This window comes from Muntiacus reevesi, chromosome X, assembly GCF_963930625.1.
Source record: "Muntiacus reevesi chromosome X, mMunRee1.1, whole genome shotgun sequence".
NCBI lineage: Eukaryota > Metazoa > Chordata > Mammalia > Artiodactyla > Cervidae > Muntiacus > Muntiacus reevesi.
The window spans coordinates 138,082,169-138,226,347 of record NC_089271.1 but is presented as its reverse complement, the minus strand read 5'-3'; positions in this window follow the sequence as shown (position 1 = coordinate 138,226,347).

Below are 144,179 nucleotides of genomic sequence, written 5' to 3'. Positions count from 1 at the left end.
TATGGAGAACAATATGGAGGGTCCTTAAAAAACTAAAAAGATCTACCATATTATCCTACAATCCCACTCCTGGACATATATCTGGAGAAAATAATAATTCCAAAAAGATACAGGTGCTACAATGTTCATTGCAGCAATATTTACAATAGCCAAGACATACAAACAATGTAAATGTTCATCAACAGATGAATGGATAAAGAAGATGTGGTACATGTATACAATGGAATACTACTCAGCCATAAAAGTGCAATAATGCCATTAACAGCAAAATGGATAGACCTAGATATTATCATACTGTGAGAAATCAGACAAAAAAGACAAATACCATATGATATCACTTATATTTGGAATCTTAAAAAAATGGTACAAATGTACTTATTGACAAAACAGAAATAGAGTCATAGATGTAGAAAACAAACTTAAGATTACCACAGGGAAAGAGGAGGAGGAATAAATTAGCAGATTGGGAGTGACATGTACACACTGTGGTGTATAAAATAGATAATTAAAAAAACCTACTATATAACAGAGGGAACTCTACTTAATATTTTATACTCTATTCTAATATTCTAATTAGAATATTCTGACTCAATATTCTAATATTTATACTGAACATTCTATATGAGAAAAAGTCTAAAAACATGGATGTGTATATATGTATAACTGATTCACTGTATATATATATATATATATATATATATGTATGTATGTATAACTATATATGTATAACTGATTCGCTTTGCTGTATACCTGAAACTAACACAACACTGTAAATCGACTATACTTCAATAAGAATGAAAAATAAATAAAACAAATTCAGGGGTGAAGAGGGTCTATACAGTGCCCAGAACCAGGAAAGTCAACCTATCAGCTTCCTCCAGTTCCTCATAGCTCCATCTCCTTATAGGTTTCTCTTGTAAGCTTCAACTTACACTGGTTCTTCCTTTTATTTATTTAATTTATTTATTTTCATTGGAGGCTAATTACTTTACAATTTTGTAGTGGTTTTTGCCATACATTGACATGAATCAGCCACAGGTGTCACATGTGCCCCATTCCAACCCCACCTCCAACTTCCCTCCCCATCCCATCCCTCTGGGTTGTCCCAATACACCAACTTTGAGAGCCCTGTTACATGCATCAAACTTGGACTGTCTATTTCACATATGGTTATATACATGTTTCAATGCTTTTCTCTCAAATCATCCCACCATTGGCTTCTCCCACAGAGTCCAAAATCTGTTCTTTATATCTGTGTATCTTTTGCTGTCTCACACTAGTTCTTGAACCAATACTAATAGAGTCATGAGGGTTTTATGATGATTAAACCACTACCACTAAATCAAAAATAGGGAGTATGGGGATCTGAAATGCAATATTGCTTTTGCAACACTGCATCAATAGTGAGGTTAATGACCAATTTGCAGCATTCTCATATCCTCTGCAATGCTGGCCAAACTTGACTGAGTTAACATACAAATAAGTAAATTAAGTACAAATAACAAGGGATATCGCTGGGAACTTTTTACTCTGGCACTGCCTCAGGGTCTCCCTGCAGACTGAATCCCTGATGCCTGGTGGCAGATCACAACTAGTTTCCTTTATGATGACACATTCTTATAGAAAACAGGAAGACTTGACAGTCTGACAGACACTTGAAGTGTGAAGATGAATAAAAGATACATCACTCCTGATGGGGGTGTGTGTGTGTGTGTGTGTGTGTGTGTGTGTGTGTGTGTGTGTGTGTATAAGCTGTCAGCTGATGTAAGCAGTATTCTAAAAACATACAGTACCATATCAGTGCTAGAAGAGGTTGGATACAAAAAAGAATTGGAAGATGGACAATTTGATAGTCAGATCTATGTGGATGTGAAAACCAAGCTGAGGAGGAGTAGCCCTGATTTGAAAATCAAATTTGGAAGCTTTGATTTCTTTCCCTTTGACTTCCCTCAAGGGCTACATTATTAGCCAGATGATCATCTAGGTACTATGTTTAATGTGAGTGGCATCAGGCAGGACATTCTACCTGAAACATCTTACTCACTGCCTGTTGCTTTGTCTGAAATTCTACCATCAGATTCTTATATGGGAACATACTACAACTCAGACACTCTGGAAAAAGGAAATCTCTAGCTTACTCTAGTGAAGATTGATTTCCAGCCATTTCTGCTACTATGGTATTAAGGATTGTGGGTTAGCCAGAAGTCAGGTGAAAGGGCAGAGAATGGGAACAAAGAATCGTAAGGCACAGAAGTTCAATATTATCTGCTTCACAGTGTCATAGAAATATCTGAGGATATTCATCTAACCTTTTCCTGGTATATGAATCTGCTTAAGAACATCCCCATGAAATGTTCATCCAATTGCTACTTGAAAACATCTAGTGATAGGAAGGGCCTTAATTATTAAAGTTCACTCTATTATAAGGCAGTTCTAAAATCTAGTAAGTTCTATGCTATAGGAATCCCAAATTTTCCTCCTTGCATCTTCCATACTACTACTGTGTGTTCTTCATAGACTGCCTCCTGTGAAGGCTCTCTGGATAGGTACAGGCAACTTTACTGATTCCCATGCAATTTGTGTATGTTAGTTACTCAGTTGTATTTGATTCTTTGTGACTCCGTGGACTGTAGCCCTCCAGGCATCTCTCCATGGAATTCTCCAGGCAAGAATACTGCAGTGGGTAACCATTCCCTTCTCCAGGGGATCTTCCTGACCTAAGGATTGAACCCGATTCTCATGCATTGTAGGCAGATTCTCTACCATCTGAGCCAACAGGGAAGTCCCACTGATTTCCTACCCCTAGGTAATAAATGAAGCTTCTCCCACGTCTTACCACATTTATCAAAGGACATAAAGGTAGGATGATAGTGACCAGCCAATAGGGGAAAGGTCTAATGGCTCAATGTTCTTTAGGAGCTTCTCTAAAACCCCATACAAATAAAATGTATAAGACTGACAATGACAAATGTTGGCAAGGGTGTATGACTGGGATACTTGTATACTGTTGATAAGAATACAAAACAGTATAGTCACTTTGGGAAATAGTTTTCAGTATCTTATGAAGTCAAACATTCTTACCACATGACCTACAACTCGGTATTTAACCCAAGATAAATGAAAATATATGTATGCACCCAGACTTATACACAAATGGTCATAGCAGCTTTACTTTTAATGACCCCAAACTGGAAACAACCTAAATATCCATCAGTAAGGCAAAAGAAGATGTGTTACATCCATACCACAAAATATTTTTGGCAATAAAAAGGAATGAGGTCCTGATATATGCCACAACATTATATAACACATAATACCTCAAAGACATGCCAAGTGAAGGAAGTCAATCACAAAAGATCACATACTGTATTATTACATTTATATGAAATGTCCAGAAAGGGCAAATCTATGCAACTAGAAAGTAGATTCATGATTACCTGGGGTCAAGGATGGGGAAACTGACTGCAAAGGAATGTGATAGAATTTTGAAGTAATGGAAATATTTTACATCTCAAATGTGGTGGTTTATACACACACACACACACACACACACACACACACACACACACACATTTGTCAAAACTGATTATCTCTACATACTAAATTGATGAATTTTATTATGTGTAAATTATATCCTCAATACATTTTCAGATTTTTTAAGGCCAGGCGGAGCCCACCTTTCTGCAGAATCATGTTACTGCTGGTTTCTTTGCATCCCCAGTTATTCTCTGGGAACTCTACTTGCCAATGTCAGTACAGACACTGCCAATCCTCAATACAGAGGTCACCAAGAACACAGGTACACAAGTAGCTGGAAAGAGCTAAGTCTTATTGGAAATATGATTCAATGAGAAAAGTTGGAGAAGTAGATGTGACGTTACTGAAATCTGGAGCTCAAGACAGAAAGACTTTGCAAAGAGGGCATTTTGAGTTTATTATGAGCAAAGGCCATAAATCCAATGACAGCATTTTCTCAACTGTGATGGATGTGAAGAAGGGAGCTGTCTACTTGTCATTTATGAATTAGTTCCCTGCCATAATATCTGTACTTAGAGTACCATCAGAGTTGTTGGCCCCTTTAACAATAGTTCTTCCATTTACCTTTCTTTTTGCTCCAGACAAATTTCAAGAAGTTCAAGAGCTACTTTCCTCAAAAGGTCTTTTATTTTCGGTCCAACTAGACCTGTGTAAGTACTGAGTCATTACCTCTTAGAGGGAGAAGACTTGCAGGGAGTTTCATATTACTCTTATATGATCTTCCCAAGCTTATAAAACAGTTAAGATCATTTTTAGTTACTTTACAGGCTAGGAAATTGAGGTATGTAATATTAAAAAAAATCTTGCCCTAGTTCTCCTGACTAATATGAGGAGTTCATATTCTGATAGAACTGGAACCCCGGTGTGACTCCAGAGCCTTGACTCTTAACCATCATATTCTTATATTTCAGGCTGTTAAAATAATAACTATTAACAGTTGTTATGAACCTGGTTCTGAGACAAGCAGTTTGCATAACATTACTTCAATAATTCTAGAATGCCTGTGCTCCATGAGGACTCACTACTGCTTTCCAATTCCCAACGCAGCACCTAAGATGTTACAGATACTCAAGCAAGATTTATTATGTAAATAAACAAACAGCCCTCTGTGGTAGATATTAGTGGTCACATTTTTGTTTAAAAAAATAAACTTCAAGGATATGAACTTGCTGACTTTACAGAGCTCTGAACTGGCAGAGCCCCAAGTTCTACCACCTTGTACCTGGTATCTGTCCCAATCTGTGTCAGGGCATTGAGGAAAGTCAGTCAGTGAAAATGGAGCACTCTCGCAGTCAGACCACAGAACTAAGGTTGCTGCTGCTACTTGAGATGCTAAAGATTCCCACTACTTCCTATTTGGCCTTTTTCCGTACTCCAGAATCTGCTCCAATGCTGAAGCTTGTGACCTGCCTATGCTTGGGGCACAAAATGGGAAAGGTAAATAATTCTGTCTTCACTTAAGGGTGGTTGAAAATATGATGTTGTTAAATAATTCTTGCCTGGATTATTTTGTATTCATTTTCTTTCCAAATCTGATGGATAATTTTTTTGACCTAAGGGCCTAGGCATAGAATAGTCACAAACTAAATGACACATTTGCCCAAGTGTAGTACATTCTCAGGACTTCCCTTGTGGCTCAGATGGTAAAGAATCCGCCTACAATGTGGGAAACAGGGGTTCAGTCCCTGGGCTGGGAAGATGCCCTGGAGGAGGGCATAGCAACCCACTCCACTGTTCTTGCCTGGAAAATCCCATGGATGGAGGAACCTGATGGGCTATATTCTCAAGGGTCTTTAAGGCTTCTCACTGCCCTGGCTAAGGTCACCATAAGTCCAGGGCTGGGACATCTTCCTCCTAAGCATTAATCTTACTACCACAAGTATTTCTTCGTCTATATTTCTGTCTAGTTAACTCAGATTATCTGTAATACAAAAGCATGCTGACACACACTGCAGCAGGGCTAGCTTGTTCAGTCACTTCAGGGACAAATAATAGGAGTTATATCAGGAATGGAGACCAATTAGCTACTATCTGGTTTTACCTAGGTCTGCCATGGGCAGACATTATAAATTCAACAAAGAATTACTGAATACCTCTATTTGTAAGGAAGTACACTAGGACCCAGGGATACAGAGTGAAACTGTATGACTCCTATCTTGATTAACCCATAGTCCAGTAGGAAAAACAAGCATGTAATAATTAATTACAAGTATTACGATTGCTATGACTGCTACAAAGGAGAAAAACTGGCAGGTTTTTATGCTAAGTGACTTAGTTTAAGCCACTTGCTTGCCACCAAGAATCACCTTCCTCCCAGATGATGAGGACAATGGAGCTGGTGACAGGGATGTTTGAGAGGTAACCTTCCAATGTCTGCAGAAAACATGCCGTCAGGGGTATCTATCATTGCTGTCTGCTGAAAGCCAGGAGTTTTATACGCAGTATCTCAACTCATCACAGCTACTTTGCACTACAGATTTTACAGATGTTAATACTAAGGTTCCCCAAGGTCTCAAAGCTTTGGCCTTGAATTCAGATTGGGATTTTAATCTAAATTCTATCTAACTCCAAAGCCCATGATTTTTCACTGTTTCAAACTACTTTTAGGATGCAGTATTGTTAGGAGCAAGAGTTGAGGATTCTAGTCCAAGACCTAATACTAAATAGTTGTTTAAGTGTGTTAGTCACTCAGTCATGTCCAACTCTCTGTGACCCCATAGACAGAAGCCCATTAGGCTCCTCTGTCCATGGAATTATCCAGGCAATAATACTAGAGTGGGCAGCTGTTCCCTTCCTCAGGGGATCTTTCCAATCCAGGGATCGAACCCGAGTCTCCTTCATTGAAGGCATATTCTTTACCATCTGAACCAACAGGGAAGATAAATAGTTATATATCCTTAGACAATTCTTTTTTATCTGTTGGTGGGAGTGTTGAATACATGACTTGCTTACTTCGTAGTTTAGAAAGATGATAAATGAGACAGTAGGAGAAGACTTAGAGTAAACAAAATGCTCTGCATCTGTGTGGGATGTTACCAGTTATTGAATACTTTAAAAGATTTCCTCTATCATACTCTCATAATCCCTGCATTGCGTGTTCACTCATAGTCAAGCCTTGGAGAGGAAAGAAAGGCTAACTAGAAAGATTTGGGATTGGAACCTAGCAAAGAGAGTCATAACATGACTTGAATAATTTTCCAATTCCTGAGCCTTAAATTCCTCATCTCTAAAGTTGCTTTTCATAATTGAAAAACATGATATGTACTAAGTTGCTTATGTTAATTTTTCTCCACCTTGAGCAGGGCTGCATGTTGCCTGCATACCACACGGACCTGACAAAGAAAAAAAAAAGTTTAAATCTAAGTAGCCTTGGCTTTGTCAGCTCATCAGTTGCAAGTGGTGTTCAGCACTAAGTGAATTGCACTTAATGAATTAAAGACGAAAGAGGCAGCAGGGAGCATGAATGCAGGAGAAGGCCTTTCACTTCAAATTTAAAGAGCTCATTTTATGACTATTTGAGATCTGCAGATCAGAATGTTTCCATTCTTTCTCTAATTGTTTACTTGAAACAGTATATGCTCTTTAAAATGATGGAGGCATGGGGAATGGACAGAGGAACCAAGCTAAGTCCTCAAATTGGTAAACAAAACCTGCTGTATCTTAGTGACTGAGTCTCCTATAGGAACAGAAGCTGTGAGGTAGGTGGACAAGATGGGTAAGGTTCAGGTTGGCTGTAGATCTGAGGATCAGATTCTAGATCTCATACAATTATGGCCTGTCTTTTAGCTGTGTGCTCAAGCAAATTATAGAATATATAGCTTTGAAATGATTACAGCATCTTCATGGTGCCTCCCTTTTATCTGATTCATGGAGTCTCCATTCTAATAACTCTCTGAGTAGTAATCCTAACTCTGTTTACATTTTTCCAATGTATGAAACTCATAAATTACTTCATGGAGGCAATCATCCAGTTTCCACCCCCATCCTCCCAAATATATCTTCAGGTAGCTCCTTCCTTTGTCTCTGAGAATAAGTATTCTATACAAGAGCCCTTCAGAGACAGTTACACGTGTATCAGGCTTCCCCTTAGAACCTTGACTTTGTTTAACATCTCAGTACCTTAGTTTTCTGACCTGGAAAGTGATAAAATTGGAGTCAAAATTGAATGTGATAATGAATATTAAAGTGATTTTTAAGATACTTAAATCTCTGTACACACAGACAGTGAAGCTCTGTGAGGATGAGAACTTAATCATTTCTTTTTGGTTGTTCTTTTAATATTTTCATGTATTGCTTAGATAGGTGTGGTGATAGCTCCACCCAGATTTATGGAGATGGTCCCAATTTAAAAATGTTATCTCCTTGTTCTTATAAAACATGACAAGGTACACATTCAGTTATGCAAAGCACTCTCCCAGACTGCTTTCTTGAACCTAGAAGTAGTAAAGAAGTCTTCATCAGACATCATCATTTGTTTTGCCTTGCCAAAAAATAAAAATCACTGAATTTATGGGGTTTAAGGAAGTAGGGAAGATAGTGGATGGAAAGCCCAAAACTGGTGATACTAATGCCTGCTGGTTCTTTCTTCAAGCTCAGATCACTTCTACAGAGTTGCTGTTCCCTGCTCTCACTCAGCTTCCTAACATTTTGACAAGATTTTCATGGCTGGCTGGATTCCAGGTCTGATTTTTCTTATCACAATTTTAACCTCATGCTAAGTCACTTCAGACACGTCTAACTTTTTGCAATTCCATTAGGCTCTTCTGTCCATGGGATTCTCCAGGCAAGAATACTGGAGTGGGTTGCCATTTCCTTTTCCAGGGGATCTTCCTCACCCAGGGATCAAACCCATGTCTCTTCCATCCCCTGCATTGAAGGCACCATCTGGGAAGTGCAAGGTATGGAGGGAGCTTAAAGGAAAGAATATACAATCATGTGTCCTTCAGGAACTGAATAAGTTGTAAGGGTGTGAGTAATCAGAAAGACTGTATTGAGGAGGGTAAACTTAAGGTGAGTATAGGAAGAAGAGAACTTTCTAATGAGGGGAGAAACAGATAAAAAGCAGGAGTGGGCATGACTACATGTTCTTAAGTGGAGATATGGGCTTGGTTTCCTTACATGTAGAATGCATATAATCATACCTACATTGAAGACCACTGTGAGGATTATAAGGTTTAGGAGAGAGGCAACAAAAGTTCAGCATGGTGCAGTTATTGCTCCAGAGCCCATAGCAGACACTGAGAGTCCTTCACAACATTCTACCAGTGAGGCCAGTCACAGGCCCAGAATCCTCTTACACATAGCACCAGGCAGCCAGTACTAATCAGAGTATGTAGTTGGCATAAATTAGGTACTCAAGAAGTCATAAGTTTTATTACCTCCCCCCGGAGACCCACAAAATGTTGGGTACAGTTGAAGGAATGCAGAATTTGTCCTTCCTAATCTTACCAAATGAAAGTGAGACTCTGCATTTACAGTGTGTCAGAGGCCTGCCATGTCTTCAGCACTTGAAGGTCTGGGATGAAACTCAGAGACAACTCTTATGAGCTGTAAGTAGCAGCATACTTGATCTTTAAGAGTTGAAAAACCTCCAGAACATGGCTTAATTTACCACTTATGTAATGTTGGTACCCCTCAGAGCCTGAATCAAGTTGGAAAGTATAGCCAAGAAGCAATACAGTCTGTTCTGGGGTTTTTTCTTTGACTCTATCTAATACTTTATGTTCAGCTCTAGTGATAGGAGGTCTGCATGCATGCTAAGTTGCTTCAGTCATGTCTGAATCTTGTGACCCAATGGACTGTAGCCTGCCAGGCTCCTCTGTATGTGAGATTCTCCAGGCAAGAATACTGGAATGGGTTGCCATGCTTTTCTCCAAGGGATCTTCCAGACCCAGGGACTGATCCCATGACTCTTATATCTCCTGCATTGGCAAGCAAGGTTTTGTTATTGTTGTTGTTGTTTTACCACTAGAATCACCTGGGAATCTGATATGATATCTCCCTATTGGCAGATCATCTTGCCTTCCATCCAGCATCCAGATCCTTGCCTTCCCAGAAAAACTGTCCCAATGCTTGTAGACCTTCTTCTTTGTTGAAATGAGAGAAAACATCAGTGTAAATGGGTCTTGAATTGCAGGGAATATGCTATTCTGGTGGTGACTGAGCAGAATCATTCAAACATGTGATCTGGCTGCCAGCAGATAGTAGGCAAAGGAGAGAAGGTAGATGAAGGAGGAGACTGAGAAACATGACCTTAAGAGGAATGTTAAATAGGTACATGGAATAGGGAGGCTGATGAGGCTCCTTAATATTGCTGTGCACATTATGAATGAAAACTGGGAAACTGACAGGGAATATTGGAGAGACATGCTGAACTTCACAAGTAGTTGAACTTGGAAAGCAGCTACACCATGGGTCCAACTGAGCCAGAGGAGGGTTGAATCTTAAAGGAAACTATGAGGCCTGAGTTATAGCAATGGGTCAATTGATCCTAACTGTACTGCTCTGTCTCTGATATGGGGATATGAGGACAGTTTTTCTGCATCATTTACAGAGCAGAGTAAAATAGTATATAACTCTCAGCAGGAACTACAAAGTCCTGAGAGAAGGGTCCACTCAATTGTTACTCTCTCTCTTTCCTCTGAGGTGTTACATGTCCCAAGCCTGAGCCAGGTCTGTTCTAGGCCACTGTTTAGAGGTGACCATGCAGCCCCAAGCAGAGTCTAGGAATAAGCAAGTCACATCTCACACACTTCAGAGACCACTTTTGGAGTCAAATGTTTTCTACCTTCAAAAATGTAGATAGTGCCAAAGCAGAAAGGGCATTTTGAGACTACTCAACTTAATGTTTTTTTGAATGTTGCTTGAGAGTTTCACAATAGTATTATCCATGGAGCTTGATTGGAATTCAAATTATCTGGTTTCATCCCAGACCCACTGAACCATACTGTCTAGGGGTGAGTCCCAAAAATCTGTATGTTAAAATTCCAGGGAATTCTGATGTATGTTGATATTTGAAATCTCTGATAAATATAGGAGTTTTGTGTGGGCACTCACACAATATTCCCAAGGTAAGTCTGAAGACCTCTTAACACAGAATAATTTGGGGTGCCTGTACAAATTTGTATTCCTAGGTCTCCTGCTAACCTTCTGAATCATAATTTCTTATCTTAATAAACCTTAGGAAACCCAATTCTTTCTTTATACAGATACAGAAAATGACCCAGAAGAGGAAGTGACTTGCCAAAATTTATCATCTATAGGATCTATACAATGTAGCAGAGTTGGAGTCAGAAGCAACTCTTCAGAGAAGTCTAAACAATATGCCCCTGTGGTCACCTTATGAGTTTTATTTGTGTATCAGTTTAGCTCCTGCGGGCTTCCCTAGTAGTCTAGATGGTAAAACATCTGCCTAGAAGGCAGGAGACCCAGGTTGATCCCTGGGTCAGGAAGACCCCCTAAAGAAGGGAATGGTTACCCACTATAGTATTCTTCCTTAGAGAACTCCACGGACAGAAGAGGCTGACAGACTACAGTTCATCGGGTCGCAAAGACTCTGAAAAGAGTGAGCAACTAACACATACACATTTAGTTCTTATATTAGCATCCCGTAGAAGATCTGGAGACCAAGAGTAAGAATGCAACTACTCTGGGTAGTTGTATAACCCTAGTTCAAAGTGTCTCCTCCAATGGGTTATGTAGAACAGCTTGAAAATAAAGCAGGGTGAGGTCTTAAAGCTCTCTTAGAAGCAGCAGGGTACAACAGGTCCTTCTCCAAATGGAGTCTCAGGGAACCCCAAAGTGGAGTAATTTTATATCTGGGGAGACTCTTAACTGTGGTTTGACTCTAACTGAACACAAATATCAAAGTGACCTGCAATAATTTATTAAGCCCTATTTGTGTGCTGTTGCTTTTGTAGTTGAAACTCATACCGATTAAGGGAAAATTTAAGCATATGCGTTTCCATCAGACCTAGTCCAGGCTCACAAGTTGAACCCCTCAAGATTGTTCATTTGCGTTACAAGCTCTGTTTCTACTTCATCTCCAAAAGATTGTGGTCTGGAACTCCTCCAGACTGTCAGTTCAGCCCCAGGATCTGCTGGGACAATCCAAAGGAAGGCCATTGACTTCTAAAAAGGAGACTGATTTCCAAAATGATATGTCAAGGTAGATTTTCATTGAGGGATTAAGCAATTGCCATTGACAATAGTGCCATTGCATGATTTGGATTTGGGCTAAGGCCTATAATTTTAGCAAGTGTTTCACCAGTGCTACATTAACTAGAAAAAATTAAATGATTTGCCACTTTCAATACATAATTCTGTGAAGAAACAGGAGACCTTAACAGATATTCTGGAACTTCTGAGAGTAGAGGGAAAGGGCAGAAAGAAGGGACAGAGAAGGAAAAGTGAATGCAGAGTTCCAGAGAATAGCAAAGAAAGATAAAGTAGCCTTCCTAAGTGAACAATGCAAAGAAATGATGGAAAACAAGAGAAAGGGAAAGACTAGAGATGTCTTCAGGAAAATTAGGGATACCAAGAGAACATTTCATGTGAAGATGGGCACAATAATAAACTGAAACTGTCTGGGCCTAAAGAAGCAGAAGAGAGTAAGAAGAGGTGGCAACAATACACAGGAGAACTATACAAAGATGATCTTAATGATCCAGATAACCATGATGGTGTGATCTTCATCTAGAGCCAACATCTTGGAGTGTAAAGACAAGTGGCCTTAGGAAGCATCACAATGAACAAAGGTAGTGGAAGTGATGAAATTCCAACTGAGCTATTTCAAATACTAAAAGATGATACTATTAAAGTGCTGCACTCGATATGTCAGTGAATTTGTAAAACTCAGCAGTGGCCACAGGACTGGACTCAGTCCAGTTTCATTCCAACACCAAGAAAGGGCACTGCCAAAGAAAGTTCAAACTACTACACAATTGCATTCACTTCACGTCCTAGCAAGGTTATGCTCAAAATCCTCCAAGATAGGCTTCAACAGAATGTGAACCAAGAACTTATGGAAGTACAAGCTGAATTTAGAAAAGGCAGAGGACCCAGAGATCAAATTACAAACATCCATTGGATCATAGAAAAAGCAATAGAATTCCAGAAAAATGTCTAGTTCTGCTTCATTGACCACACTAAAACCTTTGATTGTATGGATCACAATAAAAGTGGAAAATACTTAAAGAGATGGGGCTACCAGACCACCTTACCCACTTCCTGAGAAACCCGTATGCAGGTCAAGAAGTAAAAGTTAGAATCAGACATTGAACAACAGACTGGTCCCAAATTGGGAAAGGAGAATGTCAAGGCTATATGTTGTCACCCTGCTTATTTAATTTATAAGCAGAGTGCCTCACGTGCATTGCTGGGCTGGATGAAGCTCAGGCTAGAATCAAGACTGCTGGGAGAAATATCAACAACTGCAGATATGCAGGTGACACCACCCTTATGGCAGAAAGTAAAGAACTAAAGATCTTGTTGATAAAGGTGAGAGAGGAGAGTGAAAAAGCTGGCCTAAATCACAACATTCAGAAAACTAAGATCATGGCATCTGGTCCCATCACTTCATGGCAAATGGATGGGAAAACAGTGGAAACAGTGGCAGACTTTATTTTCTTGGGCCCCAAAATCACTGCAGATGGTGACTACAGCCATGAAATCAAAAGATGCTTCCTCCTTGGAAGTAAAGCTATGACAAACCTAGACAACTCATTTAAAAGCAGAGACTTTACCTTGCCAACAAAGGTCCATATAGTCAAAGCTATGATTATTCAAGTAGTCATGTATGGATGTGAGAGTTGAACCATAAAGAAGGCTGAGCGCTGAAAAATTGATGCTTTTGAACTATGGAGTTGGAGAAGATTCTTGAGAGTCCCTTGGACTGCAAGGAAATCAAGCCAGTCAATCCTAAAGGAAATAATTCCTGAAGATTCATTAGAAGGACTGATGCTTAAGTTGAAGTTGCAATACTTTGGCTACTTAATGGAAAGAACTGACTCATTAGAAAAGACCTTGATGGTGGGAAAGATAGAAGGCAAGAGAAAAAGGGGGTGAAAAAGGACACAGTTAGATGGCATGAACTTGAGAAAGTGCCAGAAGATGGTAAAGGACAGGGGAAGCCTGGCATGCTGCAGTCTATGGGGTCACACAGTCAGACAAGACTGAATGGCTGAACCCCCAAAAGAGTTTGATAGATTTTCACAAACATTATTTTCAATTCTGAAATCAAAAAGCTCTGTACAACATAAGATTTTTTTAATTAATTTGGTGCCAAAACTCATTTTGCAGAAAAACCTGACCCAAACTCACATGAACAGAGTCTCCTAGTCTTTGAATATTCAGACATCTTTTCCTGCAGAAATGTTAATGGCTTAATTATGGGATGTTTTCCCAGACACTACTGAGAGTGTTGTCTAATAAACAGTACATACTCTGTGTTGCCTTTCTAAAATTTGAACATAATTTAAATTCTAAAACACAGACTGTGGACCTAGAATAATGATAACTAATATTTATGGAGCATTCACCATCTAAATGAAGCTGTACTAATCTCTTTTTATCTCATTTACCCTCATGACACCATGAGGCAGGTATTAAAATCATCTCCATTTTAAAGTTTGGAGCTGATTCTCACAGAGTTTAAATAACTCATCCAGAGTCACACAGTTTTCGTCCAAGCCAAGGTTTGGACCCAGATCAGTGTGATTCTAGAAATTTCATGCTGAACTCTTGCTCTCTACTACTTGAGAGACACAAACAGTTGTTAAGGACACTGTGGATTATTTGTGGGCTTTATTATGGAGAGAGAAGAGCTTGCTACCTATTCTGTTTCATTTCAAGGTCAACTTCCTATGCCCAAATGTCACCCCTCCCCCATTCCTACTTCTCAGAGATACAACTAATATGAGTTTATTCCATGATGTTTGTGTGTCTGGCTTTTTTTACAAGGGCCACCAGCAAAAGGAATCTGCTAGACAACTGGTACAGGTTCCTGGTACCATCCAGACTTACAGAATCAAAATTGCTAGAGACTGTGACCAAGCAGATTCTTATACATGTTGAGGGGGAAAAAATGAATGCCCTGAGAAAGGCCAATCATTAAACTTCAATAATTAATTAACATCTTATATCAGTTGACACCTAGTTGTGTTGGCAGAAATAAACTTATGGATGGACCCTGGAGGGTTAAAGATGTCTGAAAGGTGAATAGGAAAATAGGTAGGTGATATATGGAAAACAAGAAAGGATGTATGACAGTAACTTCCTACTTTGGTATCATGTGATGAGGGTAGACTCTCACCATTGGAATTGTCTGCTGCATTGGAACAATCTTGGAAGCAAATCACTCATTTTTTGTTGATACTCTGAGCACCTATCTATTGTATTATTGTTACAACAGCCTTTTAAAGAAGACAAGATAGTCATCCTCATTACATAAAAGAGAAAATTGACAAGCAAACAAGTTCTTCAAATAATCTGGCTGACAGTGTTTGGGTTAGTTTCTAGCCACCAACCTTATGCTATTTCACTCTTCCAATGATATCTTCCATAGGTCTAGAGAGGAGGTACCATCATATAAAACCTAGGGAATTAAATCTTACATTCAGTGACATACATTTCTTTTGTCCAGCGAGGGCAAATTTAAATGCTGTACTGTACAAAGAAAGGACAATAAGAGCAATTAAATATGTAATAGAATAGTTCAAACAATATAAAATATGTTTGGGTTTGTTATAAATTTTTCCTGGATTATTTATTCTTGTTATCTTTGCAGGGAAGACTGAACATTTTGAATTTTATACTTTAAGAATATTCTGTTCTTGTCTCTGAAGTTCTCAATCTCACCTCTTCATCTTGCCTGTGATATTTTAATCATCTCCATGGCAAACAATGTGAACTCAGACACAGACTAGGAAGCCAGAAAAAATGCATTGACCACCACCACAGCAATAAAATCCCCATACCACTGCAGGCTATGATTGGAGCACTGAGGATCAAGTTTAACCAGTAAGTATTCCAATTCTGTCAAAGTATTCTCTAGAATAGCACTTCTCAAACTTCAGTGAACATTCAAATCACCTGGAGAATCTTCTTAAAATGGACTGATCCAGTAGTTCTGGGATCGGGCCTTCAGTTCAGTTCAGTTCAGTTGAGTTGCTCAGTCGTGTCCGGCTCCTTGTGACCCCATGAATCACAGCACGCCAGGCCTCCCTGTCCATCACCAACTCACTGAGTTGACTCAAACTCATGCCCATTGAGTCGGTGATGCCATGCAGCCATCTCATCCTCTGTCATCCCCTCCTCCTCCTGCCCCCAATCCCTCCCAGCATCAGGGTCGTTTCCAATGAGTTAACTCTTCTCATGAGGTGGCCAAAGTACTGGAGTTTCAGCTTCAGCATCAGTCCTTCCAATGAACACCCAGGACTGATCTCCTTCAGGATGGACTGCTTGAATCTCCTTGCAGTCCAAGGGACTCTCAAGAGTCTTCTCCCACACCACAGTTCAAAAGCATCAATTTTTCGGCGCCGAGCTTTCTTCACAGTCCAACTCTCACATCCATACATGACCGCGGGAAAAACCATAACCTTACTAGACTGACATTTGTTGGCAAAGTAATGTCTCTGCATTTTAATATACTGTCTAGGTTGGTCATAAATTTCCTTCCAAGGAGTAGGCATCTTTTAATTTCATGGCTGCAGTCATCATCTGCAGTGATTTTGGAGCCCCCCAAAATAAAGTCTGACACTGTTTCCACTGTCTCCCCATCTATTTACCATGAGATGATGGGACCAGATGCCATGATCTTAGTTTTCTGAATGTTAAGCTTTAAGCCAACTTTTTCACTCTCCTCTTTCACTTTCATCAATAGGCTCTTTGGTTCCTCTTCACTCTCTGCCATAAGGGTGGTGCCATCTGCATATCTGAGGTTATTGATATTTCTCCCGGCAATCTTGATTCCAGCTTGTGCTTCTTCCAGCCCAGCGTTTCTCATGATGTACTCTGCCTATAAGTTAAATAAGCAAGGTGACAATATACAACCTTGACATACTCCTTTTCCTATTTGGAACCAGTCTGTTTTGCCATGTCCAGTTCTAACTGTTGCTTCCTGACCTGCATACAGGTTTCTCAAGGGGCAGCTCAGGTGGTCTGCTATTCCCATCTCTTTCAGAATTTTCCACAGTTTATTGTGATCCACAAAATCGAAGGCTTTGGCATAGTCAATAAAGCAGAAATAGGTGTTTTTCTGGAATTCTCTTGTTTTTTTGATGATCCTGCGGATTTTGGCAATTTGATCTCTGGTTCCTCTGCCTTTTCTAAAACTAGCTTGAACATCTGGAAGTTCTTGGTTCATGTATTGCTGAAGCCTGGCTTGGAGAATTTGGGGCATTACTTTACTAGCGTGAGAGATGAGGGCAATTGTGCAGTAGTTTGAGCATTCTTTGGGATTGCCTTTCTTAGGGATTGGAATGAAAACTGACCTTTTCCAGTCCTGTGGCCACTGCTGAGTTCTCCAAATTTGCTGGCATATTGAGTGTAGCACTTTCACAACATCATCTTTCAGGATTTGAAATAGCTCAACTGGAACTCCATCACATCCACTACCTTTGTTCCTAGTGATGCTTTCTAAGGCCCACGTGACTTCACATTCCAGGATGTCTGGCTCTAGGTCAGTGATCACACCATTGTGATTATCTGGGTCATGAAGATCTTTTTTGTACAGTTTTTCTGTGTATTCTTGCCACCTCTTCTTAATATCTTCTGCTTCTGTCAAGTCCATACTATTTCTGTTCCTTATCAAACCCATCTTTGCCTGAAATGTTCCCTTGATATCTCTAATTTTCTTGAAGAGATCTCTAGTCTTTCCCATTCTGTTGTTTCCTCTATTTCTTTGCATTGATCGCTGAGGAAGGCTTTCTTATCTCTCCTGGCTATTCTTTGGAACTCTGCATTCAAATAGGAATATCTTTCCTTTTCTCCTTTGCTTTTCGCTTCTCCTCTTCTCATAGGTATTTGTAAGGCCGCCTCAGACAACCATTTTGCCTTTTTGCATTTCTTTTCCATGGGGATGGTCTTGATCCCTGTCTCCTATACAATGTCATAAGCCTCCGTCCATAGTTCATCAGGCTCTCTGTCTATCAGATCGAGTCCTTTAAATCTATTTCTTTCTTCCACTGTATACTCATGAGGGATTTGATTTAGGTCATACCTGAATGGTCTAGTGGTTTTCCCTACTTTCTTCAGTTTAAGTCTGAATTTGGCAATAAGGAGTTCATGATCTGAGCATAGTCAGCTCCTGGTCTTGTTTTTGCTGACTGTATAGGGCTTTTCCATCTTTGGCTGAAAAGAATATAATCAATCTGATTTCAGTGTTGGCCATCTGGTGATGTTCATGTGTAGAGTCTTCTCTTGTGTTGTTGGAAGAGGGTGTTTGCTATGACCAGTGCGTTCTCTTGGCAAAACTCTATTAGCCTTTGCCCTGCTTCATTCCACACTCCAAGGCCAAATTTGCCTGTTACTCCAGGTGTCTCTTGACTTCCTACTTTTGCATTCCAGTCCCCTATAATGAAAAGGACATCTTTTTTGGGTGTTAGTTCTGAAAGGTCTTGTAGATCTTCATAGAACCATTCAACTTCAGCTTCTTCAGCATTACTGGTTGGGGCATAGGCTTGGATTACCGTGATATTCAATGGTTTGCCTTGGAAATGAACAGAGATCATTCTGTCATTTTTGAGATTGCATCCAAGTACTGCATTTCTGACTCTTTTGTTGACCATGATGGCTACTCCATTTCTTCTAAGGGATTCCTGCCCACAGTAGTAGATTTAATGGTCATCTGAGTTAAATTCACCCATTCCAGTCCATTTTAGTTCGCTGATTCCTAGAATGTCGACATTGACTCTTGCCATCTCATGTTTGACCACTTCCAATTTGCCTTGATTCATAGACCTAATATTCCAGGTTCCTATGCAATATTGCTCTTTACAGCATCGGACCTTGCTTCTATCACCAGTCACATCCGTAACTGGGTATTGTTTTTGCCTTGGCTCCATCCCTTCATTCTTTCTGGAGTTATTTCTCCATTGATCTTCAGTAGCATATTGTGCACCTACCGACCTGGGGAGTTCCTCTTTCAGTATCCTATCATTTTGCCTTCTCATACTGTTCATGGGGTTCTCAAGGCAAGAATACTGAAGTGGTTTGCCATTCCCTTGAGAGACTATATTTCCAACAACCTCCCTGGCGATGCCAAAGCTGCAGGTTCCCTAATAGGTATTGGTGTAGCAAGGGCAAAGAACCGTCATTATGCCAATGTAGTGTAAGCACATTTGTAGTCCTGGAGGAAGTGCTATTTTGGACAGCAGTCCTGCTGAACATGCCACCTCTGATATTACCTAGTCGTGTGACCTTGCGTAAACATTTTTCATCTCTGGGTCTCTGTTTTTCTTCTCTGTGAAATTTCAAATTTGGCCTGGATAATTTGTAAGATGACTTTGGATTGTGATCTCTAGATCACTAAAATTGTTTACATCTCTGATTCTCTGATAAAGAAACTAGAACCAAAGATCAACATAGGGCAAAATGCACATATATTAACAAGAAAGGGAGTGGAGAAACAATCTACTTTATTTTTTGTTTTTATATACTTAATTCCAAAACTTCTATGTGTCTTAAGGTAATTTATTTCTTTTGAATGTGCAGAATATTGGCATTCTCCATGAAGACAATTCAACATTGAATGGTGGACAACAATTTTGAGCTTTTCTCAGCTGTCAGCATACATTTGTGACTTCATAGCTAACAGCTTTGTCTACTTTCTCGTGATACCACTGCTCTAATCACAGAGTAAATCCACTGCCTGCCCACTGGTATCCAGTACTGGTACTCAATTCTGCCTAGTCCCACTTGATTGAAGAAGATACAATAGAGAATTACACGGAATCACCAACTATCACCATTGTTGAAGCAGAATGAAAACTTTCTTTCCAAGGTCCAGCAGCCATTTGGTGAGCCCATAAAACAGGAAATGAACCGCCTGGTAAATACTAAGGTTGACAAAGAGGACAACTTCTCTCAGCAAAATGCCAGTACATTCCACCTCCTTGCTCAGAATCTGAGATATGATGGATCCAATCAGAGTGATCACTTCCAAGACGAACTAGCTAACTCTACTCAGGATGAAGTAAGTGGTCCAGATCTGTTGGACAATCTCCCAGACCTTATCACTCAGTGTATTCAGTTGGACAAGAAACATAGTGACTGGCCAGAGCTTCTAGAGTCAGAGGTCCAGATGCCAGTGTTGGCTCGTTGGATCCACCACCAAGCCTTCTCCAACCCCACAGGTCCAGCACCCAAGGAAGACCCTATACAGCTGCGAGGAAGCCAGCCACCTCTCACTCCAGCCAAACGAGCCCGCCAGCAAGAAGTTCAGGCATGCCTCTACTGCAGCCAGGCTGGTCACCTCACATTAGATTGCCTTGCCAAACGTTCTCGAGCCCCAGCAAGGATAAATAACCCAACTCATCAGTAAGAGGAACACAGGCAAGACACATTGTAAACATAGCCCTCTCACCTCCAGACTTACTGATTTATATCGTGCATTAATGTTTAAAATACAGGTGGAGAACCATGATACCACATTATGGACAGTCATAGACTCATGCTTCTGAGAATTTCAACAAACAGATCTTGTTCATCACCAAACCTGATCCAGCAATGATGAAAACAACTTCCATGCACTTTCTGAAGCTGGAACTAATTTTCCAAGAGGACTGAAACACAAAGGCAAAACTCTGCCTAGTCTGACCCAATGGAAACCATTTGGTAATGCACTGGAACACTCCATCCACACCAATGGTTAAAAGATGCCTGGGCTGAGATTGCTGGCCCAAGTCTTAGTGTCTATAGTTGGGACCAAGAATTTTACCCTCACGCTCACTGATCTGTAACCTAGTTCCTGTAGATTTAGAACTCTTGACTGAAGTCCTGGTTGCACTTCCACTAGCAACTAAACAATAACAACTAGTTATCATTGTGTACTCCTTATGTACTTGTACTTTTTACATATAAAACTATCACATTTTTTTAATCAATGTAGAATTTATTTTTTTTCATTTATTTTTATTAGTTGGAGGCTAATTACTTTACAATATTATAGTGGTTTTTGTCATACATTGACATGAATCAGCCATGGATTTACACGTATTCCCCATTCCGACCCCCTCTCCCACCTCCCTCTCCACCTAATTCCTCTGGGTCTTCCCAGTGCACCAGGCCTGAGCACTTGTCTCACGCATCCAGCCTGGGCTGGTGATCTGGTTCACCCTAAATAATATACATGGTTCGATGCTGTTCTCTCGAAACATCCCACCCTCGCCTTCTCCCACAGAGTCCAAAGTTCTGTTCTGTACATCTGTGTCTCTTTTTCTGCTTTGCATATAGGGTTATCATTACCATCTTTCTAAATTCCATATATATGCATTAGTATACTGTATTGGTCTTTATCTTTCTGGCTTCCTTCACTCTGTATAATGGGCACCAGTTTCATCCATCTCATTAGAACTGATTCAAATGAATTATTTTTAATGGCTGAGTAATATTCCATAGTGTATATGTACCACAACTTCCTTATCCATTCGTCTGCTGATGGGCATCTAGGTTGCTTCCATGTCCTGGCTATTATAAGTAGTGCTGCGATGAACATTGGGGTGCATGTGTCTCTTTCAGATCTGGTTTCCTCAGTGTGTATGCCCAGAAGTGGGATTGCTGGGTCATATGGCAGTTTTAATTCCAGTTTTTTAAGGACTCTCCACACTGTTCTCCATAGCGGCTGTACTAGTTTGCATTCCCACCAACAGTATAAGAGGGTTCCCTTTTCTCCACACCCTCTCCAGCATTTATTGCTTGTAGACTTTTGGTTAGCAGCCATCCTGACTGGCATGTAATGGTACCTCATTGTGATTTTGATTTGCATTTCTCTGATAATGAGTAAAACTATCACTTTTTTAATGTGGGCTTCCCAGGTGGTTCTAGTAGTAAAGAACCCACCTGTCAATGCAGGTGATGCAAGAGACATGGGTTCAATCCTTGGGTTGGGACGATCACCTGGAACAGGAAAAGGCAACCCACTGCAGTATTCTTGCCTGGAAGATTCCATGTACAAGGGAGTATGGAGGGCTACAATCCACAGGGTCACAAAGAATCGGAGATGAGCATATAATACACATACACTTTATTTTATTCAGAAGAGTTTCCCTCTGCAGCAACATAACCTCCTTCCCCAGATTTCATTGCCTCTCAGAACAGACAATTAAACCTGGGCTATAAAGTCCAGTTCACCTCAGACTTCTAGAAGCCACTTGTTGAGAAATTCCCAATCAGGGACTTCTTGTTCTCTTTGTGATGCCATCCAGCAGCCAGACTGAGTGTATGAATAGGATGCTGGGACAATGCTTTACTGCCTATCAGCTAGGAGTCATTTTGTTTACCACTTCAACATGTTGTTATAGTGACACCATCCTCTTCATTTAGAATGAGTTAACTACTTAGCACAAAGAAGAGTTACATGGATGAATCCTATACCTAAGTCAATTTCTCTGAGAGTGAGACTGAGTAAAATCTACAGAGAACAAATGACATGTACCCTACTCAAAGGTGCAGTTGGAAATTGCAAAGACTTGGGGAACCTCCAGGTCCAATCAAGGTTGTAGTTACAGAGGGGCAAATTTGCTACATGATTGATGCCAGCAAGAAGGAAAGAATATAATCATTTTACAAGTCTGAAGAAGGAATTGTTAACAAATGAATGGTTGGTTTTCATGGAATCTAGAAGTGGGAGGGAACAATTAAAGAGCCATAGGGCATCACTAATTTCTCCAAAGTCAGAGAGCAGATATTGACAAGACAATCTGGCAAGTCCACACTCAATGGGATAGAGGCACCAGGTCATCACAATATGTGCCATTAGCCCTTAAGATTGTCACCTAACTCACCTTGGTCTGACCCCATGTTCTAAGATATAATCTAATATTGATTACTTTCCCACATACACTTTGTCATGGGGAGAAAATTTGCTAACAAGTTGACATGAAGTATTCTAACCTGCTTTGCAGTTAATTCTCATTATAAGTGAATAAATTGGTGTTTTGCTTATCCAACAGTTTCTGTGGTTTTAATAGCATCGATCCTTCAGACCTCTTAATCACCTCTGAGCACACTGGACACAAAATAAGATTCTTATCATGCAAAATCAGCATTTCCAGTGTGAACTACAGTGAATTCACAGAAGACTGACCCCCCTGGGAGCCTTGCCTCAACAGTCTCCCTGTTTCTGTCTATCATATGTCTACAACTCTAATAATATTTCTAACAACCTATGGTTTTCACTTCTTGCACTTACTTCCTACTCAATACCCAGTACCATGGTACCTTGCATAAGTAATTGCTTCTTATAATACCATATAGTTTAATCTGATCATCAGAATATACTACCCTGGATGAAGACACAACACAGGACTGTAGACATGAACCCCTGGCATGCGCCTTTAGAGAGAGAAGGGTATATGATTGACTAAATTCTCACCACTTCCATTCTGTTCAGTTGGCAACACATGAGACCTATGTCATCGCTTTCACCACTATCCATGATGGTTAAAACAAATATCACCTATTTTGGGGACTCTGGAACATATTCACCCAGAACCTTCTTGCCTATAACCATAATAGTCATCGCTGAAACAAAATAAAGAATTTAAGGTATACCAGCATCTTGGCAAAATCTAACACCTAATGCCCTTTTGAGAGCCCTGAAAGCTCGTGTTACATCTGTAAACCTTTTTCCAAGGATGACGAAGCTTTCTTACCTCACTATGAATCCTTAATCTTCAGGTCTCACTTTTCCAGAAAATGGAAAAAACATTCAGTGGACTATAGTGTCATGAGTCTTCATTGTCGCCTTTGTGCGACAGTCACTGCCCACGCTTTACAAACAAAAGTATTAGAAGTGAGATATACTTTAAAAGGTATAGAATCAGTACAGATAACTTAGTATCTGGACCATTCTTTACAGTCATTGATTGCCTCTATAACTTTGAGTTTTCATGCACTAAATTATTCATATTACTTCCTGGTATTGGCTTTAATTCTGCAGTCTGTTTGAACCTGCTTCTTGCTCACTGATTTCTGGTATATACCTCACATGGCACTGGTTCTTTTATATCTCCACCTCAGTGATAAGCCAACTGTGATTGCATTCCACCCATCACATTTATTTTCACATGGAAAACCCTGTAGAATTGCAGTTTTCCCTATGAGTAGAAGACATCCCTTTGGACATAAAGTCTGGCTTTGTGTGCATCTAGAGAAAGGTAATTAATAATTGGTTTATGTCAGACATTGTGCTCAGTGCTGTGTTAATGATACTCATTTAATTTCACATTACTAAAAAATAGAATATCCATTTCTGATATCTAATTCTTACTACATTACAGAGCAAGGTGTTATTATTCAATTTAAAGATGATGACATGAAAGTTCAGATCAGTTAACTTATCCACCCTAAATTCACACATAGCTTGTAAGTGGCAGAACTAGGATTTGAAACCAGTATCTTGCTAATTGTAGAACTTATCTCTCATAGAGGAGGGCAACTCTCTTAAGTCACACCCTTCATGTCCAGACTAACTGACCCAATTACACATCCCAAAGCCACTCAGTTGAGAAAGGCCATTCTAATAATTGTTATTCATATAGCGACTGGTTGAAATGTTTGTTCTGGACTACAGTCTATAATAGAAGAACATAGCAAATCAATGCCTTCCAGAACTTTGAGATTTCATTTGTGTTTCTAATAGTTGCAGAAAATTCCTTGAAAAATCTTGACATACACTGTGTCTGTTTTATGTGACAGGATAGGCTCTTGCTTGTTGAGTCAGGATCTAACAAAAGTTTCTGACTATCACAAAGCCTCTGTTTTTCTGTAGATTTTAATTCAAAGCTGGTCTTTTTGAGTAATAGTTCAATAATGTTTATAGTGCTTTTACAATGCCAAGAGACAATAAGGACTCTGAAGTTTTCTGATGGTTGTTACCTATCATTGTTATAGGAATACCAAAATTAAATTAAGAGTTTGATTACTTTTGACAGTAGTTTGCAGGACATTTAAACCTGAGTTATGCCATCACAATATTGACCTCAGGGAATTCTGAGTTATCTCTCTAAGGAGTATTTCTAGGAATATAGCGATTTTCTCTTTTATGTTAACCATGATGTTAGCAAGAACTGGAGTGGCTTGCCATTTTCTCCTCCACGGGATGTTCCCAACCCATAAATCGAATCCCCATCTCCCGAGTCTTCTACTGAGCCTTCCAGGAAAGATCCTGGAGAAGGAAATGGCAACTCACTCTATTATTCTTGCCTGGAAAACTCCATGGAGAGAGGAACCTGGGGGGCTACAGTCTATGGGGTTGCAAAAAAGTCAGACACTAATGCGCATGCACACATTAGCAAAAACTATCAAACATCATGTTCCCTTACTAACCCATGATAAATCTATCATGTATATATCCTTTATTAAATATGCTTTCATTCTTTAATACTTCATGGGGGCAATGGATACCATTAGCTTACAGTCTGCTATTAATTTCAAAATTCCTCTTATTCCATTAGCTTTATCTAGGTATCATTTAAAGGCATTCCCCTCTCCATTCAATTATTCCAGGATATGGAAGAGTCTGTCTTGATGCTGATCATTTCACACATGATTTTAGAGGTTTCAAAATTGACACTGAGTGCTCACTATGTGCTGAACAAAAGATTTGGGGGGCATAATCCTTACAATAGTACTGTCAGTATTTGCATTTTAACAGGTGAAAACAAGTAAACTCATCAGGTTTAAGTAATTTGTCCAAAGATTGAAGCTAATACGTCATGGAGCCAGGATTCATCTCCAGATCTATCTAACAGAAAAGGACACCTACTTGACCACTATGCTACCTGTCCCTCCCACACTGACATTCCAGGCTGAAAAGTCTTAGTCTTCTATGCAGGTCAGTAATCTCTTCAGTACACCCTTTCCCTTCTCTATCCCTATCCTACTCTATCTCTATCTCTATCTCTATCCCTACTCTGTCTTCAGTGAAAAATTACCCACACTTACCCAGAATTCCTTGTGTGGACACACAAAAATCTGAACAGCATTTTCTTTTTTCTTACTAAGCTTTAAGAAATAATATCCAATAGTTTTTTGACCTTTTGGAGATTCATCAATATCTTGAGGAAAGAGTACTTGTAGACCTTTCCCTGAAGGCTGCTATTCTCTTTCCTGAGATGTAATTCGTGACATAAATCCCCACTACCCTAAAAATGTAGTTTGAATGTTTAGTAAATAGGTATCCTTAACATTGGGCTTCCCAGGTGATCCTAGAGATAAAGAGCACACACAACACAGAAGCTCATCTTTCTTCCCTCTCATAAGATTTTCTTATAGTTTTTTTCTCCATTGACTTTACAATACTACCAGGTATCAATACTAACCACTTAGTACATACCAGGCATTGTGCTTTAGGTGCATTTTTCTCTTTTAATTCTTACACCAATGCTCATAGACGTCTGTTATTTCTATCCCTACTAAGCAGATGAGGAAATTGAGATTTAAAATAGTAAAGAAAATTATGCACAGAACTAGTAAGTAAAAGGCAAGACTCAAATCTAGATATTTCTAAATAGCAGAGACCAGTCTCCAACACGGTACATTACTATGAATCTAGAGCTAGAGTCAACCAATTGCCAGCTGTGGGCCAAATCCAGCCTACTGCCTGTTTTTAAAAATAAAATTTTATTGGAACTTAATCACACCCATTCATTTACATGTTGTCTTTGGGTGCTTTCATGCTGGGACATGCATGGCCCACAAAGCCAAAAGCATTAACTATCTGTTCCTTTACAGAAAAAGCTTTAACCCCTGATCTAAATACATTAAAATATTAAATCTGACCAGCTCATGAGGCATCTCATTTTTTATATTTCTCATTTCAAATGGCCCATTTATCCCTATTATTTGTTTCTTGCCTTTAAATTAGTTTCACCTACATGATGAAACAATAGGATTTTTGTAGAGGATGAACATTGGATGTTTTTGGTATTCTGATTAAATTTCCTTGGTGGTCCATTATCAAATGCATACTTTCTGCATGTGAAGTGAAAGTCACTCAGTTGTGTCTAACTCTTTGCGACCCCATTGACTATACAGTCCATGGAATTCTCCAGGCCAGAACACTGGAGTGGGTAGTCTTTCCCTTCTCCAGGAGATCTTCCTAACCCAGGGATCGAACCCAGGTCTCCCACATTGCAGGCAGATTCTTTACCAGCTGAACCACAAGGGAAGCCCACTTTCTGCATGACACAACTCTAATAGATTGTCCAGGTGTGGCTGAAGTGCATGTTTACTATTTGCCCCCCAACCCACCAAGCATTATTGAAGACAGTGGCAGAGGATGATACGGTGAAATAGAATCAACAACTCAATGGACATGAGCCTGAGCAAACTCTGGGAAATAGTGAAGGACAGAGGAGCCTGGCATGTTGTGGTCCATGGGATTACAAAGAGTCAGACAAAATTTAGCGACCTGACAGCAACAGTAAGCATTGTACTTTTGGCAATAGTCCCTAATTTTCATATAGAGATCCAACTTCTTTCCCAGAGCAGTCTACTTTTCTGGGTGGCAGTCCACCTCAAAGCCTGAGACGTAGGCCTAAACTAATAATCTGATGACATCTACCTGGCCATTGTGACTGTTCCAGGTATGGCTTTGTGTCTTAAATGTATCTAGAAAGAGTGAGTCTTATGGCCTTTCTTGGAAATGTTAGAAAATTACTCTTATTTTTCACCCCACCAGAATCAAATATAGAAGGATAGAGCCCTGATGATTGCTGACAACCCTTTTGACAAAGACAGGAGAGCCCATTTAAGAGTGGAGGCTTCCTGGGAAAGTAGAATTTAGGGGTAGAGAGGAAGAACTCAAGTTCTGATGATTATTTTTAGGTATAAATTATTTATTGAAATATAGTTGATTTACAATATTAGTTTTAAGTGATAACATAGTGATTCAATATTTTTATAGATTATACTTCACTTAAAGTTATTACAAAATAAGTTATTGGGTTGGCCAAATGGTTCATTTGGGCTTAAACCCAAATAGACCTTTTGGCCAACCCAATATATTTACCTGTGCTGTACATTATATCCTTGTAGTTTATTTATTTTATACATAGTAGTTGGCACTTCTTAATCCTATACTCCTGTCTCACTCCTCCACCTTTCCTACTCCCCACTGGTAACCACTAGTTTGTTCTCTATATACCTGAGTATGCTTCTGCTTTGTTATATTAGTTTATTTGGTTTATTTTTTAGATTCTACATATAAGTGATAACATATACTGTTTGTCTTTGTCTGACTTCTTTAACTAAGCATAATACCATCCAGGTCCATCCATGTTGTTACAAATGGAAAAACACTTCATTTTATGACTGACTAATATTCCATTATAGATTATACCGCATCTTTATCCATTCAGCTGTTGATGGACACATGGGTTGTTTCTATATCTTGGCTATTGTAAATAGTGCTGCCATGAACATTGGGGTGCATGTACATGATGATAGCATTTGAATCACTAAATCCACTTGTCATTGAAGGTATTCAGCCTAAAATCCTTTTACAGAAGCAGAAAGAATTCTGATACAATGATTTTCCCTGCTATAACTATACTATTTTTAGCTCAATCTCTTATATCATTTTAAGGAGACAATGTCTAGTAACAGAAAAAAAAGTTTCTACCTTGCAGTGCTGGTATTGGACAAAGAACAGACTTATGTACTCTGACCCAAGTTCGACCCTCTAATATAGAAAGTCCCAGCATTTCTGCTAGCAGAAGCTTTGTAGAATCATCCAGATTCATGAATTTTGTTTGGGCTACTGGGCAGAAACAGACTAATCCTGTGTAAACCCATGACTTTCCAAAAGAAATACAAACTTCTACCCCAAAGTTTAGCCATTATTTAAATGTAAGATGGCTCATTAACATTTGGGGGACAGGTCGTGGCTTAGGATTTCTTTTCCCATCATTAATACCTGCATCTTTGCCAAGTTTAAAGCAAGACAGGAAAGTATAGTGGGTTAAGAATGAGGAACTCTGCCTGGGTACAAATACTGGACTCTTCCTCTCACTGACTAAATGAACTTTCTCAGTTTCCTTAAACTCTCTGTGCCTCAATTTCCTACTTTGTATAGATTATGAGGGTTTCCGTGGTGATTCAGACAGTAAAGAATCTGCCTGCAGTGCACGAGATCCAGGTTCAATCCCTGGGTCAGGAAGATCCACAGGAGAAGGGAATAGCAATCCACTCGAGTATTCTTGCCTTGAGAATCCCATGGACAGAGGAACCTGGCAGGTTACTGTCAATAGCATCACAACAAGTAGGGCACAACTAGGCAACTAACAGACACATAAGATTATGAATCTAAATTAATATTTATAAAAAACATAAAAGAGTACCTGGTACACAATAACCACAATGGAAGTATTTGTTACAATAATGAATAAATAGCATACAAGTGTTACTAACATTTGACATATATACAGAGGACCTGTCAAAAAATACATGGTCCCAAACCAATAGGATACATGATGGAAAAACAACACAGATATCTCTGGATGAGAAAGATGTTTAATTCTGATACATAGGTTAGGATATTCTATCCTATCCTACTCGCAATCCCATATCATGAATTCTCATTGGGACAATTTCAGATGTAGTGTTGATTGAAAGCTATATATGCAAAGAAGTCAATATGAACTCAACATATAATCTTTGCCTTTCCGAACTAGGGAAGAATTTACACATCTCCCCTTACTTCATCCTCAAAATGATACAAGTCAATTTCAGAGCTGTGCTTTGTTTCATTTTAGTAACCTAGGAAAGACTAGGTTCAGATTCTCAAATTTCTTCTGCTACCTCCCACATTCCCTAAACTCCCTCTGTGTGCTCAGTCATGTCTGACTCTTTGCAACCCCATGGACTGTAGGCCACCAGGTCCTTCTGTCCATGGGATTCTCCAGGCAAGAATACTAGAGTGGATTGCCATTTCCTCATCCAGGGGATCTTCCAGACACAGGGATCCAGCCTGGGTCTCCTGTGTCTCTTGCACTGGAGGGGAATTTTTAACCATTGAGTCACCGGGAAAGACCCTGTGTAGTTAGAGGAGACTGTTTTGAGGAGGCTCAATTTAAACTGAACATGGTAAGAGGTCATTTAGGTGAGGGGAGAGAGAGGTTAAAAGCAGGACTGGGAATGACTCTACTTTGTAAGAACACTGTGAGGATTATAAGGTTTAGGAGAGAGGTAACAAATACATGTTCAACCTGGGGCAGTTATGCCTCCAGTGCCCCTGGTAGACATTGACAGTCCTTTACAACATTCTACAAGCAAAGCCAGCCACAGGCCCAGAATTCTCTTACATATAGCTCCAGGCAGCCAGTACAATCACAGTATGTAGTTGGCATAAATTAAGTACTTAAGAAATCATAACTACTATTACCCCCAGGGACCCACAAAATATTGGGTACAATGGAAGAAATGCAGAATTTGTCTTTATTATTCTTACCAAATAGAATGAAAGTCCCTGCATTTACAGTATGTCAAAGGCATGCCATGTCTTTAGCACTTGAAGGTCTGACATGACACTGAGACCCAATCCTGCTACAAAGATTATCTGCCATATGTTGTAACATCTCTAATGAGCTATAAGTAGCAGCTTGATCTTTAGGAGTTGAGAAACCTCTAGAACATGGCTACTTTCCCTAATGTTTTCATTTACTACACAAAGAAATGTTGGAATCCCACAGGGCCTGAATCAAATTGGCAAGTACATTCAAGAAGCAATAGAGTCTGTCTTTGGGGTTTCTTCTTGACTCCATGTAATGCTCTATGCTCAACCCTAATGATATGATGTCTACCTAATGGCAGATCACCTTGCCTTCTATCCAGCATCCAGATCCTAGCCTACCTAGAAAAATTCTCCCATTGCTTCTAGGATTTCTTCTTTGTTGGACTGAAAGAAAAGAACAGTGCATGTGGGTCATGTATTGAGGGAATCATGTTATTGGATGTGTATTGCAGGAACAAGATGTTTGACCATTAAGATGTCTTAAAGTTAAGTAGGAAAATACATAGTTGAGATATGGAAAAGAAGAAAGGTATGACAGTAACTTCCAACTTTGGTATTATGTGATGAGGGTGGAGTCTCACCATTGGAATTGTTCAGTGGCATTGGAACAGTCTGGAGGCAACTCACTCATTTTATGTTGCTACTCAGAGCAGCTATTTATTTTTTCTTTGATATTCACAACACTGCTTTGACGAAGACAACACAGTCATCCTCGGTAGATATAAGAGGAAATTGAGAAGCAAACAAGTTCTTCTATCAAATCATCCAACTGATGTTATAGGGAAGTTTCTAGCCCTCCATCTTACACTATTTCATTCTTCCAATAACATCTTCCATAGGTCTAGATAGGAGGTGCCATCAAATAAAACCTAAGGAATCAAAATTTGCATTCAGTGACACACACTTTTTTGCCCACTGAAGGCTAACTTAAATGCTATACTGCAAAAAGAAAGGACAATAAGAGGAATTAAATATACAACAGAATAGTTGAACCAATATACAATATGTTTGCTGTTTCTTTAAAACTGCTCCTAGTTTCTTAATTCTTGTTACTGATGCAAGGAAGACTGAATATTTTGATCATTGTATTATTAAGAACATTCTGTTCTTGTTTCCTAGGTTCTCAATCTCACCTCTTCATCTTGCCTTTGATATCTTAATCATTTCCATAGCAACTGATGTGACCTCAGACACAGACTAGAAAGTCAGAAAAAATACATTAACCACAGCAATCAGATCCCCACAGCACTGCAGGCTATGGCTGGAGAACTGAGGATCAATTTCAACCAGTAAGTATTCCAACCTGGCTAAATATTCTCTAGAGTATCACTTCTCAAACTTCAGTGGACCCTCAAATCACCTAGAGAATCTTGTTGAAATGGAATACTCAACCAGTAGGACTGGGATGGAATCTTAGAGTCCATGTTTTCAACTACCTCCCTGGTGACGCCAAAGCTGCTGGTTCCCTGAGAGCTTATGGAGTAGCAAGGGCCAAGAACCATTATTATGCTAAAGTAGTATAAGTACATTTGTAGTCCTGGAAGAAGTGCTGTTTTGGACAGCAGTCCTGATAAACATGCCACCTCTGATATTATCTATTTTTGTGAACTTGGGTAAACATTTTCACTTCTCTGGGCCTGTTTTTCTCCTCTGTGAAATTATGAATGTAGCCTGGATAATTACTAAGATCACTTTGGACTGTCAAAGTGTTTGATTCCCTGATAAAGAAAAAAAACATTAGAACCAAAGTCTTAGTCTGAGGGCAAAATACCCCTATATTACAAAGAAGGGGAGTGGGGAAAGCAATCTACTATAACTTTTGTATCTGTCTTCTTAATTCCAAAGCTTCTGTGAGCCCTAAGGTAATTCATTTCTTCTGAATGTTCAGAATATTGGCATTCTTCATGAAGAAGAGGCAACACTGAATGGTGGCAACAGTTTTAAGCATTTCTCAGCTCTCAGCATATGTTTGTGGCCTCATAGCTAACAGATTTGGCTATTTGCTCATGACACTGTCCTGCTGATCAAAAGCAAAACCAATTCTGCCCACTGATATCCATTACTGGTACTCAATTCTGCCTAGTACCACTTGATTGCAGAAGATAGAACAGAGAATTATGCAGAATCACCACCTACTTGGATGCATTCTCAAAACAAAAGAATGATCTCTGTTCATTTCCAAGGCAAACCATGCAATAACACGGTAATCCAAGTCTATGCCCTGACCAGTAATGCTGAAGAAGCTGAAGTTGAATGTTGCTATGAAGACCTACATGGCCTTCTAGAATTAACATCCAAAAAATATGTTCTTTTCATTATAGGGGAATGGAATGCAAACGTGGAAAGTCAAGAAACACCTAGAGTAACAGGCAAATTTGGCCTTGGAGTAAAGAATGAAGCAGGGCAAAGGCTAATAGAGTTTTGCCAAGAGAACACACCAGTCATAGCAAACACCCTCTTCCAACAACACAAGAGAATACTCTACACATGGACATCACCAGAAATCAGATTGATTATATCCTATACAGCCAAAGATGGAGAAGCTCTATACTGTCAGCAAAAACAAGACCAGGAGCTCACTGTGGCTCAGATCATGAACTCCTTATTGCCAAATACAGAATTAAATTGAAGAAAGTAGGGAAAACCACTAGGCCATTCAGGTGTGACCTAAATCAAATCTTTTTTGATAATACAGTGGAAGTGAGAAATGGATTTAAGGGACTGGATCTGAGAGACAGAGTGCATGATGAACTATGGGCAGAGGTTCATGACATTGTACAGGAAACAAGGATCAAGACCATCCCCAAGAAAAAGAAATGCAAAAAAGCAAAATGGCTGTCTGAGGAGGCCTTACAAAGTGTTGTGAAAAGAAGAGAAGCAAAACGTAAAGGAGACAAGGAAAGATATACCCATTTGAATGCAGAGTTCCAAAGAATAGCAAGGAGAGATAAGAAAGCCTTCCTCAATAATCAGTGCAAAAAAATAGAGGAAAATAATAGAATGGGAAAGACTAGAGATATCTTCAAGATGATTAGAGATACCAAGGGAATATTTCATGCAAATATGGGCACAATAAAGGACAGAAGTGGTATGGACTTGACAGAAGCAGAAGATATTAAGAAGAGGTGGCAAGAATACACAGAAGAACTTACAAAAAAGATCTTCACGACCCAGATAATCACGATGGTGTGATCACTCACCTAGAGCCAGACATCCTGGAATGTGAAGTCAAGCGGGCCTTAGGAAGCATCACTAAGAACAAAGTTAGTGGTGGTGATGGAATACCAGCTGAGCTATTTCAAATACTAAAAGATGATGCTATGAATGTGCTGCAGTCAATATGCAATCAAATTTGGAAAACTCAGCAGTGACCACCGGACTGGAAAAGGTCAGTTTTCATTCCAATCCCAAAGAAAGGAAATTCCAAAGAATGCTTGAACTACTGCACAATTGCCCTCATCTCACACGCTAGTAAAGTAAGGCTCAAAATGCTCCAAACCAGGCTTCAACAATACGAGAACCAAGAACTTCCAGGTGTTCAAGCTGGTTTTAGAAAAGGCAGAGGAACCAACAATCAAATTGCCAACATCTGCTGGATCATTGATAAAGCAAGAGAATTCCAGAAAAACATCTATTTCTGCTTTATTGACTATACCAAAGCCTTTGACTGTGTGGATCACAGTAAACTGTGGACAATTCTGAAAGAGATGGGAATACCAGACCACCTGACCTGCCTCTTGAGAAATCTGTGTGCAGGTCAGAAAGGAACAGTTAGAATTGGACATGGAACAACAAACTGGTTCCAAATAGGAAAAGGAGTACATCAAGGCTGTATATTCTCACCCTGCTTATTTAACTTATATGCAAAGTACATCACAAGAAACACTGGGGTGGAAGAAGCACAAGCTGGAATCAAGATTGCTGGGAGAAATATCAATAACCTCAGATAAGCAGATGACACCACCCTCAGGGCAGAAATTGAAGAAGAACTAAAGAGCCTCATGATGAAAGTGAAAGAGGAAAGTGAAAAAATTGGCCTAAAGCTCAGCATTCAGAAAACTAAGATCATGGCATCTGGTCCCATCACTTCATGGCAAATAGATGGAGAAAGTGTGGAAATGGTGGCAGACTTTTTTGAGGTGCTTCAAAATCACTGTAGATCGTGACTTCAGCAATGAAATTAAAAGACACTTCTTGGAAGAAAAGTTATGGCCAACCTAGACAGCATATTAAAGAGCAGAGACATTACTTTGCCAACAAAGGTCCATCTAGTCAAGGCTATGATTTTTCCAGTAGTCATGTAAGGATGTGAGAGTTGGACTATAAAGAAAGCTGAGCACCGAAGAATTGATGTTTTCGAGCTGTGGTGTTGGAGAAGACTCTTGAGCGTTCCTTGGACTGCAATAATGTCCAACCAGTCCATCCTACAGGAAATCAATCCTTAATATTCATTGGAAGGACTGATGCTGACACCAGCTTTGGCCACCTGATGCTAAGAGCTGACTCGTTTGAATAGACCATGATGCTGGGAAAGATTGAGGGCAGAAGGAGAAGGGCCAACAGACAATGAGATGGTTGGATGGCATCACCGACTCAGTGTGCATAAGTTTGAGTAATCTCTTGGAGTTTGTGATGGACAGGAAGGCCTAGCATGCTGCAGTCCATGGAGTAACAAAGAGTCGAACGTGACTGAGCTAATGAACTGAACTGAACCACCTACCAGAATGCTCCGTTGAAGCAAGATAAATTTCTTCTTGAATTCCAGCAGTCGTTTGGTGTGCCCATCCAACAGGAAATAAACCTGCTGGTGAATACTAAGGTTGAAAAAGAGGACAACTTGTTTCAGCTGGATTCAACTACTTTCCAGCTCCTTGCTCAGAATCTTAGATATGATGAATCCAATCAGAGTGAACATTTCCAAGAAGAACTAGCAGACTCTACTGAGGATGAAGTTAGTGGCCCAGATCTGATGGACAAATTCCCAGACCTTATCACTCAGTGTATTCTGCTGGACAAGAAACTTAGTGACTAGCCAGAGCTTCTATAGTCAGAGATCGAGATCCCAGAGTTGGCTCTTCAGATCCACCACCAAGCCTTATCAAACCCCAAGGTCCAGCATGCAAGGAAGGCCCTATACAACTGCTAGGAAGTCAGCCACCTCTAACTCCAGCCAAAATATCTGGCCAGTAAAAAAATTCAGCCATGCCTCAACTGCAGCCACACTGGTCAGTTCATGATAGATTGCCTTCCCTAAGGTCCTCAAAACCCAGCAAGGATGAATAACCTAACTCATCAGTAAGAGGAGCCCAGACAAATCACATTGTTAACATACCTCTCTCATCTCCAGACTTACTGATATATACCATGCATTAATGTTTAAAATACAGATGGGGAATTGTGATACCACTTTACAAACAGTCATAAATTCATCCTTCTGAGAATTTCAACAACCAGATTTTTGTTCATTTGGTGACCCATCACCAAACCTAATCCAGCAATAATGAAAACAACTTCCAGGCACTTTCTGCAGCTGGGACTAATTTTCCAAGAGTACTGAAAGCTCACAGGCAAAACTCTGCCCAGTATGACCCAATGGAAACCACCCTGGCAATGCCTTGGAAAACTCCATCCTCACCAATGGGTAAGAGACACCTAAGTTGAGAGTTGTGACCCAAGTCTTTGTGCGTACAGTTGGGCTCAAACCTTTCACCCTCACTCTCACTGGTCTGTATGCTAGTTCCCTGTGGGTTTAGGACTCTTAACTGAAGTCCCAGTTGCATTTCCATATCCTACCAACATTTTCTACTAGAAGCTGATTCATGTTCCAAGTGCTGACTAAAGTTTATGTTAAAACAACTTTCATGGAACCACAGCACTGTCACTGTTTCATGATTATTTATTTTATTACTATTTAAATGCTTCTACTTGCCCAACCACCTGGATCTTTTGCTATTGACAAACTAGATTGTATGGACATCCAAGCTCTCTGCTTCGACCTTTGTGTCCATTTCTTTGAGAATTAGCCCTTCAGGGAGATACATATTTTTAGCCAAGCCCTAGCCTCCTCCCTTTTCCTTCAAACCTACTTCAGGTTCCAGCATGTCTTATGGACAAGTCAAAATGCTCTAGGATAATGATCTCTGATAACTATTTAGTGAGATTTGGGGGGATCATAATTACTATGTCTGAAACATGTCGTTGCTGCCTTAAATAGGGACCTGGTTGACTAAACCTCCACTGAATACTGAGAATTGGGCCCTTCAGTAGCTTCAGACTCTACAGTCCTCAGCATGGCCACCATCTAGGATCTCTGCCCATTGATGCTAAGCTCTACCCCTATAGATCACCTCTGGGGACCCTTACCTAGTTGAGCATCTTAAAGAGCAATTAATGGTAGACAATTTTCTGAACCATCTCATGTTTAAAATCATGGGGTATATACATCAACACCATATGTACAGAAAATCATGAAATGGGGGTATGCTTGCTTGTGCTATGCTTTTGGCACAGCTCCACTCTGTATGGATGCCTAATGCTTCTGAACAAAAGTAGGGCTATGCTGAAAAGGAAAAAAATCCCTAAAATATTAAGACTATGAAGGGATAATTGGTGTTTCCTGGTAACAATCTGTCTTAGTTCCCTGCTTCTTGATGCTGAAGTATGTTCCCATAATGGATTCCCTGAAGTAAAATCAGTAAATCAGTATTTCCAAGCAGCCACCAAGGCTGCTCAGAACCTGAATCACCACTGTAGTTTGCCCTAGAAAATTATGCTTTGACAATACCTAAGCCCAGCTAGGACCTTATTAGTCTTAGCCTATACACTAACAAACAGATCTTTTCACTCATCAGTGCCTCACTAACCACTGTGTCAATTCTTATTTGTATTTACAAGGAGTCTCTCTTATCAATAGCTCACTATATATACACCTTACTGCTTATGCTCTCACAACAAGGAGACCTGAATGCACATGTTTCCATTGTGCCAAGAAATTCCCACTAGTATACTAGGATTGTATGAGAGTCTCTAACGGGTAGCACTATTTGAAATTTAAGTGACTATGGCATTACCTGCAGGTATCCTGATCTAGCACCACCAATCCTGTCCTAAAGGACTAACCCAATAGCCTCCAGTCACTTTCCTTACTGACTCCAGTGTGGTCCTGGTATGTTGATAGGAGCATTCAATTGACTTAACCACCAATCTTTCTTTATCTTAGTGCCACAATTTTCATGGGCTTCCCAGGTGGCTCAGTGGTAAAGACTCTACCTACCAAATAGGAAACATGGGTTAAATCCCTGGGTCAGGAAGATCCCCTGGAGAAGGAAATGGCAACCCACTCCAGTATTCTTTCCTGAGAAATCCCATGGACAGAGGAACCTAGTGGGCTAAAGTCCAGGGGGTTAAAAAACATCGGACAAGACTTAGCAACAATGACAACAACAGCTTATCATTGTGTCCTCTTTATGTACATGTACTTTTTACATACAAAAGTGTCACTTTATTTTATACAGACTTCCCAGGTGGCACTAGTGGAAAATGAACCCACCTGTCAATGCAGGAGACGTGAGATGTGAGTTTGATCCTTGGGTCAGGAAGATTCCCTGCAGTAGGAAAAGGCTACCCACTGCAATATTCTTGCATGGAAAATTAGATGGACAGAGGAGCCTGGCAGGCTACAGTCTATGGGGTCACAGAGTCAGAGACAACTGAAGCGACTTAGCACACACAAACTTTATTTTATGCAGAACACTTACCCTCTGCAGCAAAATTACCTTCTTCCCCAGATTTCATAGCCTCTCAGAACTGATAATTAAACCTGGGCTATGAAGTTCAGTTCACCTCCTACTTCTAGAAGCCACTTGTTGAGAAATTCCCAACCAGGGACCTCTTATAGTCTATATGACAGAATTCAACAGCCAGTCTGAGCATATGAATAGGATGCTGGGTCTATTCTTTACTGCCTACTAGCTAGTGACCATTTTGTTTTGCACTTCAGCATGTTGTCATAGTGACACCATCCTCTTAAATTAGAATGAGTTAATTACTTAGCATAAAGACAGTTACATGGATGAGTCCTATACCTAAGTGAATTTCTCTGAGAGTGAAACTAATTAAAATCTACAGAGAACAAATGGCATGTATACTACTCAAAGATGAAGACTGTAGTTTTTGAGATTTCAATGTTTGAAAAAGGACTTGTTAACAAGAAAATGGTTTTCATGGGCTCTAGTATATGGGGGTAGCAATTAAAGATGCATAGGACATCAGTAAACTCTCCAGAGTCCGAGGGGAGATGCTGACCAGCAGACAATTTGGCAGGGCCATCTACAATGTGATAGAGGCAATAGGTCATTCCAATTTGTGCCATTAGCCATTAAAACTGTCACCAATTCCCCATGTTCTAACTCCATGCTCTAAGATATAATCTGATTTTAATTACTTTCCCATATAAACTTTGTTTCGGGGAGGAACTTTGCTAACAACTGATGTGAAGTGTTCTACCCTGCTTGACAGTTAATTCTCATTAAAATTGAATAAATTGGTATTTGGCTTATACATCAGTTTGTTTGGTTTTAATAGCATCAATGCTACAGATCCCAATCAACTCTGAGCACACTGGAAAAAAATAAGATTCTCACCGTGCAAAGTCAGAGTTCACATTGTGAACTGTAGTGAATTCCCTGAAGATTTTCCTCTGTGGGAGTCCTGCTTCAACAGTATCTCTATTTTTCTCTCATTTGTCTACAACTCTAATACCATTGTTAAATATCTATGGTTTTCATTTACTAAATTTACTTTCATTCATACCTTGTACCATGGTACCTGGTATAAATAATTGCTTCTTATAATACTACATAGTTCAGTCTAACCATCAGATTATACTGCCCTGGATGAAGATACAACACATAACTGTAGACATGAGCCCCTGACACACACCTATAGAGAGAGAGAAGAGTATATGATTGACCTAAATCTCATCACCTCCATTCTGTTCCCTGGCAACATATGAGACCTATGTCGCTGCCTTCACCTCTATCCATGACAGTTAAAACAAATATCACCCAATTTTGGGACTCTGGAACATCTTCACCCAGCACCATCTTGCCTTTGACCATAATAGTCATCACTGAACAAAATATAAAATTTAAGATTCACAAACATCTTGGCAAAATATAACACCTTATGCCCTTTAGAGAGCTCTGGAAGCTCGTGTTACATCTGTAAAGCCTCCTAAATTGATGGCCATACCTTCTTACCTCACTATGAATCTTCAGGTCTCACTTGGCCAGGAAAATGGAACAAACATTAAATGGATTATAGTGTCAAGAATCTTCAGTGTTACCTTTGTGCAAGAGCCACTGCTCATACTTCACAAACAAGTCCTGAAAGTGAGTTACACAATTTAGCAGAATCAGTAGTACTACCTTAGCATGAGGGCCACAGTTTCATGTCATTGATTGCTTCTATAACTTTGAGTTCAGTACATTTCAGTCACACAGTTGTGTCTGACTCTTTGCGACCCAATGGACCATAGGATGCCAGGCCTCCCTGTCCATCACCAACTCCCGGAGTTTACCCAAACTTATGTCCATCAATTCAGTGATGCCATCCAACCATCTCATCCTCTGTCGTCCCCTTCTCCTCTCACGCTCAATCTTTCCCAGCATCAGAGTCTTTTCAAATGAGTCAGCTCTTTGCATCAAGTGGCCAAAGTATTGGAGTTTCAATTCAACATCAGTCCTTCCAACAAACACTCAGTACTGACCTCCTACAGGATGGACTGGTTGGACCTCCTTACAGTCCAAGGGACTCTCCAACTCTCCAACAAGAGACTCTCTCTTTTTCAAGACCAAGAGTCTTCTCCAACACCACAGTTTGAAAAAATCAATTCTTTGGCACTCAGCTTTCTTTATAGTTCAACTTGCACATTCATACATAACTACTGGAAAAACCATAGCCTTGACTAGATGGACCTTTGTTGGCAAAGTAATGTCTCTGCTTTTTCTTTTTTTTTTTTCTTTTTTATTTTTCAGTGGGTTTTGTCATACATTGATATGAATGGGTAATACGTGTATCTCTATGGCTGATTCATAGCAATGTCTCTGCTTTTTAATATGCTGTCTAGGTTGGTCATAACTCTCCATCAAAGGAGTAAGCATCTTTGAATTTCATGTTTGCAGTCACCATCTGCAGTGAATTTGGAGTCCCCAAAAAATAAAGTCAGTCACTATTTCCACTGTTTCCCCATCTATTTGCCATGAAGTGATGGGATCAGATGCCATGATCTTAGTTTTCTGAATATTGAGCTTTAAGCCAACTTTTTCACGCTCCTCTTTCACTTTCATCATGAGGCTCTTTAGTTCTTCACTTTCTGCCATAAAGGTGGTGTCATCTGCATATCTGAGGTTATTGATATTTCTCCCGGCAATCTTGATTCCAGCTTGTGCTTCTTCCAGCCCAGCGTTTCTTATGATGTACTCTCCATATAAGTTAAATAAGCAGGGTGACAATATACAGCCTTGATGTACTCCTTTCCCAATTTGGAACCAGTCTGTTGATCCGTGTCCAGTTCTAAGTGTTGCTTCCTGACCTGCATACAGACTTCTCAAGAGGCAGGTCAGGTGGTCTGCTAGTCCCATCTCTTTCAAAATTTTCCACAATTTATTGTGATCCACACAGTCAAAGCCTTTGGCATAGTCAATAAAGCAGAAATATATGTTTTTCTGGAACTCTCTTGTTTCTTTGATGATCCAGTGGATATTGGCAATTTGATCTCTGGTTCCTCTGCCTTTTCTAAAACCAGCTTGAACATCTGGAAGTTCCCGGTTCATGTATTGCTGAAGCATGGCTTGGAGCATTTTGAGTTTTACTTTGCTAGCGTGTGAGATGAGTGCAATTGTGTGGTAGTTTTAACATTCTTTGGCATTGCCTTTCTTTGGGATTGAAATGAAAACTGACCTTTTCCAGTCCTGTGACCACTGCTGAGTTTTCCAAATTTGCTGGCATATTGAGTACAGCACTTTCACAGCATCATCTTTTACGATTTGAAATAGCTCAACTGGAATTCCATCACCTCCACTAGCTTTGTTGGTAGAGATGCTTCCTAAGCATCCTAAGATGCTTCCACTTGACTTCACATTCCAGGATGTCTGGCTCTAGGTCAGTGATCACACCATCATGATTATCTGGGTCATGAAGATCTTTTTTGTACAGTTCTTCGGTATATTCTTGCTACCTCTTCTTAATATCCTCTGCTTCTGTCAAGTCCATACTATTTCTGTCCTTTATTGTGCCCATATTTGCATGAAATGTTCCTTGGTATCTCTAATCATCTTGAAGATATCTCTAGTCTTTCCCATTCTATTATTTTCCTCTATTTCTTTGCACTGATCGCTGAGGAAGGCTTTCTTATCTCTCCTTGCTATTCTTTGGAACTCTGCATTCAAATGGGTATATATTTCCTTGTCTCCTTTGCTTTTTGCTTCTCTTCTTTTCACAGCTATTTGTAAGGCCTCCTCAGACAGTCATTTTGCTTGTTTGCATTTCTATTTCTTAGAAATGGTCTTGATCCCTGTTTCCTGTATAATGTCACAAACCTCCGTGCATAGTTCATCAGGCACTCTATCAGATCCAGTCCCTTAAATCTATTTCTCACTTCCACTGTATAATCATAAGTTGTCGTGACCAGCAGCAGGTTTTCTGAAAGTGCGATGCAGCAAGAGAATGAGAGATGAGACACGAGAATTCAGAGAAAAGCGAGGATCAGGGGATCAACACAGCTCCAAGGTGAAGGTGCCGAAACTGAATCCAAGTCAGTTTTATTATACTTTCAGCCGGGAATGCAAGCATATGCGGGGAGTTAAACTGTAACTCATGTGGCCTTCAGTGCCAAAGAACAAAATGGTCATTAACCATTGAGTAATTAGGAAACAGTAATCGATAAACAAATCGGTAACTAAGACTAATATTCTTATCTATAGATTTTCCACCAGATACGTAAAATATCTGACTCTGAGATGCCAGTTGAGAAACAGTGTGGGGTCGGTTTTCCAACCCCAGGATCATATCTTGTTTTCAAGATTATGAACTGTTCCCTCTGGACTTGTTCCAAGAGCCTTACAGCATCCAGTTTATCTATAATTATAAATGTCTTTTGAGGCCCTTGCTGGGGCCTGCTTTTCTTTTATTCTTCCTGTCTCCTACAATAAGGGATTTGATTTAGGTCATATCTGAATGGTCTAGTGGTTTTCCCCTTTCTTCAATTTAAGTCTGGATTTGGCAATAAGGAGTTCATGATTTAAGCCACAGTCAGTTCCCCGTCTTGTTTTTGCTGACTGTATAGAGCTTCTCCATCTTTGGCTGCAAAGAATATAATCAATCTGATTTCAGTGTTGACCATCTGGTCATGTCCATGTGTAGAGTATTCTCTTGTGTTGTTGGAAGAGGGTTTTAGCTATGAGCAGTATGCTGTCTTGGCAAAACTCTATTAGCCTTTGCCCTACTTCATTCTGTACTCCAAGGCCAAATTTGCCTGTTACTCCAGGTGTTTCTTGACTTCCTACTTTTAACTTTGAATAGTCGTGCACTAAGTTGTTGGTATTACTTCCTGGTATTAGCTTTGATTCTGCAGTCTATTTGAACCTGCTTCTTGCCCACTGATTTAGTACATATATTACATTGCACTGGTTCTCTTATATCTCCACCTCAGTGATAAGCCAACTGTGATTGCCTTCCACCCACTCCATTTACTTTAACAGGAAAAATCCTATAGAATTTCATTTTTCGCTACGAGTAGAAGACTCATAACTTTGGGCATAAAATCTGGTTTGGTGTGCATCTTAAGAAAGGAGATTAACAATTGGCTTATACCATACACTGTGCTCAGTACTGTGATAATGAACTCATTTAATTTCACATTACTGAAAAATAGGATATCCATTTTTTGGATTTAATGCTTATTACATTATGGGGCAGGTGTTATTCAATTTAAAGATGATGGCATGGAAGTTCAGATTGGTTATCTTATCCACCCTGAATTCACACACAGTTAGTAATTTGTAGGGTTAGGATCTTGTAGCAGTATCTTGCCAATGGCAGAGCTGATCTCTGATACAGGAGAAAGACTCTCTTTAGTCACAAACTTCATGACCAGCCTAACTGACCTGATTATACCTCCCAAAGTCACTCAGTAGAGAAAGGCCATTCTAGTAACTGGTATTCACATAGTGACTGGTTGAAATGCATGTTCTGGACAAAAGTCTATAGAAGAAGCACAAGCAAATCAATGCCTTTCAGGACTTTGAGATTTCATTTGTGTTTTTAAGAGTTGTAGAAAATTCCTTGAGAAATCTGGACATACACTGTGTCTGTTTTATGTGATGGGATAGGGTCTTGCTTGTTGAGTCAGGATTCTAACAAAAGTTTCAGCTATCACAACAGATCTGTATTTCTATAGATTTTCTTTCAAAGCTATAGAGTCTTTTTGAATGAGATTTCAATGATGTTTATAGTGTTTTTACAATGCCAAGAGACAACAAGCACTTTGAAGTTTTCTGATAGTTGTTACCTTCCATTGTTCTAGGAATATCAAAATTAAAACAAGAGTTTGATTACTTCTGACAGTAGTCATTTGGCCATTTAATTTTCAGTTCTGCCCCCACTATATCAACCTTAGGGAATTTTGAGTTAAACAGTCTCTCTCTAAGGAGTATTTGCGGGAAGATAACCATATTCTCTTTTTGAATAACCATGAGGTTAGCAGGAACTGGAGAAATTCTATGGACAGAGAATCCTGGCAGCACAGTCCTTGGGGTTGCAAAGAGTCAGGCACTAATGAATACACACAATAGTGAGAATTGTCAAACATCATGTTCCCTTAGTAACTCATGATAAGTCTCTCATGTATGTATCATTTATTAAATATATTTTCAGTCTGGTCTCTAATGCCTTATGGGGAGATGGATACCACTGGCTTACTATTTGTCATTTATGTCAGAATTCTGCTTACTTCAATTAACTTCATCTAGGTATAATATAAAGGCATTTCCCTCCTCATTTTAATTGTTACAAGATATAAAAGAGTCTGTCTAGATGCTGATCACATCACACATGATTTTAGAGGCTTCAAATAATCATAAGTCACTGAGTGCTTACTATGTGCCAAGTATAGGATTGGTGTAAACCTTACAGTAGCCAATACTACATAAATTTGTCAGCAAATTTGGAAAACTCAGCAGTGGCCACAGGACTGGAAAAGGTCAGTTTTCATTTCAATCCCAAAGAAAGGAAATGCCAAAGAATGCTCAAACTACCGCACAGTTGCACTCATCTCACATGCTAGTAAACTAATGCTCAAAATTCTCCAAGCCAGGCTACAGCAATACGTGAACCAGGAAATTCCAGTTGTTCAAGCTGGTTTTAGAAAAGGCAGGGGAACCAGAGATCAAACTGTCAACATCCACTGGATCATTGAAAAAGCAAGAGAGTTCCAGAAAAACATCTATTTCTGTTTTATTGACTATTCCAAAGCCTTTGACTGTGTGGATCACAATAAACTGTGGAAAATTTTGAAAGAGATGGGAATAACAGACCAGTTGACCTGCCTCTTGAGAAGTCTGTATGCAGGTCAGGAAGCAACACTTAGAACTGGACACGGAACAACAGACTGGTTTCAAATAGGAAAAGGAGTACATCAAGGCTGTATACTGTCACCCTGCTTATTTAACTTATATGGAGAGTACATCATGAGAAACGCTGGGCTGGAAGAAGCACAAGCTGGAATCAAGATTGCCGGGAGAAATATCAATAACCTCAGATATGCAGATGACACCACCTTCATGGCAGAAAGTGAAGAAGAACTAAAGAGCCTCATGATGAAAGTGAAAGAGAAGAGTGAAAAAGTTGGCTTTAAGCTCAATATTCAGAAAACTAAGATCATGGCATCTGATCCCATCACTTCATGGCAAATAGATGGGGAAACAGTGGTTGACTTTATTTTTGGGGGGCTCAAAAATCACTGCAGATGGTGACTGCAGCCATGAAATTAAAAGAGGTTTACTCCTTTGATGGCAAGTTATGACCAACCTAAGCAGCATATTAAAGAGCAGAGATAATATTTTTCCAACAAAGGTCCATCTCGTCAAAGCTATGGTTTTTCCAGTAGTCATGTATGGATGTGCGAGTTGGACTATAAAGAAAGCTGAGCACTGAAGAATTGATGATTTCAAACTGTGGTGTTGGAGAAGACTCTTGAGAGTCCCTTGGACTGCAAGGAGATCCAACCAGTCCATCCAAAAGGAGATCAGTCCTGGGTGTTCATTGGAAGGACTGATGTTGAAACTGAAACTCCAATACTTTGGCCACCTGATGCAAAGAGTTGACTCATTGGAAAAGACCTTGTTGCTGGAAAGACTGACGGCAGGAGGAGAAGGGGACGACAGAGGATGAGATGGTTGGATGGCATCACTGACTCAATGGACATGAGTTTGGGTAGGCTCTGGGAGTTGGTGATGGACAGGGAGTTCTGGGGTGCTGCAGTTAATGGGGTCGCAAAGAGTCAGACATGACTGAGCAACTGAACTGAACTGAACTGTGCCAATACTATCAGTATTTGCATTTACAGGTGAAAACAAGCAAATTCATAAGGAGTAAGTAATTTATCGAAAGACTGAAGCACAAGTCTATCTAACAGAAAAGGACATCTACTTGACCACAGTGCTACCTTTCCCTCCCACACTGAGGTCCCAGGCTGAAAAGTAAGTCTTTATGCAGGCGTGTAATCTCTTCAGCACACGCTTTATAAACCTTTATAAACCTATCCCCATACTGTCTTCAGTGAAAAATAACTATTCCACTCTTACCAAGAATTCCTTGTGAGGAAACAAAATCAATCTGAACAGCATTTTCTTTTTTGTCACTAAAGTTGTTGAAAATGACATCCAGTAAATTTTTAGCCTTTTGTAGTTTTATCCATATTTTTTTTTCATTTTATTTTTTTTCCATTTATTTTTATTAGTTGGAGGCTAATTACTTTACAATATTGTCGTGGATTTTGTCATACATTGACATGAATCAGCCATGGATTTACATGTATTCCCCATCCCGATCCCCGCTTCCACCTCCCTCTCTACCCGATTCCACTGGGTCTTCCCAGTGCACCAGGCCCGAGCACTTGTCTCATGCATCCCACCTGGGCTGGTGATCTGTTTCACCCTTGAAAATACACATGTTTCGATGCTGTTCTCTCGAAACATCCCACCCTCGCCTTCTCCCACAGAGTCCAAAAGTCTGTTCTGTACATTTGTGTCTCTTTTTCTGTTTTGCATATAGGGTTATCATTACCATATTTCTAAATTCCATATATATGCGTTAGTATACTGTATTGGTCTTTATCTTTCTGGCTTACTTCACTCTGTATAATGGGCTCCAGTTTCATCCATCCCATTAGAACTGATTCAAATGAATTCTTTTTAATGGCTGAGTAATATTCCATGGTGTATATGTACCACAGCTTCCTTATCCATTTGTCTGCTGATGGACATCTAGGTTGCTTCCATGTCCTGGCTATTATAAACAGTGCTGCGATGAACACTGGGGTACATGTGTATCTTTCAGATCTGGTTTCCTCGGTGTGTATGCCCAGAAGTGGGATTGCTGGGTCATATGGCAGTTCTATTTGCAGTTTTTTAAGGACTCTCCACACTGTTCTCCATAGCGGCTGTACTAGTTTGCATTCCCACCAACAGTGTAAGAGGGTTCCCTTTTCTCCACACCCTCTCCAGCATTTATTGCTTGTAGACTTTTGGATAGCAGCCATCCTGACTGGCATGTAATGATACCTCATAGTGGTTTTGATTTGCATTTCTCTGATAATGAGTGATGTTGAGTATCATTTCATATGTTTGTTAGCCATCTGTATGTCTTCTTCGTAGAAATGTCTGTTTAGTTCTTTGGCCCATTTTTTGATTGGGTCATTTGCTTTTCTGGAATTGAGTTGCAGGAGTTGCTTGTGTATTTTTGAGATTAATCCTTTGTCTGTTGCATCGTTTGCTATTATTTTCTCCCAATCTGAGGGCTGTCTTTTCACCTTACTTATAGTTTCCTTTGTTATGTAAAAACTTTTACATGACATTAGGTCCCATTTGTTTATTTTTGCTTTTATTTCCAATATTCTGGGAGGTGGGTCATAGAGGATCCTGCTGTGATTTATGTCAGAGAGTGTTTTACCTATGTTCTCCTCTAGGAGTTTTATAGTTTCTGGTCTTACATTTAGATCTTTAATCCATTTTGAGTTTATTTTTGTGTATGGTGTTAGAAAGTGTTCTAGTTTCAAGCAAATCAATCAATGTAATACACCACATTAACAAATTGAAAGATTAAAACCGTATGATTCTCTCAATAGATGCAGAAAAAGCCTTTGACAAAATTCAACGTCCATTTATGATTAAAACTCTCTAGAAAGCAGGAATAGAAGGAACATACCTCAACATAATAAAAGCTATATATGACATACTCACAGCAAGCATTACCCTCAATGGTGAAAAATTGAAAACATGTCCCCTGAAATCAGGAACAAGACAAGGGTACCCACTCTCACCACTACTATTCAACATAGTTTTGGAAGTTTCAGCCACAGCAATCAGAGCAGAAAAAGAAGTAAAAGGAATCCAGATAGGAAAAGAAGAAGTGAAACTCTCGCCGTTTGCAGATGACATGATCCTCTACATAGAAAACCCTAAAGATTCCACCAGAAAATTACTAGAGCTAATCAATGAATATAGTAAAGTTGCAGGATATAAAATTAACACACAGAAATCCCTTGCATTCCTATACACTAACAATAAGAAAACAGAAAGAGAAATTAAGGAAACAATACCATTCACCATTGCAACAAAAAGAATAAAATAATTAGGAGTATATCTCCCTAGAGAAACAAAAGATCTATACATAGAAAACTATAAAATACTGATGAAAGAAACCAAAGAGGACACAAACAGATGGAGAAATATACTGTGTTCATGGATTGGAAGAATCAGTATTGTCAAAATGGCTATACTACCCAAACTTTTAACCATATCTTTAGGAAAGAGTCAGAGTAGACCCTTCCCTGAGGATTTCTATTCTCTTTCCTGAGATGTAATTGATGACACAAACCCCACTACCCTAAAAGTATAGTTGGAACTTTTTGATAAAGGGGTATGCTTAACACTGGACTTCCCATGTAGCACTAGCAGTAAAGAGCATGCACAGCACTGAAGCTCATCTTTCTCCCTTTCATACATTTTTGTAATTTTTTTTCCTTCATTGACTTTAATTATAATACTACCAGATATCAAGACTCACCACTTAGTACATGCCAGGCATTGTGTTTTAGGTCCATTTTCTCTTTTAATTCTTAGAACCATGATCTTAGACATCTGCTATTATTATCCTTATTAGACAGATGAGGAAATTGAGGCTTAGAATGGTGAAGGAAATTATGCAAGAACTAGTAATTAAAACGTGAAAAAACAAAGTGTAAGTGAAAGTCGCTCAGTTGTGTCCAATTCTTTGCGACCCCACAGACTACACATTCCATAGAATTCTCCAGGAGTGGGTAGCCTTTCCCTTCTCCAGGGAATCTTCCCAACCCAAGGATTGAACCCAAGTATCCCACAGTGCAGGCAGATTCTTTACCAGCTGAGCCACTGGGGACACCCAAGAACACTGGAGTGGATAGCCTATCCCTTCTACAGCAGATCTTCCTGCATCAAGTGTTGAACCGGGGTCTCCTGCATTGTAGGTAGATCCTTCACCAACTGAGTTACCAGAGAAGCCCAGTAAGTAAAAGCAAGACTCAAATCTAGATACTTCTTTTACAAGTGGCTGACCAGTTTTCCCAGCACCACTTGTTAAAGAGATTGTCTTTTTTCCATTGTATATCCTTGCCTCCTTTGTCAAAGATAAGCTGTCCATAGGTTCGTGGATTTATCTCTGGGTTTTCTATTCTGTTCCATTGATCTATATTTCTGTCTTTGTGCCAGTACCATACTGTCTTGATGACTGTGGCTTTGTAGTAGAGTCTGAAGTCAGGCAGGTTGATTCCTCCAGTTTCATTCTTCTTTCTCAAGATTACTTTGGCTATTCGAGGTTTTTTGTATTTCCATACAAATTGTGAAATTATTTGTTCTAGTTCTGTGAAAAATACCATTGGTAGCTTGATAGGGATTGCATTGAATCTATAGATTGCTTTGGGTAGAATAGCCATTTTGACAATATTGATTCTTCCAATCCATGAACACGGTATGTTTCTCCAACTGTTTGTATCCTCTTTGATTTCTTTCATCAGTGTTTTATAGTTTTCTAGGTATAGGTCTTTTGTTTCTTTAGGTAGATATATTCCTAAGTATTTTATTCTTTTTGTTGCAATGGTGAATGGTATTGTTTCCTTAATTTCTCTTTCTGTTTTTTCATTGTTAGTATATAGGAATGCAAGGGATTTCTGTGTGTTAATTTTATGTCCTGCAACTTTACTATATTCATTAATTAGCTCTAGTAATTTTCTGGAAGAGTCTTTAGGGTTTTCTATGTAGAGGATCATGTCATCTGCAAACATCGAGAGCTTCACTTCTTCTTTTCCTATCTGGATTCCTTTTATGTCTTTTTCTGCTCTGATTGCTGTGGCCAAAACAAGTGGTGCTGGGAAAACTGGTCAGTCACTTGTAAAAGAATGAAACTAGAACACTTCCTAACACCATACACAAAAACAAACTCAAAATGGATTAAAGATCTAAATGTAAGACCAGAAACTATAAAACTCCTAGAGGAGAACATAGGCAAAACACTCTCCGACATAAATCACAGCAAGATCTTCTATGACCCACCTCCCAGAATATTGGAAATAAAAGCAAAAATAAACAAATGGGACCTAATGAAAATTAAAAGCTTTTGCACAACAAAGGAAACTATAAGTAAGGTGAAAAGACAGCCCTCAGATTGGGAGAAAATAATAACAAATGAGGAAACAGACAAAGGATTAATCTCAAAAATATACAAGCAACTCCTGAAGCTCAATTCCAGAAAAATAAACGACCCAATCAAAAAATGGGCCAAAGAACTAAACAGACATTTCTCCAAAGAAGACATACAGATGGCTAACAAACACATGAAAAGGTGCTCAACATCACTCATCATCAGAGAAGTGCAAATCAAAACCACAATGAGGTACCATTACACGCCAGTCAGGATGGCTGCTATCCAAAAGTCTACAAGGAATAAATGCTGGAGAGGGTGTGGAGAAAAGGGAACCCTCTTTCACTGTTGGTGGGAATGCAAACTAGTACAGCCGCTGTGGAAAACAGTGTGGAGATTTCTTAAAAAACTGGAAATAGAACTGCCATATGACCCAGTAATACCACTTCTGGGCATACACACCGAGGAAACTAGATCTGAAAGAGACACGTGCACCCCAATGTTCATCGCAGCACTGTTTGTAATAGCCAGGACATGGAAGCAACCTAGATGCCCATCAGCAGATGAATGGATAAGGAAGCTGTGGTACATATACACCATGGAATATTACTCAGCCATTAAAAAGAATTCATTTGAATCAGTTCTAATGAGATGGATGAAACTGGAGCCCATTATACAGAGTGAAGTAAGCCAGAAAGATAAAGAACATTACAGTATACTAACACATATATATGGAATTTAGATAGATGGTAGCGATAACCCTATATGCAAAACAGAAAAAGAGACACAGAAGTACAGAACAGACTTTTGAACTCTGGGGGAGAACGTGAGTGTGGGATGTTTTGAAAGAACAGCATGTTTATTATCTATGGTGAAACAGACCACCAGCCCAGGTGGGATGCATGAGTCAAGTGCTCAGGCCTGGTGCACTGGGAGGACCCTGAGGAGTCGGGTGGAGAGGGAGGTGGGAGGGGGGATCGGGATGGGGAATACGTGTAACTATATGGCTGATTCATGTCAATGTATGACAAAACCCACTGAAATGTTGTGAAGTGATTGGCCTCCAACTAATAAAATAATATCAAAAAAGAAAAAAAATCTAGATACTTCCAACAGCAGAGTCCAGGCTCCTACACAGTACATTACTATCGATCTACAACCAGAGTCAACCAATGGGCAGCTCTGGGCCAAACCCAGCCTACTGCCTGTTTTCATAAGTAAAATTTTATTGGAACTCAGTCATACCCATCATTTACATGTTGTCTGTGGGTGCTTTCATGCTGGGACATGAATGCCCACAAAGCTAAAGACATTAACTATCTGTTCTTTTTCAGAAAAAGCTTTGACTCCTGATCTAAACATCAGTTCAGTTCAGTTCAGTCACTCAGTCACGTCCGACTCTTTGCGACCCCATGAATCGCAGCACGCCAGGCCTCCCTGTCCATCACCAACTCCCGGAGTTGACTCAGACTCATGTCCATCGAGTTAGTGATGCCATCCAGCCATCTCATCACCTGTCGCCCCCTTCTCTTCCTGCCCCCAACCCCTCCCAGCATCAGGGTCTTTTCCAATGAGTCAACTCTTTGCATGAAGTGGCCAAAGTACTGAAGTTTCAGCTTCAACATCAGTCCTTCCAATGGACACCCAGGACTGATCTCCTTTAGGCTGGACTGGTTGGATCTACATACAGTGGAATTTTATTCACCTTTAAAAGAAAAGGAAATACTGCCATTTGTAATGTCATTGATGAACCTGGAGGTCATTATGCTAAGTGATATTAATCAGACATATAAGGACAAATATTACATGATATCATTTATATGAAGAATCTAAAATAATCAAATATACTGAAGCAGGGAGTAGAATGGTGGTTGCCAGTAGTTATGTACATTACATTCTTGTTGTTTATTTATTTTATACATAGTAGTTGGTACCTCTTAATCCTATACCCCTATCTTACCCCTCCCTCTTTCCCTCTCCCCACTGAAAACCACTAGATTGTTCTCTGTATCTATGATTCTGTTTCTGTTTTGTTATATTCACTTGTTTTATTTTTTATATTCTACATATAAGTGATAATATATAGTGTCTGTCTTTGACTTCTTTCACTAAGCATAACCATGCAGGTCCATCCATGTAGTTACAAATGGCAAAATATTTCATTCTGTTTTATGGTTGACTAATATTCCATTATAGATCATGCCACATCTTTATCCATTCATCTTTTGATAGACACTTAGGTTGCTTCTATATCTTGACTATTGCAAATAGTGCTACTATGAACATTGGTGTGCATGTAAGTAATCATATCTTTGAATCACTACATCCACTTACGCTTGAAGATAATTATATTCTTTTACAAAAGCACAAACAGTTCTGATACAATGATTTTCCCCACAAAAACTATACTATTTTAGCTCAATTTCTTATATCAGTTTGAGGAGTTAATACCTATTAACAGCAATATATATATATATATATATATATATATATATATATATATATATATATATATATATTGCAGTGGTGGTATTGGGCAAAGAACAGACTTATGTACTCTGACCCAAGTTTAACCTTCTAATACAGAGAATCCCAGCATTTCTGCCCCCCCCCAAAAAAAAAACTTTGTAGAGTGTTCTGGATTCGTGAATTTTGTTTGGCTTACTGGGAAGACACATAAAAGCATCAACTTCCAAAAGGAGTACAAAGTTCTGCCCCAAAGTCCTGCCATTACTTAAATAAATGTGAGATGGCCGCTTAAGATTCTGGGGACAGGTTGTGGCATAGGACTTCTTTTCCCATTATCAACACCTGCACTATGCCGAGTACAAAGCAACACAGCAAAGTATAGTGGATTAAGAGTGAGGAACTCTGACAGAGTTCAAATGCTGTACTCTACCTCCCACTAACTAGATGAACATTCTCAGTTTCCTTAACTACTCTGTGCCTCAATTCCCTACTTTGTATAGGATTATGAGGGTTTCCATGGTCTTTCAGACAGTAAACAATCTGCCTGCAATTCAGAAGACCCAGGTTCAACCCCTGGGTCAGGAAGATTCCCAGGAGAAGGGAACGGCAACCCACTCCAGTGTTGTTGCCTGGAGAATTCCATGGACAGAGGAGCCTGGTGGGCTAGAGTCAATGGGATTGCAGACAGTCAGGCATGACTGAGCAACAAACACACATAGGATTATGAAGTGTAAATTAATATTTTTTAAAAAAATTTAAAATATTACCTGGTACACAATAACCACTAATAGAAGTGTTTGTGGAAAAAAATGAATAAATAGCATACAAGTACTACAATCATTTGAGATAGCTGTAGAGGATCTGTCAAAACAAACAAACAAACAAACAAACAAAAAACCATGGGCCCCCCAAAAATATAATGCATGATGGAAAAACAACATAAATATCTCTGAATGAGAAAGGACCTTTAAATCTGATACATAAGATAGGTCATTCTATCCTATCTAGTCACAATCCCATATCAGGAATTCTTCTTTTATCCATCATGACAATTGCAGATGTAGTCTTGGTTGAAAACTATATGTGGCTAGAAGTCAATAGTGAACTCACCATATAGTCTTTACCTTTTCCCACTAAGGAAGACTTTATACTTCTCTCCCTTTACCTAATCCCCAAATGACAGAATTTCAGAATTTTGTTTCATTTTACTAACCTAGGAAAGACTTAGGATCAAAGATTCTCAAATGTCTTCTGTCTCCCACATTCCCTAAACACCCTCTGTGTGTTCAGGCATGTCTGAGACTCTTTGCAACCCCATGAAGTATAGGCCACCAGGATCGTCTGTCCATGGGATTCTCCAAGGAAGAATGTTGGAGTGGGTTGCCATTTCCTCCTACAGGGGATCTTCCAGACCCAGGGATCAAGAAAATGTCTCCTGTATCTCTTGCACTACAGGGGAATTTTTAACCAATGAGCCACCGTGGAAGCCCCTGGGAAGTCAGATGAGACTGTATTGAAGAGGCTGAACTTAAACTGAACATGGGAAGAAAAGGGCTTTTAAGTGAAGGGAGAGAGAGATTAAAAGCAGGAGTGGGCATGGCTACATGGTCTTAAGTGGTGGTATGGGCTTGGCTTCCAAACATGTAGAATGCAAATAATCATACCTGCTTTGTAAGACCACTGTGAAGATTATAAGGTCTAGGAGAGAGGTAACAAATACATGTTCAGCATGGTACAGTTATTGCTCCAGAGCCCATAGCAGACATTAACAGTCCTTCACAACATTCTAACAGAGAGGCAAGGCACAGACTGAGAATTCTCTTACACACAGCTCCAGAGAGTCAGTACTAATCAGAGTATGTAGTTGGCATAAATTAAGTACTCAAGAAATCATAAGTGTTCTCACCCCCCCCCCCAGAGACACACAAAATGTTGGGTACAACTAAAGGAATGCAGAACTTGTCCTTCCTGATCTTACCAAATACAAGTGAGACTCTGCATTTATAGTGTGTCAGAGGCCTGCCATGTCTTTAGCACTTGAAGGTCTGACAAGAGACTGAGACCCAATCTGCTACAAAGGTTATCTGCCATATGTTGTAACATCTCTTATGAGCTATAAGTAGCAGCACACTTGATCTTTAGGAGTTGTAAAACGTCCAGAGCATGGCTATTTTCCCTAATGCCTTCATTTACCTCCCATAGGAATGCGGGAATCCCTCAGGGCCTGAATCAAATTGGCAAGTACAACCAAGAAGCGGTAGAGTTTGTCTTTGTAATTTCTTCTTGACTCCATGTAATGCTCTGCACGCAATCCTAGTGATATGATGTCTGCCTAATGGCAGATCACCTTGCCTTCCATCCATCATCCAGATCCTTGCCTTAGTGAAAAAAAAAAGCTCTCCCAGTGTTTCGAGGCCTCCTTCTGTGTTGGACTGATAGAAAAGAACAGTGTGCAAATGGGTCATGTATTATGGGGCCCATATTATTGGACATGTATTGCAACGACAATGTTATTCTGGATGGTGACTGAGCAGAATCATTCAGACATGTGATGTGGCTGCCAGCAGAGAGTAGGCAAAGGAGACAAGGTAGGTGATGGAGGAGACTGGGAAACATGACATTAAGAGGAATGTTAAACAGGTCCCTTGAGCAGGAAAGCTGCTAAGGCTCCCTTAATACTACTGTGCACATTAGGAAGGAAAACTGAGAAGCTGAAAGGGAATATTGGAGAGAGTGTTCATGACCTGTTGAACTTTATAAGCAACTAGGCCATGGGTCCAACTGAGCCAGAGGAATGTTAAAGCTTACAGGAAGCTGTGAGGTCTGATCTGAGTCATAGCATGGGCAAATTGATCTCAGCTGGACTGTTCTATATCTGATATGAAGATATCAGGATGGTTTTTCTACCTCATTCACTTACAGAACAGAGTAAAATAGCGCATAACTCCAAGTAGGAACTACCGAGTCCTGATAGCAGGGTTAACTCAACTCCTATCCTCTCTCTTGCCTCTGAGTCAGCTGCATGTCCCAAGCCTGAGCCAGGTCTGTTCTAGCCCACTGTTTAGAAGTGACCATGCAGCCTCAAACAGGCACTAGGAAGGAAGAAATCCACATCTCACACATTTCAGCGGCCACTTTTGGAGTCAAATACATTCTACATCAAAAATCAAAAGAGTGCCAAAGCTGAAAGGGTCTTTTGAGAATGCCCAGGCTAGAGATTTTTGGAAAGTGCTGATGGGGAAACTTCCACAGCAACATTATCTATGGAATCTGATTGGAATGCAAATTATCAAGTCTCATCCTAGACCCATTAAATCCTACTGCCTAGAGTTGAGACCCAAATATCTGAATGTTAAAATTCCCAGGGATTCTGATGTATCCTGAAATTTGAAAAACTCTGATAAATATAGGAGTTTTCTGTGGGCAGTTCAGTTTAGTTCAGGCTCTCAGAAGTGTCCAACTCTTTGCAACCCCATGGACGGCAGCACGCCAGGCTTACCTGTCCATCACCAACTCCCAGACCTTGCTCAAATTCACGTCCATCAAATCAGTGATGCTCTACAGCCATCTCATCTTCTGCCACGCATGTCTCCTCTTGCCTTCAATCATTCCCAGCATCAGGGTCCTTTCCAATGAGTCACTTCTTCCCATCAGGTGGCCAAAGTATTGGAGTTTCAGCCTAAGAATCAGTCCTTCCTATGAATATTCAGTATTGATTTCAAACATCTGGCCACCTGATGCAAAGAACTGACTCATTGGAAAAGTCTCTGATGTTGGGACAGATTGAAGGCCGGAGGAGAAGGGGACGATAGAGGATGAGATGGTTGGATGGCATCACTGACTCAATGGACATGAGTTTGAGCAGTTACAGGAGTTGGTGATGGAGAGGAAAGCTTGGTGTGCTGCAGTCTATGGGGTCGCAAAGAGTCGTACACGACTGAGTGACTTAACTAAACTGATTTCCTTTAGGATTCACTGGTTTGATCTCCTTGCAGTCCAAGGGATTCTCAAGTCTTCTCCAACACCACTGTTCAAAAGCATAAATTATGAGAGGGAGGAGCCAAGAAGGTGGAGGAATAGGACGGGGAGAACACTTTCTCTCCTACAAATTCATCAAAAGAATAACTGAACGCAGAGCAAACTTCACAAAACAACTTCTGATCGCTAGCTGAGGTCATCAGGTGCCCAGAAAAGCAACCCATTGTCTTCAAAAGGAGGTAGGACAAAAGATAAAAAGAGAGACAAAAGAGCTAAGGACGGAGATCCTTCCCGGAAAGGGAGTCTTAATAGAGGAAGTTTCCAGACACCAGGAAACCCTCTCACTGGCGGGTCTGGGGGAAGTGTTTGAATCTCGGAGGGCAACCTGACTGGGAGGGGAACAATAAATAAAACCCACAGATTACATGCCTAAAAGCAACTCCCAGCCGAAAAGTACCCCAGACATCCACATCCGCCACCAGCAAGTGGTGGCAGAACGGAGAGGAGTGGGCGACATTGCTTAGGGAAAGGACCAAGCCTGAGTGCCCTGAGGACAATCGGAGGGAGCTTTTGTGAGTTACCAACTTAAACTGTGGGATAGCAAAAGGGAGAGAGAAAATTAACCTGCCTGAACACACTGCCGGCCGTTCGCAGAACAAAGGGAGCAAGCAAGTCCAAAGAAGAGCTCGCAGGCTGCGGACCGGACTGGCCCCGCCGGAGGCTGGAGGCAGGGTGGAGGGGAAAGGGGCAGGCTCAGCCCCAAGGACCGCATCCCTTACCACACTGCAAACATTCCTCCAGTTTCTAATCAAAGACCTCCTGAGATTCTGGATGGTCGACATCTGCCGGGAGGGTCGCGGCGAGACACAGGGCGCAGGCACCTGACCGGCAATGGGCGGGGACTGGGGCTGGGGACGCGGAGGGCAGAAGGCGCACGCACCCAACTGGCATGGGCAGAAACTGAGACTGGGACCGCGGAGGGGAGAAGGCCCGCCGCACCCGGGGAGAGTGCACTCGTCAAGCTTCTGGCTGCCTGAACCGCTCTGATGGGGAAGGCAGAAAAAGCAGGTGCAGCATTTTGTTCTGTGCTTTTGTGGAACACCCGAGGGCTGGAACCGCGTGCAGCACAGGGCACACTCCATATAGAGCAGCCGGGAGCCTGAGCAGCATAGACGGGGAAAGCAGTGCAAGCCCCTCCCCGAAGCGCGACGGCACTAGCAACCTGAATAAGAGTCCACCACCGCCCGCCTGGGCCAGGGCGGAAATTGGGCCCTGAAGAGACCAGCAGACAGAAGTCAAATAAACAAAGGGAACTGCTACAGAAGGGACTGGTGCAACAGATCAAAATCCCTGTAGATAACATCGACTACACCGGAAGGGGCCTGTAGATATCGAGAAGTGTAAGCTGGAACTAGGAGCTATCTGAAACTGAACTGAACTCACACTGACCGCAACAGCTACAGAGAAATTCCTAGATATATTTTTATTTTTTTTTAAGTAAGTAAAAAAAATTTTTTTCTTTTTTCTTTTTTATTTTTTCTCTTTTATTTTCTTTTAAAATTCCCTGTTACTACTCCATTACTCCTTAACTTTCATTTTCATAGATTTTTACAATTTTTTTAATTACGAAAAATTTTTTTTCTTCTTTTTTTTCTTTCTCTCTTCTATTTTCTATTTTTCTTTTTCTCTTATTTCCTTTTAAATTCCTCTATTACTCCTCTATTACTCCTTAATTTTCATTTTCATTACACTATAACCTTACCAAAAAAAAAAACCAAAGAAGCCCTAATTTTAAACCAAACTTCATATATATTTCTAAAATTTTTTTGTGTGTTTTGGTTTTTGTTTTTAATATAGTATTTTTAAGAGTCTAACCTCTACCCTAGATTTTTAATCTTTGTTTTTCAGTATATGATATAAATTGTGGACATTTAAGAATCCAATATTCAGTTCCCATTTTTATTCAGGAGTGTGTTGATTATTCTCTCCCAATCTTGACTCTCTGATTTCTACCTCAGAACACCTCTATTTCCTCCTTTCCCCTTCTCTTCCCAATCCAATTTCGTGAGTCTTTGTGGGTGTCTGGGCTATGGAGAACACTCTGGGAACAGACAACTGCTTAGATCTGTCTCTCTCCTCTTGAGTCCCGCTTTTTCTCCTCCTGCTCATCTCTATCTCCCTCCTCCCTCTCCTCTTCTTCATGTAACTCTGTGAACCTCTCTGGGTGTCCCTAATGGGGGAGAATCTTTTCGCCATTAACCTAGAAGTTTTATTATCAGTGCTGTATAGTTGGAGAAGTCCTGAGACTACTAGAAGAATAAAACTGAAATACAGAGGCAGGAGACTTAAGCCCAAAACCTAAGAACACCAGAAAACTCCTGACGACATGGAACTTTAAGTAATAAGAGACCGTCCAAAAGCCTCCATACCTACACTGAAACCAACCACCACCCAAGGGCCAATAAGTTTTAGAGCAAGACATACCATGCAAATTCTCCAGCAATGCAGGAACATAGCCCTGAACATCAATATACAGGCTGCCTAAGGTCACACCTAACACAGAGACCCATCTCAAAACTCATTACTGGGCACTCCATTGCTCTCCAGAGAGAAGAAATCAAGTTCCATGCACCAGAACACCGATGCAAGCTTCCCTAAACAGGAAACCTTGACAAGCCAATCGTCCAACCCCAGCCACTGGTTAAAACCTCCACAATAAAAAGGAACCACAGACCTCCAGAATACAGAAAGCCCACTCCAGACACAGCAATCTAAACAAGATGAAAAGGCAGAGAAATACCCAGCAGGTAAAGGAACATGAAACTTGCCCACCAAGTCAAACAAAAGAGGAAGAGATAGGGAATCTACCTGAAAAAGAATTTAGAATAATGATAATAAAAATGATCCAAAATCTTGAAAACAAAATGGAGTTACAGATAAATATCCTGGAGACAAAGATTGAAAAGATGAAAGAAATGTTTAATAAAAACCTAGAAGAAATAAAAAGAGTCAATTAAAAATGAATAATGCAATAAATGAGAGCAAAAACACTCTGGAGGGAACCAAGAGTAGAATAACAGAGACAGAAGATAGGATAAGTGAGGTAGAAGTTTAAATGGTGGAAATAAACGAAGGAAAGAGGAAAAAAGAAAAAAGAATCAAAAGAAATGAGGACAACCTCAGGGACCTCTGAGACAATGTGAAACGCCCCAACATTCGAATCATAGGAGTCCCAGAAGAAGACAAAAAGAAAGGCCATGAGAAAATACTCAAGGAGATAATAGCTGAAAACTTCCCTAAAATGGGGAAGGAAGTAGCCACCTAAATCCAAGAAATCCAGAGAGTCCCAAATAGGATAAACCCAAGGCAAAACACCCCAAGACTCATATTAATCAAATTAACAAAGATCAAACACAAAGAACAAATATTAAAAGCAGCAAGGGAGAAACAACAAATAACACACAAAGGGATTCCCATAAGGATAACAGCTGATCTATCAACAGAAACCCTCCAGGCCAGAAGGAAATGGCAGGACATACTGAAAGTAATGAAAGAGAATAAACTACAACCTAGGTTACTGTACCCAGCAAGGATCTCATTCGGATATGAAGGAGAATTCAAAAGCTTTACAGACAAGCAAAAGCTGAGAGAATTCAGCACCACCAAACCAGTTCTTCAACAGATGCTAAAGGAGCTTCTCTAGACAGGAAATGCAGAAAGGTTTTATAAACGTGAACCCAAAACAACAAAGTAAATGGCAACGGGACCATACCTATCAATAATTACCTTAAATGAAAATGGGTTGAATGCCCCAACCAAAAGACAAAGACTGGCTGAATGGATACAAAAACAAGACCCCTATATATGCTTCTACAAGAGACCCACCTCAAAACAAGAGACACATACAAACTAAAAGTGAAGGGCTGGAAAAAATATTTCATGCAAACGGAGACCAAAAGAAAGCAGGAGTTGCAATACTCATATCAGATAAAATAGACTTTCAAATAAATGTGAAGAGAGACAAAGAAGGACACTACATAATGATCAAAGGATCAATCCAAGAAGAAGATATAACAATTATAAATATATATGCACCCAACATAGGAGCACCGCAATATGTACAGCAAACGCTAACGAGTATGAAAGAGGAAATTAACAGTAACACAATTATAGTGGGAGACTTTAATACCCCACTCACAACTATGGATAGATCAACTAAACAGAAAATTATCAAGGAAACACAAACCTTAAATAACACAATGGACCAGCTAGACCTAATTGATATCTATAGGACATTTCACCCCAAAACAATCAACTTCACCTTTTTCTCAAGTGCACACGGAACCTTCTCCAGAATAGATCACATCCTGGGTCATAAATCTGGTCTTGGAAAATTTGAAAATTGAAATCATTCCAGTCATCTTTTCTGACCACAGTGCACTAAGATTAGATCTCAATTACAGGAAAAAAATTGTTAAAAATTCAAATATATGGAGGCTAAATAACATGCTTCTGAATAACCAACAAATCATAGAAGAAATCAAAAAGGAAATCAAAATATGCATAGAAATGAATGAAAATGAAAACACAACAACCCAAAACCTATGGGACACTGTAAAACAGTGCTAAGGGGAAGGTTCATAGCATTAGAGGCTTACATCAAGAAACAAGAAAAAAGCCAAATAAACAACCTAACTCTACACCTAAAGCAATTAGAGAAGGAAGAAATGAAGAAATCCAGGGTTAGCAGAATGAAAGAAATCTTAAAAATTAGGGCAGAAATAAATGCAAAAGAAACTAAAGAGACCATAGCAAAAATAAACAAAGCTAAAAGCTGGGTTTTTGAAAAAAAAAAAAAAAACAAAATTGACAAACCATTAGCAAGATTCATTAAGAAACAAAGAGAGAAGAACAAAATTAACAAAACTAGAAATGAAAATGGAGCGGTCACAACAGGCAACACTGAAATACAACGGATAATAAGAGACTAATACCAGCAGCTCTATGCCAATAAAATGGACAACTTGGAAGAAATGGACAAATTCAAAGAAAAGTATAACATTCCAAAACTGAACCAGGAAGAAATAGAAGATCTTAACAGAACCATCACAAGCAAGGAAATCGAAACAATAATCAGAAATCTTCCAGCAAACAAGAACCCAGGACCAGATGGCTTCACAGCTGAATTCTACCAAAAATTTTGAGAAGAGCTAACAACTATATTATTCAAATTCTTCCAGAAAATTGCAGAAGAAGGTAAACTTCCAAACTCATTCTATGAGGCCACCATCACCCTAATTCCAAAACCAGACAAAGATGCCACAAAAAAAGAAAACTACAGGCCAATATCACTGATGAACATAGATGCAAAAATCCTTAACAAAATTCTAGCAAACAGAATCCAACAACATATTAAAAAAATCATACACCATGACCAAGTGGGGTTTATCCCAAGAATGCAATGATGCTTTAATATCCACAAATCAATCAATGTAATACACCACATTAACAAATTGAAAGATAAAAACCATATGATTATCTCAATAGATGCAGAGAAAGCCTTTGAGAAAATTCGACACTCATTTATGATTAAAACACACCAGAAAGCAGGAATAGAAGGAAAATACCTCAACATAATAAAAACTATATATGACAAACCCACAGCAAGCATCACCCTCAATGGTGAAAAATTGAAAGCATTTCCCCTGAAATCAGGAACAAGAAAAGGGTGCCCACTCTCACCACTACTATTCAACATAGTGTTGGAAGTTTTGGCCACAGCAATCAGAGCAGAAAAAGAAGTAAAACGAATCCAGATAGGAAAAGAAGAAGTGAAACTCTCGCTGTTTGCAGAAGACATGATCCTCTACATAGAAAACCCTAAAGACTCTTCCAGAAAATTACTAGAGCTAATCAATGAACATAGTAAAGTTGCAGGATATAAAATTAACACACAGAAATCCCTTGCATTCCTATATACTAACAATGAAAAAACAGAAAGAGAAATTAAGGAAACAATATCATTCACCACTGCAACAAAAAGAATAAAATACTTAGGAGTATATCTACCTAAAGAAACAAAAGACCTATACATAGAAAACTATAAAACACTGATGAAAGAAATCAAAGAGGACACAAACAGATGGAGAAACATACCTCGTTCATGGATTGAAAGAATCAATATTGTCAAAATGGCTATTCTACCCAAAGCAATCTATAGATTCAACAACACCATTGTTGTTTCATTAACAACAACAGTCATTGTTTCATCATAACACCCCTTTTAGGTAGACAAAATAGTCATTCTTAATACATGAAAGAGAAAATTGAGTAGCAAATACGTCTTCAAACAAATCATCCAACTGATGATTTGAGTAAGTTTCTAGCCCAAGGTTCTGCCAGGATTGTTTAACTAATTAATTCTTCCAATAATATCTTCCATAGGTCTAGAGAGGAGGTGCCATCAAATAAAACCCAGGGAATCAAATCTTGCATTCAGTGATACATATTTTTTGCCCACAAAGGGACAATTTAAGGGCTACATAGCACAAGGAAAGGACAATAAGGGGAATTAAATATGTATGAGAAAAGTTCAACCAATATACAAATGATTGGGGTGTGTTTTAAGTGCCTCCTGGTTTCTTAACTCTTCTTATCAATGCAGGGAAGACTAGACATTTTGAACTTTATACTTTAAGAATATTTTGTTCTTGTTGCCTAGGTTCTAAACCTCACCGCTTCACTTTGCCTGTGATGTCTTAATCATCTCCATGGCAACCATGTGACCTCAGAGACAGACTAGAAAGCCAGAAAAAATTAACAACCAGTAGAGCAACCAGATCCCCACAGCACTGCAGACTATGGTTGGAGCACTGAGGATCAAATTCAACCAGTAAGTATTCCATTTCTGATTGAGTGTTCTTTAGAGCAGCACTTCTCAAACTTCAGTGAATACTCAAATCACCTAGAGAATCTTGTTAAAATGGAGTACTCATCCAGTAGATCTGGGAAGGGGTCTTAGGGTCTGTATTTCCAAGAACCTCCTTAGAGGTGCCAAAGATACTGGTTCCCTGAGAGGTTTTGGCGTAACCAGGGCCAAGAACTGTCATTATGCCCAAGTAATGTAAGCACGACTTCATTTGGAGTCCCAGAGGAAGTGCTGTTTTGGACAGCAGTCCGGAGGAACATGACATCTCTGATATTAACTGGTTGTGTGTCCTTGGATAAATATTTTTACCTCTCTGAGTCTGTTTTTCTTCCCTGTGAAATTATGAATGTAGTCTGGATGATTTCTAAGATCAGTTTGGGATGTAAACTTGTTTGATTCTCTTATAAAGAAGGAAAATTTAGAACCAAAGGCTTAGTCTGAGGGCAAAATGCCCCTATATTATCAAAGGAATGATGAAAGTAATCTACTATATCTGTTTCCTTTATCTTCCTAATTCCAAATCTCTGTATCTTCAGGTAATTTATTTCTTCTAAATGGGGATACTATTGGCATTTTCCTAAAGAGGAGGCAACATTGAACAGTGGATAACAGTTTTGAGCATTTCTGAACTCTCAACATACCTTTGTGACCTAATAGCTAACAGCTTTGGCTACTTGCTCATGACGCTGTCCCTCTGATTACAGAGCAAAACCACTGTCTGCCCACTGGTATCCAGTTCTGGCACTCAATTCTGCCTAGTCCCATTCTATTCCAGAGGATGCAATAGAGAGTTATTCAGAATCACCTCCTACCCTATTGCTCTGTTGAAGCAGTGTGAGAACTTTCTTCTTGAGCTCCAGCAGCCATTTGGTGAGCCCACAAAACAGAAAATGAACCCGCTGGTGAATACTAAGGTTGACAAAGAAGACAACGTCTCTGAGCAGGATGACACTACTTTTCAGCTCCTTCCTGAGAATCTAAGTTGTGATGAATCCAGTCAGAGTGATCATTGCCAAGAAGAACTAGCTGACTCCATTGAGGATGAAGATAGTGACCCAGAGCTGATGAACAATTTCCCAAAACTTGTCTTAACTCAGTGTATTCAGTTTGGCAAGAAATGTAGTGACCAGCCAGATCTTCTACCAAGCTTCTCCAACCACACACAGCCAGCATCCAAGGAAGACCCTATAGAGCTGCAAGGAAATGAGACACCTCGCACTCCAATCAAAAGAGCCCACCGGCAAAAAATTCAGGCATGCCTCTACTGTAGCCACGGTGGTCAGTTCACAGTGGATTGCCTTGCCAAAAGTTCTCAAGCCCCAGCAAAGATGAATAACCCAACTCATCAGTAAGAGGAACCCAGGCAAGTCACATGGTTAACATCCTCTCTCACCTCCAGCCTTACTGTTTTATATCCTGCATTGACGTTTAAAATACAGGTGGGGAACTGATACCACTTTGCAGACAGTCAGAAATTCATGCTTCTGAGAATTTCAACAACCAGATCTTTTTCATTTGCTGACCCATCACCAAACCTGATCCAACAATGATGAAAACAACTTCCATGTACTTTCTGAACCTGGGACTAACTTTCCAAGAATACTGAAAGCCTGAAGGAGAAACTCTGCTCATTCGGACCCAATGGACCTGGCAATGCATTGGAAAACTTCATCCTCACCAATGGGTAATAGACACCAGGGTTGGGTTTTGCGGCCCTAGTCTTTATGCCTACACTTGGCCCCAAGCCTCTCACCCTCACTCTCATGGGTCTGTATGCTAGTTCCCTGTTTTTTTAGGACTCTTGGCTGAAGTCCCAGTTGCATTTCCATATCCTACCAACATTTCCTACTAGAAGCTGAATCCTGATCCACCTGTTGACTAGGTTCTACCTTAAAATAAACCAACTTTCATGGAAACACAGTTCTGTCACCATTTCATGTGATAATTTCTTTTATTACTATTTAAATGCTTCTGCTTGCCCAACCACCTGAAACTTTTGCTGTTGACAAACTTGATGGTTTTGACCTCCAAGTCCTCTGCTTGGAACTTTGGGTACACTTCTTTGAGAATTAGTCCTTCAGGTTGGTACATGTTTTTAGCCAAGCCCTAGCTGCCTCCCTTTTGCTTCAAACCTACTTCAGGTTCCAGCATGCCTTATGGCCAAGTCAAAATGCTCTAGGAAGATGACCTCTCATAACTATTTAGTGAGAGTTGGAGAATGTGTTACATCATAATGACTATGTCTGAAGCATGTCCTTGCTTCCTTATATAGGGGACCTGGCTGCCTAAATCTCACTGAAGACTGAGGATCAGGCCCTTCAGTAGTTTCAGACTCTAGAGGCGTCAGCATGATCTAGGATCTCTGTCCCTTGATGCTAAGCTCTACCCCTATAGATAACCTCTGGGGACCCCTTAACTAGTTGAGGATCTTAAAGAGTAGTTAATGGCAGACAATTTTCTGAACCATCTCATGTTTAAAATCCTGGGGTATATACCTCAATGGGCTTCCCTGTTGGCTCAGACAGTAAAGAATCTTCTTGCAATGTGGGAAATCTTGGTTCAATCCGTGGGCTAGGAAGATCCCCTGGAACAGGGCATGGCAATCCACTCCAGTATTCTTCCCTGGAGAATTCCCATAAATGGAGGCGCTTGGGGGCTACAGACCATGGGGTCACAAAGAGTTGGAGACGATTAAGCATACAGCACACATACATCAACACCATCTGTCCACAAAACCCATAAAATGAGGGTATGGTTGTTTGTACTGTTTTTTTTTTTTTTTTTTTGGCATAGTTCCACTCTGTGTATGGATTCCAAATGATACTGAACAAAAGCAGGGCTAGGCTGAAAAGGAAAAATCCCTAAAGATGTTAAGGATATGCAGTGATAATTGGTGTATTCTGGTAATTATCTGCTCTATGTTCCCTGATTCTTCATGCTAGAGTATGTTCCCATAATGGATTCCCTGATGTAATACTAGTAAATCAGTATTTCCTAGCATCCAGCAAGGCCCCTCAGAACTTGAAGCATCGCTGTAGTTTGTCCTAGAAATTATGGTTTAACAATACCTAGACCCAACTAGGACCTTATTATCCTTAGCTTAAAGCACTAACAAACAGATATTTTCCCTTATCAGTGCCTCACTAACCACTGTGGCAATTCTTATTTGTATTTGCAAGGAGTCTGCTTTATCAATAGCTTGCCATATATCCACGTTACTGCATAAGCTTTCACAACAAGGAGACCTGAATGCACATATTTCCCCTGTGCTGAGAAATTCCCACACGTGTTGGGATTATTTGAGAGTCTCTAACAGGTAGCTCTTTTGAAATTTAAGTGATTTTGCCATTACCTGCAGGTATCCTGATCTAGCACCACCAATTCTGTCATGAAGGACTAACCCAATGGCCTCCAGTCACTTTTCTTACTGACTCCAGTGTGGTCCTGGTATGTTGATAGGAGCATTCAGTTGATTCAACCACCAATCTTCCTTTATCTTAGTGCCACAGTTTAACATAGACTTCCCAGATGTCTCCGTGGTAAAGAATCTGCCTACCAAGTAGGACACATGGGTTCAATCCCTGCATCAGGAAGATCCACTGAGAAAGAAATGTCATCCCACTTCAGTATTCTTGCCTGGGAAATCCCAAGGATATAGGAACCGGGTGGGCTATAGTCCATGGGGTCACAAAGAGTTGGATATGATTTAGCAGTTAAATATTGACAAAAACAATTTATCATTAATTTTTATATACATGTACTTTTGACATATAAAATGCCCCTTTATGTTATGCAGACTTTCCAGGTGGCACTAGTGATGAAGATCCTGCCTGCCAATGCAGGAGCCAATAGATGAGAGTTTGATCCTTGGGTCGGGAAGATCCCCTGGAGAGGAAAAGGCAACATACTCCAGTATTCCTGCCTGGAAGATTCCACGGACACAGGAACCTGGCGGGCTAGAGTACACTGGGTCACAAACATTCAGAGACGACTGAAGCACCTTAGCACACACACACTTTATTTTATGCAGAAGACTTTCCTTCTGCAGCAACATTACCTTCTTCCCCAGATTTCATAGCCTCTAAGAACAGAAAATTACCCATGGGCTATGAAGTTCAGTTCACCTCCTTCTTCTAGAAGCCACTTGTTGAGAATTTCCCAATCAGGGACTTCTCGTACTCTATGTGATGTAATCCAACAGCCAGACTGAGCATATGAAGAGGAGGCTAGGTCAATGCTGTCCTTCCCACTAGCTAGTGGCCATTTTGTTTGCCGCTTCAACAAGCTGTTGTAGTGATACCATCCTCTGCAATTAGAGTGAGTTAGCATAAAGTTGCATGGATGATTCCTATACCTAAGTGAATTTAACTCAGAGTGAAACTAATTAAAATCTCCAGAGAGCAAATGACATGTACCCTACTCAAAGATGCAGTCTGCAATTGCAAAGGCTTGGGGAACCCCAAGGTGCAATCAAGGCTGTAGTTTCAGAGGGGCAGCAAAAGTGCTACATGGTTGATGCAAGCAAGCAAGAAATAATCTAATCATTTTACAAGTATGAAGAAGGAATTGTTAACAAGAGAACGGTTTGCATGGGATATAAAGTAGGAGGGAGTAATCAAAGAGCCATAGGATATAAATAGTCTCTCCAGTGTCAGAGAAGGATCACTAACCCACAGACAATTTGGCAGGTCCATTTACAATGGGACAGAGGCACCAGTCATCCCAATTTGTGCCTAATGGCATTAGGTTGCTAAGCCATTAAGATTGTCAACTTACACTCCACGACTCCATATTAAAAAGCAGAGACCTGACTTTGCCACCAAAGGTCCATCTAGTCAGGGGTATGGTTTTTTTCAGTAGCCATGTATGGATGTGAGAGTTGGATGGTGAAGAAAGCTGAGTGCCAAAGAATTGATGCTTTTGAACTGTGGAGTTGAAGACTCTTGAGAGTCCCTTGGACTGCAAGGAGATCCAACCAGTCCATCCCAAAGGAGATCAGTCCTGAATGTTCATTGGAAGGACTGATGCTGAAGCTGAAACTCCAATACTTTGGCCACCTGATGCGAAGAGCAGACTCATTTGAAAAAATACCGAAAGATTGAAGGCGAGAGGAAAAGGGGACGACAGAGGGTGAGATGATTGGATGACATCACTGACTCAATGTACATGAGTTTGCGTAAACTCTGTGAGTTGGTGATGGACAGGGAGACCTGGTGTGCTGCAGTCCATGGGGTCACAAAGAGTCGGACATGACTGAGCAACTGAACTGAACCTAACTGACTCCATGCTCTAAGATTTAACCTGACTATAATTGCTTTCCCACATAAACTTAGTTACAGGGAAGAAACTTGCTAACTAGTTGACATGAAGTGTTCTAGCCTCCTTTGCAGTTAGTTCTCAGTATACGTGATTAAATAGGTGTTTGGTTTATACCTCAGTTTCTCTGGTTTTAATATCATCCACCCTCCAGACCTTAATCACCTCTGAGCACACTGGAAACAAAATAAGCCTCTCACCATGCAATGTCAGAATTCACAGTGTGAACTGCAGTGAATTCACTGAAGATTGTCCTCCCTGGAGCTTTGTCTGAAAAGTCTCCCTGTTTCTCCCTCTCGTTTGTCCACAACTCTAATAACATTTCTAAAGACCTATGATTTTCATTTCCTGTACTTACCTCCACTCATACCCAGTATCATGGTACATAGCCTAAGTAATAGCTTCTTTTAATACCACATAGTTAATTGTAACCATCAGAGTATACTGCCCTGGATGAAGACACAACACATGACTGTAGGCATGAGACCGTGATGTACACCTTTAGAAAGAGAAGATGGTATGATTGACCTAATTCTCACCCACCTCCATTCTGTTCAGTTTGCAACACATGAGACCTATGTCACTGCCTTTACCTCTATCCATGATGTTTAAAGCAAATGTCACCCTTTTTGTGAACTCTGGAACGTCTTCACCAGCACCATCTTTTCTATGACCATGGCAGTCATCGTTAAAACAAAATAGAGAATTTAAGATATATCAGCATCTTGGCAAAATGTAACACCTCATGCCCTTGGGAGAGCTCTGGAAGCACGTGATGAATCTGTAAAGCCTTCTCCGTTGTTGGTCATGCTTTCTTACCTCACTGTGAATATTCAGGTTTTATCTGGCCAGGAAAATGGAATAACATTAAATGGACTATAGTGTCATGAATCTTCAGTGTCACCTTTGTGCAAAGGTCCCTGCCCATACCTTACGAGCAAAAGTCCTGGAAGTGAGTTATACCATTTAGTAGAATCAGCAGAACTAACTTGGTATCTGGACCACACTTTCCAGTCATTGATTGCCTCTATAATTTTGAAGAGTCATGCACTAAATTATTGGAATTACTTCTGATTTTGACTTTATTCTGCAGTCTGTTAGAACCTGCTTCCTGCTCACAGATTTCTAATATATACCTCACATGGAACTGGTTCTGTTTTATCTCCATCTCAGTGATAAGCCAACTATGACTGTGTTCCACCCACCTTATTTACTTTCACATGGAAAACCCTGTAGAATTTAAGCTTTCCTATGAGTAGAAGATCCTTCCCTTTGGGCATAACATCTGGCTTTGTGTGCATCTAGAGCAAAGGAATTAATAATTGGCTTATGTCAGACACTGTGCTCAGTGCTGTGTTAATGATACTCATTGAATTTCACATTTCTAAAAAGTAGAATATGTGTTTCTGGTATTTAGTGATTACTACCTTATGGGACAGGTGTCATTTTTCCATTTAAAGATGATAATATGAAAGTTCAGAGCAGTGAACTCAGTTCAATTCAGTTCAGTCACTCAGTCATGTCCAATTCCTCACGACCCCAGGAATTGCAGCACGCCAGGCCGCCCTGTCCATCACAAACTCCCAGAGTTGACTCAAACTCATGCCCATCGAGTGGGTGATGCCATCCAGCCATCTCATCCTCTGTCATCCCCTTCTCCTCCTGCCCCCAAACTCTCCCAGCATCAGGGTGTTTTCCAATGAGTCAACTCTTCGCGTCAGGTGGCCAAAGTATTGGAGTTTCAGCTTCAGCATCAATCCTTGCAATGAACACCCAGGACTTATCTCCTTCAGGATGGACTGGTTGAATCTCCTTGCAGTCCAAGGAACTCTCAAGAGTCTTCTCCCACACCACAGTTCACAAGCATCAATTCTTTGGCGCTCAGCTTTCTTCACCATCCAACTCTCACATCCATACATGACCACTGGAAAAACCATAACCTTGACCAGACGGACATTTGTTGGCAAAGTAATGTCTCTGCTTTTTAATATGCTGTCTAGGTTGGTCATAACTTTCCTTCCAAGGAGTAAGCATCTTTTAATTTCATGGCTGCAGTCATCATCTGCAGTGATTTTGGAGCCCCAAAAAATAAAGTCTGACACTGTTTCCACTGTCTCCCCATCTATTTCCCATGAGGTGATGGGACCAGATGCCATGATCTTAGTTTAGTGAATGTTAAGCTTTAAGCCAACTTTTTCACTCTCCTCTTTCACTTTCATCAAGATGCTTTTTAGTTCCTCTTCACTTTCTGCCATAAGGGTGGTGCCATCTGCATATCTGAAGGCATTGATATTTCTCCCGGCAATCATAATTTCAGCTTGTACTTCCTCCAGCCCAGCGTTTCTCATGCTGTACTCTCCATATAAGTTAAATAAGCAGGGTGACAATAGACGGCCTTGACGTACTCCTTCTCCTATGTGGAACCAGTCTCTTGTTCCATGTCCAGTTCTAACTGTTGCTTCCTGACCTGCATACAGGTTTCTCAAGAGTCCAGTCAGGTGGCCTGGTATTCCCTTCTCCTTCAGAATTTTCCACAGTTTATTCTCATCCATATGGTCGAAGGCTTTGGCGTAGTCAATAAAGCAGAAAGAGATGTTTTTCTGGAACTCTCTTGCTTATTTGATGATCCAGCAGATGTTGGTAATTTGATCTCTGGTTCCTCTGCCTTTTCTAAAACCAGCTTGAACATCTGGAAATTCTCGGTTCACGTATTGCTGAAGCCTGGCTTGGAGAATTTTGAGCATTACTTTACTAGCCTGTGAGATGATGGCAATTGTGTGGTAGTTTGGGCATTCTTTGGCATTACCTTTCTTTGGGATTGGAATGAAAATGGACCTTTTCCAGTCCTGTGGCCACTGCTGAGTTTTCCAAATTTGCTGGCATATTGAGTTCAGCACTTTCACAGCATTATCTTTCAGGATTTGAAATAGCTCAACTGGAACTCCATCACATCCACTACCTTTGTTCCTAGTGATGCTTTCTAAGGCCCACGTGACTTCACATTCCAGGATGTCTGACTCTGGGTCATTGATGACACTATTGTGATTATCTGGGTCATGAAGATCTTTTTTGTAGACTTCCTCTGTGTATTCTTGCCACCTCTTCTTAATATCTTCTGCTTCTGTGAGGTCCATACCATTCCTGTCTTTATTCAGCCCACCTTTGCATGAAATGTTCCCTTGTTATCTCTAATTTCCTTGAAGAGATCTCTAGTCTTTCCCATTCTGTTGTCTTCCTTGATTTCTTTGCTTTGATCACTGAGGAAGGCTTTCTTATCTCTCCTGGCTATTCTTTGGAACTCTGCATCCAAATGGGTATATCTTTCCTTTTCTCCTTTGCTTTTCACATCTCTTCTTTTCACTTTGTAAGGCCACTCAGACAACCATTTTGCCTTTTTGCATTTCTTTTCCATGGGGATGGTCTTGATCCCTGTCTCCTGTACAATGTCACGAACCTCCGTCCATAGTTTATCAGGCTCTCTGTTTATCAGGTCTAGTCCCTTAAATCTATCTCTCACTTCCACTGTATAGTCATAAGGGATTTAATTTAGGTCATACCTGAATGGTCTAGTGGTTATCCGTACTCTCTTCAGTTTAAGTCTGAATTTGGCAATAAGGAGTTCACGATCTGAGCCATAGTCAGCTCCCAGTCTTGTTTTTGCTGACAGTATAGAGCTTTTCCATCTTTGGCTGCAAAGAATATGATCAATCTGATTTCAGCGTTGGCCATCTGGTGATATCCATGTGTAGAGTCTTCTCTTGTGTTGTTGGAAGAGAGTGTGTGCTATATCCAGTTCATTCTCTTGGCAAAACTCTATTAGCCTTTGCCCTGCTTCATTCCACACTCCAAGGCCAAATTTGCCTGTTACTCCAGGTGTTTCTTGACTTCCCAAGTTTGCATTCCAATACCCTATAATGAAAAGAACATCTTTTCATGGGTGTTAGCTCTAAAAGGTCTTGTAGGTCTTCTTAGAACCGTTTAACTTCAGCTTCTTCAGCATTACTGGTCGGGGCATAGGCTAGAATTACCGTGACATTGAATGGTTTGTCTTGGAAATGAACAGAGTCCATTCTGTCGTTTTTGAGATTGCATCCAAGTACTGCATTTCTGACTCTTTTGTTGACTATGATGGCTACTCCATTTCTTCTAAGGGATTCCTGCCCACAGTAGTAGATATAATGGTCATCTGAGTTAAATTCACCCATTCCAGTCCTTTAAAATGGACTGATTCCTAGAATGTCGACATTCACTCTTGCCATCTCCTGTTTGACCACTTCCAATTTGCCTTGATTCATGGACCTAAGATTCCAGGTTCCTACGCAATATTAGAGCAGTGACCTAGTCTGCCCTAAATTCACATATAGCTAGGAAGTGGCAGGGCTAGTCTTGAAAGCAGTATTTTGCTACTGGCAGAACTCATCTCTTAGAGAGGAGAGAAACTCTCTTAAGTCACACCCTTCAGGACCAGCCTAACTGATCATATTATCCCTCCCAAATCCACTCAGCAGAGATAGACCTCCGGTAACTGATATTCACACAGTGACTGGTTGAAATGCGTCTTCTGGACAACAGTCTATAGAAGAAGCACATAAGAAGTCAATGCCTTCCAGAACCTAGAGATTTCATTTGTGTTTCTAATAGTTGTATAAAATTCCTTGAGAAACCTGGATATACACTTTGTCTACTTTATCAGACTGGATAAGTTCTTGCTATTTCAGTCAGAATTCTATCAAAAGTTTCTGACTAAGCAATCCCACTTCTGGGCATACACACTGAGGAAGCCAGACCTGAAAGAGACACGTGCACCCCAGTGCTCATCGCAGCACTGTTTATAATAGCCAGAACATGGAAGCAACCTAGATGCCCATCAGCAGACGAATGGATAAGGAAGCTGTAGTACATATATACCATAGAATATTACTCAGCCTTTAAAAAGAATTCATTTGAATCAGTCCTAATGAGATGGATGAAACTGGAGCCCATTACACAGAGTGAAGTAAGCCAGAAAGATAAAGACCATTACAGTATACTAACACATATATATGGAATTTAGAAAAATGGTAACGATAACCCTATATGCAAAACAGAAAAAGAGACATAGATGTACAGAACAGACTTTTGGACTCTGTGGGAGAAGGCAAGGGTGGGATGTTTCTAGAGAACAGCATCAAAACATGTATATTATCTATTGTGGAACACATCACCAGCCAAGCTGGGATGCATGAGACAAGTGCTCAGGCCTGGTGCACTGGGAAGACCCAGAGGGATTGGCTAGAGAGGAAGGTGGGAGGGGGAGTTGGGATGGGAAATACATGTAAATCCATGGCTGATTCATGTCAATGTATGACATAAACCACTACAATATTGTAAAGTAATTAGCCTCCAACTAATAAAAATTAATGGAAGTAAAAATAAAAGGTGACACACACTAAATAAAGTTTTTAAATTAAGGAATACTGAACTCCTAACTTAGGTTTCAAGTGTTAAAGCCATTAAAACTGCTAATGGCCTCTGTTCGCAATTGTGGCTTCACTGTTGGAAAAAATAAAAGGAGTTTGTAAGTTAAAAAAAAAAAAAGTTTCTGGCTATCACAACATCATTCAAAACTATACAGTCATTTCACAACATCAGTCAAAACTATACAGTCATTTTGAATCATAGTTCAATGGTATTTACAGGGTTTCTACAATGCCAAGAGAGAACAAGGACTTTGAAGTTTTCTGATAGTTCTTACCTGCCATTGTCATAGGAATATTAAAATTAAAACAAGAGTTTGGTTACTTCTGACACTAGTTAGTTGGCCATTTAATTTTGAGTTCTGCCCCCACTGTATGAACCTCAGGGAATGTCCAGTTAAGGAATATCTCTCTAAGGAAAATTTGTGGGAAGATATCCATGTTCTCTTTTACATTAACCATGCGGTTAGCAAGAACTGGTGTGCGTTGCCAGGTCCTCCTTCCAGGAATCTTCTCAACTCAGGGATTGACACACATCTCCTGTGTCTTCTGCATTGCAGGCCAATTCTTTACCACTGAACCATCAGAGGAAGATCTCTTGGAGTAAGAAATGGCAACACACTCTGCTATTCCTCCCTGGAGAACTCTTTGGAGAGAGGAGCCTGGCAGGCACATTCCATGGGGTCGCAAATAGTCAAACACTACTGAGCATTCACACACTAGCAAAAACTATCAAGCATCATGTTCCCTTAGTAACCCATGACAAATCTATCATGTATGTATCCTTTTTTACATGTTTTCAGCCTGTGTCTCTAATCCTTCATGGGGGCAACAGATACCACTGGCTTACTATCTGTAATTTATGTCAGAATTTCCCTTACTTCCATTAGCTCCATCTAGGTATAATTAAAGTCATTCCCCTTCCCATTCAATTGTTTTAGGATATGAAAGAGTCTGTCTTGATGCTGATCACTTCACACATGATTTTAGAGGCTTCAAATAATAATAGTTACTGCATGCTTGTCATCACTGAGTACATGATTTATTGGTGTAATCCCTACAGTAATACTTGCAGTATTTGCATTTTACAGGTGAAAACAAGTAAACTTATGATGTTTAAGCAATTTGTCCAAAGACTGAAGCTAATAAGTCATGGAGCCAGGATTCATCTCCAGGTCTAACTAACAGAAAAGGACATCTATTCAACCACTATGCTACCTGTCACTCCAACATTTACATTCCAGGCTCTAAAGTCTTAGTCTTTTATGCAGGCCAGGTGTACCCTTCCAAATCTTCTCTATCTTCACTGCCTCAGAGAAAAATTATTATTCTACACTTATGCAGAAATCTTTGTATGGACAGAAAATAAATCTGAACAGCATTTTGGTTTTTGTTACTAAAGCCTTTTAAAATAATACCCAGTAATCTTTTGGTCTTTTGAACTTTCATCAGGATCTTGAGACATAGACATTTCTTTATTGCTGCTGTTTTCTTTCCTGAGATGTAACTGATGACATAAATCCCATTACCCTAAAAATGTGGTTGGAATGTTTTAATAAATACGTGTCTCTTAATTTAAAAAAAAGTCCTTTTCACCAGAGGGGACTGTAATGCAAAAGTAGGAAGTCAAGAGGTACCTGGATTAACCGGTATGTTTGCACAGGGAGGACAAAATAAACCAGGGCAAAGGCCAATAGAGTTTTGCCAAGAGAACATATTGGTCATAGCAAACAACTTCTTCCAACAGCAAAGGAGATTAATTTACACATGAACATCACCAGATGGTCAAGAGTCAAATATGATTCATTATATTCATTGCAGCTGAAGATGTAAAAGCACTATAAAGTCAGCAGAAACAAGACCAGGAGCTGACTGTGGCTCATATCATGAAATCCTTGTCAAAAATGCAGATTTAAATTGAAGAAAGTAGGGAAAACCTCTAGACCATTCAGGTATGACCTGAAAAAAATCCTCTATGTATATACAGTGGAAGCAACAAATAGAAACACAGGATTAGATCGGATAGAGAGAGTACCTGGAGAAGTATGGATGGAGTTTTGTGACACAGTATAGGAGGCAGTGATCAAGATCACCCCCAAGAAAAAGAAATGCAAAAAGGCAAAATGGTTGTCTGAGGAGGACTTACAAATAGCTGAGAAAAGAAGAAAAGTGAAAGGCAAAAGAGAAAAGCAAAGATATACCCATCTGAATGCAGACTTCCAAACAAGACCAAGGAGTGATAAGAAAAGCTTCCTCGGAGATCGATGCAAAGAAATAGAGGAAAACAGTAGAATAGGAAAGACTAGAGGTATCTTCAAGCAAGTTAGAGATACCAAGGTAAATTTTCATGCAAATATGGGCACAGGAAAGGACAGAAATGGTAAGGACCTAACAGAAGCAGAAGATGTTAAGAAGAGGTAGCAAGAATACATAGAAAAACTATACAAAAATGATCTTAATCACCCAGAAAACTATGATGTTGTGATCACTCACCTAGAACCAGACATCCTGGAATGCGAAGTCAAGTGGGCCTTAGGAAGCATCGCTATCAGCAAAGCTAATGGACGTAATGGAATTTCAGTTGAGCTATTTCAAATCCTAAAAGATAATGCTGTGAAAGTGCTGCACTCAATCTGCCAGCAAATTTTGAAACTGAGCAGTGCCCACAGGACTAGGAAAGGTCAGTTTTTAATCCAACCCCAAAGAAGCACGATGCCAAAGAATGTTCAAACTACTGCACGTTTGCACTCATCTCACACACTAGCAAAATAATGCTCAAACGTCTTCAAGTGTGGCTTGAACAGTACGTGAACTTTGAAATTCCAGATGTTCAAGTTGGATTTAGAAGAGGCTTAGGAACCAGAGACCAAAGAGCCAACATCTGCTGCATCACAGAAAAAGCAAGAGAATTCCAGAAAAATATCGACTACTGCTTTACCAACCACACAAGAGCCTTTGACTGCATGGATCACAACAAACTGTAAAAATTCTTAAGAGATGGGAATACCAGACTACCTTACCTGCCTCCTGAGAAATCTGTATGCAGGTCAAGAAGCAGTGGAACAACAGACTGACTGCAACTTGGGAAAGGAGTATGTCAAGGCTGTATATTGTCACTCTGCTTATTTAACTTATATGCAGAGTCCATCATGTGAAATGCCAGACTGGATGAAGCACAAGCTGGAATCAAGATTTCCAGGAGAAATATCAATAACCTCAGATATGCAGACGACACCACACTTATGGCATAAATCAAAGGGGAACTAAAAAGCCTGTTGATGAAAGTGAAAGAGGCAAGTGAAAAACTTGGCTTAAAACTCAGGATTCAAAAAACTAAGATCATGGCATCTGCTGCCATCACAATGTGGCAAACAGACTGGGACAATGGAAACAGTGACAGGCTTTATTTTCTTGGGCTCCAAAGTCACTACAGATAGTGACTGCAGTCATGAAATTAAAAGATGGAAGAAAAGCTATGACCAACCTAGACAGCATACTAAAAAGCAGAGACATTACTTTGCCAACAAAGGCCCATGTAGTCAAAGCTATGGTTTTTCCAGTAGTCATATATTAATGTGGGAGTTGGACTGTAAAGAAAACTGAGTAGCAAAGAATTGACGCTTTTGAACTGTGGTGTTGGAGAAGACTCTTCAGAGTCCTTTGGACTGCAAGGAGATTCAACTAGTCGATTGTAAAGGAAATCAGTCCTCAATATACAGTGGAAAGACTGATGCTGAAGCTGAAGCTCCAATACTTTGGTCAACTGATGGGAATAACAGACTCATTGGAAAAGACCCTGATGCTGGGAAAGGTTGAAGGCGGGAGGAGAAGGGGACAACAAAAGATTAGATGGTTGGATGGCATCACTGACTCGATGGACATGAGTTTGAGCAAGCTCCAGGAGTTGGTGATGGACAGGGAATCCTGGCATGCTGCAGTCCATGGGCTCTCAAAAAGTTGGGTATGACTGAGTGACTGAACTGAACTGACTGAGTACTGTCCAGGTCCATCCATGTTCTTACAAATGGGAAAGCCCATCATTCTGCTTTTTGGCTGACAAATATTCCATTATAGATTATACCACACGTTTTCCCATTCATCTGTTGATGGTCACTTGGGTTGCTTCTGTACTTGGATATTGTAATTTGTGCTGCTCTGAATATTGGGGTGCAGGCACATGATGATAGCTTTGAATCACTAAATCCACCTATGCTTCAAGGTGTTTAGCCTTGAAACGAATAAAATCCTATTACTGCACAAAGAATTCTGATACAATGATTTTCCATACTATACTACACTATTTTTGGCTCAAACTCTTATGTCAGTTTGGGGAGTCAATGCCTACTAGCAGGAAAAAAAGTTTCTACATTGCTTTGGCAAAGAACAGACTAATGTACTCTGACCCAATTTAACCCTCTAATAGAAACAGTCCCAGACTTTCTGTTAGCAGAAGTTTGTAGAGTCTTTCAGATTCGTGACTTTTACTTGCCCTACTTGGCACATGCAAACTAATCCTGTGTAAACCCATCACCTTCCAAAAGGAATACAAATTTCTGTACCAATGTTCAGCCATTACTTAAACAAATGTGAGATGGCTGCTTAAGATTTGGGGGAAAGGTTGTGGCCTAGGACTTCATTTCCCATCATCATCACCTGCTCGTTTGCCAAGAAGAAAGCAAGTATAGTGGGTTAAGAGTGAGGAACCCTGCCTGGGTTCAATTCCTGGACTCTACCTCTCACTAACTAGATGAGCATTTTCCGTTTCCTTAACCTCTCTGTGCTTCAATATCCTACTTTGTATAGATTGTGAGGGTTTCCCTGGTGATTCACACAGTAAAGTATCTGCCTGCAATGCAGGAGACCCAGGTTCAATCCCTGGGTCGGGAAGATCCCCAGGAGAAGGGAATGGCAATCCACTCCAGTATTCTTGGCTGGAGAATTCCATACAAAGAGGAACCTGATGGGCTGCAGTCAATGGGATCGCAGAGTAGGGCACAACTGAGCAACTGACACACATACTAGATTGTGGATCTAAATTAGTATTTATGAAAAACATGAAATAGTACCTGATACACAATAACTTTAACAGAAGTATTTGTTACAATAGTGAATAAACAGCACACAAGTACTACAAATATTTGAGATATCTGCAGAGGATTTTCCAAATAATACTTGGTCCCAAACCAATATGATACAAAATGGAAAAGCAACACGGATATCTCTGGATGAGAAAGGATCTTTAAATCTGATACATAGGATAGGTTATTCTGTCCTATTCTACTAACAATACCATACTGTGTTTTCTTTTTCTTAACCCATTGGGACAATCACAGATGTAGTCTTGGTTGAAAGCTATATGTGGATAGAAGTCAATAGTGAACTCAATATATAGTCTTACCCTTTCCCAACTAGGGATGCATTTATGCATCTTTCCCTTTACATAATCCCCAAAGTGACACAAGCCAGGTTCAGAGCTGTGCTTTAGTTTCATTTTAGTAACCTAGGAAATAGTAGGTTCAAGATTCTCAAATTTCTTCTGCTATCTCCCACATGCCCTAAACTCCTTCTGGGTGCTCAGTCATGTCTGAATGTTTGCAACCCCATAGACTGTAGCCAGCCAGGTTCCCCTGTCCACGGGATTCTCCAGGCAAGAACACTAGAGTGGGTTGCCACATCCTCATCCAGGAGATCTTCTAGACCCAGGGGTCAAGCCCAGGCCTTCTGTGTCTCTTGCACTGGAGGGGATTTTTTAACCACTGAGCTACCGGGGAAGTCCCAGGGTAATCAGAGGAGACTGTATTGAGGAGGCTGAACTTAAGTTGAAGATGGGAAGAAAAGGGCTTTTAGGTGAAGAGAGAGAGAGATTAAAAGCAGGAGTGGGCATGACTACAAGGTCTTAAGTGGTGGTAAGTGCTTGCTTTCCATACATGGAGAATGCAAATAATCATACCTACTTTGTAAGACCACTGTGAGGATTATAAGGTCTAGGAGAGAGGTAACAAATACATGTTCAGCATGGTACAGTTATTGCTCCAGAGCCCATAGCAGTCATTAACAGTCCTTCACAACATTCTACAAGTGAGGCAAGGCACAGACTAAGAATTCTCTTACACACAGCTCCAGACAGTCAGAACTAATCAGAGTATGTAGTTGGCATAAATTAAGTACTCAAGAAATCCTAAGTGTTATAACCAACCCCCAGAGACCCACAAAATGTTGGGTACAACTAAAGGAATGCAGAACTTTTCCTTCCTAATCTTACCAGATACAAGTGAGACTCTGCATTTACAGCATGTCAGAGGCCTGCCATGTCTTTAGCACTTGAAAGTCTGACAAGAGACTGAGACCCAATCTGCTGCAAAGGTTATCTGCCATATGTTGTAACATCTCTTATGAGCTATAAGTAGTAGCACACTTGATTTTTAGGAGTTGTAAAACCTCCAGAACATGGTTACTTTCCCTAATGTTACCTCCCATAGGAATGTGGGAATCCCTCAGGGCTTGAATCAAATTGGCAAGTACAACCAAGAAGCAGTAGAGTTTATCTTTGCAATTTCTTCTTGACTCCATGTAATGCTCTGCATGCAACCCTAGTGATATGATGTCTGCCTAATGGCAGAACACATTGCCTTCCATCCATCATCCAGATCCTTGCCATAGTGAAAAAAAGAGCTCTCCCAGTGTTTCGAGGCCTCCTTCTGTGTTGGACTGATAGAAAAGAACAGTGTGCAAATGGGCCATGTATTGTGGGGCCCATGTTATTGGACATGTATTGCAAAGACAATGTTATTCTGGATGGTGCCTGAGCAGAATCATTCAGACATGTGATGTGGCTGCCAGCAGAGAGTAGGCAAATGAGACAAGGTAGGTGATGGAGGAGACTGGGAAACATGGCATTAAGAGGAATGTTAAACAGGTCCCTTGAGCAGGAAAGCTGCTAAGGCTCCTTAATACTGCTGTGCACATTAGGAAGGAAACCTGGGAAGCTAAAAGGGAATATTGGAGAGAGTGTTCATGGCGTGTTGAAATTTATAAGCAACTAGGCCATGGGTCCAACTGAGCCAGAGGAATGTTAAAGCTTACAGGAAGCTGTGAGGTCTGATCTGAGTCATAGCATGGGCAAATTGATCTCAGCTGGACTGTTCTATATCTGATATGAAAATATCAGGATGGTTTTTCTACCTCATTTACTTACAGAACAGAGTAAAATGGCGCGTAACTCCAAGTAGGAACTACCGAGTCCTGATAGCAGGGTTAATTCACCACCTATCCTCTCTCTTGCCTCTGAGTCAGCTACATGTCCCAAGCTTGAGCCAGGTCTGTTCTAGCCCACTGTTCATGAGTGACCATGTAGCCTCCAACAGACACTAGGAAGGAAGAAATCCACATCTCACACATCTCAGGGGCCACTTTTGGAGTCAAATGCATTCTACATTCAAAAACCAAGAGTGGCGAAACTGAAAGGGTCTTTTGAGAATGCCCAGGCTAGAGAGTTTTGGAAAGTGTTGATGGGGAAATTTCCACATCAACATTATCTATGGAATCTGATTGGAATGCAAATTATCAAGTCTCATCCTAGACCCATTAAATCACACTGCCTAGAGTTGATACCCAAATATCTGAATGTTAAAATTCCCAGGGATTCTGATGTATCCTGAAATTTGAAAAACTCTGATAAATATAGGAGTTTTCTGTGGGCAGTTCAGTTTAGTTCAGGCTCTCAGACGTGTCCAACTCTTTGCAACCCCATGGACGGCAGCACGCCAGGCTTACCTGTCCATCACCAACTCCCAGACCTTGCTCAAATTCACGTCCATCATGTCAGTGAAGCTCTACAGCAATCTCATCTTCTGCCCTGCATGTCTCCTCCTGCCTTCAATCATTCCCAGCCTCAGGGTCCTTTCCAATGAGTCACTTCTTCCCATCAGGTGGCCAAAGTATTGGAGTTTCAGCCTAAGAATCAGTCCTTCCTATGAATATTCAGTATTGATTTCAAACACTTGGCCACCTGATGCAAAGAACTGACTCATTGGAAAAGACTCTGATGTTGGGACAGATTGAAGGCCGGAGGAGAAGTGGACGATAGAGGATGAGATGGTTGGATGGCATCACTGACTGAATGGACATGAGTTTGAGTAAGCTCCAGGAGTTAGTGATGGAGAGGAAAGCCTGGCGCTATGCAGTCTATGGGGTCGCAAAGAGTCGTACATGATTGAGTGATTTAACTAAACTGATTTCCTTTAGGATTCACTGGTTTGATCTCCTTGCAGTCCAAGGGATTCTCAAGTCTTCTCCAACATGCTCAAAAGCATAAATTCTTTGGTGCTCAGATTTCTTTATGTTAAAACTCTCATATCCATGCATGACTAAGGAAAACCATAGATTGAATAGATGGACCTTTGTTGGCAAAGTAATGTCTCTGCTTTTTAATGAGCTGTCTAGGTTTATCATAGCTTTTCTTCCAAGGAGCAAGCATCTTTTAATTTCATGGCTACAGTCACCATCTGGCGTGATTTTGGAGACCATAAAAATAAAGTTTTTCACCATTTCCATTCTCTCTCCATCTGTATGCCATGAAGTAGTGGGACCAGATGTCATGATCCCAGTTTTTTGAATATTGAATTTTAAGCCAGCGTTTCCCCTCTCTTCTTTCAATTTTATCTATGGAATCTGATTGGAATGCAAATTATCAAGTCTCATGCTAGACCCATTAAATCACACTGCCTAGAGTTGAGAGCCAAATATCTGAATGTTAAAATTCCCAGGGATTCTGATGTATCCTGAAATTTCCTCTTTGCTTTAGTTCCTCATTGCTTTCTGCCATAATGGTGGTGTCATCTGCATATCTGAGGTTACTAATATTTCTCTTGGCAATCTTGATTCCAGCTTATGCTTCATCCAGCCTGGCATTTCACATGATGGTCTCCGCATATAAGTTAAATAAGCAGGGTGACAAAATATAGCCTTGCAGTATTCATTTCCCAATTTGGAACCAGTCTGTTATTCAATGTCCAGTTCTAACTGTTGCTTCTTGACCTACATAAAGATTTCTCAGGAGGCAGGTAAGGTGGTCTGGTATTATCATCTCTTGAAGAATTTTCCACAGTTTGTTGTGATCCACACAGTCAGAGGCCTTGGCGTAGTCAGTAAAGCAGAAGTAGAATTTTTTGAACACTTCTGCTTTCTCTATGATACAACAGATGTTGGCAATTTGATCTCTAGTTCCTTTGCCTTTTCTAAATCCAACTTGAATATCTGGAATTTCTCGGTTTATGTACTATTGAAGCCTCACTTAGGGAATTTTGAGCATTACGTGACCAGCATGTGAAATGAATGAAAATGTGTGCTAGTTTGAACAATCTTTGGCATGGTGTTTCTTTGGGATTGGAATGAAAGCAGACCTTTTCCAGTCCTTTGGCCACTGCTGTGTTTTCCAAATTTGCTGGCAGATTGAGTGCAGCACTTTCACAGCATCATCTTGTAGGACTTGAAATAGTTCCACTAGAATTCCTTCACCTCCACTAGCTTTGTTCATAGTGTTGCTTCCTAAGGCCCACTTGACTTCACACTCCAGGATGACTGGCTCTAGGTGAGTGATCACTCCATTGTTGTTGTCTGGTCATTATGATCTTTATTGTATAGTTCTTCTGTGTGTTCTTGCCACCTCTTCTAAGTATCTTCTGCTTCTCTTAGGTCCATACTGTCTGCACTTTTTTGTGCACATGTTTGCATGAAATGTTCCTTTTGTATCTATAATTTTCTTGAAGAGACCTCTAGTCTTTCCCATTCTTTTTTTCCTTTATTTCTTTGCATTGATCACTAATGAAGGCTTTCTTAGCTATGCTTGCTATTCTTTGGAACTCTGCATTCAGATGGGTGTATCTTTCCTTTCTCACTTGTCTTTTGGTTCTCTTCTTTTCTCAGCTATTTGTAAGGCCTCCTCAGACAACCATTTTGCCTCTTTGCATTTCTTCTTTTGGTGGATGTCCTGAACACCACCTCCCATGAAATGACATGAACCTCTATCCATAGTTCTTCAGCCACTCTGTCTGTCAGATCTAATCCCATGAATCTATTTGGCACTTCTACTCTGTAGTTGTAAGGAATTTGATTAGGTCGTATTTGGTTGGTCAAGTGGTTTTCCCTACTTTCTTCAATTTAAGTCTGAATCTTGCAATAATCAGTTACCCAATATTCCCAAGGTAAAATCTGAAGACCTCTTATCACAGAATAATTTCGGGATATACAAACATAAAAATGGAAAAGGTCAGTTTTCATTCCAAACCTAAAGATAGGCAATGCCAAAGAATGCTCAAACGACCACACGATTGCACTCATCTCACACACTAGTAAAGTAATGCTCAAAATTCTCCAAGCCAGGTTTAACAGTACATGAACCATGAACTTCCAGATGTTCAGGCTGGTTTTAGAAAAGGCAGAGGAACCAGATATCAAATTGCAAACATCCATTGGATTATCGAAAAATCAAGAGAGTTCCAGAAAAACATCTATTTCTGCTTTTTGAGTATTCCAAAGCTTTTGACTGTGTGGATCACCACAAACTATGGAAAATTCTTAAAGATATGGGAATAGTAGACCACCTGACCTACTTTTTAAGAAATCTGTATGCAGGTCAGGAAGTAACATTTAGAACTGAAGATGGAACAACAGACTGCTTCCTAATAGGAAAAGGAGTACGTCAAGGCTGTATATTGTCACCCTGCTTATTTAACTTATATGCAGAGTACATCATGAGAAACACTGGGCTGGATGAAGCACAAGTTACAATCAAGATTGCCAGGAGAAATGTCAATAGCCTCAGATATGCATATGACACGACCCTTATGAGAGAAAGTGAAGAACTAAAAAGCCTCTTGATGAAAGTGGAAGAGGAGAGTGAAAAAGTTGGCTTAAAGCTCAACATTCAGAAAAATGAGATCATGGCATCTGGTCCCATCACTTCATGGCACAGATGGAGAAACAGTGGCAACAGTGGTAGACTTTATTTTTATGGTCTCCAAAATCACTGCAGATCATGACTGCAGCCATGAAATTCAAAGACGTTCACTCTTTGTAAGAAAACTTATGACCAACTTTTGTAGCATATTAAAAAGCAGATACAATATATATGGAATTAAGAAAGATAAATAATGATAACCCTATTTGTGAGACAGCAAAAGAGACACAGATGTACAGAATGGTCTTTTGGACTCTGTGGGAGAGGTGAGGGTGGGATGATTTGAGAGAATAGCACTGAAACATGAATAGTATCATACTTGAAACAGATCACCAGTCCAAGTTCGATGCATGAGACAGGGTGCTCAGGGCTGGGGCACTGAGATGACCCAGAGGGATGGGATGGGGAAGGAGGTGGGAGTGGGGTTCAGGATGAGGAACACATGTACACCCATGGCTAATTCATGTCAATGTATGGCAAAACCACTACAATATTGTAAAGTAATTAGCCTCCAATTAAAATAAATAAATTAAAAAAAAAAAAAAAAGCAGAGACATTACTTTGCAAACAAAGGTCTGTCTAGTCAAGGCTATGGTTTTTCCAGTAGTCATGTATGGATGTGAGAGTTGAACTATAAAGAAAGCTGAAAACTGAAGAATTGATGCTTTTGAACTGTGATGTTTTAGAAGACTCTAGAGAGTGCCTTGGACTGCAAGGAGATCCAACCAGTCCATCCTAAAGGAGATCAGTCCTGAATGTTCATTGGAAAGACTGATGTTGAAGCTGAAACTCCAGTACATTGGCCACCTGATGCAAAGAACCGATTCATTTGAAAAGACCCTGATGCTGGGAAAGATTGAAGGTGGGAGGAGAAGGGGATGATAGAGGGTGAGATGGTTGGATGGCATCACTGACTCAATGGACATGAGTTTGTGTGAACTCTGTGAGTTGGTGATGGTCAGGGAGGCCTGGCATGATGCAGTCCATGGGGTCACAAAGAAATAGACAAAACTGAGCAACTGAACTGACCTGAAACATAAAATTACAGATTCCTAGGCCTCCTCATAGCCCTTCTGAATCATGGTGTCTTATCTTGATAAACTTTGAGAAACCTGTCCTTTCATTATACAGATTCAGAAGCTGACCCAAAGAGACGAAATAACTTGCCTAAGCTTGTCAATTTAGGTGGTGGCAGAGCTGGGGTCACAGCCAAGTCTTCAGATAAGTCCAAACAGTAAGCCCCTTTGGTTATCTTATGAGGGTTACTTGTGTATCAGTTTAGCTCCTATGGGCTTCCCTAGTAGCCCAGATGGTAAAACATCTGCCTAGGAGGCAGGAGACCCAGGTTTGATCCTGGGTCAAGAAGATCTCCTGTAGAAGGGAATGGTTATCCACTCTAGTATTCTTGCCTGGAGAATTCCACGGGCAGAGGATTCTGGCAGATTTTTGCAAAAAGTTTGACAAAACTTAAGAAATGATACATTCACATTTAGCTCCTATACTGGGACCTCTTAGAATATCTGGAGACCAAGAGTAAGAGTTCAACCCTAGCTCACAGCATCTCCTCCAATGGGTTATGTAGAACAGCTTGAAAATATAGCAGGGTAAGTTCTCAAATATTTCTTAAAAGCAGCAGGGGAACTGCCATATGACCCAGCAATCCCAATTCTGGTCACACACACTGAGGAAACCAGATATGAAAGAGACATGTGCACCCCAATGTTCATCACAGCACTGTTTATAATAGCCAGGACATGGAAGCAACCTAGATGTCCATCAGCAGATGAATGGATAAGGAAGCTGTGGTACATATACACCATGGAATATTACTCAGCCATTAAATAGAATTCATTTGAATCAGTTCTAATGATATGGGTGAAACTGGAGCCCATTATACAGAGAGAAGTAAGCCAGAAAGATAAAGAACAATACAGTATACTAACGCATATATATGGAATTTAGAAAGATGGTAATGATAATCCTATATGCAAAACGAAAAAAGAGACACAGATGTACAGAACAGACTTTTGGACTCTGTGGGAGAAGGCGAGGGTGGGATGTTTCGAGAGAACAGCATCGAAACATGTATATTATCAAGGGTGAAACAGATCACCAGCCAAGGTTGGAAGCATGAGACAAGTGCTCGGGACTGGTGCACTGGGAAGACCCAGAGGGATCGGGTAGAGAGGGAGGTGGGAGGGGGGATCGGGAAGGGGAATACATGTAAATCCATGGCTGATTCATGTCAATGTATGGCAAAAACCACTACAATATTGTAAAGTAATTAGCCTCCAAAAAATTAAAATAAATGGAAAAAAAAAAGGAGCAGGTTACAGCAGGTCCTCCAAAAGGAGTCTTAGTGAACCCCAGAGTGGTGCAGATTTTTATCTGGGGAATCTCTTAACTATGGCTTAGAGTCAAACTGAAGACAAATATCCAAGTGACCTGCAATAGTTCACTAAGCTATTTTCATGCTGTTGTTTTCGTAGTTGCTACTCATACTGATTAAGGAAATGTTTAAGCATGTGTAGTTTTCTAACAGACCTGATCCAGGCTGAAAAGTTGGATCCCTCAAGGCTGTTCATTTGAGTTATGAGCTCCATTTCTACTTCATCTCCAAAAGACTGTGGTTTGGAACTCTGCCAGACTGTCAGCTCAGCCCCGAGGATCTGCTGGGACAATCCAATAGACCATTGACTTCTCAAAGGAGAGCAATTTCCAAAATGATATGGCAAGGTAGGTTTTTTTGAGAGTATAGGCAATTGCCATTGACAACAATGCCATTGTATGATTTGCATTTGGGTTAATGCTTACAGTTTTATCAAGTGTTTCACCAGTGCCACATTAATTAGGAAAAATTAAATCATCTGTCATTTTGAATACATAATTCTGTAAAGAAACAGGAGACCTTAACAGATATTCTTGAATTTCTGAGGGTAGAGAGAAAGGGCAGGAAGCAGGGACAGAGGAAGAAAAGTAATAATTGCACATCTCCCCCAAAAGAGTTTGGTACAGGTGCACAAACACTTATCTTCAATTCTGAAATGAATGCTGTATACAACAGAAGCTACTTATTTTTAAAATTAATTTGGTTCCAAAACTCATTTGGCACAAAAACCTCACCTGAACTAACATGAACTTATTCTTGGAATATTTAGACATTTTTCTTGCAGAAATGTTAATGGATAAATTATGGAATGTTTTCCCAGACGCTATTGGAAGTGTTATATAATAAACAGTATATACTCTGTGTTACATTCTAAAATCTGAAAATAATTTAAATTCTAAAACACAGACTATGGACCTAGAATAATGATAGCTAACATTTATGGAGCATTTGCCATCTGCATGGAGCTTTGCTAATCTCTTTTCATCTTATTTAATCCTCATGACACCGTGAGGCAGGTATTAAAATCATCTCCATTTTAAATTTTGCAATTGATTATCAGAGAGGTTAAATAGCTTGTCCAGAGTCACTCGGTTTTTGGAAAGCCAGGGTTTGTACCCAGGTCAGTATGACTCCAGAACCTCCATGCTAAACTCTTGCTCTCTACTATCAGGGAGAGAGGAACAGTTCTTAAGGACAGTGAGGGCTCTTTGTGAGCTCCATATGGAGGTAGAATAGGATACCACCTATTTCACGTCATTTGAGGGTCAGCCTCCTACCTACAAATGTCATCTCCCCACCCCTATTTCCTTGAAATGTCATCTCCCCATCCCTACCTCTTTGAGATGCACTAATATGGCTTTATTCCATGATGTTTGTGTGCATGGCTATTCTCACAAGGACTGCCAGCTAAAGAAGTCTGCTACCCAACTGGTACAGGTTCCAGGTATCCATCCAGACTCCTTGAATCAAAGTTGCTATAGACTGGGGAATACATGTAACTCCATGGCTGATTCATGTCAATGTATGACAAAACCCACTACAATATTGTAAAGTAATTAGCCTCCAACTAATAAAAAAAAAAAAGAAAAAAAAGTTGCTATAGACTGGGATGAAGAAGATCCTTATATACATTAAATTTGAGGGAAAATTGGAATGCCATGATAAAGGTCAATCATTAACCTTCAATAATTGATTACCATCTTTTATTAGCTGATACCTAGCTGGGTAGGCAGTAATAAAATCATGGATGGCCCTGGAAAGTGAAAGATCTCTGAAAGGTAAATAGGAAAATAGGTACGTGAGATATGGAAAAGAAGAAAAGATGTATGACAGTTTCTTCCTACTTCAGCATTATGCAATGAGGGAAGATTCTCACCATTGGCATTGTACACATACACTGGAGCAAACTTGGGAGCAAATCACTCAGAGCATCGATCTATTGTTTCATTAACAACACCATTTTTTTTTAATTTTTTTTAATTAGTTGGAGGGGAATTACTTCACAACATTTCAGTGGGTTTTGTCATACATTGACATGAATCAGCCATAGAGTTACACGTATTCCCCATCCTGACACCCCACCCCCCCCACTCCACCCGACTCCTCTGGGTCTTCCCAGCCCACCAGGCCCGAGCACTTGTCTCATGCATCCAACCTGGGCTGGTGATCTGTTTCATCATAGATAGTATACATGCTGTTCTTTCGAAACATCCCACCCTCACCTTCTCCCACAGAGTTCAAAAGTCTGTTCTGTACTTCTGTGTCTCTTTTTCTGTTTTGCATATAGGGTTATTGTTACCATCTTTCTAAATTCCATATATATGTGTTAGTATGCTGTAATGTTCTTTATCTTTCTGACTTACTTCACTCTATATAATGGGCTCCAGTTTCATCCATCTCATTAGAACTGATTCAATTGAAATTTTTTAATGGCTGAGTAATATTCCATGGTGTATATGTACCACAGCTTCCTTATCCATTAATCTGCTGATGGGCATCTAGGTTGCTTCCATGTCCTAGCTATTATAAACAGTGCTGCAGTGAATGTTGGCGTGCATGTGTCTCTTTCAGCTCTGGTTTCCTCAGTGTGTATGCCCAGAAGTGGTATTGCTGGGACGTATGGCAGTTCTATTTCCAGTTTTTTAAGAAATCTCCACACTGTTCTCCATAGTGGTTGTACTAGTTTGCATTCCCACCAACAGTGTAAGAGGGTTCCCTTGTCTCCACACCCTCTCCAGCATTTATTGCTTGTAGACATTTGGATAGCAGTCATCCTGACTCGTGTGTAATGCTACCTATTTGTGGTTTTGATTTGCATTTCTCTAATAATGAGTGATGTTGAGCATCTTTTCATGTGTTTGTTAGCCATCTGTATGTCTTCTTTGGAGAGATGTCTGTTTAGATCTTTGGCCCATTTTTTGATTGGGTCATGTATTTTTCTGGAGTTGAGCAGTAGGCGTTGCTTGTATATCTTTGAGAGTAATCCTTTGTCTGTTTCTTCATTTGCTATTATTTTCTCCCAATCTGAGGGCTGTCTTTTCACCTTACTTATAGTTTCCTTTGTAGTGCAGAAGCTTTTAAGTTTCATTAGGTCCCATTTGTTTAGTTTTGCTTTTATTTCCAATATTCTGGGAGGTGGGTCAAAGAGGATCTTGAAGAGATTTATGTCGGAGAGTGTTTTGCCTATGTTCTCCTCTAGGAATTTTATAGATTCTGGTCTTACATTTAGATCTTTAATCCATTTTGAGTTTATTTTTGTGTATGGTGTTAGAAAGTGTTCTAGTTTCTTTCTTTTACAAGTGGTTGACCAGTTTTCCCAGCACCACTTGTTAAAGAGGCTGTCTTTTTTCCACTATATATCCCCGCCTCCTTTGTCAAAGATAAGGTGTTCATAAGTTCATGGATTTATCTCTGGGCTTTCTATTCTGTTCCATTGATCTATATTTCTGTCTTTGTGCCAGTACCATACTGTCTTGATGACTGTGGCTTTGTAGTAGAGTCTGAAGTCAGGCAGGTTGATTCCTCTAGTTCCATTCTTCTTTCTCAAGATTACTTTGGCTATTCGAGGTTTTTTGTATTTCCATACAAATTGTAAAATTATTTGTTCTAGTTCTCTGAAAAATACCGTTGGTGGCTTGATAGGGGAAAGACAAGAGTGCCCACTCTCACCACTACAATTCAACATAGTGTTGGAAGTTTTGGCCACAGCAATCAGAGCAGAAAAAGAAGTAAAACGAATCCAGATAGGAAAAGAAGAAGTGAAACTTTTGCTGTTTGCAGAAGACATGATCCTCTACATAGAAAACCCTAAAGACTCTTCCAGAAAATTACTAGAGCTAATCAATGAATATAGTAAAGTTGCAGGATATTAAATTAACACACAGAAATCCCTTGCACTCCTATATACTAACAATGAAAAAGCAGAAAGAGAAATTAAGGAAACAATACCATTCACCATTGCAACAAAAAGAATAAAATATTTAGGAGTATATCTACCTAAAGGAACAAAATGCCTATACACAGAAAACTATAAAACACTAATGAAAAAATTAAAGAGTACACAAACAGATGGAGAAACATACCGTGTTCATGGATTGGAAGAAAGAATATTGTCAAAATGGCTATTCTACCCAAAGCAATCTATAGATTCAACAACACCATTGTTGTTTCATTAACAACAACAGTCATTGTTTCATCATAACACCCCTTTAAGGTAGACAAAATAGTCATTCTTAATACATGAAAGAGAAAATTGAGTAACAAACACGTCTTCAATCAAATCATCCAGCTGATGATTAGGGTAAGTTTCCAGCCCAAGGTTCTGCCAGGATTGTTTAACTAATTAATTCTTCCAATAATATCTTCCATAGGTCTAGAGAGGAGGTGCCATCAAATAAAACCCAGGGAATCAAATCTTGCATTCAGTGATACACATTTTTTGCCCACAAAGGGACAATTTAAGGGCTACATAGCACAAGGAAAGGACAATAAGGGGAATTAAATATGTCTCAGAAAAGTTCAACCAATATACAAATGATTGGGGTGTGTTTTAAGTGCCTCCTGGTTTCTTAACTCTTCTTATCAATGCAGGGAAGACTAAACATTTTGAACTATATACTTTAAAAATATTTTGTTCTTGTTGCCTAGGTTCTAAATCTCACCGCTTCACTTTGCCTGTGATGTCTTAATCATCTCCATGGCAACCATGTGACCTCAGAGACAGACTAGAAAGCCAGAAAAAATTAACAACCAGTAGAGCAACCAGATCCCCACAGCACTGCAGACTATGGTTGGAGCACTGAGGATCAAATTCAACCAGTAAGTATTCCATTTCTGATTGAGTGTTCTTTAGAGCAGCACTTCTCAAACTTCAGTGAATACTCAAATCACCTAGAGAATCTTGTTAAAATGGAGTACTCATCCAGTAGATCTGGGAAGGGGTCTTAGGGTCTGTATTTCCAAGAACCTCCTTAGAGGTGCCAAAGATACTGGTTCCCTGAGAGGTTTTGGCGTAACCAGGGCCAAGAACTGTCATTATGCCCAAGTAATGTAAGCACGACTTCATTTGGAGTCCCAGAGGAAGGGCTGTTTTGGACAGCAGTCCGGAGGAACATGACATCTCTGATATTAACTGGTTGTGTGTCCTTGGATAAATATTTTTACCTCTCTGAGTCTGTTTTTCTTCCCTGTGAAATTATGAATGTAGTCTGGATGATTTCTAAGATCAGTTTGGGATGTAAACTTGTTTGATTCTCTTATAAAGAAGGAAAATTTAGAACCAAAGGCTTAGTCTGAGGGCAAAATGCCCCTATATTATCAAAGGAATGATGAAAGTAATCTACTATATCTGTTTCCTTTATCTTCTTAATTCCAAATCTCTGTATCTTCAGGTAATTTATTTCTTCTAAATGGGGATACTATTGGCATTTTCCTAAAGAGGAGGCAACATTGAACAGTGGATAACAGTTTTGAGCATTTCTGAACTCTCAACATACCTTTGTGACCTAATAGCTAACAGCTTTGGCTACTTGCTCATGACGCTGTCCCTCTGATTACAGAGCAAAACCACTGTCTGCCCACTGGTATCCAGTTCTGGCACTCAATTCTGCCTAGTCCCATTCTATTCCAGAGGATGCAATAGAGAGTTATTCAGAATCACCTCCTACCCTATTGCTCTGTTGAAGTAGTGTGAGAAATTTCTTCTTGAGTTCCAGCAGCCATTTGTTGAGCCCACAAAACAGAAAATGAACCCGCTGGTGAATACTAAGGTTGACAAAGAAGACAACGTCTCTGAGCAGGATGACACTACTTTTCAGCTCCTTCCTGAGAATCTAAGATGTGATGAATCCAGTCAGAGTGATCATTGCCAAGAAGAACTAGCTGACTCCATTGAGGATGAAGATAGTGACCCAGAGCTGATGGACAATTTCCCAAAACTTGTCTTAACTCAGTGTATTCAGTTTGGCAAGAAATGTAGTGACCAGCCAGATCTTCTACCAAGCTTCTCCAACCACACACAGCCAGCATCCAAGGAAGACCCTATAGAGCTGCAAGGAAATGAGACACCTCGCACTCCAATCAAAAGAGCCCACCGGCAAAAAATTCAGGCATGCCTCTACTGTAGCCACGGTGGTCAGTTCACAGTGGATTGCCTTGCCAAAAGTTCTCAAGCCCCAGCAAAGATGAATAACCCAACTCATCAGTAAGAGGAACCCAGGCAAGTCACATGGTTAACATCCTCTCTCACCTCCAGCCTTACTGTTTTATATCCTGCATTGACGTTTAAAATACAGGTGGGGAACTGATACCACTTTGCAGACAGTCAGAAATTCATGCTTCTGAGAATTTCAACAACCAGATCTTTTTCATTTGCTGACCCATCACCAAACCTGATCCAACAATGATGAAAACAACTTCCATGTACTTTCTGAACCTGGGACTAACTTTCCAAGAATACTGAAAGCCTGAAGGAGAAACTCTGCTCATTCGGACCCAATGGACCTGGCAATGCATTGGAAAACTTCATCCTCACCAATGGGTAATAGACACCAGGGTTGGGTTTTGCGGCCCTAGTCTTTATGCCTACACTTGGCCCCAAGCCTCTCACCCTCACTCTCATGGGTCTGTATGCTAGTTCCCTGTTTTTTTAGGACTCTTGGCTGAAGTCCCAGTTGCATTTCCATATCCTACCAACATTTCCTACTAGAAGCTGAATCCTGATCCACCTGTTGACTAGGTTCTACCTTAAAATAAACCAACTTTCATGGAAACACAGTTCTGTCACCATTTCATGTGATAATTTCTTTTATTACTATTTAAATGCTTCTGCTTGCCCAACCACCTGAAACTTTTGCTGTTGACAAACTTGATGGTTTTGACCTCCAAGTCCTCTGCTTGGAACTTTGGGTACACTTCTTTGAGAATTAGTCCTTCAGGTTGGTACATGTTTTTAGCCAAGCCCTAGCTGCCTCCCTTTTGCTTCAAACCTACTTCAGGTTCCAGCATGCCTTATGGCCAAGTCAAAATGCTCTAGGAAGATGACCTCTCATAACTATTTAGTGAGAGTTGGAGAATGTGTTACATCATAATGACTATGTCTGAAGCATGTCCTTGCTTCCTTATATAGGGGACCTGGCTGCCTAAATCTCACTGAAGACTGAGGATCAGGCCCTTCAGTAGTTTCAGACTCTAGAGGCGTCAGCATGATCTAGGATCTCTGTCCCTTGATGCTAAGCTCTACCCCTATAGATAACCTCTGGGGACCCCTTAACTAGTTGAGGATCTTAAAGAGTAGTTAATGGCAGACAATTTTCTGAACCATCTCATGTTTAAAATCCTGGGGTATATACCTCAATGGGCTTCCCTGTTGGCTCAGACAGTAAAGAATCTTCTTGCAATGTGGGAAATCTTGGTTCAATCCGTGGGCTAGGAAGATCCCCTGGAACAGGGCATGGCAATCCACTCCAGTATTCTTCCCTGGAGAATTCCCATAAATGGAGGCGCTTGGGGGCTACAGACCATGGGGTCACAAAGAGTTGGAGACGATTAAGCATACAGCACACATACATCAACACCATCTGTCCACAAAACCCATAAAATGAGGGTATGGTTGTTTGTACTGTTTTTTTTTTTTTTTTTTTTGGCATAGTTCCACTCTGTGTATGGATTCCAAATGATACTGAACAAAAGCAGGGCTAGGCTGAAAAGGAAAAATCCCTAAAGATGTTAAGGATATGCAGTGATAATTGGTGTATTCTGGTAATTATCTGCTCTATGTTCCCTGATTCTTCATGCTAGAGTATGTTCCCATAATGGATTCCCTGATGTAATACTAGTAAATCAGTATTTCCTAGCATCCAGCAAGGCCCCTCAGAACTTGAAGCATCGCTGTAGTTTGTCCTAGAAATTATGGTTTAACAATACCTAGACCCAACTAGGACCTTATTATCCTTAGCTTAAAGCACTAACAAACAGATATTTTCCCTTATCAGTGCCTCACTAACCACTGTGGCAATTCTTATTTGTATTTGCAAGGAGTCTGCTTTATCAATAGCTTGCCATATATCCACGTTACTGCATAAGCTTTCACAACAAGGAGACCTGAATGCACATATTTCCCCTGTGCTGAGAAATTCCCACACGTGTTGGGATTATTTGAGAGTCTCTAACAGGTAGCTCTTTTGAAATTTAAGTGATTTTGCCATTACCTGCAGGTATCCTGATCTAGCACCACCAATTCTGTCATGAAGGACTAACCCAATGGCCTCCAGTCACTTTTCTTACTGACTCCAGTGTGGTCCTGGTATGTTGATAGGAGCATTCAATTGATTCAACCACCAATCTTCCTTTATCTTAGTGCCACAGTTTAACATAGACTTCCCAGATGTCTCCGTGGTAAAGAATCTGCCTACCAAGTAGGACACATGGGTTCAATCCCTGCATCAGGAAGATCCACTGAGAAAGAAATGTCATCCCACTTCAGTATTCTTGCCTGGGAAATCCCAAGGATATAGGAACCGGGTGGGCTATAGTCCATGGGGTCACAAAGAGTTGGATATGATTTAGCAGTTAAATATTGACAAAAACAATTTATCATTAATTTTTATATACATGTACTTTTGACATATAAAATGCCCCTTTATGTTATGCAGACTTTCCAGGTGGCACTAGTGATGAAGATCCTGCCTGCCAATGCAGGAGCCAATAGATGAGAGCTTGATCCTTGGGTAGGGAAGATCCCCTGGAGAGGAAAAGGCAACATACTCCAGTATTCCTGCCTGGAAGATTCCACGGACACAGGAACCTGGCGGGCTAGAGTACACTGGGTCACAAACATTCAGAGACGACTGAAGCGCCTTAGCACACACACACTTTATTTTATGCAGAAGACTTTCCTTCTGCAGCAACATTACCTTCTTCCCCAGATTTCATAGCCTCTAAGAACAGACAATTACCCATGGGCTATGAAGTTCAGTTCACCTCCTTCTTCTAGAAGCCACTTGTTGAGAATTTCCCAATCAGGGACTTCTCGTACTCTATGTGATGTAATCCAACAGCCAGACTGAGCATATGAAGAGGAGGCTAGGTCAATGCTGTCCTTCCCACTAGCTAGTGGCCATTTTGTTTGCCGCTTCAACAAGCTGTTGTAGTGATACCATCCTCTGCAATTAGAGTGAGTTAGCATAAAGTTGCATGGATGATTCCTATACCTAAGTGAATTTAACTCAGAGTGAAACTAATTAAAATCTCCAGAGAGCAAATGACATGTACCCTACTCAAAGATGCAGTCTGCAATTGCAAAGGCTTGGGGAACCCCAAGGTGCAATCAAGGCTGTAGTTTCAGAGGGGCAGCAAAAGTGCTACATGGTTGATGCAAGCAAGCAAGAAATAATCTAATCATTTTACAAGTATGAAGAAGGAATTGTTAACAAGAGAACGGTTTGCATGGGATATAAAGTAGGAGGGAGTAATCAAAGAGCCATAGGATATAAATAGTCTCTCCAGTGTCAGAGAAGGATCACTAACCCACAGACAATTTGGCAGGTCCATTTACAATGGGACAGAGGCACCAGTCATCCCAATTTGTGCCTAATGGCATTAGGTTGCTAAGCCATTAAGATTGTCAACTTACACTCCACGACTCCATATTAAAAAGCAGAGACCTGACTTTGCCACCAAAGGTCCATCTAGTCAGGGGTATGGTTTTTTTCAGTAGCCATGTATGGATGTGAGAGTTGGATGGTGAAGAAAGCTGAGTGCCAAAGAATTGATGCTTTTGAACTGTGGAGTTGAAGACTCTTGAGAGTCCCTTGGACTGCAAGGAGATCCAACCAGTCCATCCCAAAGGAGATCAGTCCTGAATGTTCATTGGAAGGACTGATGCTGAAGCTGAAACTCCAATACTTTGGCCACCTGATGCGAAGAGCAGACTCATTTGAAAAAACACCGAAAGATTGAAGGCGAGAGGAGAAGGCGACCACAGAGGGTGAGATGATTGGATGGCATCACTGACTCAATGTACATGAGTTTGCGTAAACTCTGTGAGTTGGTGATGGACGGGGAGACCTGGTGTGCTGCACTCCATGGGGTAACAAAGAGTCGGACATGACTGAGCAACTGAACTGAACCTAACTGACTCCATGCTCTAAGATTTAACCTGATTATAATTGCTTTCCCACATAAACTTAGTTACAGGGAGGAAACTTGCTAACTAGTTGACATGAAGTGTTCTAGCCTCCTTTGCAGTTAATTCTCAGTATACGTGATTAAATAGGTGTTTGGTTTATACCTCAATTTCTGTGGTTTTAATATCATCCACCCTCCAGACCCTAATTACCTCTGAGCACACTGGAAACAAAATAAGCCTTTCACCATGCAATGTCAGAATTCACAGTGTGAACTGCAGTGAATTCACTGAAGATTGTCCTCCCTGGATCCTTGTCTGAAAAGTCTCCCTGTTTCTCTCTCTTGTTTGTCCACAACTCTTATAACATTTCTAAAGACCTATGATTTTCATTTCCTGTACTTACTTCCACTCATACCCGGTACCATGGTGCATAGCCTAAGTAATAGCTTCTTTTAATACCACATAGTTAATTGTAATCATCAGAGTATACTGCCCTGGATGAAGACACAACACATGGCTGTAGGCATGAGACCGTCATGTACAACTTTAGAAAGAGAAGATGGTATGATTGACCTAAATCTCACCCACCTCCATTCTGTTCAGTTTGTAACACATGAGACCTATGTCACTGCCTTAACCTCTATCCATGATGTTTAAAGCAAATGTCACCCTTTTTTTGGACTCTGGAACATCTTCACCAGCACCATCTTTACTATGACCATGACAGCCATCGCTAAAAGAAAATGGAGAATTTAAGATATATCAGCATCTTGGCAAAATCTAACACCTCATGCCCTTGGGAGAGCTCTGGAAGCACGTGATGCATCTGTAAAGCCTCCTCCGTTGTTGGTCATGCTTTCTTACCTCACTGTGAATATTCAGGTTTCGTATGGCCAGGAAAATGGAATAACATTAAATGGACTATAGTGTCATGAATCTTCAGTGTCACCTTTGTACAAAGGTCACTGCCCATACCTTATGAGCAAATGTCCTGGAAGTGAGTTATACCATTTAGTAGAATCAGCAGAACTAATTTGGTATCTGGATCACACTTTCCAGTCATTGATTGCCTCTATAATTTTGAAGAGTCATGCACTAAATTTTGGAATTACTTCTGATTTTGACTTTATTCTGCAGTCTGTTAGAACCCGCTTCCTGCTCACTGACTTCTAGTATATTCCTCACATGGAACTGGTTCTGTTATATCTCCATCTCAGTGATAAGCCAACTATGACTGTGTTCCACCCACCTTATTTACTTTCACATGGAAAACCCTGTAGTATTTAAGCTTTCCTATGAGTAGAAGATTCATCCCTTTGGGCATAACATCTGTCTTTGTGTGCATCTAGAGCAAAGGAATTAATCATTGGCTTATGTCAGACACTGTGCTCAATGTTGTGTTAATGATACTCATTGAATTTCACATTTCTAAAAAGTAGAATATGTGTTTCTGGTATTTAGTGATTACTACCTTATGGGACAGGTGTCATTTTTCCATTTAAAGATGATAATATGAAAGTTCAGAGCAGTGAACTCAGTTCAATTCAGTTCAGTCGCTCAGTCATGTCTGATTCTTCACGACCCCAGGAATTGCAGCATGCCAGGCCGCCCTGTCCATCACAAACTCCCGGGGTTGACTCAAACTCATGCCCATCGAGTGGGTAATACCATCCAGCCATCTCATCCTCTGTCGTCCCCTTCTCCTCCTGCCCCCAATCCCTCCCAGCATCAGGGTCTTTTCCAATGAGTCAACTCTTCGCGTCAGGTGGCCAAAGTATTGGAGTTTCAGCTTCAGCATCAATCCTTCCAATGAACACTCAGGATTTATCTCCTTCAGGATGAACTGGTTGAATCTCCTTGCAGTCCAAGGGACTCTCAAGAGTCTTCTCCCACACCACAGTTCACAAGCATCAATTGTTTGGCGCTCAGCTTTCTTCACCATCCAACTCTCACATCCATACATGACCACTGGAAAACCAATAGCCTTGACCAGACGGACATTTGTTGGCAAAGTAATGTCTCTGCTTTTTAATATGCTGTCTAGGTTGGTCATAACTTTCCTTCCAAGGAGTAAGCATCTTTTAATTTCATGGCTGCAGTCATCATCTGCAGTGATTTTGGAGCCCCCAAAAAATAAAATCTGACACTGTTTCCACTGTCTCCCCATCTATTTACCATGAGGTGATGGGACCAGATGCCATAATCTTAGTTTTCTGAATGTTAAGCTTTAAGCCAACTTTTTCACTCTCCTCTTTCACTTTCATCAAGATGCTTTTTAGTTCCTCTTCACTTACTGCCATAAGGGTGGTGCCATCTGCATATCTGAAGGCATTGATATTTCTCCCGGCAATCATAATTTCAGCTTGTGCTTCTTCCAGCCCAGCGTTTCTCATGATGTAGTCTCAATATATGTTAAATTAGCAGGGTGACAATAGACGGCATTGACGTACTCCTTTTCCTATGTGGAATCAGTCTGTTGTTCCATGTCCAGTTCTAACTGTTGCTTCCTGACTTGCATACAGGTTTCTCAAGAGGCACGTCAGGTGGCCTGGTATTCCCTTCTCCTTCAGAATTTTCCACAGTTTATTGTGATCCACACAGTCGAAGGCTTTGGCGTATTCAATAAAGTAGAAATAGATGTTTTTCTGAAACTCTCTTGCTTTTTCAATGATCCAGCAGATGTTGGCAATTTGATCTCTGGTTCCTCTGCCTTTTCTAAAACCAGCTTGAACATCTGGAAATTCTCGGTTCACGTATTGCTGAAGCCTGGCTTGGAGACTTTTGAGCATTACTTTACTAGCCTGTGAGATGATGGCAATTGTGTGGTAGTTTGAGCATTCTTTGGCATTAACTTTCTTTGGGATTGGAATGAAAACGAACCTTTTCCAGTCCTGTGGCCACTGCTGAGTTTTCCAAATTTGCTGGCATATTGAGTGCAGCACTTTCACAGCATTATCTTTCAGGATTTGAAATAGCTCAACTGGAACTCCATCACACCCACTACCTTTGTTCCTAGTGATGCTTTCTAAGGCCCACGTGCCTTCACATTCCAAGATGTCTGGCTCTAGGTCAGTGATGACACTTTTGTGATTATCTGGGTCATGAAGATCTTTTTTGTAGAGTTCTTCTGTGTATTCTTGCCACCTCTTCTTAATATCTTCTGCTTCTGTTAGATCCATAGCATTCCTGTCTTTATTCGGCCCACCTTTGCATGAAATGTTCCCTTGTTATCTCTAATTTTCTTGAAGAGATCTCTAGTCTTTCCCGTTTTGTTGGTTTCCTCGATTTCTTTGCATTGATCACTGAGGAAGGCTTTCTTATCTCTCCTTGCTATTCTTTGGAACTCTGCATTCAAATGGGTATAGCTTTCCTTTTCTCCTTTGCTTTTCACTTCTCTTCTTTTCACAACTGTTTGTAAGGCCACTCAGACAACCATTTTGCCTTTTTGCATTTCTTTTCCATGGGGATGGTCTTGATCCCTGTCTCCTGTACAATGTCACGAACCTCCGTCCATAGTTCATCAGGTTCTCTGTCTATCAGATCTAGTCCCTTAAATCTATCTCTCACTTCCACTGTATAGTCATAAGGGATTTGATTTAGGTCATACCTGAATGGTCTAGTGGTTATCCCTACTCTCTTCAGTTTAAGTCTGAATTTGGCAATAAGGTGTTCATGATCTGAGCCATAGTCAGCTCCCAGTCTTGTTTTTGCTGACAGTATAGAGCTTTTCCATCTTTGACTGCAAAGAATATGATCAGATTTCAGTGTTGGCCATCTGGTGATATCCATGTGTAGAGTCTTCTCTTGTGTTGGTGGAAGAGATTGTGTGCTATATCCAGTTCATTCTCTTGGCAAAACTCTATTGGCCTTTGCCCTGCTTCATTCCACACTCCAAGGCCAAGTTTGCCTGTGACTCCAGGTGTTTCTTGATTTCCCACATTTGCATTCCAGTCCCCTATAATGAAAAGGACTTCTTTTTTTGCGTGTTAGTTCTAAAAGGTCTTGTAGGTCTTCTTAGAACCATTCAGCTTCTTCAGCATTACTTGTCGGAACATAGGCTTGGATTACAGTGATATTGGTTGGTTTGTCTTGGAAATGAACAGAGACCATTCTTTTGTTTTTGATATTGCATCCCAGTACTGCATTTCTGACTCTTTTGTTGACTATGATGGCTACTCCATTTCTTCTAAGGGATTCCTGCCCACAGTAGTAGATATAATGGTCATCTGAGTTAAATTCACCCATTCCAGTCCTTTAAAATGGACTGATTCCTAGAATGTCGACATTCACTCTTGCCATCTCCTGTTTGACCACTTCCAATTTGCCTTGATTCATGGACCTAACATTCCAAGTTCCTATGCAATATTAGTGCAGCGATCTAGTCTGCCCTAAATTCACATATAGCTAGGAAGTGGCAAGGCTAGTCTTGAAAGCAGTATTTTGCTACTGGCAGAACTCATCTCTTAGAGAGGAGAGAAACTCTCTTAAGTCACACCTTTCAGGACCAGCCTAACTGATCATATTATCCCTCCCAAAACCACTCAGCAGAGATAGACCTCCGGTAACTGATATTCACACAGTGACTGGTTGAAATGCGTCTTCTGGACAACAGTCTGTAAAAGAAGCACATAGAAATCAATGCCGTCCAGAACTTTGAGATTTCATTTGTGTTTCTAATAGTTGCAGAAAATTCCTTGAGAAACCTGGATATACACTGTGTCTGCTTTATCAGACTGGATAAGTTCTTGCTTTTTCAGTCAGAATTCTATCAAAAGTTTCTGACTAAGCAATCCCACTTCTGGGCATACACACTGAGGAAACCAGACCTGAAAGAGACACGTGTACCCCAGTGTTCATCGCAGCACTGTTTATAATAGCCAGGACATGGAAGCAACCTAGATGCCCATCAGCAGACGAATGGATAAGGAAGCTGTAGTACATATATACCATAGAATATTACTCAGGCATTAAAAAGAATTCATTCTCATGAGATGGATGAAACTGGAGCCCATTATACAGAGTGAAGTAAGCCAGAAAGATAAAGACCATTACAGTATACTAACACATATATATGGAATTTAGAAAGATGGTAATGATAACCCTATATGCAAAACAGAAAAAGAGACACAGATGTACAGAACAGAATTTTGGACTCTGTGGGAGAAGGCAAGGGTGGGATGTTTCTAGAGAACAGCATCAAATCATGTATATTATCTATTGTGGAACACATCACCAGCCCAGGTTGGTAGCATGAGACAAGTGATCCGCCCTGGTGGGCTGGGAAGACCCAGAGGGATCAGGTAGAGAGGGAGGTGGGAAGGGGGAATGGGAAGGGAAATACATGTAAATCCATGGCTGATTCATGTCAATATATGACAAAAACCACTACAATATTGTAAAGTAATTAGCCTCCAACTAATAAAAATTAATGGAAAAAAATAAAAGGTGACACACACTAAATAAAGTTTTTAAATTAAGGAATACTGAACTCCTAACTTAGGCTTCAAGTGTTAAAGCCATTAAAGCTACTAATGGCCTCTGTTGGCAGTTGTGGCTTCACTGTTGGAAAAAATAAAAGGAGTTTGTAAATTAAAAAATAAAAGTTTCTCGCTATCACAACTTCAAAACTATACAGGTATTTCACAACATCATTCAAAACTATACAGTCATTTTGAATAATAGTTCAGTGCTATATACAGGGTTTCTACAATGCCAAGAGAGAACAAGGACTTTGAAGTTTTCTGATAGTTATTACCTGCCATTGTCATAGGAATATTAAAATTTAAACAAGAGTATGGTTACTTCTGAAACTAATTAGTTGGCCATTTAATTTTGAATTCTTCCACCACTATATGAACCTCAGGGAATATCCAGTTAAGGAATATCTCTCTAAGGAAAATTTGTGGGAAGATATCCATGTTCTCTTTTACATTAACCATGAGGTTAGCAAGAACTGGTGTGCCTTGCCAGGTCCTCCTTCCAGGAATCCTCCCAACTCAGGGATTGACTCACATCTCCTGTGTCTTCTGCATTGCAGGCCAATTCTTTACCACTGAGCCATCAGAGGAAGATCTCTTGGAGTAAGAAATGGCAACACACTCTGCTATTCCTCCCTGGAGAACTCTTTGGAGAGAGGAGCCTGGCAGGCACATTCCATGGGGTTGCAAATTGTCAAACACTACTGAGCATTCACACACTAGCAAAAACTATCAAACATCATGTTCCCTTAGCAACCCATGACAAATCTATCATGTATGTATCCTTTTTTACATGTTTTCAGCCTGTGTCTCTAATCCTTCATGGGGGCAACAGATACCACTGGCTTACTATCTGTAATTTATGTCAGAATTTCCCTTACTTCCATTAGCTTCATCTAGGTATAATTAAAGTCATTCCCCTTCCCATTCAATTGTTTTAGGATATGAAAGAGTCTGTCTTGATGCTGATCACTTCACACATGATTTTAGAGGCTTCAAATAGTAATAGTTACTGCATGCTTGTTATGACTGAGTACATGATTTATTGGTGTAATCCCTACAGTAATACTTGCAGTATTTGCATTTTACAGGTGAAAACAAGTAAACTTATGATGTTTAAGTAATTTGTCCAAAGACTGAAGCTAATAGGTCATGGAGCCAGGATTCATCTCCAGGTCTAACTAACAGAAAAGGACATCTATTCAACCACTATGCTACCTGTCACTCCAACATTTACATTTCAGGCTCTAAAGTCTTAGTCTTTTATGCAGGCCAGTAATCTCTTCAGTACACCCCTTCCAAATCTTCTCTATCCTCCCTGCCTCAGAGAAAAATTATTATTCTACACTTATGCAGAAATCTTTGTATGGACACAAAATAAATCTGAACAGCATTATGTTTTTTGTTACTAGAGCCTTTTAAAATAATATCCAGTAATCTTTTGGTCTTTTGAACTTTCATCAGGATCTTGAGACATAGACATTTGCTTTATTGCTGCTGTTTTCTTTCCTGAGATGTAACTGATGACATAAATCCCATTACCCTAAAAATGTGGTTGGAATGTTTTAATAAATATGTGTCTCTTAATAAAAAAAAAGTCCTTTTCACCAGAGGGAACTGGAATGCAAAAGTAGGAAGTCAAGAGGTACCTGGATTAACACGCAAGTTTGGGCACGGAGGACAAAATAAAGCAGGGCAAAGGCCTCTAGAGTTTTGCCAAGAGAACATATTGGTCATAGCAAACAACTTCTTCCAACAGCAAAAGAGATTACTTTACACATGACCATCACCAGATGGTCAAGAGTCAAATATGATTCATTATATTCATTGCAGCTGAAGATGTAGGAGCACTATACAGTCAGCAGAAACAACACTGGGAGCTGACTGTGGCTCAGATCATGAACTCCTTGTCAAAAATACAGATTTAAATTGAAGAAAGTAGGGAAAACCACTAGACCATTCAGGTATGACCTGAAAAATATCCTTTATGATTATACACTGGAAGCGACAAATAGACACACAGGATTAGATCTGATAGAGAGAGTGCCTGGAGAAGTATGGATGGAGTTTTGTGACGCAGTATAGGAGGCACTGATCAACATCACCCGAAGAAAAAGAAAAGCAAAAAGGCAAAATGGTTGTCTGAGGAGGACTTACAAATAGCTGAGAAAAGAAGAAAAGTGAAAGGCAAAAGAGAAAAGCAAAGATATACCCATCTGAATGCAGACTTCCAAACAAGACCAAGGAATGATAGGAAAACCTTCCTCGGAGACCGATGCAAAGAAATAGAGGAAAACAGTAGAATAGGAAAAACTAGAGGTAACTTCAAGCAAGTTAGAGATACCAAGGTAAATTTTCATGCAAATATGGGCACAGGAAAGGACAGAAATGGTAAGGACCTAACAGAAGCAGAAGATGTTAAGAAGAGGTAGCAAGAATACATAGAAAAACTATACAAAAATGATCTTAATCACCCAGAAAACTATGATGTTGTGATCACTCACCTAGAACCCGACATCCTGGAATGCGAAGTCAAGTGGGCCTTAGGAAGCATCACTATCAGCAAAGCTAACGGAGGTAATGGAATTCCAGTTGAGCTATTTCAAATCCTAAAAGATAATGCTGTGAAAGTGCTGCACTCAATCTGCCAGGAAATTTGGAAAATTTAGCAGTGGCCACAGGACTGGGAAAAGTCAGTTTTTAATCCAACCCCAAAGAAGCATGATGCCAAAGAATGTTCAAACTACTGCACGATTGCACTCATCTCACACACTAGCAAAGTAATGCTCAAACGTCTTCAAGAGAGGCTTCAACAGTACGTGAACTTTGAAATTCCAGATGTTCAAGCTGGATTTAGAAGAGGCTTAGGAACCAGAGACCAAATAGCCAACATCTGTTGCATCATAGAAAAAGCAAGAGAATTCCAGAAAAATATCGACTACTGCTTTACCAACCACACAAGAGCCGTTGACTGCATGGATCACAACAAACTGTAAAAATTCTTAAGGAGATGGGAATACCAGACTACCTTACCTGCCTCCTGAGAAATCTGTATGCAGGTCAAGAAGCAGTGGAACAACAGACTGACTGCAACTTGGGAAAGGAGTATGTCAAGGCTGTATATTGTCACTCTGCTTATTTAACTTATATGCAGAGTCCATCATGTGAAATGCCAGGCTGGATGAAGCACAAGCTGGAATCAAGATTTCCAGGAGAAATATCAATAACCTCAGATATGCAGACGACACCACACTTATGGCATAAATCAAAGGGGAACTAAAAAGCCTGTTGATGAAAGTGAAAGAGGCAAGTGAAAAACTTGGCTTAAAACTCAGGATTCAAAAAACTAAGACCATGGCATCTGCTGCCATCACTATGTGGCAAACAGACTGGGACAATGGAAACAGGCTTTATTTTCTGGGGCTCCAAAGTCACTACAGATAGTGACTGCAGCCATGAAATTAAAAGATGGAAGAAAAGCTATGACCAACCTAGACAGCATATTAAAAAGCAGAGACATTACTTTGCCAACAAAGGCCCATGTAGTCAAAGCTATGGTTTTTCCAGTAGTCATGCATTAATGTGGGATTTCAGCTGTGAAGAAAACTGAGTAGCAAAGAATTGACGCTTTTGAACTGTGGTGTTGGAGAAGACTCTTCAGAGTCCCTTGGACTGCAAGGAGATTCAACTAGTCGATTGTAAAGGAAATCAGTCCTCAATATTCAATGGAAGGACTGATGCTGAAGCTGAAGCTCCAATACTTGGGCCACCTGATGGGAAGAACAGACTCATTGGAAAAGACCCTGATGCTGGGAAAGGTTGAAGGCGGGAGGAGAAGGGGACAACAAAAGATTAGATGGTTGGATGGCATCACTGACTCGATGGACACGAGTTTGAGCAAGCTCCAGGAGTTGGTGATGGACAGGGAATCCTGGCATGCTGCAGTCCATGGGCTTCAAAAATGTTGGATATGACTGAGCGACTGAGCTGAACTGACTGAGTACCGTCCAGGTCCATCCATGGTCTTACAAATGGGAAAGCCCATCGTTATCTGTTTTTTGGCTGACAAATATTCCATTATAGATTATACCACACGTTTTCCCATTCATCTGTTGATGGTCACTTGGGTTGCTTCTGTACTTGGATATTGTAAATTGTGCTGCTGTGAACATTGGGGTGCAGGCACATGATGATAGCTTTGAATCACTAAATCCACCTGTGCTTCGAGGTGTTTAGCCTTGAAATGAATAAAATCCTATTACAGCACAAAGAATTCTGATACAATCGTTTTCCACACTATACTACACTATTTTTAGCTCAAACTTTTATGTCAGGTTGAGGAGTCAATGCCTAGTAGCAGGAAAAAAAAAATTTTCTGCATTGCTTTGGCAAAGAACAGACTAATGTACTCTGACCCAATTTAACCCTCTAATACAAACAGTCCCAGACTTTCTGCTAGCAGAAGTTTGTAGAGTCTTTCAGATTCGTGACTTTTACTTGCCCTACTTGGCACATGCAAACTAATCCTGTGTAAACCCATCACCTTCCAAAAGGAATACAAATTTCTGTACCAATGTTCAGCCATTACTTAAACAAATGTGAGATGGCTGCTTAAGATTTGGGGGAAAGGATGTGGCCTAGGACTTCATTTCCCATCATCATCACCTGCTCGTTTGCCAAGAACAAAGCAAGTATAGTGGATTAAGAGTGAGGAACCCTGCCTGGGTTCAAATCCTGGACTCTACCTCTCACTAACTAGATGAACATTTTCAGTTTCCTTAACCTCTCTGTGCCTCAATATCCTACTTTGTATAGATTGTGAGGGTTTCCCTGGTGATTCACACAGTAAAGTATCTGCCTGCAATGCAGGAGACCCAGGTTCAATCCCTGGGTCGGGAAGATCCCCAGGAGAAGAGAATGGCAATCTACTCCAGTATTCTTGCCTTGAGAATTCCATGCAAAGAGGAGCCTGATGGGCTGCAGTCAATGTGATCGCAGAGTAGGGCACAACTGAGCAACTGACACACATACTAGATTGTGGATCTAAATTAGTATTTATGAAAAACATGAAATAGTACCTGATACACAATAACCTTAACAGAAGTATTTGTTACAATAGTGAATAAACAGCACACAAGTACTACAAATATTTGAGATATCTGCAGAGGATTTGCCAAATAATACTTGGTCCCAAACCAATATGATACAAAATGGAAAAGCAACACGGATATCTCTGGATGAGAAAGGATCTTTAAATCTGATTCATAGGATAGGTTATTCTGTCCTATTGTACTCACAATACCATACTGTGTATTCTTTTTCTTAACCCATTGGGACAATCACAGATGTAGTCTTGGTTGAAAGCTATATGTGGATAGAAGTCAATAGTGAACTCAATATATAGTCTTACCCTTTCCCAACTAGGGATGCATTTATGCATCTTTCCCTTTACATAATCCCCAAAATGACACAAGCCAATTTCAGAGCTGTGCTTTAGCTTCATTTTAGTAACCTAGGAAAGAGTAGGTTCAAGATTCTCAAATTTCTTCTGCTATCTCCCACATTCCCTAAACTCCTTCTGGGTGCTCAGTCATGCCTGAATGTTTGCAACCCCATAGACTGTAGCCAGCCAGGTTCCCCTGTCCACGGGATTCTCCAGGCAAGAACACTAGAGTGCGTTGCCACGTTCTCATCCAGGAGATCTTTTAGACCCAGGGGTCAAGCCCAGGTCTTCCGTGTCTCTTGCACTGGAGGGGATTTTTTAACCACTGAGCTACCGGGGAAGCCCCAGGCTAATCAGAGGAGACTGTATTGAGGAGGCTGAACTTAAGGTGAACATGGGAAGAAAAGGGCTTTTAGGTGAAGAGAGAGAGAGATTAAAAGCCGGAGTGGGCATGACTACATGGTCTTAAATGATGGTAAGTGCTTGTTTTCCATACATGGAGAATGCAATAATCATACCTACTTTGTAAGACCACTGTGAAGATTATAAGGTCTAGGAGAGAGGTAACAAATACATGTTCAGCATGGTGCCGTTATTCCTCCAGAGTTCATTGCAGACGCTGACAGTCCTTTACAACATTCTACCAGTGAGGCCAGTCACAGCCCCAGAATTCTCTTACATACAGCTCCAGACAGCCAGTACAAGCAGAATTGGCAGTTGGCATAAATTAGGTACTCAGGAATCATAAGTGTTATTACTCCCTGGGACCCACAAAATGTTGGAGAGAACTAAAGGAACACAGATATTGTCCTTCCTATTCTTGCCAAATACAGGTGAAAGTCTCTGTACTTAAACTGTGTCAGAGACCTGCCATGTCTTTAGCACTTGAAGGTCTGACATGAGACTGAGACCCAATCCTGCTACAAAGGTTATCTGCCATATGTTGTAACATCTCTTATGAGCTGTAAGTAGAAGCACACTTGATCTTTAGGAGTTGAAAAACCTCCAGAACATGGCTACTTTCCCTAAAGTTTTTATTTACCACACATAGAAATTTTGGCATCCCTCAGGGCTTGAATTAAATTGGCGAATACAACCAAGAAGCAATAGAGTCTTTCTTTGGAGTTTCTTCTTGATTCCATGTAATGCTCTATGTTCAACCCTAGTGATATGATGTCTGCCTTATCTGCCTTTAGGCAGATCCTATCTGGATCTAGTTATATATCCATATCCTTGTCTACCTAGAAAAACTCTCCCATTGCTTCTAGGCCTTCTCTGTTGGACAGAGAGAGAAAAACAGTGCAAGTGGGTCATGTATTGAAAGGACCATATTACTGGTTATGGAAAGCAGCTATGCTCACCACTATACCACCAATGCCTGCTTTATTACTGGACATGTATTCCAGGGACAATCTTATTCTGGCTGGTGACTGAGCAGAATCATCTAGACATGTAATGTGGCTGCCAGCAGAGAGTAGGCAAAGAAAAGAAGCTAGGTGATGGAGAAGGCTGGGAAACATGACCTTAAGAGGAATGTTAATAGGCCCATTGAGCAGGAAGGCTGCTGAGGCTCCTTAATAGTGAGTGCTGTGTCATTAGGAAGGAAGTCTGGGAAATGGAAATGGACTATTGGAGAGAGTGTTCATGACATGTTGAACTTCATAAGCAGCTAGTTGTGGGTCCAACTGGCCAGAGGAAAGCTGAATCTTAAGGAAGCTATGAGATCTGATCTGAGTCATAGCAATAAGAAAATAGATCGCAGCTGGACTGTTCCGTGTCTGATGTGGGAATATAAGGACTGTTTTTCTACCTCATTCACTGACAGAGCAGAGTAAATGTGTGTATAACTTCCAGCAAGAACTACAGAGTCCTGAGAGAATGATCAATTTAATTGCTATCCTCTCTCTTGCCTCCAAGACATTACAGGTCCCATGCTTGAGTGAGTGCTATTCTAGCCCACTGTTTACAGGTGATTATGCTGCTCCATGCAGAGTCTAGAAATAAGCAATCCACATCTCACACACTTCAGGGGGGCACTTTTGGAGTCAAATATTTTCTAAGTTCAAAAATGTAGGTAGTGTTGAAGCAGAAAGGACCTTTTCAGACTACTACTCAGCCTAGAGTTTTTTGGAAAGTGTTGAAGGGGTTTCCCAGGTGGTGCTAGTGGTAAAGAGCCTGCCTGCCATAGCTGGAGATTAAGAGACACAGGTTCAACCCATGGGTTGAGAAGATCCCCTGGAGAAGGTAATGGTTACCTAGTCCAGTATTCTGGCCGGGGAAATCCCATGGACAGAGGAGCCTGGTGGGCCATAATCCATAGGGTCATAAAGAGTGGGACATGAATGAAGTGATTTGTTATGAATGCACAATGATGGGGAAACTTCCACATCAGCATTATCCATGGAACTTGATTGGAATGCAAATTATCTCTCTCATCCCAGACCCATGTAATCACACTGTCTAGGGGTTAGGCACAAAAATCTGTATGTTAAAATTCCAGGGGATTCTGATGCATCCTGAAATTTGAAAAACTAATAAATATAGGAGTTTTGTGTAGAGTCACCCAATATTCCCAAAATAAAATCTAGAGACACCATAACACAGAATAATTTGGGGTACCTACACATAAATATTCAGATTCCTAGGTTTCCTGCTAGCCCTTCTGAATCGTGATTTCCTATCTTGATAAACACTGAGATAAATCCTTTCATTATACAGATTCAGAAACTGACCTAGAGAGAGGAATTAACTTGTTCAAGGTTGTCAGTGTAGATGGTGGCAGAGCTGGGGTCACAGCGAAGTCTTCAGATAAGACCTTCAGATAAGTATGTCCTCTAGTCATATTATGAGGGTTATTTGTGTATCAGCTTAGATCCTATGGGCTCCCCTGGTAGCCCAGACTGTAAAGAATCTGCCTGCAAATCAGGATACCCAGGTTTGATCCCTGGGTCAGGAAGATCCCTAGAGAACGGAATGGTTACACAGTCCCGTATTCTTGCCTGGAGAATTCCATGGACAGAAAAGCCTGGCAGACTACAGTCCATGTGACACAAAGAGTGAGACATGACTGTGCGACTAACACATATATATTTATCTCATATAGTAGCATCCCTCATAAGATTTGGAGAACAAGAGTAAGAATGCAATTACTCTGGGTAGTTGCATAACCCTAGTTCAAAGTATCTCTTCCAATGGGTTATGTAGAGCAGCTTGAAAATAAAGCAGGGTAGGTCTCAAAGCTCTCTTATAAGCAGCAGGGTATGACAGGCACTTCTCCAAATGGTGTTTCAGGGAACCCCAGAGTGGAGTAATTTTATATCTGGAAAAACTCTTAACTGTGGCTTTGAGTCAAACTGAACACATATATGAAAGTGACCTGCAGTAGTTTACTAAGCCTATTTTGTGCTGTTGTTTTTGTAGTTGAAATTCATACTGATTAAGGAAAATTTTAAGCGTATGCAGTTTTCTATCAGACCTGATCCAGGCTCACAAGTTAGTTCCATCAAGCCTGTGCATTTGAGTTATGAGCTCCGTTTCTACTTCATCTCCAAAAGATTGTAGTCTGGAACTCCTCCAGACTGTCAGCTTGGCCACAGAATCTGTTGGGACAATCCAATAGTAGTCCATTGACTTCTAAAAGGAGAGAGATTTCCAAAATAATATGTCAAGGTATATTTTCTTAAAGGGATTAAGCAATGCCATTGAACAGTTCCATTGAATGATTTGCCTTTGGGCCAAGGCTTGTAATTTTAGATTGCCGGGAGAAATATCAATAACCTCAGAAATGCAGATGACATCACACTTATAGCAGAAAGAGAAGAGGATCTAAAAAGTCTCTTGATGAAAGTGAAAGAGGAGAGTTAAAAAGTTGGCTTAAAACTCAGGATTCAAAAAACTAATATCATGACATCTGCTCCCATCAATTTATGGCAAATAGATGGGGAAACAATGTGCAATAGTTAGAACTGGACATGGAAAAACAGACTGGTTCCAAATCAGGAAAGGAGTACAAGGCTGTATATTGTCTCCATGCTTATTTAACTTATATGCAGAATACATCATGAGAAATGTTTCACTGGATGAAGCACAAGCTGGAATCAAGACTGCCAGGAGAAATAACAATAACCTCAGATACGCAGATGACACCACCCTTATGGCAGAAAGAGAACTAAAGAGCCTCTTGATAAAAGTGAAAGATGATCTGTACTTCTGTGTCTCTTTTTCTGTTTTGCATATAGGGTTATCGCCACCATCTATTTAAATTCCGTATATATGTGTTAGTATACTGTAATGTTCTTTATCTTTCTGGCTTACTTCACTCTGTATAATGGGCTCCAGTTTCATCCATCTCAGCACTGGGAGGACCCTGAGGAGTCGGGTGGGGAGGGGGGTGGGAGGGGGGATCGGGATGGGGAATACGTGTAACTATATGGCTGATTCATGTCAATGTATGACAAAACCCACTGAAATGTTGTAAAGTGATTGGCCTCCAACTAATAAAATAATATTAAAAAAAAAAAAGTGAAAGATGAGAGTGAAAAAGTTGACTTAAAACTCAACATTCAGAAAATGAAGATCATTCCATTTGGTCCCAACACTTCATGGCATATAGATGGGGAAAAAGTGGAAGCAGTGACAGACTTTACTTTTCTGGGCTCCAAAATCACTGGAGATGGCGACTGAAGCCATGAAATTAAAAGATACTTGTTACTTGGAAGAAAGGTTATGACCAAACTAGACAGCATATTAAAAAGCAGAAACATTACTTTTCCAAAAAAGGTCTGTCTAGTCAAAGCTATGGTTTTTCTAGTAGTCATGTATGGATATGAGAGTTGGACTATAAATAAAACTGAGCACCGAAGAATTGATGCTTTTGAACTGTGGTGTTGGAGAAGACTCTTGAGAGTCCCTTTGACTGCAAAGAGATCCAACCAGTCCATCCTAAAGGAAATCAGTCCTGAGTGTTCATTGGAAGGACTGATGCTGAAACTCCAATACTTTGGCTACCTGATGCGAAGAACTGACTCATTGGAAAAGACCCTGATGTGGGGAAAGATTGAAGGCAGGAGGAGAAGGGGATGACAGAGGAGGAGATGGTTGGATGACATCACCAACTCGATGGACATGAGTTTGAGCAAGCTCCAGGAGTTGGTGATGGACAGGGAAGCCTGGCGTGCTGCAGTCCATGGGGTGGCAGTCAGACATGACTAAGTGACTGAACTGATCTGAACTTATAATTTTAGCAAGTGTTTCAGCAGTGGTGCATTAGTTAAATAATATTAAATGATTTGCCGCTTTGAACACATATCTCTATAAAGAAACAGGAGACCTTAACAGATGTTCTGGAACTTCTGAGAATGGATAGAAAGGGCATAAAAAAAGGGACAGAAAAGCAAAATGAATGCAGAGTTCCGAAGAATAGCAAGGAGAGATAGTGAAAATTTCCTAGGTGAAAAATGGAAAGAAATATAGAGAAACAACAGAATGGGAAAGACTAGAGATCTCTTGTAGAAAATTAGAGATACCAAGATAACATTTCATGTGAAGATGGGCACAGTGAAGGACAGAAACAGTATGGACCTAACAGAGGCAGATGAGATTAAGAAGAAGTGGCAACAATACACAGAAAAACTATACAAAGTTGATCTTAATGACATAGATAACCACGATGGCATGATCACTCACCTAGAGCCAGATATCTTGGAGTGTGAAGACAAGTGGGCCTTAGGAAGCATCACAACGAACAAAGCCAAAGCTAGTGGAAATGATAGACTTCCAGCTGAGCTATTTCAAATCCTATAAGATGATGCTGTTAAAGTGCTGCACTCAATATGTCAGCAAATTTGGAAAACTAAGCAGTGGCCACAGGACTGGAAAAGACCAGTTTTCATTCCAATACCAAGGAAGGGCAATGAATGTCAAAGAAAGTTCAAACTACCACACAATTGCATTCATTTCACATGTCAGCAAGATCATCCTCAAAATCCTCCAAGCTAGGCTTCAACAGAATGTGAACTGAAAACTTACAGATAAAAAAGCTGGGTTTAGAAAAGGCAGAGAAACCAGAGATCAAAGTACTAATCTCTGTTGGATCATAGAAAAAGCAAGAGAGTTCCAGAAAAAATGTTTACTTGTGCTTCATTGACTACATTAAAGCCTTTGACTCTGTGGATCATAACAAAAGTGGAAAATTCTTAAAGAGATGGGAATATCAGACCACCTTACTTGCCTCCCAAGAAACCTGTATGCAGGTCAAGAAGCAACAGTTAGAACCAGACATGGAACAACAGACTGGTTCCAAATTGGGAAACTAGTACGTCAAGGCTGTATATTGTCACCCTGCTTATTTAAATTATATGCAGAGTATATCATGTGAAATGCTGGGCTAGATGAAGCACAAGCTAGAATCAAGGTTGCTGGGAGAAATACCAACAGCCACAGATATGCAGATGACACCACCCTTAAGGGAGAAAGCGAAGAGAAACTAAAGAGCCACTTGATGAAGGTGAAACAGGAGGGTGAAAAAGCTGGCCTAAATCACAACATCCAAAAAACTAAGATCATGGCATCCAGTCCCATCACTTCACAGCAAATGGATGGGTAAACAGTGAAAATAGTGACAGATTTTATTTTCCCAGGCTCCAAATCACTGTGGATGGTGACTGCAGTCATGAAATTAAAAGACACTTGCTACTTGGAAGAAAGATTATAACAAACATAGACAGCATATTTAAAAGTAAAGACTTTATCTGTCAACAAATGTCCAGGTAGTCAAAGATATGGTTATTCCATTAGTCAGGCATGGGTGTGAGGGCTGGACCATAAAGAAGGCTGAGCGTGAAAAAACTGATGCTTTCAAAATCTGGTTTTGCAGAAGACTCTTGAGAGTCCCTTGTACATCAAGGAGATCAAACCAATCAATCCTAAATGAAATCATTCCTGAATATTCATTAGAACAACTGACACTAAAGCTGAAATGACAATAATTTGGCCACCTGATGCAAAGAGCTGAATCACTGGAAAAGACCCTGATGCTGGGAAAGATTGAAAGTGGGAGGAGAAAGGATGACAGAGGATGAGATGGTTGGATGACATCACCAACTCAAAGAACATGAGTTTGAGCAAGCTCTAGGAGATGGTGAAGGATAGGGAAGCCTGGCATGTTGCAGTCCCTGGGGTCACAGATTCAGACGCGACTGAACAACCCCCAAGAGAGTTTGGTAGAGGTTCACAAACCCTTATCTTCAATTCTGAAATCAAAAATCTCTGTACAACATAACACTTTTTAAAATTAATTTGATGCCAAAACTCATTTTGCAGAAAAACCTGACCCAAACTGACATGAACCTAATCTCTGAATATTCAGACATTTTTTTTTCCTGCAGAAATGTTAATGGCTTAATTATGGGATGTTTTGCTACACACTACTGTGAATGTTATGTAATAAACAGTACATACTCTGTGTTGCTTTTCTAAAATTTGAAAATAATGTAAATTCTAAAACACAGACTGTGGACCTAGAATAATGATAGCTAACATTTGGTGCATTGGCCATCTACAACAGTTCAGTCACTCAGTCGTGTCCCACTCTTCGCGACCCATGGACTGTAACACGCCAGGCTTCCCTGTCCACCAGCAGCTCCCAGAGCTTGCTCAAACTCATGTCCATCAAGTCAGTGATGCCATCCAACCAGCTCATCCTCTGTCATCCCCTTCTCCTCCTGCCTTCAATATTTCCCCACATCAGGTTCTTTTCCAGTGAATCAGTTCTCAAATCAGGTGGCCAAAGTATGAAACTGAGTTTCAGCTTCATATCAGTCTTTCCAATGAATATTCAGGTACATGAAGCTGTGCTAATCTCTTTTTCTCTCCTTTACCCTCATGATACCATGAGGCAGGTATTAAAATCATCTCCAGTTTAAAGTTTGGAACTGATTCTCACAAAGCTTAAATAATTTCTCCAGAGTCACACAGCTTTTGACCAAGCCAGGGTTTGGACCCAGATCAGTATGATTCTAGAACCTCCATGCTGAACTCTTGCTCTCTACTACCTGGCAGACATGAACAATTGCTAAGAACAGTGTGGGCTCTTTGTGGGCTTTTTTATGGAGGTAGAACTTTCCACCTATTCTGTGTCATTTCAGGGTCAAACTCCTACCTCCAAATGTCACCTCCCCATCCCTACTTCTCAGAGATGCAACCAATATAGGTTTATTCCGTAATGTTTGTGTGTCTGGCTTTTCCCACAAGGACCACCAGCAAAAGAAATCTGCTAGTCAACTGGTATCCACTCCAGACTTACTGAATCAAAATTGCTAGAGACCGGGATGAAGCAGATTTTTATAAACGTTAAATTTTGAGGGACAAAATTGAATGTCCTTGGAAAGGCCAAAAATTAGCCTTCAATAATTACTTAACATCTTATATCAGTTGACACCTCGCTGTGTTGGTAGAAATAAACTTATGGATGGGCCCTGGAAAGTGAAAGATGCCTGAAAGGTGAATAGGAAAATAGGTAGGTGAGATATGGAGAAGAAGAAAGGGTGTATGACAGTATCTTCCTACTTTGGTATTATGCAATGAGGGTAGAGTCTCACCATTGGAATTGTTCAGCTGCATTGGAACAATCTTGGAAACAAATCAGTCATTTTTTGTTGATACTCTGAGCACCTATTTATTGATTCATTGATACTCACAACAGTCTTTTGAGAGAGAGAAGATAGTCATCCTTATTACATAAAAGAGAAAATTGAGAAGCAAACCAGTTCTTCATATAATCCAGCTGACAGTGTTTGGGTTAGTTTCTAGCCCCCAACCTTACCCTATTTCACTTTTCCAATAATATCTTCCATAGGTCTAGAGAGGAGGTACCATCATATAAAACCTAGGGAATCAAATCTTACATTCAGTGATATACACTTCTTTTGTCCAGTGAGGGCCAATTTAAATGCTTTACTGCACAAAGAAGGGCTTCCCTGGTGGCTCAGAGGTTAAAGAGTCTGCCTACAATGTGGAAGACCCGGGTTCGATTCCTGGGTCGGGAAGATCCCCTAGAGAAGAAAATGGCAACCCACTCCATTATTCCCTGGAGAAGGAAATGGCAACCCACTCCATTATTCTTGCCTGGAGAATCCCATGGATTGAGGAGACAGGTATGGCTACAGTTCATGGAATCACAAAGACTCAGACACGACTGAGCGACTTCACTTCACTCACTGCACAAAGAAAGGACAATAAGAGGAATTAAATATGTAACATAATAGTTCAACCAATATACAATATATTTGAGGTCTGTTTTAAACTTTTCCTAGATTCTTTATTCTTGTTACTTTTGCAGGGAAGACTGAACATTATGAACTTTATTTTTTTTTTAATTTTTTTTTTCTTGTTTCTTCTGACTTGGTCATAATTTTTTTTTTTAATTAGTTGGAGGCTAATTACTTCACAACATTTCAGTGGGTTTTGTCATACATTGACATGAATCAGCCGTAGAGTTACACGTATTCCCCATCCCGATCCCCCCTCCCACCTCCCTCTCCATCCGATTTCTCTGGGTCTTCCCAGTGCACCAGGCTCGAGCACTTGTCTCATGCATCCCACATGGGCTGGTGATCTGTTTCACCATAGATAATATATATGCTGTTCTTTCAAAACCTCCCACCCTCACCTTCTCCCACAGAGTTCAAAAGTCTGTTTTGTACTTCTGTGTCTCTTTTTCTGTTTTGCATATAGGGTTATCGTTACCATCTTTCTAAATTCCATATGTATGTGTTAGTATGCTGTAATGTTCTTTATCTTTCTGGCTTACTTCACTCTGTATAATGGGCTCCAGTTTCATCCATCTCATTAGAACTGATTCAAATGAATTCTTTTCAATGGCTGAGTAATATTCCATGGTTTATACTTTAAAAATACTCTGTTCTTGTCTCTGAGGTTCTCAATCTCACCTCTTCATCTTGCCTGTGATATTTTAATCATCTCCATGGCAAACAATGTGACCTCAGACACAGACTAGGAAGCCAGAAAAAATATATTAATCACCACCACAGCAATAAGATCCCCATAGCACTGCAGGCTATGATTGGAGCACTGAGGATCAAGTTCAACCAGTAAGTATTCCAATTCTGTCAAAGTATTCTGTAGAACAGCACTTCTCAAACTTCAGTGAACATTCAAATCACCTGGAGAACCTTGTTAAAACAGAGTACTGATCCAGTAGTTCTGGGATTGGGCTTTAGAGACTATATTTCCAACAACACCCCTGGTGATGCCAAAACTGCTGGTTCCCTAATAGGTATTGGTGTAGCAAGGGCAAAGAACCCTCATTATGTCAAAGTAGTGTAAGCACATTTGTAGTCCTGGAGGAAGTGCTATTTTGGACAGCAGTCCTGCTGAACATGCCACCTCTGATATTAACTAGTCGTGTGACCTTGCGTAAACATTTATCGTCTCTGGGTCTCTGTTTTTCTCCTTTGTGAAACTACAAATTTGGCCTGGATAATTTGTAAGATCACTTTGGATTGTGATATTTAGATCACTAAAATTGTTTGAGTGTCTGATTCTCTGATAAAGAAACTCGAATCAAAGATTAACATAGGGCAAAATGCACATATATTACAAAGAAAGGGGGTGGAGAAAGGGATCTACTATAACTTTGTTTTTATATTCTTCTTAAAATTAATCTATTTATTATAATTGGAGGCTAATTACTTTACAATATTGTAGTGGTTTTTGCCATACATTGACATGAATAAACCACAGGTGTACATGTGTCTCCCTATCCCAACCACCCCTCCTACCTCACTCCCCATCCCATCCCTCTAGGTAGTCCCAGTGCACTGGCTTTAAGTGCCCTGTTTCATGCATGGAACTTGGACTGGTAATCTATTTCACATATGGTAACATACATGTTTCAATGCTATTCTCTCAAATCATCCCACCCTCGCCTTCTCCCACAGAGTCCCAAAGTCTGTTCTTTACATCTGTGTCTCTTCTGATGTCTCACAAATAGGGTCATTGTTACTATCTTTCTAAATTCCATATATATGTGTTAATATACTGTATTGGTGTTTTTCTTTCTTACTTCAGCCTGAATAATAGGTTCCAGTTTCATCCACCTCATTAAACTGACTCAGATGTGTCATTTTTATTAGCTGAGTAATATTCCATTGTGTATATGTACCACAACTTTCTTATCCATTTTTCTGCCTGTGGACATCTGGTTACTTCCATATCCTAGCTATTGTAAACAGTGCTGTGATGAACTTTGGGATACACATGTCTCTTTCAACTCTGGTTTCCTAGGTGTGTATGCCAAGCAGTGGGATTGCTGGGTTGTATGACAGTTCTATTTCCAGTTTTTTTAAGGAATCTCCACACTGTTCTCCATAGTGGCTGTACTAGTTTGCATTCCCACCAACAGTGTAAGAGGGTTCCCTTTTCTCCACACTCCCTCCAGCATTTATTGTTTGTAGACTTTTTGACAGCAGCCATTCTGACTGGCATGAGATGGTACTCATTGTGGTTTTGATTTTCATTTCTCTGATAATGAGTGATGTTGAACATCTTTTCATGTGTTTGTTAGCCATCTGCATGCCTTGTTTTGGAGAAATGTCTGTTTAGTCCTCTGACCCATTTTTTTGATTGGGCCATTTATTGTTCTGCTATCAAGCTACATGAGCTCCTTGTATATTTTTGAGATCAATTCTTTGTCAGTTGCTTTGTTTGCTATTATTTTCTCCCATTCTGAAGGCTGTCTTTTCACCTTGCTTATAGTTTCCTTCGTTCTGCAAAGGCTTTTAAGTTTAATTAGGCCCCATTTGTTTCTTTTTGCTTTTATTTCCATTACTCTTGGAGGTGGGTCATAGAGGATCTTGCTGTGATTTACATCAGACAGTGTTCTGCCTATGTTTTTCTCTAGGAGTTTTATAGTTTCTGGTCTTACATTTAGATCTTTAAGCCATTTTGAGTTTATTTTTGTGTATGGTTTTAGAAAATGTTCCAATTTCATTCTTTTACAGGTGGTTGACCAGTTTTCCCATCACCACTTGTTAGAGATTGTCTTTTCTCCATTGTATATTTTTGCCTCCTCTGTCAAAGTTAAGGTATCCATAGGCATGTAGATTTATCTCTGGGCTTTCTATTTTGTTCCATTGATCTATAGTTCTGTCTTTGTGCCAGTACCATACTATCTTGATGATTGTAGCTTTGTAGTATAGTCTGAAGTCAGATAGGTTGATTCCTCCAGTTCCATTCTTCTTTCTCAAGATTTCTTTGGCTATTTGAGATTTTTGTGTTAAACAATCCCATTCACCATTGTGATGAAAAGCATAAAATACTTAGGAATAAATTTATCTAAAGAAACAACAGAGCTATATATGGAAAACTATAAAACACTGATGAAAGAAATCAAAGATGATGCAAATAGATGAGGAAATATGCCATGTTCATTGATCAGAAGAATCAATATAGTGAAAATGATTATATTACCCTAATGAATATATTACCCAAAAACAGTCTATAGAGTCAATGCAATCCTTACCAAGATACCAACAGTATTTTCACAGACCTAGAACAAATAATTTCAAAATTTGTATTTATATTCTCAATTCCAAATCTTCTATGTGTCCCTAAGGTAACTTATTCCTTTAGAATGTGCAGAAAATTGGCATTCTCCATGAAGAAGTTGCAGCATTGAATGGTGGTAACAGTTTTAAGCATTTCTCAGATCTCAGCATACTTTAGTGACCTCATAACTAACAGATTTGGCTACTTGCTCATGAGGCCATCACTTTGATCATGGAGTAAAACCACTGTCTGCCCACTGGTACCCAGTACTGGTACTCATTTCTGCCTAGTCCCACTTGATTGCGGAAAATACAATAGACAATTATGCAGAAACACCACCTACCAGAGTACTCTGTTCAAGTAGTACGAGAGCTTCCTTCTTACATTCCAGCAGTCATTTGGTGAGCCACAAAACAGAAAGGCAACCCTCTGGTGAATACTAAGGTTGGACAATAAATACGACAACTTTTCTCAGCAGAATGCCACTATGTTCCACCTCCTTGCTCAGAATCTGAGATATGATGCATCCAATCAGAGTTATCAGGTCGAAGAAGAACTAGCGACAACATTTAGGATGAAGTAAGTGGTCCCGACATTGGACAATCTCCCAGACTTCATCACTCAGTGTATTCAGTTGGACAAGAAACGTAGTGACCAGCCAGAGTTCCTACATTCAGAGGTCCAGATCCCAAGCTTATCTCCGTGGATCCACCACCAAGCCTTCTTCAACTCCACAGGTCCATCACGCAAGGAAGACCCTACACAAGGAAGACCCAGCCAACTCTTACTCCAGCCAAACAAGCTCGCCAGCAAGAAATTCAAGCATGCCTCTACTGCAGGTAGACTGGTCACTTCACAATAGATTGACTTGCCAAGTCTTCTTGAGCCCCAGCAAGAATAAATAACCCAACTCATCAGTAAGAGGAGCCCAGGCAAGTCACATTGTCAATTTACCCCTTTCACCTCTAGCCTTACTGATTTATAACATGCATTAATGTTTCAAATAGAGATGGGGAACTGTGATGCCACTTTACAGACAGTCATAAATTCATGCTTCTGAGAGTTTCATTTACCATCAACAAACCTGATCCAGCAATGATGAAAACAATTTCCAGGAACTTTCTGCGGCTGGTACTAATTTTCCAACAGAACTGAAAGCCCACAGGCAAAACTCTGCCTAGTCCAAGCTAATGGAAACCACCCTGGCAATGCATTGGAAAACCCTATCAGCACCAATAGGTAATAGAATCTTGGTTTGAGTTTGTTGGTCCAAGTCTTTGTATCTACAGTTGGGCTGAAGCCTTTCACCCTCATGCTCACTGTTCTGTATCCTAGTTCCTAGAGGTTTAGGACTCTTGGCTGAAGTCCTGGTTGCATTCCATAAGCAATTAAAAAATAGCAACAATTTATCATTTTTGTACTCCTCATCAATGCAAAGAAATAGAGGAAAACAACAGAATGGGAAAGACTAGAGATCTCTTCAAGAAAGTCAGAGATACCACGGGAACATTTCATGCGAAGATGAGTGAAGAGGTGGCAAGAATACACAGAAGAACTATACAAAAAAGCTCTTCATAACCTAGGTAACCATGATGGTGTGATCACTCACCTAGAGCCAGACGTCCTGGAATGCAAAGTCAAGTTTGCTTTAGGAAACATCTCTGCAATCAAAGCTAGTGGCAGTGATGGAATTCCAGTTGAGCTATTTCAAACCCTAAAAAATGATGCTGTGAAAGTACTGCACTCAATATGCCAGAAAATCTGGAAAATTCAGCAGTGGCCACAGGACTGGAAAAGGACAATTTTCATTCTAATACCAAAGAAAGGCAATGCCAAAGAATGCTCAAATTACTGCACAATTGCACTCATCTCACATGCTAGCAAAGTAATGTTCAAAATTCTGAAGCCAGGCTTCAACAGTACGTGAACCGAGAACTTCCAGATGTTCAAGCTGGTTTTAGAAAAGGCAGAGGAATCAGAAATCAAATTGCCCATATCTGTTGGGTCGTGAAAAAAGTAAGAGGTTTTTAGACAAATATCTACTTTTTCTTTATTGACTATGCCAAAGCCTTTGTCTGTGTGGATTGCAACAAACTGTGAAAAATTCTTAAAGAGATGGGACCAGACCATCTGATCTGCCTCCTGAGCAATCTGAATGCAGGTCAAGAAGCAACAGTTAGAATGGGACATGGAACAAAAGACTGGTTCCAAATCGGTGAAGGGGTACATCAAGGTTGTATATTGTCACCCTGCTTATTTAATTTATATGCAGAGTACATCATGTGAAATGCTGAGCTGGAGGAAGCACAAGCTGGAATCAAGATTGCTGGGAGAAATATCAATAATCTCAGATATGCAGATGACACCACCCTTATGGCAGAAAGCAAAGAAGAACCAAAGAGCCTCTTGATAAAAGTGAAAGAGGAGAGTGAAAAAGTTGGCTTAAAACTCAACATTCAGGAAACTAAGATCATGGCATCTGGTCCCCGCACTTCATGGAAAATAAATGGGGAAACAATGAAAACAGTGAGAGACTTTATTTTGGGGGCTTCAAATCATTGCAGATGGTGACTAGAGCTATGAAATTAAAAGAAAATTTAATTTTCTCCTTGGAAGAAAAGCTATGATTGACCTAGACAGCATATTTAAAAGTAGAGACATTACTTTGCTGACAAAGGTCTGTCTTATCAAAGTTACGGTTTTTCTAGCAGTCATGTATGGATGTGAGAGATGGACTATAAAGAAAGCTGAGCACAAAAGGATTGATGCTGTGTGGATTTTGAACTGTGTGTTGGAGAAGACTCTGGAAACTCTCTTGGACTGCAAGGATATCCAACCATTCAATTCTACACTATTCAGTCCTGAATATTCATTGGAAGGACTGATGCTGAAGCTGAAACTCCAATACTTTGGCCACCTAATGTGAAGAACTGACTCATTGGAAAAGACCCTGATGCTGGGAAAGATTGAAGGTGGGAGGAGAAGGGGACAACAGAGGATGAGATGGTTGGATGGCATCACCAATGAAATGAACATGAGTTTGAGTAAGCTCAAGGAGTTGGTGATGGACAGGGAAGCCTGGTGTGCTGCAGTCCATTGGATCGCAAAGAGTCAGACACGACTGAGCTACTAAACTGAAGTGACTCCTTATGCACTTGTACTCTTTACATATGAAAATGTCACTTTATTTTATATGGGCTTCCCAGGTGGTGCTAGTAGAATATAACCCAACTGTCAATGCAGGAGACACAAGAGACATGGGTTTGATCCCTGGGTTGGGATGGTCACCTGGAGTAGAAAAAGGCAACCCACTCCAGTACTCTGGCCTGGAAGATTCCATGTACAAGGAAGCATGGTTGGCTACAGTCCATGGGGTCAAATGGTGTTGGAGATGAGTGAAATGACTAACACACATGCCCTTTATTATATTCAGAAGAGTTTCCCTCTTCAGCAACATTACCATCTTCCCTAGATTCCATCACCTCTTAGAACAGACAATTAAACCTGGGCTATGAAGTTCAGTTCACCTCAGACTTCTAGAAGCCACTTGTTGAGAAATTCCCCATCAGGGACTTCTTGTTCTCTATGTGATGCTATCCAACAGCCAGACTGAGCATATGAAGAGGATGCTTGGACAATGCTTTATTGCCTACTAGCTAGAAGCCATTTTGTTTACCACTTCAACATGTTGTTATACTGACACCAGTGTCTTCGATTAGAATGAATCAATTACTTAGCATAAAGAGAGTTACATGGATGAATCCTATACTTAAATGAATTTCTCAGTGAAGCTAAGTAAAATCTACAGAGAACAAATGACATGTACCCTACTCAAAGATGCAGTCTGAAGTTGCAAAGGCTTGGGGAACCCTCCAATTAAATCAAGGTTGTAGTTTTAGGGAGCTAGATCTGTTACATGATTGATGCCAGCAAGAAGGATAGGATAGATTTTGCAAGAATGAAGAAGAAACTGTTAACAAGAGAAAGGTTTTCTTGGGATCTAGACTTGAGAGGGAGCAATTAAAGAGTCACAGGGCATCACTATCATCAAAATTATCCAAGCCAGGCTTCAGCAATATGTGAACCGAGAACTTCAGATGTTCAAGCTGGTTTTAGAAAAGGCAGAGGAATCAAAGATCAAATTGCCAACATCTGCTGGATCATCGAAAAGCAAGAGAGTTCCAGAAAAACATCTATTTCTGCTTTATTGACTACGCCAAAGCCTTCGACTGTGTGGATCACAATAAACTGTGGAAAATTCTGAAGGAGAAGGGAATACCAGACCACCTGACCTGCCTCTTGAGAAACTTGTATGCAGGTCAGGAAGCAACAGTTAGAACTGGACATGGAACAAGAGACTGGTTCCACATAGGAAAAGGAGTACGTCAAGGCCGTCTATTGTCACCCTGCTTATTTAACTTACATGCAGAGTACATCATGAGAAACGCTGGGCTGGAAGAAGCACAAGCTGGAATCAAGATTGCCGGGAGAAATATCAATAACCTCAGATATGCAGATGGCACCACCCTTATGGCAGAAAGTGAAGAGGAACTAAAAAACATCTTGATGAAAGTGAAAGAGGAGAGTGAAAAAGTTGGCTTAAAGATCAACATTCAGAAAACTAAGATCATGGTATCTGGTCCCATCACCTCATGGGAAATAGATGGGGAGACAGTGGAAACAGTGCCAAACTTTATTTTTTTGGGCTCCAAATCACTGCAGATGGTGATTGCAGCCATGAAATTAAAAGATGCTTACTCCTTGGAAGGAAAGTTATGACCAACCTAGATAGTATATTAAAAAGCAGAAACATTACTTTGCCAACAAAGATCCGTCTGGTAAAGGCTATGGTTTTTCCAGTGGTCATGTATGGATATGGGAGTTGGACTGTGAAGAAAGCTGAGCACCGAAGAATTGATGCTTGTGAACTGTGGTGTTGGAGAAGACTCTTGAGAGTCCCTTGGACTGCAAGGAGATCCAACCAGTCCATCCTGAAGGAGATAAGTCCTGGGTGTTCATTGGAAGGACTGATGCTGAAGCTGAAACTCCAATACTTTGGCCACCTCATGCGAAGAGTTGACTCGTTGGAAAAGACCCTGATGCTGGGAGGGATTGGGGGCAGGATGAGAAGGGGACGACAGAGGATGCAATGGCTGGATGGCATCACCGACTCGATGGGCATGAGTTTGAGTAGACTCCGGGAGTTTGTGATGGACAGGGAGGCCTGGCGTGCTGCGATTCATGGGGTCGCAAAGAGTCGGTCACAACTGAGCGACTGAACTTAACTGAACTGAGGGCATCACTAATTTCTCCAGAGTCAGAGAGGGTATGTTGATAAGATGATTTGACAGGTCCATTTACAAGGGGGTAGAGTCACCAGGTCATCAAAATGTGTGCCATTAGCCATTAAGGTTGTCACCTAACTCACCTTGCTCTGACTCCATGGTCTGAAATGTATTCTAATATTAATTTCTTTCCTACATATATTTTCTATGGGGAGAAAATTTGCTAACAAGCTGACATGAAGTGTTCTAGACTGTTTTGCAGTTATTTCTCATTGTAAGTGAATAAATTGGTGTTTGACTTATACATCAATTTCTGTGGTTTTAATAGCACCAACTCTCCAGACCCTAATCACCTCTGAGCACACTGGAAACCAAATAAGACTCTCACCATGCAAAGTCAGCATTACCAGTGTGAAGTATAGTGAATGCATGATGAATTGACCCCCCCCCCCCGTGAGCCTTGCCTCAGCAGTCTCCCTGTTTCTCTCTCTCATATGTCTACGATTCTAATAACGTTTTTAATAACCTATGGTTTTCACTTTCTGCACTTACTTCCACTCATACCCAGTACCATGCTGCTACTGCTGCTGCTAAGTCGCTTTAGTCATGTCCAACTCTTTGGGACCCCATAGACGGAAGTCCACCAGGCTCCCCCATCCCTGGGGCTCTCCAGGCAAGAACTCTGGAGTGGGTTGCCATTTCCTTCTCCAATGCATGAAAGTGAAAAGTGAAAGTGAAGTCACTCAGTCGTGTCCAACTCTTAGCAACCCCTTGGACTGCAGCCTACCAGGCTCCTCCATCCATGGGATTTTCCAGGCAAGAGTACTGGAGTGGGGTGCCATTGCCTTCTCCGAGACCCAGTACCATAGTATCTTGCATAAGTAATTGCTTCTTATAATACCATATAGTCTAATTTAATCATCAGAATATACTGCCCTGGATGAAGACACAGCACATGACTGTAGACATGAGCCCCTGCCACACACCTTTAGAAAGAGAAGAGTGCATGATGGACCTAATTCTCACCACCTCCATTCTGTCCAGTTGGCAGCACATGAGACTTATGGCACTGCCTTCACTTCTATCCATGATGGTTAAAACAAATATTACTCTTTTTTTGGAGACTCTGGAACATTTTCACCAGCACTATCTTGTCTTTGACCATAAAATTCATTGCTGAAATAAAATTGAGAACTTAAGATATACCGGAATTGGCAAACTCTAACATTTAATGCCCTTGGGAGAGATCTGGAAACTCGTGTTACATCTGTAAAGGCTTCTACATTGATGGTCATGTTTTCTTAGTTAATTATGAATCTTTAGGTCTCACTTTTCCAGGAAAATGGAAAAACATTCAATGGACTAGGCTGTCATGAATCTTAGTGTCACCTTTGTGCTAGAGTCATTGCCCACACTTTACAAACAAAAGTCCTGGAAGTGAGTTACACCATTTAGTAGAATCAGGAATTATCTTGGTATCTGGACCACACTTTCCAGTCATTGATTGCCTCTATAACTTTGAGTTTCCATGCACTAAATTATTGTTATTACTTCCTGGTATTGGCTTTGATTCTGCAGTAGGTTTGAACCTACTTCTTGCTCACTGATTTCTAGTATATACCTTACGTGGCACTAGTTCTCTGATGTCTCCAGTTCAGTGATAAAGCATCTGTGTCTGCATTCTACCCGGCCCATTTACTTTCACATGGAAAACCTTGTAGAATTCCAGTTGTCTCTATGAGAGGAAGATTCATTCCTTTGGGCATAAAATCTGGCTTTGTGTGAATCTAGGGAAAGGGAATTAATAAGTGGCTTATGCCAGACACTGTGCTTAGTGCTGTGTTAATGATACTCATTTAATTTCACATTGCTAAAAAAATAGAATATTCATTTCTGACATTTAATGCTCACTACATTATGGGGCAGGTATTATTATTTAATTTAAAGATGATGACATGAAATTTCAGATCAGTTAACTTATCCTCCCTAAATTCACAGGTAGCTAGTAAGTGGCAGGGCTAGGATTTGAAACCAGTATCTTGCTAATGACAGAGCTGATCTCTGATGGTGGAGAGATCATAAGTCACACCCTTCATGACCAGCCTAACTGATCTGATTATACCTCCCAAAGCCATTCAGTAGAGAAAGGCCATCCTAATAACTGGTATTCACATAGTGACTGGTGGAAATGCATGTTCTAGACAAAATATAAAAGAAACACATAGCAAATAAATGCCTTCCAGAATGCTGAGATTTCTTTGTGTTTCTAATAGTTGTAGAAAATTCCTTGAGAAATCTGGACATACACTGTGTCTGTTTTATGTGACGGGATAGGCTCGTGCTTGTTGATTCAGGATTCTAACAAAAGTTTCTGGCTATAACAAAGCCTCTGTTTTTCTGTAGATTTTCATCCAAAGCTATAGTCTTTTTGAATAATAGTTCAATGATGTTTATGGTGTTTTTACAATGCCAAGAGACAACAAGGACTTTGAAGTTTTCTGATAGTTGATACCTGCCGTTGTCATAGGAATACCAAAATTAAAACAAGAGTTTGATTACTTCTGACAGTAATTTGTATGCCATTTAAACTTGAATTCTGCCCCTACTATATTAACCTCTGGGAATTTCGAGTTAAACAATCTCTGTCTAAGGAACATTTCTGGGAAGATAGCGATGTTCTCTTTTACGTTAACCATGAGGTTAGCAAGAACTGGATTGGGTATCTATTTCCTCCTCCAGGGGATCTCTCCAATGCAGGGATCGAGCCCCCATCTCCTGAGACGTCTGCCTAGCCATCCGGGAAAGATCCTGGAGAAGGAAATGGCAACTCACTCCAGTATTTTTGCCTGGAAAAATCCATTGACAGAAGAGCCTGGTGGGGTACAGTCTATGGGGTCCCAATGAGTTGGACACTAATGAGCACACACTCACTAGCAAGAACTATCAAACATCATGTTCCCTTACTAACCTATGATGTCTATTGTGTATATATCTTTCATTAAATATGTTTTCATTCTCTAATGCTTCATGGGGGCAATGAATACCATTGGCTTACTGTCTGCTATTAATTTCAGAATTCCCTTACTTTCATTAGCTTTATCTAGGTACAATTTAAAGGAAGTCCCCTCCCCATTGAATAGTTCCAGGATATAAAATAGTCTGTCTTGATGCTGATCACTTCACACATGATTTCAGAGGCTTCAAATGATAAGTCACTGAGTGCTCACTATGTGTTGAACAAAAGATTCATTGGCATAATCCTTACAGTAGCACTAACAGTATTTGTATTTTATAGGTGAAAACAAGTAAAGGCATAAGGTTTACATAATTTCTCCAAAGACTGAAGCTAATAAGTCATGAACCCAGGATTCACCTCCAGATCTAACAGAAAAGGACATATAATTGACCACTATGCTACCTGTCCTTCCCACACTGACATCCCAAGCTGAAAAGTTTTAGTTTTTTATGCAGGCCAGTAATCTCTTCAGCACACACTTTCCAAACCTTCTCTATTCCCACTCTGTCTGCAGTGGAAAACAATTATTCCACACTTACTCCAGAATTTCTTGTGAGGACACAAAATAAATCTGAACAGCATAAAAGGGAACCCTCTTACACTGTTGGTGGGAATGCAAACTAGTACAGCCACTATGGAGAACAGTGTGGAGATTCCTTAAAAAACTGGAAATAGAACTGCCATATGACCCAGCAATCCCACTCCTGGGCATACACACCAAGGAAACCAGATCTGAAAGAGACACGTGTACCCCAATGTTCATCGCAGCACTGTTTATAATAGCCAGGACATGGACGCAACCTAGATGCCCATCAGCAGATTAATGGATAAGGAAGCTGTGGTACATATACACCATGGAATATTACTCAGCCATTAAAAAGAATTCAATTGAATCAGTTCTAATGAGATGGATGAAACTGGAGCCCATTATACAGAGTGAAGTAAGCCAGAAAGATAAAGAACATTACAGCATACTAACACATATATATGGAATTTAGAAAGATGGTAACGATAACCCTATATGCAAAACAGAAAAAGAGACACAGAAGTACAGAACAGACTTTTGAACTCTGTGGGAGAAGGTGAGGGTGGGATGTTTCGAAAGAACAGCATGTATATTATCTATGATGAAACAGATCACCAGCCCAGGTGGGATGCATGAGACAAGTGCTCAGGGCTGGTGTACTGGGAAGACTCAGAGGAATGGGATGGAGAGGGAGGTGGGAGGGGGGATCGGAATGGGGAACACATGAAAATCCATGGCTGATTCATGTCAATGTATGGCAAAAATCACTACAATATTGTAAAGTAATTAGCCTCCAACTAATAAAACCAAGTGAAAAAAAAAAAAAAAAGAACCAACTAAATAAATAAATAAATGAAAATAAAAATAATATCCAGTAATTTTTTGGCTTTTTGGAGTTTCATCAGTGTCTTGAGGATATAGTCATTTGTAGACCTTTCCCTGAAGGCTGCTATTCTCTTTCCTGAGATGTAATTCATGACACAAATCCCACTACCCTAAACACGTAGTTGGAACATTTTAATAAAGACGTGTCCTTAACACTGGGCTTCCCAGGTGGCACTAAAGATAAAGAGCACTTGCAACACTGAAGTTCCTCACAAAACTGAAACTCATCTTTCTTCACTATCATAAGTTTTCTTATAGTTTTTTCTCCATTGACTTTACAATACTACCACGTATAAATACTAACCACTTACTACATGCCAGTCATTATGCTTTAGGTGCATTTTCTCTTTTAATTCTTATACCAATGCTCATAGACACCTGTTATTTCTATCCCTACTAAACAAATGAGAAAATTGAGACTTAGAGTACTAACGGAAATTATGCATAGAACTAGTAAGCAAAAGGCAAGACTCAAGTCTAGATACTTCTAATAGCAGAGTCCAGACTCCTACACAGTACATTACTATCCATCTAGAGTCAGAGTCAACCAATTGCCACCTGTGGGCCAAATCCAGCCTACTGCCTGTTTCTAAAAATAAAATTTTATTGGAACTCAGTCATACCCATTCATTTACATGTTGCCTTTGTGTGCTTTCATGCTGGGACATACATGGCCCACAAAGCCAAAAGCATTAACTATCTGTTCCTTGTCAGAAAAAACTTTGGCCCCTGATCTAAACATATTAAAGTATTAAATCAGACCAGCTCATGGAACATCTCATTGTTTATATTTTGCATATCAAATGCCCCATTTATCCTTATTATTTGTTTCTTGCCTCTAAACTAGCTAGTCTCATCTACATGATGAAACAATGGGGGTTTTGTAGAGGCTTAACATAGGATGTTTTCGGTATTCTAATTAAATTTCATCAGTTGTCCATGTCAAATGCCTACTTTCTGCATGAGACAACTCTAATAGATTGTCCAGATATGGTTGAAGGGCATGTTTAAGGTTTGCCCCCCATCCCACCAAGCAATGTTGAAGGCGGGAGCAGAGGATGACATGGTGAGATAGAATCAACAACTCAAGGGACATGCATCTGAGTAAGCTCCAGGAGATAGTGAAGGACAAAGGAGCCTGGCATGTTGAAGTTCATGGGATTACAAAGAGTCAGACACAATTTAGTGACCTAACAGCAGCAATAAGCATTATACTTTTGACAATGGTCCCTAATTTTCATATAGAGATCCAAATTCTTTCCCAGGGCAGTGTATCTTCCTGGTTGGCATTCCACCTACAAGCATGAGACCTAAGACTAAACCAATAATCTAGTGGCATCAACCTGGCCACTGTGACTGTTCCAGGTGTAGGTTTGTGCCTTAAATGTATCTAAAAAGAGTGAATGTTATGGCCTTTCTAGGAAGTGTTAGAAAAATACTCCTATTTTTTCCCCCACTGGAATCAGATGTAGAAGGATACAGCCCTGGTGATTGCTGACAGCCCTTATGACAAACAGGAGAGCCCATTTAAGAGTGGAGGGTTCCTGGGAAAGTAGAATTTAGGGGCAGAGAGGAAAAAATCAGGTCCTACTGATTATTATTAAGTAAAAATTATTTATTGAAATATAGTTGATTTATAATATTATTTTTAGTGATGATATAGTAATTCAACATTTTTATAGATTATACTTCACTTAGAGTTATTACAAAATAAGTTATTAGGTTGACCAAAGGGTTCATTTGGGTTTTGATATTACAGAAAAACCCAAACTGACCTTTTGGCCTACCCAATATATTTACCTGTGCAGTACGTGATATCCTTGTAGTTTATTTATTTTATACACAGTAGTTGGCACTTCTTGCTGCTGCTGCTGCTGCTGCTGCTGCTAAGTCGCTTCAGTCGTGTCCGACTCCGGGCAACCCCATAGATGGCAGCCCACCAGGCTCCCCCGTCCCTGGGATTCTCCAGGCAAGAACACTGGAGTGGGTTGCCATTTCCTTCTCCAATGCATGAAAGTGAAAAGTGAAAGTGAGGTCGTTCAGTCATGTCTGACTCAGCGACCCCATGGACTGCTGCCTACCAGACTCCTCCGTCCATGGGATTTTCCAGGCAAGAGTACTGGAGTGGGTTGCCATTGCCTTCTCCATGGCACCTCTTAATCCTATACTTTTGTCTCACTGCTCTACCTTTCCTGCTCCCCAAGGTAACCTCTAGTTTGTTCTCTACATGTCAGTCTGATTCTGTTTTCTTTTATTCATTTAATTATTTTATATTTTAGATTCTACATATAAGTGATAACATATACTCTTTGTGTTTGTCTGACTTTTTTCACTCAGCATAATGCCATCAAGTTATGTCCGTGTTGTTACAAATATCAAAACATTTCATTCTGTTTTATGGCTGACAAATATTCCATTAGAGATTATACCACATCTTTATCCACACATCTGTTGATGAACACATGGGTTGCTTCTATGTCTTGGCTATTGTAAAGAGTGATGCTATGAACATTTGGGTGCACGTATGAGATGAAAGCTTTTCAATCACTAAATCCCCTTATCATCGAAGTTGTTTAGCCTTAAAACTAATAAAATCCTTTTACAGAAGCACAAAGAATTCTGATACAATGATTTTCCCTATTTCAGTTCAGTTCGGTCGCTCAGTTGTGTCCAACTCTTTGCGACCCCATGGACTGCAGCATGCCAGGGCTCCTTGTCCATCACCAACTCACAGAGTTTACTCAAACTCATGTCCATTGGGTCAGTGATGCCATCCAACCATCTTATCCTCTGTCGTCCCCTTCGCCTCTTGCCCTCAATCTTTCCCAGCCTCAGGGTCTTTTCAAATGAGTCAGTTCTTCGCATTACGTGGCCAAAGTATTGGAGTTTCAGCTTCAATTTCAGTCCTTCCAATGAACACTTACGACTGATTTCCTTTAGGATCGACTGGTTGGATCTCCTTGCAGTCCAAGGGACTCTCAAGAGTCTTCCCCAACACCACAGTTCCAAAGTATCAATTATTCGGTGCTCAGCTTACTTTATAGTCCAACTCTCACATCCATACATGACTACTGGAAAAAGCATAGCCTTGACTAGATGGACCTCTGTTGGCAAAGTAATGTCTCTGCTTTTTAATATGCTGTCTAGGTTGGTCATAACTTTCCTTCCAAGGAGTAAGCATCTTTTAATTTCATGACTGCAGTCACCATCTGCAGAGATTTTGGAGCCCCCAAAAATAAAGTCTGCCACTGTTTCCCCATCTATTTGCCATGAAGTGATGGGACCAGATGCCATGATCTTTGTTTTCTGAATGTTGAGCTTTAATCCAATTTTTTCACCCTCCTCTACAACTACACTATTTTTAGCCCAGTCTCTTATATTAGTTTGAGGAGTTAATGCTTGGTAACAGAAAAAAAAAAAAAAAAAAAAAGAAAGGTTTCTACATTGCAGTGGTGGTATTGGACAAAGAACAGACTTATGTACCCTGACCCAAATTTAACCCTTTAATACAGAAAGTACCAGTCTTTCTGGTAGCAGCTTTGTAGAGTCTTCAGAATTCATGAATTTTGTTTGGCTTACTGGGCACATACAGACTAATCCTGTGTAAACTCATCACCTTCCAAAAGGAATACAAACTTCTACCCCTAAGTTCAGCCATTACTTAAACAAATAAAATATGGCTTCTTAACATTTGGGGGAAAGGTTGTAGTCTAGGACTTTTTTCCCATCATTAACACCTGCATCTTTGCCAAGTACAAAGAAAGACAGGAAAGTATAGTGGGTTAAGAATGAGGAACTCTGCCTGGGTACAAATACTGGACTCTTCCTCTCACTAACTAGATGAACTTTCTCAGTTTCATTAATCTCTCTGTGCCTCAATTTCCTACTTTGTATAGATTATGAGGGTTTCCTTGGTGATTCACACAGTAAAGAATCTGCTTGCAATGCAGGAGACATAGTCAATCCCTGTGTAAGGAAGATCCCCAGGGAAAGGGAATGGCAATCCACTCCAGTATTCTTTCCTGGAGAATTTCATGGACAGAGAAGCCTGTTGGGTTACAGTAAGTGGGATTGCAATGAGTCGGACTCAACTGAGCAACTAACACACATAGGATTATGAGTCTAAACTAATATTTGTTAAAAACTTAAAATAGTACCTGGACACAATAACCAAAACAGAAGTATTTGTTACAAATACAACAAAAAAGTACAACAAAGAAGCAATAGAGTCTGTCTTTGGGGTTTCTTATTGAGTCCATGTAATGCTCTATGTTCAATACTAGTGGTATGATGTCTGCATGATGGCAGATCACCTTGCCTTCCATCCAGTATCCAGTTCCTTGTCTACCTGCAAAAATTCTCCCATTGTTTCTAGGCCTTCTTCTTTGTTGGACTGAGAGTAAAGAACAGTGTAAATGGTTCATGTGTTGAGGGAACCATGTTATTGGACATGTATTGCAGGGACAAGATGTCTGAAAGATATAGATGTCTGAATGCTAAAATAGAAAATAGGTGGGTGAGATATGGAAAAGAAGAAAGGAGGCATGACAGTATCTTCCCACTTTGGTATTATGTGATGAAGGAAGAGTCTCACCATTGGAATTGTTCAGCTGCATCAGAATAAACTTGGAAGCAAATCACTCATTTTTTGCTGCTACTCAGAGCATCTATCTATTGTTTTATTAATACTCACAACACCCTTTTGAGGAAGACAAGAAAGTCATCCTCATTACATAAAAGAGGAAATTGAGAAGCAAATATTTTCTTCCGACAAATAATCCAACTGATGATTTGTATAAATTTCTAGCCCTCCATCTTTCACTATTTCATTCTTCTAGTAATATCTTCTATAGGTCTAAACAGGAGGTGCCATCAAATAAAACCTAAGGAATCAAAACATGCATTCAGTGATATATATTCTTTGCCCACTGAGGGCTAACTTAAATGCTATACTGCACAAAGAAAGGACAATAAGAGGAATTAAATATGTAACAGAATAGTTGAACCAGTATACAATATGTTTGGGGTTTCTTTCAAACTGTTCCTGGTTTCTTAATTCTTGTTATCAATGCAAGGAAGACTGAACATTTTGATCTTTATATTTTTAAGAATATTCTGTTCTTGTTTCCTAGTTTCTCAATCTCATCTCTTCATGTTGCCTGTGATGGCTTAATCATCTCCATGGCAACCGATGTGACCTCAGACACAGACTAGAAAGCCAGAAAAAATACATAAAACACCATAACAGCAATCAGATCCCCACAGCACTGCAGGCTATGGTTGGAGAACTGAGGATCAAATTCAGTCAGTAAGTATTCCAGCTCTGGCTAAGTATTCTCTAGAGTAGCACTTCTCAAACTTCAGTGAATACTCAAATCACCTAGAGAATCTTGTTAAAGTGGAATAATCATCCAGTAGGTCTGGGGTGGGACCTTAGAGTACATATATCCAACAACCTCCCTGTCAATGCCAAAGCTGATGGTTCCCTGAGAGCTTTTGGAGTAGCAAGGGCCAAGAACTGTCATTATGTCCAAATAGTGTAAACACATTTGTAGTCCTGGAGGCAGTGCTATTTTAGACAGCAGTCCTGCTGAACATGCCACCTCTGATATTAACTAGTTGTGTGACCTTGGGCAAACATTTTTACCACTCTGGGTCTGTTTTTCTCCTCTGTGAAATTATGAATGTGGCTTGGATGATTTCTAAGATCACTTTGGATTGTAAAAGTGTTTGGTCCTCTGATAAAGAAGGAAAGTTTAGAACCAAAGCCTTAGTTTGTGGGCAAATTGCCCCTATATTACAAAGAATGGGAGTAGGGAAAGCAATATACTAAAACTTTTGTATCTATCTTCTTAATTCCAAAGCTTCTATGTATCCTAAGGTAATTTATTTATTCTGAATGTGCAGTACATTAGCATTCTTTCTGAAGAAGAGGCAACACTGAATGTAGGACAGTAAGCATTTCTCAGCTCTCAGTATACCTTTGTGACCTCATAACTAACAGTGTTGGCTACTTGCTCATGACACTGTCCCTCTGATCACAGAGTAAAAACCACTGTCTGCCCACTGTTATCTAGTACTGGTATTCAATTCTGCCCAGGCCCGCTATATTCCAGAAGATACAATTGAGAATTAGGCAAAATCACCTACCAGAGTTATCTGTTGAAGCAGTATGAGAACTTTCTTCTTGAATTCCAGTAGTCATTTGGTAAGTCCACAAAACAGGAAATGAACCCCCTGATAAATACTAAGGTTGACCAAGAAGACAACTTCTCTAAGAAGAATATCACTACTTTCCAGCTCCTTGCTCAGAATCTGTGATGTGATGAATCCAATCAGAGTGATCATTTCCAAGAAGAATTAGCAGACTCCATTCAGGACAAAATTAGTGGTCCATATCCGATGGACAAACTCCCTGACCTTATCACTCAGTATATTCAGTTGGACAAGAAAAAGTAACTGGCCAGATTTTCTAGTCAGAGGTCCAGATCCCATGGTTGACTCCCTGGATACACCACCAAACCTTCTCCAACTCCACAGGTCCAGCACCCAAGGAAGACCATATACAGCTGCGAGGAAGCCAGCCATCTCTTACTCCAGCCAAACAAGCCTGCCAGCAAAAAGTTCAGGCATGCCTTCACTGCAGCCATGCCAGTCAGTTCATAATATTTAGCCTTGTCAAACGTTCTCAAGACTCAGCAAGGATGAAAAAACCCAGCTCATCAGTAAGAGGAGTCCAGGCAATCACATTGTAAACATACCCCTCTCACCTGCAGCGTTACTGATTTATAGTCTGCATTAACATTTAAAATACAGATGGGGAACTATGATACCACTTTACAGGCAGTTAGAAATTCATGCTTCTGAGAATTTCAACAACCAGATCTTGTTCATTAGGTGAAAAAACACCAAACCTGATCCAGCAATGATGAAAACAACTTCCAGGCACTTTCTGCACCTGGGACTAATTTTCCAAGAGTACTGAAAGCCCACAGGTAAAGCTGCCCAGTCTGACCCAATGAAAACCACCCTGGCAATGCCTTGGAAAACTCATCCATACCAATGGGTAAGAGACACTTGGGTTGAGTTTTGTGGCCCAAGTCTTTGTGTCTACAGTTGGAACCAAATCTTTCACCCTTACTCTCAGGGGTCAGCATGCTAGTTCCCTGTGGGTTTAGGACACTTGGCTGATGTCCCAGTTGTGTTTCCACATCCTACCAACATTTTCCTACTAGAAGCTGAATCCTGTTCCACCTATTGACCAGAGTCAAGCTTAAAATAAACCAATGTTCATGGGAACAAACCTCTGCCACCGTTTCTTATGGTGATTGATTGTATTAATATTTAAATACTTCTACCTGCCCAATCAACTGGACCTCTTGGCTATTGAAAAACTAGATGGCATGGACCCAAAGCTCTCTGCTTGGAACTCTGGGTCCACCTCTTGTTGAATTAGTCCTTCAGGCAGGTACATATTTTTAGCCAAGCCCTAAGTTCCTTCCTTTTACTCCAAAACCTAGTTAAGTTTCCAGCATGTCTTATGGTCAAGTCAAAATGCTCTAGGATAATAATCTCTGATAACTATTTAGTGACAGTTGGTGCATATGTTACATCATAATGACTATATCTGAAGCATGTCCTTGCTGCCTTAGATAAGGGACTTGTCTGACTAAATCTCCACTGAAGACTGAGAATCAGGCCCTTCAGTAGTTTCTGACTCTAGAGGTCTCAACATGGTCACCATCTAGGATCTCTTCCCATTGATGTTAAGCTGTACCCCTATAGATCACCTCTGGGGACACTTATCTACTTGAGGATCTTAAAGAGCAATTAATGGCAGACAATCTTCTGAACCATCTTGTTTAATCCTGGGGTATATACATCAAAACCATCTGTACATAAAACTCACAAAATGAGGGTATGATTGCTTGTGCTATGCTTTTGGTATTCCTCCACTCTTTGTATGGATTCCTAATGCTTCTTAACAAAAGTAGAGCTATGCTGAAAAGGTAAAAATCCTTAAAATATTAAGGATATGCAGTGATAATTGGTGTTTTCTAGTAACTATCTGCTCTTTGTTCCCTGCTTCTTGGTGCTGAAATATGTTCCCATAATATATTCCCTGAAGTAAAATCAGTAAATCAATATTTCCTAGCAGCCATCAAGGCCACTCAGAACATGACTCCACTGTAGTTTCTCCCAGAGAATAATGCTTTGACAATACCTAAAATCACCTTGGACCTTATTAGTCTCAGTTTGTAGTACAAACAAACAGATCTTTTCACCCATCAGTGCCTCACTAACCACTGTGCAAATTCTTATTTGTATTTTCAAGTAATCTCCTTTATCAATTGCGTCTTATATCCACCTTACTCCACATGCACTTGCAACAAGCAGACCCGAATGCACATATTTCCATCATGCTGAGAAATTCTCACTAGTGTACTCAGTTTGTATGAGAGCCTCTAACAGGTAGCTCTACTTGAAATTTAAGTGACTCTGGCGTTACCTGCAGGTATCCTGATTTGGCGCCACCAATTCTGTCATAAAGGACTAACCCGATGGCCTCCAATCACTCTCCTTACTGACTCCAGTGTGGTCCTGGTATGCAGATAGGAGTATTTAATTGATTTAACCATCAAGCTTTCTTCATCTGAGGGCTGCAATTTATCATGAGCTTCCTAGGTGGCTCAGTTGTAAAGAATCTGCCTGCCAAGCAAGAAACATGGGCTCAATCCCTTGTACAGGAAGATCCCTTGGACAAGGTAATGCCAACACACTCCAGTATTTTTGCCTGGGAAAACCCATGGACAGAGGAACCTGGTGGGTTACAGTCCAAGGGGCCACAAAAAGTCAGACACAACTTAGGAACTAAACAAAGACTACAATTTATCACTGTGTACTCTTTATGTACATGTACTTTTTACACATAAAAGTGTCACTTTATTTTATGTAGACTTCCCAGATGGCACTAGTGGTAAAGAACTCATCTGCCAATGCAGGAGACATGAGACACAGGTATGATCCCTTGGTCGGGAAGATACCCGAGTAGGAAAAGGCAGCACACTCCAGTATTCTTTCTTGGATGATTTGATGGACAGAGAAGCCTGGCGGGCTACAGTTAATGGGGTTGCAAAAAGTCAGAGACAACTGAAGCTACTTAGCAGGAACCCACTCTATTTTATGTAGAAGACTTTCCCTCCACAGTAACAGTACCTTCTTGCTCAGATTATTAGACAGGTATAATTAAACCTGTGCTATGAAGTTCAGTTCACCTCCTACTTCTAGAAGCCACTTGAGAAATTCCCAGTCAGAGTCCTCTTAAACTCTATGTGATGCAATCCAACAACCAGACTGAGTGTATGAATATGGACAATGCTTAGCTGCCTACTAACTAGCAACCATTTGTTTACCACTGTCACATGTTATTATAGTGACACCATCTTATTCAATTAGAATGAGTTAACTACTTAGCATAAAGACAGTTACATAATGAGCCCTATACTTAAGTGAATTTTCTCTGAGAGTGAAACTAAGTAAAATCTACAGAGAACAAATGACATGCACCCTACTCAAAGATGCAGACTGCAATCTTTGAGATCTTCAAAGTCTGAAAAGGATTTGTTAACTAGAGAATGGTTTGCATGGGATCTAGAAGTGTGGGGAGCAATTAAAGAGCCATAGAGCATCAGTAATCTCTCCAGAGTCAGAGAAGATATGTTAACCAGCAGTTAATTTGGCAGCTCCATTTACAATGAGATAGAGGCAACAATAGAGGTCATCCCAATTTGTGCCATTAGCCAATAAGATTGTCACCTACTCCCCATGTTCTGACTCCATGCTCTAAGATATAATCTGATTTTAATTACTTTCCCACATAAACTGTGTTATGGGGAAAATTTTTGCTAACAACTTGACATAAACTGTTATAGCCTTCTTGGCAGTTAATTCTCATTAGTGAATAAATTGGTGTTTCACTTATACATCAATTTCTGTGGTTTTAAGAGTGTCAATCCACCTGACCCTAATCACCGCTGAGCACACTGGGAACAAAATAAGATTCTCACCATGGAAGTCAGAATTCACATTGTGAGCTATAGTGAATTCACTGAAGATTGTCCACCCTGGAAGCCTTGCCTCAACAATCTCCCTGTTTCTCTTTCTCATTTCTCATGTTAGAGTCTACAACTCTAATAACATTTCTAATAACCTATGGACTTCATTTCCTGCACTTACTTCCACTCATATCTAACACTATGGTACCTGGCATAAATAATTGCTTAATACAATACCGTGTAGTTCAGTCTAATCAGTGTATACTTCCCTGGATGAAGACACAACCCGTGACTGTAGACATGAGCCCCTGACATACATCTTTAAAGAGAGAAGAGTGTATGACTGGTCTGATTCTCACCACCTCTATTCTGTTCAGTTGGCAACACATGAGTTCTTTGTCACTGCCTTCACCTCTATCCATGATGGTTAAAATAAATATCACCCTTTCTTGGGACACTGGAACATCTTCACCCAGCATCACCTTGCCTATGACCATAAAAGTCATCACTGAAACAGAATAAAGAATTTAAGGTATACTAGGGTCTTGCTAAAATCCAACACTTCATGCCCTTGGGAGAGCTCTGGAAGCTCATGTTACATCTGTAAAGCCTTCTACATTGATTGTCATACTTTCTTACCTCATTATGAATCTTCAGGTATCACTTGGCCAGGAAAATGGAGAAACATTCATAGACTATAGTGTCATGAATCTTCAGTATAACCTTTGTGCAAGAGTCATTGCCCACACTTTACAGACAAAAGTTTGGTAAGTGAGTTACACCATTTAGTAGAATCAGTAGAACTACTGGACCACACGTTCTAGTCATTGATTGCCTCTATAACTTTGAGTAGTCATGCACTAAATTATTGTTTTTACTTCCTAGTATTGGCTCTGATTCTGTAGTCTATTTCAACCTGCTCTTTGCTGAGAGAGTTCTACTACATACCTTTCATGGCACTGGTTCTCTTATATCTCCATTTCAGTGATAAGCCAACTGTGACTACATTCCACCCATCCCATTTATTTTCCCATCGAAAACACCATAGAATTTCAGTTTTCCCTATGAATAGAAGACTTATCCCTTTGGACAAATAATCTGGCTTTGTGCTCATCTAGATAAAGGGAATTAATCATTGGTTGATGCCAGATGCTTACTCAGTGCTTTGTTAATGATACTCATTTAATTTCACATTATTTAAGTGTAAGATATCCATTATTGGTATTTAATGCTTACTATGGATTTCCCTGGTGGCTCAGACGGTAAAGCATCTGCCTACAATGTCGGAGACCTGGGTTCAATCCCTGGGCGGGGAAGATCCTCTGAGGAAGAAAATGGCAACCCTCTCTAGTACTCTTGCCTGGAAAATTCCATGGGAGAAGCCTGGTAGGCTACAGTCCATGGGGTCGCAAAGAGTCGGACACGACTGAGCAACTTTACTTACTTCCTTAATGCTTACTACATTATGGGGTAGGTGTTATTATTCAATTTAAAGATGATGACAAGAAATTTCAGATCAGTTAACTTATCTGCCCTAAATTCACACATAGCTAGTAAGTAGCAGGGTTAGGACTGAAACTAGTAACTTGCTAATGCCAGGGCTGATCTCTGATTGAGGAGAGAAACTCTCTTAAGTCATACCCTTCATGACCAGCCTAACTGACCCTATTACACCTCCCAAAGGCACTCAGTAGAGAAAGGCCATTCTACTAACTGGTATTCACATTGCAACAGATTGAAATGCATCTTCTGGACTAGAGTCTACAAAAGACGCACATAGCAAATCAATGCTTTCCAGAACTTGGTGATTTCATTTGTGTTTCTAATTATTGCAGAAACTTCCTTGAGAATCCTGAATATACACTGTGCTGCTTCATTTGATGGGATAGGCTCTTGCTTCTTGAATCAGGCTTCTAACAAAAGTTTCTGGCTATCACAACACCTCTGTATTTCTATAGATTTTCATTCAAAGCTATAGAGTCTTTTTGAATAATAGTTCAATGATGTTTATAGTGTTTTTACAATGCCAAGAGAAAATAAGGACTTTGAAGTTTTCTGATAACTGCTACCTGTTACTGTCATCATAACATCAAAATTAAAACAAGGGTTTGATTATTTTTGACAGTAGTTAGTTGGCCATTTAATTTTGAGTTCTGCCCCCACTATATCAACCTCAGGGAATTTCAAGTTAAACAATCTCTCTCTAAGTAGCATTTGTGGGAATAACCATGTTATCTTTTATACTAACCTTGAGGTTAGCAAGAACTGGAGTGGGTTGCTAGCTCCTCCTTCAGGGAATCTTTTTAACCCAGGGATCAAACCCACATCTCCTGCATTACAGGCAGATTCTTTACCACTGAGCCACCAGGGGAAGATCTCTTGGAGTAATAAATGGCAGCCCACTCTGATATTCTTGCGTGGAAAATTCTATGGACAGAGGAGCCTGGCACACACAGTCCATGGGGTTTGAAAGTGTCAAACACCACTGAACAAACACACAGTAGCAAGAATTATCAAACATTGTTCCCTTAGTTTCTCATGATAAGTCTATCATGTATGTCAGTTCAGTTCAGTTTCTTAGTCATGTCTGACCCCATGCAACCTCATGGGCTACAGCATGCCATTCTTCCCTGTCCATCACCAACTCCCAGAGCTGGCTCAAATTCATGTCCATCCAGTCAGTGATGCCATCCAATCATCTCATCCTTTGTCATCTCCTTCTCCTCCTGCCTTCAATCTTTTCCACCATCAGTGCCTTTTCCAATGAGTTAGTTTTTCCCATTAGGTGACCAAAGTATTGGAGTGAAGCTCAGCATCAGTCCTTCCAATGAATATTCAAGACATATCTTCAGGATTGATTGGTTTGATCTTGCAGTCCAAGGGACTCTCAAGAGTCTTCTCCAACAGCACAGTTCAAAATCATCAATTCTTTAGCACTCAGCTTCCTTTATGGTCCAACTCTCACATCTATACATGACTACTGGAAAAAACATCCCTTGACTAGATGGACCTTTTTTGACAAAGTAATGCCTCTGCTTTTTAATATGCTGTCTAGGTTGGTCATAGCTTCTCTTCTAAGGAG